Source organism: Heptranchias perlo, chromosome 6 (genome assembly GCF_035084215.1).
Source record: "Heptranchias perlo isolate sHepPer1 chromosome 6, sHepPer1.hap1, whole genome shotgun sequence".
Classification (NCBI taxonomy): Eukaryota; Metazoa; Chordata; class Chondrichthyes; order Hexanchiformes; family Hexanchidae; genus Heptranchias; species Heptranchias perlo.
The window spans coordinates 17,407,269-17,544,441 of NC_090330.1; the positions used below are offsets into that span (position 1 = coordinate 17,407,269).

Here is a 137,173-nt window from a genome sequence, read left to right on the forward strand (position 1 = left end):
CTCCCGATTTCTATTTCCATTGACCAATGTGGGCAAAAGCTGTTCTGTCGGTATGATGGAATCAGTCAGGATTGAGGACATTGGTGGCATCCAGAGACAGATGTTCAGCTTTGCTTGGGTAGAATGTTGGTTGGTTTCAAGGTCAACAGCCTTGGAATTAAATTTTTGACAAAGCTGATGGCAAAGACCAGTCCTCGCAACACATGACAGTAAACGGACTTCCCTAAACTGTCAATGAGCATGAGTGTATTTCATTTCTCACTAAACAGATTACCTACTAAACCCCCATTTCCAAATCACCAAGTCAAATGGAGGAATACGTCATCACTGTACCACCATGCAATAAGCACTCTGCACTATCTTCTTTCGGAATAATTAGGATGGATTTTCCTCTTCACTACGCCTGGGAAATTGCCTAAGCACAGTGAAGAGGAAAAAAGGATGGAAACCAATTACGTCAGGAATCTGCCTCCTTTCCTGAGGCATTCCTGATGGACGAACTGGAGTAGGCGCATTTCATTGAGACGGGAAGGGCATTCCTGGTCTCCTGCCTCAATTTACTCTGCCTATGTCTATTGGGTGCCCAGAGGAGGGGCACCTTCGGAAACCTGCCACAGGACCTCTGCGGATTGGAGAGTAGGAACCAAGAACCAGGCCAAAAACTTTGCAGGAAAGTGGCAGATATTTGTTAAACCCTGCCGCCTCCTACCATCGATCCCAGTGGCAGCAGTCAGGAGGAAAACTGGCCCCACTCTCTCCCTTCCCCTTTCACCACCACACATGCATTAGCTGCTCTGGATGTGAATGGAGATAACAAGTCCCCACCCTTTAATAGTCAGAATGCAGGGAAACTTATGGTTGAAAATGGAAAATGATGCTTTGCATGCACAGAGGAATGATTAGTCCTGTAAGCATTTCTGCTGACATTTTATTTTAAGGAACAAACCACAGCTAAAACTAAAGTTGTATTAGGACAAATTCGAGTAATTACACATAATGTAATGACAGCTTGAATAACCAATTTATGTTACTGTGTTTGCACTCATGTGGGTGGACACCTACTTTACGTGCAAACCATCTCAATCCAGTTCTTGTGTATAATCAAAAAAATGTTTTGCTGCTGTGAATACAGGTGACAGATGGACACTCACCAACAGGGGCTCAATATGTAAAAACGTTGGCACTTCAACGGATGGTATTCTGGATTGATGACTCATGCATTTATGTCTGTGCCCCCCCCCCCACCCCAATCCCCAATGCCCAATGCTGAGTTTCAATGAAAAATCAGTGGCTCCTCTTAGTGCCTGGCTCAAGTTCTGGAGCAAACCACCTGCTCTTTTGGCCAAAGTTGGTGCATAGCTTGCAGAAACTAAGAAAGGGGTTGGAAAATAAATTGGTAAAATAATATTGTATGTAGCTTCACCAAACAAAGCAGCAAAAAGTGATGCTTTAGATTATCATACATTTTAAATACAAACTGTTATTTGTTTTTAACAGAAGAATATGAACCTAATTTTGTGTAAAGAATATGCTTTAGCTTACACTATAATGACAACAATGCTGCCCTAATACACTATGTGTAAGTGTAATATCTTATAGTAAAATTCCAAAAATAACATTTCCCTCTGTGCATTAAGAGTTTGGTTATTCATCCTAGTTTAGTTGAAACCAAATTATTTTATTTCTAATGGTGCCCATAATCAATGTCATTTTTCTAAGTAGAAGGTAGAAGCCTACACTGCAACAGAGCTGAATAACTAAAGGGCTCTAAGTTTATGTAGCAATGGGCAGGTTATTGCCTTAACAGCCCTGCTATTTTAGAACCAACATGGTAGCCACATGAGTGTCCTCAGCACAGTGCCTGTGACAGCCCCAGCAAGCATCCCTAGTGCAATTTGTTCTCCTGTACTGTAACATGGATCCTGATGGACCCATACATGGGTCATCCTCGACCCTGAGAAAGAAGGAAAATACACTATTAATATATAGTTATCATACGCATGAGTATCTAACCATTTATTTCATGATTCTGTCTATAATCAGACCTCCTGATAGAGCTGGAAGCCTGGATTTTCCCATGGTAAATGTCCACTTTTCAGGTGGTATTTGGGTAGGAGGAAGCAGAAGGGCTGCCCCACCTTAACTGCACCCACTTTGCACCAGATCATTTTCCAATGGACAGGACCAGCAGCATTGGAAGGGCATGCCTCAAACAAGTGGACGTTTCATTTGAATATTAATTTGGGTGCATGTCTGTTCTGTCCGCCTATTCCTGCTGTTCAGGTATGCAGGATGTCCAATGTAAAACATGCCCATGTGAAATGGGCATCCAGGATTGTCAAGTGGTGGGAAATATACGGAAAGTCATGGAAAGGACACAATAATATTAAAGGTAAGCGTATTTTAGTCATTTCTAAACCATTTTTATGTTGTTTTCTCCTGCTGGCACTTAGGCTGTCATAATCCTTTGTGCCAATTGTTGTAATTTATTTATTCCCCCCCACCCTGCCCTAGCACCATTACTATGAATAATGGATTTCCCAATGGGAATTCATCTATAGACATGTTTAGAAGAGAAGGACTTAAGGAGAGGTACCAGGTAGGTCAGGCTGCTTGAGAAATGCTTTGTACCTACTCGTGGATACCAGCACAGCTGCATCTGGAGGCAGAGGTGAACATACCTTAATATAGCAGATGATTAGGGCAGGTGAAGGCTCATTTTCTCAAAGGAAGCTAAGATGGCAAATTGGATGGCAAATACGATTTGTGAATGCCTAACTAACCATAATGTTGGATACTTCCTTGGAAGCACTCGAATCATAGTATAACTTGCTTTCAGTGTACTGCATGAAAAAGGCATGCCAAGATAACAGCTAGTGGAACTTGATTGGTTGCACCCTCCAAGATATCACCAACCATTTCTGCAGCCCTGGCACACCTACCTGGAAATGGCCATGGGGAACTGGCTTCTCAGGATCTGGGTCAGCAGAGAGGCAGATTGAGAGTTTTGCCATTTGCTGCAAGGATATTTAGAGTTACCATTGCAGCATGACGTGGCACACACCATAACAGTATTGGGCAGCTGTCAATTAAATCTTGTCTATGCCTCCTTGCAGTCATTCTGCAGTGCTGTGTGGAATACAGCATCAGTAAACGACACAGATATAGATAATACCACAAAGTTATGTGTACCTGTTTAAAAAAAACAGCTGGATGATCATCTAGTTATGAAAGATACTGAAGGTTATAGGAATTCAGCATAGGTATAGATGGCTTAAAAATAAAAATTGAACCAATTTATCAATGGACTTATAACCTAAAGGAATTGTGGTGTTGTGTAATATGACTTTAAAATGCTATACCTGAACACCGATGGCCACAGTTTCTTGGGTTGATGTAGATGGTGTTAAAAGCATCTGGGGCAACAGTCTGATAATGATCATCAGCAGGATCATACACTGATACCTTTTAAAAAGAACAATGAATGAAATATTAGAGGACACTACAATACTAAAGAAACAAGAGTAATTTTACCTTCGGTGGCCATATGCAGTTATCCTACCAAAGATCAAAAAAGTTTTTCTGTTGATTATTGAGTTGCAGGCCACTGTATTTGTTGACTTACTGTGCCTAAATTATAAGATTTAAAATGCTGTCTTTATAACTTACCTGTTTCAGGTATAAGTACCAGAATTGCTGAATATTCAATGGTTGAGAGATGAAGATTGCACATGTAGACTGGCTACAAGTACACTGTTACATTTTGGGGTCTTTTCTGGCATTCTTATCAGCTTCCATATTTTGCATTACCCTCATAGATTTTTTTTAGATTCTCATGGCCTTGAGAGTATCTTCAATGGCCCTGATACTTAGGTAAGTTTCAGTAATGTACCCAAGATAGCAAACAGAAAACCATTGACCAGAAGCTTAACTGCATCAGCCATAACAACACCATGGCCAGAACTGCAGGGCAGAAGCTATGTATTCTGCATTGAGTGGCTCACCTCCTGACCCCACAAAGCCGCTCCACCATCTACAAGGCTCAGGTAGAGTGTGATGGAATATTCACCACTTGCCTGGATGGGCACAGCTGCAACAACGCTTAAAAAGTTCAACACTATCCAGGACAGATTGGTACCCCTGCCATTGGACTAAATATTCACCCCCTCGCCACTACAATGCTGTGGTGCTGTATGTACGATCTACACAATGCGCCGCAGCAACTCACCAAAGTTACTTCAACAGCATCTCCTTGTCCTGCAATCTCTACACTGAGGATGACAAGATCAGCAATGTCATGGGTACATCATCACCTCCAAGTTCCCCTCCAAGTCACACATCATCTTACTTGGACATGTTTCACCATTCCTTCACTATCATTGGGTCAATATCCTGAAATTTCCTACTCAACATCACTGTGGAAGCATCATCATCATCACAAGGTCTGCAGCGGTTCAAGGAGAAGGCCCATCACCGTCAAGACAACTAGGGATGGGCAATAAATGCTGCCTTGCCAGTACTGCCACATCCTGAGACCAAATAAAATAAAACAGAAAACCTTTCTTTAAAAGTTCCTTTGTTTATCCTGTTCCTCACATCTTTGAAAAAATGCAGAGGATCACAACAACATGTTGTTTTAAACGTTTAACTATTAAATTAACTGATTAAACATTAAATGGACAAGCAAATATACAGCAGTAATATAATTGTCATGTTTCAGGATTTCAGACTATGCTGGCACAGGGAGACCTTTACATAATATATGTTAAAAATGCTACTACTGAGTTAAATTCAAAGGGCAGAAGGGCTGAGGGGTATAGATTATTATTCAGATGGGGTGTTTGAACAGTGTGGTGGGGACAATGAAAGATAGTTAAACATTCCAATAATTACACTTATTTCTGCTGAAATAATTTTATTAATTTGAACTCGGCAGGGGTCAGTGCTGGTAGATTCCGTTATTAGGTAGTGGATAGTCAGTTTGACTAATAGCTCACACAGTAATGAGGCTGATGGAAGAAAAAGAAAAGAACTTGCATTTATATACGCTAATCGTGACCTCAGGACATCTCAAATCGCTTTCCAGCCAATAAAGAAAAGACAAAAGACTACAGAGGGAAGAGGTTCTGCCCTGAACTGAAAGTCAAAATGCAAAGGTTTAGTTTCTTACTTTCTGTAAACTATTGGCTGTGAGATGATTTTGAAAATACGAGTATGGCAGTCCACTAATGTGGGATAATGCTGCGAGTTCATTATCTTCTTTACTTACAGGATGCAATGTGATGCTGAGTGGAATAGGTCAGTTTTGATTACAATTGGCTCTCTGTAAGATCACTTGCTGTCTGGAAAAATAAAGCAGCTTAACGATTCACATCTGGATTTGTATTACCAAGGGCCCAATATTAGGAGAGAGGCAGGTTGCCAGTGGGGTGTCGACTGGGCGTGTGAGTAATGTGCCCAGTGAAATTGATGTGCTCCGCATGCGGTCGCAGTCTAATTGAAGGTACTTGCACGTGCTTCCGGGTTTTCTGTTGCAGACCTGCGCAGCGGGCACACTGCGCATCCACATCACAGGCTGTCAGCAGGAGGAGCCTTATTTAAAGGGGCAGTCCTCCAATGCTCATCCTGCAGCAAAGAACCATTTTGGCAGCCTGGAGCAGGTCAGAGGCAAGGCTGCTCCAAGGTTTTCTGACTCCTCACTCCAGGTGCTGCTCGATGGGGTGAGGAGGAGGAGGGAAACATTTTTCCCATAAGACGGGAGGAAGTGGCCTGCCTCTGCCACCAAGAAGGCCTGGCTCGAGGTGGCAGAGGAGGTCAGCAGCAGCAGCAATGTTGCCCAAACCTGGGTCCAGTGCAGGAAGCGCTTTAATGACCTAACCAGGTCAGCCAAAGTGAGTATACTTATGCATTCTCCCACACTCCGTCTTCCACATCACCTCCACCACCACACAACTCCTTCTGCACTGCCACCACAATGCTCTCGCATCACTCCTCACACCCACTCAACCATCATCCTCACCTTGCCTGCACGTACTCACCACCCCAGTTCCCATTCGAACGCTACCACGCAACCCAATCCTCATACAATCTCATGGCTATGTCGCACATGCACCCTCCCATGCATCTTCCTCATGCTCACCCCCACCCACACCAATGCATGCAGTGAGTCACTATGCAACCATCATTCAATCATGCCTCTCTGTGTTTTGCCTTGATAGGAGAAGAGATGCCAGAAGGCCCAGGAGAGGGCAAGGACCGGAGGGGGCCCGCCACACCAGGTAGTCCTAATGGACGCGGAGCAGCAGGCAAGAGAAATAAGCCGCACGCTGGAGTGCCTGTCCATGGCGGATGCCGAAACTGGGAGCGCACAAGCAGCTGGTGACAGAAATCTAACACTCAGCACTCATGATAGCGAATGATCTTACCATCACTTGGCATCTGCAACACCTCAACATCTGTCCACATGCTTAATATTTCTTTCTGTTCTCTTGCATCTGCGACCGCCGTGACTGCGGAGGGCGATTCCTCAGAGGACCTGTCGGCCTCTGAGGGGGCATTGTCACATCTGAGCCAGCCATCCACCAGCGCAGATACACACACCTCGGTGGGTCCCCATCCTCAGTTAGTTGGGGCTGCACATGATGAGTCACCACGCACATGTGATCACGAGCAGACCCTGGTGGCAGGGGCAGCCATGGATAGTCCGCATCGGTGGGAGCACTCTTCTCCAGGCTCTGCTCAGCTGGACACAGATGCTGAACCCTGGGGGCCAGCCATGAAAAGGAGAGTCATCGAGGGCCAGCAGCACATTGCCGAGGTACTGGAACAGTCGCCACGCGCACTCTCCACAATCGCGTAGAGGATGGAAGTGTCCAACTCCTGCATGAGTGGAATACTGTCACAGGGACGTGAAGGCATCTCTGAGATAGTGTCGCGGGTAGGTGCGGGTATGTCTGCAATGGAGGGAAGGCTAGCCTCCATCGAGCTTCAAGCACGGCTCAACAATGAGTTCATTCAGGCCCTGACAACGGCCATTCGGATTCAGGGTGAGCAACATTCTGCCGCCTTAAACAGGCTGACAGATACATTACAACTGGCCTTCCAAACTTCACACCAGTCCTCCAAACTGTCGTCCAGCAGGGTGGAAGGAGTGATGTGGGCCTGGCCCAGGAGAGGGATGATGGTGAAAGGGGACATGGAAGTGGGGACGCCACTCAAAGCGGTCCCACGTCTTAGCCGTTGCCCCCCTCTCAACCAGTACCCACAATGCTGCCTCCTCTCCAGGTGGCCGAGTCTGCCCCTGCACAGGTGCAGGTGGAGCAGTCTTTGGAGGGACCGAAACCCAGAGGGAATCTGCGCAAAGCATCTCATTGGTCAGGGCATGGACAAGAGTAACCTGCCACTACCTCTGCTGAAGCCACAGGGGCAGCACCACGTAGGGGTTCCCGTAAACATAAGGCTAAGGTTCTGTGAGCACAAAGGGGTTGCACAAGGGTGTATGACAGAATGTCATATTTTTCATTTAGGTTTGTTTGTTTTGCCAACCACATTAAATTTTGTTATCACCACTACTGCCACGTCTTTGCAAATCTTGTCTGGTTTGTGCAATAATTCCCTTTCCTGAGGATCATCATGAAGACCCACACCTGATGCCACCCATTGGGTCACTGCAGAGTGGGTGTAGGTATATTTTCAGGGCTCTTTTGTGCAGACGACTTGGAGACGACGGCGATGTCCCTGGTGGCACCCTGGAAGGATCCGGAGGAGAAGTTGTTGAGGGCAGTGGTGACTTTGACAGCGACAAGTAAGAAGATGGTGCTTGGGCCAGCCGGGAGCAGCTCGGCATCAAGGAGGCTGCAGATGTCCACGACTACATGTCGAGTGACTCTGAACCTCCGTGTGCACTGCTCCTCAGAGAGGTCCAGGAAGCTGAGCCTCGGCCTGTAGACCCTGTAGCGAGGGTAGTGCCTTCTGCGATGCATCTCTCTCTGCAGTTGCCCTCCCTCCTGCTGTGCAGGTGGATGTGTCACAGCACTGTGTTGTGGAGCTCCACGTGTCAGAGGTGGACGGCGAGGCTGGTGATGCTGTCCGTCCTCCGGTGAGGTCATGACTGCAGCTATGGCGGCCCCCATCTGGAAGATGTATATTTGAGGGGGTCCGCAAGGTAGGAAAATGTGTCTGCACACCGGAGTTAAGGTTCCAAGTTGGTGAATTTTAATGTTAGGAGGAGGGTGGTGCAGGCCAAACTTTGTCCAAAGTGACAGAGTGGCCTCCTGCAATGAGTGAGGGTCTCCTCACCCACCTGTCAAATGGACCTTTGCAGCTCCCACAGGCTGGTGGCTGCAACACGTCTGTTTGAACTGGGAGTGTTTTCCCCAGTATGGGAAACACGCTCAGTTGACATGAAAACCCCACCCCTCCTAAAATATCCTCCCAATCAGGTCTGCAAATGACCTGAACTATGTAATTAATTGGTTTAAGTGGGATCCCACCGGCTTTAATTGCCGGTGGGAGTCCCGCATGGGGGGGCTGTGCGCGCATCTAAGCGCGACATTGGTGAACTCAGAAGTGGGCGGGTTGGAGCCGGGCTCCGGACCCGCCCCGGGAATCCCCAATTTCAGCAGCCCCCCGCCACGAACGCACCCGCTCGGCCATCCGAAGATTGACTCCCAAGTGTTTACTTGGTCTGCTTTTGGACAAATTGGAGAGGTACGTGAGGGCACGTGCAAACTACACAAATATTCGGTTCAGGTCACAAGGGGTCACTACTGTTATACCCCCGGGTTACATTATTACCACAAGTAGATATTGGGCATTGTGAATTGACACTTGTAAAAGTGAGACACTCTGAATGCTTATGGGAGCGACTTACACTACTGAACTTAAGAAGGTATCTATGGCAGACCAGAATTTGTAACAATAATGTATATATAATTACTGTAGATATATAAATTAATTTCTTGGAAGGGAATAAAATGTTCAAAATCATTATGCTAAATATTAATAGAGTTAACCTTTATATAGCCAGTTACTCTTAGCTTCTGCAGTTCATAAGACTATATGAAAGATAAGTGGCCTCACTATCTGAAAATTTCAAACTGACTCAATGATTTGAACGATCTCCAAACTTAAATACTGTTACAGATTTAAATCATTCAATTAAATTCAAAAGTAATTGCCAGTTATACACATAATTGAGCTAATCGCATAGCACATTTTTGCTGCAATATGGATTGGCTCCTCCCCATTAGCTATCTGGTCAGAGATCAAACCAAAATGCTTGCAACATTATATCAGTTTAGGCTGGGGACATGATTTGAATGCAGCTGTTTCTTTTAAACTCCCTTAGTGCTGTGACTGAATTAAAAGATACTATCTAACTAAAATTAGATAAAAATGCTTCATTTTTATCACATACATCATCCGATACATGAGCATTAAGCAGCAGAACTACCAATACTGTGAAAAAAGCTAGAGCTCCCTTGCCCTCCCAACTAAAGGAAATAAATAGTATGTAGGCGAAACCACTTGAGGAGAAACAGAAAAACTGGAAGAAGCTGTTTCGCGCAAAACTTCTACAGTTTTCCAATATTTAATTGAATTTACATTTTTTGTACTGAATTTCCAGATAAGGAAATGTAGACCAGAGTTGACGCTAATAGTGACTAATTGCACTTGTGTATGGGGTGGATTGTATTTTTGAGGATGAGGCTCGCATTTTTGCTTAATCATGCATGACCAACTTACTGGCTGTGACATCTGGCTCCTGACACCGATGCACCAACCACAGACAGAAGTACAGCACAGGTACAACAAAGTTTATGCTACAATCAGAACTATTGTCATGCTTACCATGGGTATCTTGAAGCAGCACTTCACAGACCTGGAGCAATTGGAGATGGCATTCAACCTCCCCCCCACAACCCATCACCAGGATTTCCAGAATATTCTGTGTGTTCACTAACTTCACCTTTCAGCTCAATGGTAGAGTAGAAGAGTTAAAATGCCAATGAGGAACTAGCAGCAATACAACAAGGGCCAGCCACCTATTCCAGTTGGTTTCCAAGAAGTGCCATAGCTACATCAGTTCTTAAAGGGGCATATTATATTGGCCAAGCAACTGTGATAAACTACTCTATCCTAAACTTGAGTACTCAGTTCTCAAATGCCGAACCATTGTCATCTTGTGCTGGGCTCTTAAATTGCAACCAATGATAAATGAATATTCAGCACAATGTCCAAGTTGAGTGCAGGACATTTATTTCCTCTATTGCTGGCTATGTGATTTTTGGTAGCTTCTGTTGGCCTAGTGCTGCCCTTTCTAAGAATGCCTCTTGTGGAAAGTTTAAGGGGTAAAATTTTGCAAGTATTTCCCAATCTCCCACTATAACTTCAGTGGAAGATTGGCAGAAATCCTGGAGCAATGGTGTAAATAGCAGTCAGCTCCAAAACTGGTGGCTGACTGGTATTGCCTATATTGTAGCTACCTCCTCCCATCCCTGGGAAGTGGGATGAGGTGGGGGGGACGGGGGTAAACCATCGCTCCCTTAAACTGTGTCTCTTCTTTCCCTGAGAGCATGCAGAAGAGTCTGCAAACCATGTGAGACTGTACCAAAAAATTTAGTAATCTACAGTTAACCCTCGATTAGCATACGAACAAAAAATTTGTAGGCTTAACGTGGGCCCTTGTTGAGAAAAATGCAGATGTTGGGTACAGAGAAAATACATGCATGAAGCAAGAGATACCAGGGATACAGATGATGAGTTTGGATTTGAAGGGACACTGAGAACTGATGCAGAAGGAGTTGCTAGCACAGGGCAAATGAAGATGGAAGATAAAGAGCAGAATGGGAGATGCCATATTATGCCATGTTGTTGTGGGTGATGCCAGTGGCTAAGCCATCTTAGAGCCAAACAATAAAGGTCAACGCAGAACATTCAGAAACACACAGCAGGGTTAATCTTGCCTTACTCTACTGTGATCTTGGGTGGAAAATTACAAACAAAAAAGCTTTAGTATTTTAAATAGTATTTGTTTAAAATACTATACAGTACAGTTGTGTAGTGGTTATGTTACTAATAATCCAGAGAACATGAGATCAAATCCCACCATGGCAATTTGAGAATTTGAATTCAGTTTAAAAAAAGTAAAAATAAAAAAGCTGGTATCATGAAGCTGTCGGATTGTCGTAAAAACCCAACTGGTTCACTAATGTCCTTTAGGGAAGGAAACCTGCTGTCCTTACCTGGTCTGGCCTATAATGTGACTCCAGTCCCACACCAACATGGTTGACTCTTAACTACCCTCTGAAGTGGCTTAGCAAGCCATTCAGTTGTATCAAACTGCTACACTGCAGCGGTTCAAGAAGAGGGTCCACCACCACCTTCTCAGGGCAACGAGGGATGGGCAATAAATGCCGACCTTGCCAGCAATGCCCACGTCCTGAGAATTAATTTTTAAAAAAAATTATTTAAAATTAAATTGATTTCTCCTAATTTCTTAACTGTAAAGAGTTTCCTTCGGAATTTACATACCATTTACTCTAACGGAGCCTGCTGTTTCAGGCCCAGACTGCAACTACATGCACACATAGCAAAGCATGCAGTCAGTGAGGACAGAATAGTCAGCAGGTCTGCCAAAAAACTTCTTGTTACCATAGTGATAGCTGCCTGCAGTTTTTGGGCAGGCAGCCAGAATAGTGCACAGAGAGATGGCTACTAAAATGAAATTTTATATACATTATTGAAATTACTCCAAATTGGGATTTTTTTGGGATACTGTGATAATTGATACCTATGTGGGGTATCATAACCCGGGGATGCTCTATTCAAGTGTTTAGTCGTAGTGATAAGAGACACCTATGCACAATTGCTATTTAACACTTTTAAAAGAGTGGGTCTTTATGGAAAACCTCTTTTAAAAGCTTTGAATTCCACATGCACAGATACAATGAAGGTGTTTGCATCAAAATGCCTCATCATGCCTTAATAAAGTAATTGCACTGCTTATGCATAAAACCACTATTCTCCCTCCTCAATGTTCCTTTAAAAGGAGATTGCAAATAGAGGTACTGCAGAATGAACTTTATTTAAATATAAATAAAGGTTATTTTGAAATCGCAAGCCTTTACTTCAAATACAATATTATTTCAAAGGCCTGCACCTTTTTCCTGTTTCATTAAAGGCAATTGCCAATTTCATTTATTTTTACTTGGTAAAGCACACTTGCATCCATATATATATGTTAATACTACTTAATCTCCTGTGGTGTTGCACACAGGAAGTTAAGACTGTAGGCTTCAGGTGAAGCGGGGTTGGAGGCCAGGGGATATTTGGACCAGGGCGTGCTGACGTAATTCAGTCAAAGTCATACATTCTGTTCTTATTTTTACATTTTCATTATAAATTCCTATGCCTGCATTTATACATCACTTCTACTGTGGGGAGGGTGTAATTACAGTGTGACAAGTTTAAATGGGCAGTATCATTATAAATGTGGACATAGAAATTTACAATGAAAAAAGTTGACAGGAAGTGCACACAGATACAAGATTATTAATATATTATAGATAGTGATGTTTATCCATTAATATTTATTTTAACATCAACAGAGAGGACACAATTAATAAATGTGTAAGATCCATTCAAAACAATTTTACGTTTCATGTTCTTATGCATTTGAGTTCTTATGCATTATCATTACATAATTATTTAAAGGAAATCCAAGCTTTAGCACAATCAGCATTGGGCCATAATCATTTCTGTCTGTGCTTTATAATGGAAGCAAGTTCACTGCATTACATTCCACTATCTCAGTCGTGCTTATCACCCGGGATTTAATGAGACTGGTTACTGAAAGAAATACTTATACAATTATTACATGAACTGACAGGCTTCGGGAATTTGAATGGCAAGTTCATGTCAGATAATGTTTAAATTATGTACAACGTGGGGAAAAAAAAAATCAATAAAATAATCATCAATATTGAAGCTGTGCGAAATGAACAATTCATATCATCTTTTTATTACCTTCAGGAATCATAGTATAGCAAAAGAACTCAAAGCACAGATTTATAAATTATTCATAACAATGATTTAATTAGAGGCCCTGCTGGAGTCAAATAAGATGGGTAAATTACAATTTACATGACTCTTTTACAGAACCTCACTTGTCACACTTAATACCATATCTAATTGAATTAATTCTTTCATCCGAAATTATTTTTTGAAGGCCTACTAGAGTAAGCACAAAAATAACTAAAAATATCGCTCTTGATTGTATCCAATCAATGTTGGAAAGCTGTTTTAAATTTTATTTAAAATCCCAGTACTTTGGTTAGGTCAATTTGTTTCTTGATAAATACCTAATGAAGCCCTATATTCTCAGTAATTCTATTAAAATCTAAAATTGTTCAACATCATGCATGAGCACGTTTAAAACTGCAGTTCAACCAGGTTATGTCTACTCCTGAAATAAAAACGGAAAATACTCGAAACACTGCAGGCAGCATCTGTGGAGAGAGAAACAGAAATCGACGTTTCAGGTCAATGACCTTTGATTAGAACCCCGAATACGAATTCTGATGAAAAGATGAAAATTATGTCCTTTTCTGCCCTTTTTATACATTTGTTGTGTCCTCTCTACAAAGAAAATGGAAAAGTTGAGTTTCAGATTTCTCCAAGGCCAATTTTTCGAAGCTGAGAAGTGATTTAGCAAAAGTGGAGTGGAAACTGCCACTTGAAGGTAAATTAGTGTCAGAGAAGTGGGAGGCATTCAAGGGATAGTGAGGGTTCCGAACAAACATGTTCCCTCAAAGAAAAAGGGTGAGACTACCAAACCAAGAGTCCCCTGGATGACAAGCAGCATACAGGGTAAGATACGGCAAAAAAGGGAAGCTTATGTCAGATACCGAGAGTTCAATACTGCAGAAAGCCTAGAGGAGTATAGAAAGAGCAAGGGTGAAATTGAATAGGAAACTAGAAAAGCAAAGAGAGGGCATGAAAAAATACTGGCAAGTAAAATCAAGGAAAACCCAAAGATGGGTTATTGGAATCAATTCTGAGGGACAGCATAAATCGTCATTTAGAAAGGCACGGGTTAATCAAGGACAGTCAGCATGGATTTGTTAAGGGAAGGTCGTGTCTGATTAACTTGATTGAAATTTTTGAGGAGGTAACAAGGAGGGTAGTTGAGGCTAACGCGTTTGATGTAGTCTACATGGATTTTAGCAAGGCTTTTGACAAGGTCCCTCATGGCAGACTGGTCAAAAAAGTAAATGTCCATGGGATCCAAGGGAAAATGGCAGGTTGGATCCAAAATTGGCTCAGTGGCAGGAAGCAAAGACGTAATGGTTGACCGGTGTTTTTGTGACTGGGAGGCTGTTTCCAGTAGGGTTCTGCAGGGCTCAGTACTAGGTCCCTCGCTTTTTGTGGTATATGATCAAGAAGTTTGCAGATGATACAAAAATTGGCTGTGTGGTTGATAGTGAGGAGGAAAGCTGTAGACTGCAGGAAGATATCAATGGACTGGTCAGGTGGGCAGAAAAGTGGCAAATGGAATTCAATCCAGAGAAGTGTGAGGTGATGCATTTGGGGAGGGCAAACAAGGCAAGGGAATACACAATAAATGGGTGGCTACTGGGAGGTGTAGAGGAACAGAGGGACCTTGGAGTGCATGTCCACAGATCCCTGAAAGTAGCAGGACAGGTAGATAAGGTGGTTAAGAAGGCCTACGGGATATTTCCCTTTATTAACCAAGGCATAGAACATAAGAGCAGGGAGGTTATGCTAGAACTGTATAAAACTCTAGTTAGGCCACAGCTTGAGTACTGCGTACAGTTCTGGTCACCACATTACAGGAAAGATGTGACTGCACTAGAGAGGGTACAGAGGAGATTTACGAAGATGTTGCCAGGGCTGGAGAATTTTAGCTATAAGAAAAGATTGGATAGGCTGGGGTTGTTTTCTTTAGAACAAAGGAGGCTGAGGGGAGATTTAATTGAGGTGTATAAAATTATGAGGGGCCTAGATAGAGTGGATAGGGAGGACCTATTTCCCTTAGCAGAGAGGTCAATAACCAGGGGCATAGATTTAAAGTAATTGGTAGAAGGATTAGAGGGGAGCTGAGGAGAATTTTTTCACCCAGGAACTCACTGTCTGAAAGAGTGGTAGAGGCAAAAACCCTCAACTCATTTAAAAAGTACATGGATGTGCACTTGAAGTGCCATAACCTACAGGGCTACGGACCAAGTGCTGGAAAGTGGGATTAAGCTCTTTTCGACTGGCACGGACACGATGGGCTGAATGGCCTCCTTCTGTGCCGTAACTTTCTATGATTCTATGGCTTTGATGCCTATGTTGCTGTCCACAGGGTTTACAAGGTCCATACAAGACTCCTCATCATAATGAAGCACTCCATCGCAATATTTCCTGGTGGCTCAGTTGAGCTGTCTTTCCCTTTAAAATATGGCTGTCAGAGCAGAAAAAACAAAGGACAGCACCCGAATCACCCCTCCTGAATTAGACTGCCTACCACCTGTTGACATTGACAGTGATTTATGGAAGTCCAGGGCTGAGAATTACTTGCCTTCCTGACTGAAACAGCCATGAAAGGAATTGGAATGTTTGCAAGAACAGCTATGCAGCAGCTATCTGGTTGAACCACTCACTGCACCCTTTTCGGAATCAACAGACATCAGTTTGGGTTAAACAGAGAGAACTGAGCTTCCAATGGAGGATGACCAAATCTGGGTAACATAAAATGTGACTCTTTCAGTATGCATGCTTTTCTATGCAAACATTTTAGAATCTAAATCACATTTTACACCTACCCAGTTTATCTTAAAGTTCATTTTGCCAGTCTAGCAAAATCGAAGGCGCAGTCACCCATGGTGCAGGCACATCTGCACTAATACTGGGGAGAGTTTGCCTCACTGAATGTTGCGAGGCAAACTCTTCCATTTGAATAGTTTTGCTGCTCATAGAAAATGTGCGCAGGGAGTTTGGTCCAAAAGCTGGTTGCCTGCAAGCTGCAAAATTGGGCAAGTCAGCATGTCTTAAAGGGAAGCTGTTCTACTAAAGGAAACAACAGAGCTGGCAGCATCATGTGTACAATAAGGTCAGCATCTAAGACTCCCACCTTCTGTAATGAGTTGTTGGAAGTGTTGCTACAAGAAGTACGGTGAAAGAGATTTACTGTATCTGGTGCCAAATGGCATCCACCTGTTAAAACCTAGGTGCAAGCAGCATGGATGGATGTAGCTGACTAAATGAATGCAGTCTCCCAGCTCCACCGTACCTGGGAGTGAATGAGGAAGTTTGTCAACCTTACTGTTTACAATTTGACTGCGTTTTCCTATATTACAATGACTACCCTGAAAAAAGTGCTTCATTGGCTGTGAAGTGTTTTGGGGTGTCCTGAGGTAATGAAAGGCGCTATTAAATATAAGTCTTTCTATTAGTGGCACTGAGTCCGAACTACCTGCAGAAAAGTTGGAACAATACCATGCCGCTCCGATGACAGAAGTTAGGTCCTCTAGTATCAACTACCTTTCCCTAGTTAAGTGTTGGGGTATTCCTAAGGACCTCAGTTGGACCCACATCAGCTCTCAGCTGATGAGTGCTCCATTGAGATGAACTGGCTGAATTCTTGGGGTAGCCTGGGAATTCCCCCAGATATGCCCCTTGACGTAGAGGAAGCAGGTGGAAGATTCAAATACTGCTAGAATATCCTTTTGCAGCACAAATGGGGTAGAATCCTGGCAAAACCAGGTTCTGCCCCCATTTTCTGTTCCCTCAACCAGAGTTCTGCCTTGGCCGTGTTAGGAATTTCAGGGCCAACGTCTCCAATTCTAAGCAGTATATTCAACATGTAGTAAGCACTACAAGTGTGTGTAAAACACAGTGAGGGTAATTTTCTGGCTACATGCTAGCAAAGGAGAAGGTTCTCCTAGTGTTTAAAGCAATATAGTTTTTGCCATTTAAGCACTACATCTGAATTACTAATACAATCAGCGGGCATTATAACCTATAACCTGTAATACATGTATTTAAACCTTTAAACATGTATTTTTAGTCTTGTTCTTTAAGGAATCCAGCACGAATTTCACTAATTGGGAACACTACGTGAGTTTAATTGTAACAGAGCTGCACAGTGAATCTGCCAGTTCCAAACATAATAAAACAGAACTACAAAAAGGATATTTTGTGGTTGGAAAGCCATAGATCTTGAAACTGCTATGGGCTTATAGTGACAATATACAATTGTCAGGTCCACCTGTTGGGTCCCAGGTTGTGTACTATATACAAAAATTTTCCAACATGAATTCTGTATACACACAGTGGCTTAGGGTTCATGTTTCCCCCTACTGATTTTCCAGCCAACCCAAGGCAGACAGAGGTGGGAAGCAACTTGAGACATGCTCCGACATAGCCCCGCGATTTTCAGGATGTAGCCAGTCCTGTTGGGGGAAACTGCGCCCGCTCGCACGTGGATGGGCGTATGTTTACATGGCGCTTGCCACGTTTCCCACCATTTGAACACTGGACACAGGGCCTGCCTGTTAGGCCCCGGTGTTCAGCATTCAGAGATTACTGGAGGGAACCTTGGGGCAAAAAATCGAAGAGGGACCTATGCAAGCGCTCTCATGGATGGCCATACACAGGCACCATTAGAGTAATAAAAAAATCTTTATGATTAAAATTTTTTTTAATACGCAGGCAGTTTTCTGGCCACCGCACTGCGGCAGGTTTCCCAGGAGTGCTGCCAGGGTGAGCGGCACACCATGTTCGGGTCCCGCCCCGCCAAAGATGCGCCCCAATCAGGGGAAGGGGACAGGAATCCTAGGCGACCATTTAGTCGAGATTGATGTCAGTGATGGAAGTAGGATCACTGAGAATTAGTGTAGAATTCTGTGAAAGCTGCATCCTAGTAATGGAGTGCTGATTATCAAAAGATCTTTAAAATTCCATAAAAACATAAAATTCACGATCTAAATATGAAATATATATTAAATTTAAACTTTTCATCCACAATTCCCTCAGACCTTGTCCCATCCTAACACTGCAACCTCTGACTTTGGCCTTTTGTGCATTCCCCTCCTCCCTTTGCCCACCGTTGGTGGCATGGTCTCAGCTATACTTTCTGGAACTCGCTGCCTAAACCCTTTGTCTCTCCAGCTCTCTCCTCCTTTAAAATCCTTCTCAAAACCAATCTATTCAACACGATTAAAATTATCCCTCTAGTCTCTCCCTCCACAGCTCAGCTTCTACTTCCTTATCTATTTCCATTCGTGATGTGCCTTGGAATGTTTTTAACATTGCTACTGCTATATAAATGTGTTGTTGTAATGTGGTTTCTCAAAACTGGAAGTCACAAAACACATGTACAAGTTTTATCTATTGAGACACCTAGGTGAAGGAACAAAGCCCATAGTGCAAAACATCACAATGGTGGATAGGAGTAGGAGAAGACACGAGGTGAGTGAAGAAGTAGTTATTCAGTGATGCCAAGCTAAGACAGAAAATGGATTAAAAGCCATTTTTAAAAAAATGCTTAATCACAGCAGTATGTCTTAATTTTAATTAGGAAATCCTAATGAAGCTGCTCACTTAAACCCTTCTTTATAAAGACATTACAACACAAGGCATATTAAATATTCCTAGCAGCAACTCTCATACAATATACAGCAACTCCGTTTCAGAACAGTCACCCATTCTTTGCTTCACATATCCTGATGAACTGGCATATTGAAATTATTGTTCATTTCATCATTATATATGTTTGTGATATTCAATTTGATTTCTGTCTGATAAGTTGGAAAGGATGTCCATAAAACAGTTAAAATGTGAGATAATTTCAGGTTATCTCATTTTGTTATTTATTAGCTGTGATTTAGGACATTATCTCTTCTAATTTATCACTGCCTTTAAAGTTTAGCCATGCATACATTTCAGTTGACTGAGGATGAAAGTCTAGAGATTTATTAGAAAAAAGAGGAAGCAGATAAGACTCTGGAAAAGACATTTACAATGTGATTTATATGCAGTGTTAATTAATTACATGTCTCTTCAAAGAGGTAATGGAAACGGTTTTAATATGTTAACGTGTGACAACTAATTTATAGTACTAGTTAGATTACAAACCTTAGATTGTAATCTGCTAAACTATTTTCAACAACTAAATGCACTCATTAATATCACAAAGGCATTGTGCCTGTACCTTTCCACTGGAGATTGTATAGAGTCGCTACTGAAAGTTTTTTTCAAACAAGTGCTTTTTATAACAGAATAGAAAAAAACTAAAATTGTCAGAGCTGCTTGGAGTCAGATGTAGGCCAGACCAGGTAGAGGCAGTCGGTCCCTTTTCTGCACCAGTTGTGTTTTTATATCAATCCAGCAGCTTCCTAGACACTTTCTTCTCTTTTAATTTGTACAGTCCTTACTTCCTTGGTTGTGGTTTATTGCTGTTTAAGAATACAAAATTTGAGCGAATCAGCTGCAAGAAATTTGCATTTGCACAGTTGCAATGCCCGAAGTTTGACGTCAATGGTGTGACACAGGAAGTGTGATAGACAAATCACACGCTAGAAGCAAGGATATAAATAAAAGGCTTGCGCATAATGTATATTTCCTGAGTGTCTCATTCACTTCCATCACACTGTTTCTGCCATGCTCAAACTTACCTATACTCATTTATTGTACTTACCCACCAATGAGTCCTCCCACCTGTCTCCAAGGCATGAGGGGCTGTAATGCAGGTCACCTATCTCAGGCCTGCAAAAGTTGTGCCTGTTTCCCACATGCCCAACGTCAGTATCTATTACTCATTTTTATTTACAAATCAGAAATGCAAATAGCCACATCTGGATTCCCAATTAGCCACAAGTGGCTAGTGGATAGCGCATTGGACAACACTAGTGCAGATGAAACTTCAAGATAGCATGTTCCATCATTGGAATTTCTGGACTATTAGCACAAGGGAAACAAGTTTAATAGAGCTAATTCATCTATACTAAGGAATTCAGAATGGAACGATTCTTTATAAGAAAGACGTACATTTATGTAAGAAGATGGTTTAAAACAAGCATAGAAAATAGGAGGGCAAAAATCCACATCTCTGTGTGGAAAATAACTTACAGAAACCCAAGAGGTCATTGAAAGAGCGCTGAGGCATTAGACTAATGAAAAACAGTAAGATTCAAGAGACAGGTTGTCCCAACCTAGTGTAAACATAATGTGGAGATGCCAGTGATGGACTGGGGTTGACAATTGTAAACAATTTTACAACACCAAGTTATAGTCCAGCAATTTTATTTTAAATTCACAAGCTTTCGGAGGCTTCCTCCTTCCTCAGGTCATTTACCTGAGGAAGGAGGAAGCCTCCGAAAGCTTGTGAATTTAAAATAAAATTGCTGGACTATAACTTGGTGTTGTAAAATTGTTTACAAGTGTAAACATACTAAGACCTGATAAGAGGGAAAAACTACTTAAACACTAAGGGCGCTAAATTGGGCACTAAGATGGTGTCCTGGATGCGCACGCATGTTTCCAGCGTGACCTGTGCCCGATGTCATCTTGGTATAGGAGTTAGTGCATGTGCAAATAGCGAACGCTGGAAGCATGTAAAGTAGGGAGAAAATGTGTGCAGTGTGCAACGCTGATTTAAAGTGACAGATACCATTTCGGACCTTAACGCTCAACTCAACGCACAGTCTTAACCCCAGCCATCTGAACGTGTCTTACAGTGCCTGAAGGACGCCCCCACCAGCGCTATTTAAAGGGGCCATGCAGGCTAGTTGCTGGATTATTGCTTCTGGCTGCTGGTGGAGTAGGAAGTGTTTTTTGAAGCTCCCTACTATTAATGAGAGTTCCTCGACTACATTTGAGAGTGGTTTGGCAGGTACTGCCTTATGGTTTGGAAAGTTACAACCGTGGTTGAACAACATTCCTGGCAACTGTGGGCAGTTTGCTAGGGCTCCTGCTGGGTATTGAGGATGATTGGGAGCATGGAGAGAGGCCACGCATAGCAGGTCAAGCTGTGAGGAGACGGAGAATGAGGAGGCACAGGGCACTGAGCAGGAGGCTCTACCCAATGAGGGTCTTCAGGGAACAATTCTCTTATCTCAACGTGACTGAGGAGGATTGCATCCAAAGCCTGAGGTTCACCAAGGAAGCCGAGACCGAGATCTGTCAACTGCTGCAGCCACAACTGCAGCCTCAGAGCAGGGCAAGGACAGCATTGCCTGTGGCTGTGAAGGTCACCGTGGCACTGAATTTCTACGGCTCAGGATCATTTCAGGCCTCTGCTGGCGGTATGTGCAATATCTTGCAGTATGCAGTGCACTGCTGCGTAGGGGAGGTCACAGATGCAATGTACCAGATGAGGAACAGGTTTATCACCTTCCCTCCCCACAGAGACAAGCAGAATGAGCGAGCATGGGGATCCGCTCGCATTGCTGGCTTCCCCATGGTGCAGGGTGCCATTGACTGCACGCATATTGCCCTGCGTGACCCGCATATCAACTCAGCCGTCTTCGTCAACCGAAAAGGCTTCCACTCCCTCAACGTGTAGCTGGTGTGCGACCACACGCATCGAATCATGGAGGTCAATGCCTGCTTTCCTGGGAGTCCAACGTGCCAGCTATCTTTCAGTAAGTCAAAGGCTGGCTAATGGGCGACAAGAGCTATGCCCTTCTGCTATGGCTCATGACACCAGTCAGGAACCCACGCACACCATAGGCCTCCTCAAACAACGCTTCCACTGCCTGGACCAGTCTGGAGGAGCCCTGCAGTACTCCCCTGAGCGGATAGGCAGATTCGTGGTGGTACGCTGCATACTGCACAACCTCGCCATCATGAGGAACCAGCCTTTGCCACCAATGATTGGAGAAGACCCTGAGCCAGAAGTGGAGGATGAGGAGGAGGCTGAGGAGGAGGTGGAGGAGGAGTGGGGGGGTGGAGCCGGAAAAGGAAGTGGAGGAAGACACGAGGGTGCAACAGGAACCACACGCCTTGTCTGCATGGGCTCTGCGTGCTTGCCTGATTGATGCCCGCTATCAATAAGGTGAACTATATCCCCCAACTCACCAACAGTGCTACATTCCCCACCTTTCCGCTCTCACAAGACAATCAAATCACCCTCTATTTGATTACACATTGTTTTCCCTGTCAGCTCATTGCATAAATAAAAACCACCACCAAGTGCAAAATCAAAGTCTCATTTATCAATGAATAATTGAAATTATGCAAACATAACAGAACTATTCACCCTTGTGCATTCCCTTAGTGCCCTTTGTTAGTGTGCCTTTACCTATCCTAGTGCTCCTACGAGGTGCTTCCCCAGTGGCTGGAGTAGGGTGGTGGGAGGTTGCTGGCCTTCACTGGAGGAGCGTGCAGATGGCCTTGGGCCCGGCTTCAGACTGCACCATCGCAGCATGGGCTGCAGCAGTCTGGCGTGTCTGGCCAATAGGCAACACCAGGGGCGGAGTGGCAGGGGTGGGAGCAGGAAGGCTGTCGTCCTGAGAGAGGACAGTAGGTCCGACTGCCATGGCACCACTGCCACTCTCCCGGGGCGACACCTCAGCAATCCTGGTGATCAACTGGAGAACGGATTGGTGGAGTGCTGTGACGCCCTGGAAGCCCCGTTCCACAGTGGCCCCCAGACCCACGATAGCAGCAGTCTGAGCTTCCAAGGCAGCAGTCTGAACTCCAAATGCAGCAGTCAGACCTTGGATGGCAGATGTTTGTGCTACAATGGAAACTGTGACATCAGTCATCAGACGCTGCATCATGGTGGGTTCCACAGGTGTGCTGATGGAAGTGACCACACGTTCCATGTTGGAAAGGAGGGCTCCAAGCTCTGCACAAAGCCCTGTGCCAAGTTGGAGCTGGACTCCTCCATGCCCCTTCTCATTGTGCGCCGGCTTTCCAGTGCACCAAGCATTTGGTGGTGTATGCCCATCAGCCGTCTTTTGTAGCCTGGCCCATTGAAGTCTTCATCTGACTCCTCTGCAACAGAACTACTGAACGACCTTGCCCTCCGGCGAGCTGGCACCTGTGGTATCCATTCTCCCTGCCCCGGCTCCTGCGCACTTGTGTCACCACATGCAGATCCCTCTTCTAACCTAGCCTCTAAAGGACGCGCAGTGTCAGTCTCTGAGCTGGTGGAAGCAAGTGTCAGAACGAGTGACTGTGTGGCTTCAGTGTCCCTCTCCTCCTCCTCCTCGGACAGTGCCACCATGTGTTCTTCGGTATCAGCAATGACAAAGGGAAACAGGTTGAGTTGTGGAATGGGGAGAGGAGCAAGTAAGACGTGTGTGCTGACAGCATCTGCTGCACGTGATTAAGAAAAGATTATGGGAGGAGGGAGATGTGGAAAAGGAGAAGGAGCAGTAGACACGCAGAGACCCTCTTCATTGGGACCTCCAGCGCGGCATGTTGTTACGGCTGCAGCGACGGCCCGCCCAATGATCCTAAGCACTGTCTCCTCATGCGTGGTGCAATGCTCCTGGCGTTTACTTCCTGCACCACAGCCTGCCAATGCCTGCGGAGCTGCAGTCTGGAGGGTCTCCTGCCACCCTGCGGATACATGTAGGCCCTCTTTTTGTCCACCCCTTCCACCAGGACCTCCAGAGCATCAACAGAGAAGCGTGCACCTTTAAGAGGTGCAGGCTGCTGATGACGTGCGCTGTGCATGCCCCATTTCCAACTTCCTCATTCTCCGTGCAGCCTCTCAGCAGCGCGGGTAGCGCTGGCTGCACAGAGATATCATGGTAAGTAGCAGGCAGCACAAAGTTCATGGTGCTGCCTGCGTAGGGGCCATCGGGCGCGGGGTACTAGCACATCACGCTACCCCCACCCAAAACGGGCCTTATCGAATATTTACCCCTAAGAAATTAAACAATCCTTGGTGGTTTCTGAGAGTCAGCAAAGTGAGATGGTTTACGACCATGAGATAAGACCAGTGATGCTTACGTACAGAACAACAAAGCCGAATAGTATTAAGATAGGCCATGCTGCCTCCCAAAAGCTGGAGCTCTCAAGGGGAGACAGTCGGAAGTCCATTGCCAAACGCAGTTCACAAAGGTCAGGTCTGATCTACCTGGATTCGCGGAAAGGTCAGGTTGTATTGATTGCTTGTCATTAACGCAATCTTTAGACAGTTGTATTTTAACTAAAGTACTATTGAATGGAATGTTGAAGACAGCTGCAGTGAAACTCTATTGCATTAAGCTTGCTATTTTATAACCACTTGGGCTAGAATCAAGCGAAGGTTATTGTTGATGGATTAACAACCCATAGTTGCAACAGTAACGGGAGAAATCCGCTAACAATTTATATAGTACCTTTCACGACCTCAGTACGTCCTAAAGTGCTTTACAACCAAGGAAGTAATTTTTAAGTGTAGTCACTGTTGTAATGTAGGACCAGTGGCAGCCAATTTACGCACATCAAGATCCCATAAACAACAATGAGATAATGACCTGATAATCTGCTTTAGTGATGTTGGATGAGAGATAAGTATTGGCCAGGAACCGGGGAGTGCTCCCCTGCTCTTCCTTTAATAGTTCTTGAGATCTTTTACATTCATCTGAGAGGGCAGACGGGGTTTAACGTCTAATCCAAAAGATGGAACCTCTGACAGTGCAACACTCCCTCAGTACTGCACTGAAGTGTCAGCCTGGATTATGTGCTCAAGTCTTTGGATGAAGACATATATGTGTATAATATATAATCCACAGTGTTTTCCTAAACTGCTGGGGAAAAAAAAATCACACCTTGATACTGACCAGATATCACTATTTGGAACAATTATTGGTAAAATATTTCAGACAGGTATTATAATGTCAGTAATATCATCATCCAATTACCACCATGCATGAAGGGATACTTTGTGTGATCTTATTGCCACTCCACAGAATTAGATACAGGTATAACAAAGCAGTAAATGATTTTTAAAAAAGCTGAAATATTCCAGAGCAGATTCAATTGGTTTAAATAGCTCTTCATATTCTGACCTTTTAAAACATGTACTACAATGTTGCAATTAGGCTAGATTTTAATAACAAATGACAAAATAAATGTAGTGTTACAGACAGTACTGCAATATCATTTAAAATTCTCAGCAGCCTCTCTGCTGTTTCAGGAGTGGAATGAAACATTATATAGGCACACAGGAGAGCAGCAAGGAGAAGGCCATACTTACTGGCCGTAACCTACAGGCATGAAATTAATTACCTGGTCTTGTCAGATGAGTAGTGCATTTGGAGGTTTATGGTCACCAGGGAGATAATTACTGAGATATGTGAAATGTTGGCTGCAGATTCGGGGGTATCTTCAGTGAGCCAGTGCTCTGCCTGTGGCTCAATAGGTCGCAGCATTTATCAGGTTTTTTTTTAAGCTACTAGATCTTTCCACACACTAGGGAGAAGATTACAGTGGTACTGGTCAAGGCAGCATATTCATCCACTTCCAGGAGGTTACTGATTCACTGCTCCAGAAAGCTGCCACGTTCCATTAAAGTATAAAGAAACATCCGGTCAGACAACAAAATTGTATGCCGTTACTGAATTTCTCAGAATACTGGGCACGGGAAGGAGACTGTAGCCAAATGGAGATAATTCAATGGCATCCATCAATCGGAAGAATTTCTATTTTCTCTTTATGCAGCTTGTGTGTGTAGCCAAAAAAATGATCCTCTTGGTAGCTCAAGATCAACACAGTACTTCTTAGCCAGTCTTGTGTGCCTGATTTATTTGAATCAGATAACTGAGATTGGCTTTTGCAGACCATCGAGTTACATCGAAACTATAGCATAGAAACAGGCCATTTGGCCCAAATGGTCTATGCCGGCGTTTATGCTCCACACGAGCCTCTTCCCTCCCTACTTCACCTATCCCTATCAGGATATCCGTCTATTCCTTTCTCCCTCATGTGCTTACCTAGCCTCCCCTTAAATGCATCTATGCTATTTGCCTCAACTACTCCTTATGGTAGCATGTTCCACATTCTCACCACTCTTTGGGTAAAGAAGTTTCTCCTGAATTCTCCATTAGTGACTATTTTATATTTATGACCTCTAGTTTTGGACTCCCCCACAAGTGGAAACATTTTCTCTACATCTACTTATCAAACTGTATCATTATCTTAAAGACCTCTATCAGGTCACCCCTCTGCCTTTTCTAAAGAAAAAAATCCCAGCCTGCTCAGCCTTTCCTGATAAGAATATCCTCTCAGTTCCGGTATTATCCTTGTGAATCTTTTTTGTACCCTCTCCAATGCCTCTATATCAGATTTATAATATAAAGAGCAGAACTGTACACAGTACTTCAAGTGTGGTCTAACCAAGGTTCTATACAATGATGACGATGGCTTCAATGCCTCAACCTTACTACATCAACTCATGACTCATTACAGCAACCAAAAATACCAAGAGACTTGTGGGTAGAAACCATAGAGACTTGTGGATAGAAATTGGATAACACCGGCCTGTCAGCATGAATTGGACACAGGGAACAATCCCTGCGCCGGAACAGGTAGGCCCAAGGTCTGATCAAAATTGGGCCTCGGGACTCATTTAAAGGCCTCTCAAGCTTGCAGCTGGGCTTCTGCTTCCATCCATGTGGCACTGCAAAGCCCTACCAGGGAGCGGGCTATGTTAATGACCCAGTCCACCAAATTCAGACACTCTGAAGCTGGACAGAATGAGCACACCTCAGGTATGCTTTGCCTGTCCAAATGGAAATTCTAATTCCTTGCAGTGAGGTGGATATTTATATTATAGTGCTCTTTTTATAGGCAAAGGCAATTTCTTCTGCCATGTTGAGATTTGTCAGTTAACATTGTGCACTTAAATCGTTTACTGGCAATATTACACAATCTATTAACATTTCCAGACACCCAAAGCAAATTTATAGAGAGAAAGGTGATTTGACAACATCTAAAATTCATGTGGAGGTGACTGATAGCAGCACAGTGCATTTATCCATAGACCAAATTCATAATTCATTTTCCTACAGCAGTCTGGTAAAACATGTTTGTGTGTCCTGGAGTACAGTGGGTGGAAAGCATGCACCAGTGATAACGTAGTGCCAAGTCTTCACAATCCTAGTAACTAGGATCAGCCATTGGCTTTTCAAATTTCTGAATTTTCAGGCCTCTGGAGTAAAAAATCTAAAACAGCTTCCTTCTTGTACCAAGTTATTATATGAATGAACTGCTTTATTTGGGAAAAGTTATTGTGAATTAAACAGAAGCTGCATAATACAGTTTTTATAGCTCCTGTCATTATAAAATAATTTTTAGAACAGTACAATGGTGCAACATATGTGATTCCCAGTTGGGAAGTTTTACATTCTAAGCTGTTGTATCGTGAAGAAGCAGAGTATAAGCCAGGTAATTCCCTGTAGAGAAAAAGGGAAAATCAAGTGGCCGGGTGTGGCTTCTCTGTTCTTGTGCAAGTCCTAGCAACCAGTTATAGTTTAACAATGACAAAAACTTGATAGCAAATTTCCCATCCACCCTCTCACCAGAAATGTGTCGCGGTTCCAAAGGGGAAAAACAGAGGGAGAGGAAGAAATTAGATTAATGATCATTCCATTATTAAAATATTGTTACCTGGACTAACCTAGTATCTACTGGTTATAGTAGTGCCAAAGCTGTTAAGCTTCATGCAGCTTTTCATTAAAGATGTTGCGTAAATCCTCGGTTTTTGGGTTTACATTAATTAGTATTAGATTCCTCAAGGAACATCCAGGTTTGCATTGAGGAAATCAAACATAGAGCCACTGATTGTTTTGCATTGGTTTTCTATGCTTTCACATAAGGTGACTTTAATTTAAGGGGACTACGGCACTAGGGTATGGTTCCAATGTTATTAATAGCCCACCAGTACCTCCAGAGGCCATTCATTTGTAAACTTTGACTGAGAGTTCTGGTAGGCCATTTGACCGCAAAGGGGAATCAGTTCCAAACCCAGTCCTGCCATTGCCCGGTGTCCACACAAATGCACATCCAACTGGGGTCCCTGTAGTGATTATGAGTAGAAATCTTGTCTGTTTTGCCCTCCCTAACAGAGGGGCAGTGCAGCCAATTATAATGCCCTTACAGTTGCCCCAGCTGAGATCAACTATCTCACTCAGCACAGAACAAGCATTGAATTTGAGACCTTCCTATGCTAAGAGACGGAGGGGGTAATTTTGACTTTGTGCGATAATGTAAAACGGGTGATAGTGAATCGGCAGCCTGTTTTGCGTCTCTCCTGATTTTAATTTCCATTGACTTTGATGGAAACATAAATCAGGAGAGGTGTATAACTGGCAGCCAATTCGATATCGCCCGATCTATACTGTCGGCAAAAGTCAAAATTACCCTCAGAGACTTTGGGCAGGATTTTAATCGTGAAAAAAGGGAGGGTTGCAACAATTTCAGACTCGCCCCCAACCTGCCCCCAACCCACCCATTTCCGTTTTTTAAACAGGGACGGGACGAGGGGCAGGCGACCAACCTGCTCCCAGGAGGCGGGTTGGTCACTTTCAAGGAGGCTGTAGGCGTCCTCTTTCAGGTTTTGCAATTGCAACCCCTGAGGCTGGGATTCCTGGGCCTTCTCCTTCACGCCACGAGAGGCAAGAAGGCCTAAAACTGCAGGTAAGTGGCTTTCTGGCTCAGCTTGTGGGCCCGGAGGAGTAGGAGTGCTTCCCCCAGGCCCAACAAGCCTACCTGCAGCGATTCCTCCAACAATTGTGACCCCCTCCAACAGATCTCCGATCCAACCCCCCCAAAGACCCGCCCACAACAATCGCAGACCACCGATGACCCCCAATCCCGACCACCCTCCGGCCCCGATGACTGACCCCCAATCTCGCCCCCCCATGATTGACTCCCCCAACAACTGACCTCCGATGACTGACCTCCCCCCCCACCGATGACTGACTCCCCCCCTGCCCCCGTGACCCCTCTGCTCCGGTGTCTGACCCCCGGTGACTGACTCCCATTCCACCCCCACCCCCCCCCCCTCATGATTGACTCCCTTGGTGACTGACCTCCGATGACTGACCTCCCCGCCCTGACGACTGACCCCCATGCCCTCCGGTGCCCCCGTGCCCATCGGGTGCTCCGTGCCCATCCATGCCCCCCATCCATACAATCTAAGACTTACCTGAAGAATTACCTTTTCATGTCCTCTTCCTTGCTCTGCTCCCACCTGACTGAGACCAGCCTGTCAATTAGGCCGACCTGTCGGACGGCAAACTGACAAAAAAAAAAGACTTCCTACGTCAAAATTGTAAGGTCGTCCGGGAAACCCGTACTTCTGGGTTTCCAGTCAGCGATTTGACTCCTCCACCCCCTTCTCGGCTCCGGATCAAAATCCTGGCCTTTACCTCTGAGCTATCCATGCAATCACATCTTGATTTTGCAAATAAAGAACAATGATGTGATCTCTAATGTCAGTGAATCACCTATTGTGTTTATGACCAAAAAAGAAACTAAATTAATACAAAAACTGTTTGTACTGCAGTAAATATTCCATTTGCTGCAGCACAAACCCTCTCTGAGGGCCAACATGCAGCGTTACAGCAGAGCAGGCTGTTCCTGGCTGTGTCAGGGACTGAGCTTATCTGAAAACTCCCAATGAGGAGCCAAGCTCGCTTTGAAGTCTGTAGCAGTACACTGTAAAAGGAAAGGATACAGAATGTTGCCTGGTCTCTGGTAATTGAGATCTAATGCAATCTAATTTCATAACAGGGCGGAACTTCACAGGTTCAATTTAACAACTGAGACTGTTTTTTTTGCGGGGGGAGAGGAATGATTGGTGCCACTTCAATCAATATTCATTTTTTTTGCTGAATGGAAAATCCCCATAAACCAAACAACTGAAATAACCATCAGCTGTTTATAATTAAGGCCACTGGTTTATGTTGACAGATATAAGCGAAATGCCATTTTTTTTACATCAGAACATGGGATTTTCCATGGATTGCATTTTACAATTCCATCAATTTTTCCATGAAAACTGCAAAACAGTGGTCTTGGTCATTATCTGTAACATTTTTGAGAAACAAGAATACTGAACAGAATTTGACACAGGAAGGGGAAAAAATCCAATCTATATGTTCAGAAGGTAAAGTAAAACACTGTACAGATTGCAAAATACAAAGCTTGCATTAAACACACAAGCCAGGATAACAAAAATGTATGCTATTACTTTAAAAATATCTCACCCCCACAACAGTTTCCTTATAACCTTTGTTATTTACCCTCTAGTTACTTTTCTAGTTTATGGCACTAACAGTGGTTTCAGCCCAAATTTTTCTCTTCATCTTCCAAATCAGGATATTTATTATTGGAATACCTAAGGAACACAATCCAACACTGTAGGTGCTGCAGCGAATCGAAGTATCACTGAACAGTGCCAATAATGCAGGTTCGCCTCCGTGATTTCCCAGTAGCAAGTTCCTGACCTCAGCTGTGCGGAAAAGCAAGCAGAGGCCTGGTTCTTTCCTGTACAGAAAGGGGAGGAAAGAATTGTACGCAGAGGCATTCTGAACCGCTCTCTGCACCTACTAGTGATTTGCTCAAGACCAGCACTGATAGAAGTTTAGGAGTAGGCTACCTATCCAGCTTCTTGGCCAGGGACTGGTGTATGGAAAGAAAGAAAGAACTTGCATTTATACAGCACCTTTCACGACCTCAGGACGTCCCAAAGCGCTTTGCAGAAAATGATGCACTTTTGAAATGTAGTCTCTGTTGCAATGTAGGAAACATGGCAGCCAATTTGTGCAGAGCGAGGACACCACATACAGCAATGTGACAATGACCAGATAATCTGTTTTAGTGATGTTGGTTGAGGGATAAATATTGGCCAGGACACCAGGGAGAACTCTCCTGCTCTTCTTCGAAATAGTGCTATAGGATCTTTTACACCCACCTGAGAGAGCAGATGGGGCCTTGGTTTAACATCTCATCTGAAAGATGGCACCTCCAACAGTGCAGCACTCCCTCAGTAATGCACTGGAGTGTCAGCCTAGATTTTATGCACAAGTCTCTGGATTGGGACTTGAATCCACAACCTTCTGACTCCGAGGCAAGAGTGCTACCACTGAGCCAAGGCTGACTTGGAAAACTATAGCTCAGGAAAACTTGAGGACAGGTGCAAAAAGAAAGTGAAAAGGAAAAAATTCAAATCAGAATCACTCGTTAATAGCATCAATATTCAGTCTCTGGATAAAAAGAACAAGGCCTAAAATGCTGGAAATATACCAGCATTTTTTTTTTACCTTTCCTGTGATTAAAGAGTAGTTCAGAAATAGGGTGGATCAGACAAGGTGGAAATGCTAGGCAGACTAAGGTTTGGAGTGCATATGCGTAAATGCATGGAGCATGGTAAATAAGGTTGATGAACTGCAGGCACAAATTGCCACCTGGGATTATGATATAGTGGCAATAATGAAGATCTGTCTCAAACAAGGGGAGGAATGGGCACTTAATAGTCCTGGCTACAATGTATTCAGGTAAGATAGGGGTGGAAAAAAAGAATGGGGGGGGGATAGCAGTATTGATCAAAGATACAGTTACAGCACTAGAAAATGATGATGTACTTGAGGGTTCAAAGACAGAATCTATTTGGTTAGAATTAAGGAACAATAGAGGAGCTATTAAGCTGCTGGGTGTATACTATAGGCCTCCAAATAGTGGGAAGGAGATAGAGGAGCAAATTTGCAGGCAAATTGCAGAAAGATGCAAAATCTTTAGAGTAGTGATAATGGGAGACTTTGGTTATCCTAATATAGACTGGAAAAATAACAGTGTAAAGGGCAAAGAGGAGGAGGAATTCCTGAAATGTGTACAAGAAAACTTTCTTGATCAGTATGTTTCTAGCCCAATGATCATACAAAATTGATGGGCAGGAAAAGATCAGCTGATCCACGAAGCCTGCCCCACACCATGATGGCCGAACCAGAAAAGGAGCAGTGCTGGAAATAGTTCCGGGGAATGAAGTGGGGCAAGTGGAGCATGTTTCAGAGGGGGAGAATTTGGGAAACAATTATCACAATATCATTAGGTATAGAGTAGTTACGGAAAAGGACAAGGAAAAATCAAATGTGAAAATATTTAATTGGAGGAGAGCTAATTTCAGTGAGTTGAAAAGGGATCTGACCCAGGTGGATTGGAATCAAAGGTTGGCAGGTAAAACAGTAAATGAGCAATGGGAGGCCTTCAAAGAGGACATAGTTCAGGTACAGGCTAGACATGTTTCCATGAGGGGGAAAGGAAGGGCATCAAAAGCTAGAGCTTCCTGGATGATTACCGCTATAGAGATTAAGTGAAACAGATAAAGGAGACTTCTGATTAATGCCAGGTTCATAATTCAGTAGAGAACCAAGCTGAATACAAAAAGTACAGAGGAGAACTGAAAAAGGAAATAAGAGGGACAAAGAGAGTGCATGAGAATAGGTTAGCGGGTAACATAAAAGGGAATCCAAAAGTCTTTTATAAACATATAAATACTAAAGGGTAGTCAAAGGAAGGGTGGGGCCAAATAGGGACCAAAAAGGAGATCTTCTTGCGGAGGCAGAGGGCATGGCTGAGGTACTAAATGAATATTTTGCATCTGTCTTCACTAAAGAAGAGGATGCTGCCAATGTCACAGTAAAGGAGGAGGTAGTAGAGAAATTGGACAGGATAAAAATAGATAAAGAGGAGGTACTTAAAAGGTTGGCAGCGCTCAAAGTAGAAAAGTCACCTGGTCCGGATGGGATGCATCCTAGATTGCTGAGGGAAATAAGGGTGGAAATTACGTAAGCTCTGGCCACAATGTTCCAATCCTCCTTAAAAATGTGAATGGTGCCAGAGGACTGAAGGATTGCAAAAGGGGAGAGGAATAAACCCAGCAACTACAGGCCAGTCAGCCTAATATCAGTGGTGGGGAAAACTATTAGAGATAATAACCCAGAGCAAATTAATTGGCACTTAGAAAAATACGGGTTAATAAATGGCAGCCAGCACGGATTTGTTAAAGGTAAATCGTGTTTGACTAACCTGATTGAGTTCTTTGATGAAGTAATGGAGAAGGTTGATGAGGGTAGTACAGTTGATGTTGTGTATATGAACTTTCAAAAGGCGTGTGATAAAGTAAATAGACTTGTTAGCAAAATTGAAGCCCATGGGATTAGAAGGGCAGTGGCTGTGTGGTTACGTAATTGGCTAAGGGACAGAAAGCAGAGAGTAGTGGTGAGTGATTGTTTTTCAGACTGGATGGAAGTATACAGTGGTGTTACCCAGGGGTCGATGTTGGGACCACTGCTCTTCTTGATATATATTAATGACCTGGACTTGGGTATACAGGGCATAATTTCAAAGTTTGCAGAGACACGAAACTCGGAAATGTGGTAAACAATGAGGAGGATAGTAACAGACCCCGGGAGGTCATAGACAGACTGGTGAAATGAGCAGACACATGACATATGAAATTTAATATGAAATGTGAAGTGATTCATTTTGGTAGCAAGACTGAGGAGAGGCAATATAAACTAAATGGTTCAATTTTAAAGGGAGTGCAGGAACAGAGAGACCTGGGGTTGTATGTACACAAGTCTTTGAAGGTGGCAGGACAAGTTGAGAAGGCTGGTTAAAAGGCATACGGGATCCTTGGGTTTATAAATAGAGGCATAGAGTACAAAAGCAAGGAAGTTATGCCTTTATAAAACACTGGTTAGGCCCCAGATGGAGTATTGAGGCCAATTCTGGACACCACACTTTAGGAAGGATGTCAAGGCCTTCGAGAGGGTGCGGAGGAGATTTACTAGAACGGCATTAGTGATGAAAGACTTCAGTTATGGAGAGACTAGAGAAACTGGGGCTGTTCTCCTTAGAACAGAGAAGGTTAAGGGGAGATCTGATACAGGTGTTCAAAATCATGAAGCATTTTGATAAGAGTAAATAAGGAGAAACTGTTTCCAGTGGCAGAAGGTAACCAGAGAACACAGATATTAGATAATTGGCAAAAAAAACAGAGGCGACATGAGGAAAACATCCCACAACATTGCACATAGGTAGTCTAGGTTGAAATGTTTAGATACTAGCCTGGCCTGTCCTTTAAGGCCACTGCTCAGATAGTCCCTATGGGAAGTGGTCTAAAGATCAATTAGAGTTTAATTACTGTGAGAAAAATTTGAAAGAGGATTTTAAAGGAGGAGAGGTGGAGGAGTTTAGGATGTGAATTCCAGACTAGGAGCCAATGTAGGCCAGTGCCACTCGGATGATGAGCCATTGAGACTTAGAGGCCATTTATATTTTGAACCATTGGAGGTCTGCATATTAGAAAGTTGGAGATCAGCGAGAGGACATTAGCAAAAACAAGTCTAGAGGTGACAAAAGCATGGGTAAGGGTTTCAGTAGCGGAAAGGTTGAGATAGGGGTGGAGGCAGACAATGTTGCAAAGGTGGAAATGTGTCTTGGTAATGGATAGGACGTGGAGTTTGAAGCTCAGATCAGGGTTAAACAGATGCATGGCTCTACATGGTCTTGGGCAGTTTAAGCGAGTGGTTGGGAAGGGAAATGGAGTCAGTGGCAAGAAAGTGTGGTTTGTAGCAAAGGCTGCTAATGATGGATTTGATCTTCCTGGTGTTCAGTTTTAGGAAGCTTTGACTTATCAATGACTCGATATTTGACAGGCAATCTGACGGCGCAGAGGTGGTCATGGGGTTGAGGGGTAGCGCTGTGGATCATCAGCAAACATATTAAAGTTGACCTCATGTTTGTGGATGACATAACCAAGGGGCAGCACGTAGACGAGGAAGATCTTTGGGGGGACTTTAGAGGTGATGTGCAGGGGTGGAATGGAAGCTATTACTGGAGGTACACTGGCTGCATTCAGACAGGTACTGATGGAACCATGCATTTGGACACCAAAGGAGAGGAGAATTGATGGATGAGCATGTTCTGGTTGACCATGTCAGATACTGCAAAGCAGATGAGGAGGACAAGGATAGATTTTGCACCACCGTTGCAGTCACGGAGGATGTCATTTGAGACTAGCCATGATGATGTTGTTGCTATGAGCAGGGCAGAAACAGTATAGATTTGAGCAGTGTATTTTGGGACAGATGGACATTAAACTGGAAAGCAACAACATGTTGTTATGATTTGGAATACAATGCCCGAAAGAGCGTTGGAAGCAGATTCAATAACAACTTTCCAAAGGGAATTGGATATATACTTGAAAAGGAAAAATTAGCAAGGGTATGGGGAAAGAACAAGGGAGTGGGACTAATTGGATAGCTCTTTCAAAGAGCCTGCATAAGTATGATGGGCTGAATGGCCTCTTTCTGTGCTGTATGATTCTATGGCCCCAAAGTTTTAGAGGAGGCGGGGAGGGAGCAGTGGGGAGGTTTAGTGGCTGGGAAACTCGGAAATACGGGTACCCCGGAGGTTCTGCCAAATTTAATGGCAGACCCTGATTAACATCTTTTGAATCAGTTTTCCAGTCGCAGCCAGCCAGATTGAGAGGCAGGTTGGCTATCGGATAGGTAGGCTAGCGGCACCAGGCCGCAGCCAGGGAGCGGAGCGGAGAAGAGAGGGAGGAAAAGGGACCGGACGTTAGGTGGTGAGTCAGAGATCATGGGACGGATATCAGGTGGGGTTTGGAGATCGTGGGTTGGACATCCAGGGGCAGGTCGGAGGTCGTGGGGCAGATGGCGGGGGGCGGAGATCGTGGGGTGGATATCAGGGGGGTCGGAGGTCGCGGATCGGATATCGGGGGGCGGTCGGAGATCGTGGGGCGGCGAATATCAGGGGGGCGTCGGAGATCGCAGGTCGGTCATCGGGTGGGAGGGGGGTCGGAGTGGGGATGGAAGCAAGTTAGCTTGGTGGGTTGGGGGGAGGAGCACTTCTGCTCCTCCTGGCCCACAAGTGCAGGAAAGGCACTCACCTGTTCCATCCAGCCATTCTCGCCTCCCTTCAGCTGCCGGGTTTCCCGGGCATGTTAAATTTGAAAGAGAGCTAAAATGTGAGGCACCCAGCCTCATTAAAATATTTAAATGACGGGCCCACTTCCGGAGAGCAGGTTAGTCTCCCGCCCCCCAACCCGCCTCCATTAAAACTGGAAGTGGGAGTGTTGGAGGCAGTTGGGATGGGGTTTCCCATTTTCTTTATTTTTAACGCCCCTTCCTGTGGGTTAAAATTACCCCCTATGTTCGAGCACCTTAGTGCCAAAGTGGTTAGAGACAGGGCAGTAGTTGGGTCAGATTTAATAGGCCGAGGGTAGTTTTTTTTTTGAAGGTGTGATGACAACAGTTTTCAAAGGGACAGGAACAGTGCCTAAGGAAAGGAAATAGATAGAGAAATATGTGAACAGCAGTCAATGGAAGTTAAATTCAACCACATAAAAAGGTCCCTCCACTTCTTTTTATAATTCACTCTACAGCATAGTTAAATATTTCGGAGAACAGAATACATGATATTTATATTTGCAACAATGTATAAGATAGCATAGAAAATACAGAAGCATGCCTACTGGAGATTCTGTTAAATGAGCATATTGTCCATTCAGAACTCGATGGAGACATCAGAACACAGTAGAACAAAATAACAACCCTGCGTTTTGGCACTCTTAGACATCAGTGCAAAAGTGGCTGCATAATTTACGATACAGGGCCCAAGCTGACTACTGAGTGCATTAAATCCACATGCAGTCAGAAGGTGAGACCTTCACCAGATGTGCAGTATAACTACTGCTGCAAAGCTGCATTTTAAAAGTGCCCAGGCTTTTTATAAACTTATTTTCCAATATTTTTAATGTCAGGAGAATGCAGACACTTGCAACTGCAGTCAACTAATATGATAAATTAACCGCTGGTGAGCAAAGCTGAGTGCGCATATTAAAGCATGATTCAAAGAGCTCCTTTATTGCTAACTTCAATGCAATCTACAGGGATGGGAAATTGGCAGTATAACTCAGGTCTAATGGCCATGCATCACACTCCATAAAAACCATTAACTGCAGCCACAGTATCATAATCACTTGGGGTTGTACCTATCAAAAACTGACTGCATGTGGCTGGAATATAAGCTATTTGAATCCACCCTTGTCCTAGCCCAAAATGAGCCATGTTCTGGGTTTGACCTCCCTGATCAGGCCATCCAAATTTGGATTAATTCATAGATGTACATTTTCATTCATCTCTACTTGACTACTGAATGTACTGAATAATACTCAGTGCAATCTAAAAAAAACCCTTGTTATAAAACAGCAAACTAAGTATTTTTAAATAAAATTTCTTACCAGGTTGGATTTAGTTTCCAGGAAAGCCAGCTTCCATGCCCTGCCACATACAAGAGCAAAGGAATTTTAAGAAGTTGTTTCATTGATTTTGATTTAGAATTTTTCCACACTATATCAAGAAAATGCACACAAGACATCTGAAGAACTTATATTGACTATCTGATGATTATTATCAGCAGAAATAAAGGCCTCTATGAACTTCAAGGTATTTTAGACTGTTACATGACAATGAACAAATGCACTTGATAGTCCTAAGTTAAGGTACCCAATTTTAGTGCAAAAACTGCACAATCTGGGTTGGGGGAGGAGTTTGTTGGGGTTCACTCTTTTCTCACCCAATGCAGAATTCCAACATGGGGGTAGTAGGTGCCTGCTCCTCTTATGTTATTTTGGGTGATTTTGGGACACAGTCAACTTGGGGGCAGAATGGGTGGGAGTCCTCCAGTGGCGCTCCAGGAATTTCTAGCCCCCAATGTTAGTTGAAACTATTTAAATTTACCACATCAGCTAGCACGAACAAGGTACTTGATGTGTGTTGTTAAATGTGATGTCATACATTGTTAATAATAAAGGAAGGAAAATAGAGTACAAAGCTAAGGTGTAAAGATGGCTACATCCGAGGCATGTTGGTGTTAAGCATTATGCTCTTGGCAATTGTGTGATACTAGCCAGCAAAACTTGGAGTATTCTGAAATTCCTAATGTTCCAACCCATTGAGCATCTGTCATAAAACTGCAGGAGGGCTTCTCAGCAGACGGTGTGCTTTAGCACACTGACTGAATTTCAACCCTATTTATCTTACAAATTGGGAGGATTATAGGCACTTAAGGGGAGCTCCTGCAGAATTGCTGGCTTCATGTATCACACGTGCAATGTACTAATTTTTGCCGAAATGAAATGAGATTGTACAAACTATGGAGCATCTTCTGAACCATTTCTTGCTAAGATCCTTGCCTGGTGGAATAGCTTCTGTTTGCTCCTATAGAGGGCATAGAGTGGATGATGAACTTGGATGTCGACATTTAACGTTGCTTTTCAAACTATCATACGAAAGATTGTTAACGCATAACTGTAACTTATATTGCTGATGGGGTACACCACATAACTAACTAGAACATGAAAAATGACTTAATTGGATTTATTTCCCAGCTGGCTTTTCATCCACCAGCAGAAATTATTTACCATTGTTTTATTACCCCATTGGAATTAGGGAATCAACATAGCCTCCGACTCTTCCAAAAATCACCATGGGCATTCTATTCTGCACTAGGTCACACACACCTGTCATCCCTGCGCATGCCAAACTACACTGGAAGTGGGTGCCCCTTGGTCATAATAGGAAGAACACCCCTCTCCTCTCCAATCAACATTCCACAGGCTCTGCTCATTTGGGAAAGCCAGGGAAACGTGGGTCACCATAATGGAGGCAGATACCCAGTATAACGGGACTCCACCCACTTTTTCTCCCTATAGTGCCAGGGAAATGAGTACTCCCCAGGCACTACAGCTCGGAATATTGGACTGTACAATCATTTTAAACATGGGGATGACAAGGTGTGACAATTACTCATATTCCGAATATGGCCCTCCTGTCTACGGCTCCCTTTCTGCCTCTAGCTACCAGAAATTCCTGATGTGTAAATTTGTATAAGAAATATATAATCGGTGGCAATTTTACTGGTGTTATATATCATATGCTGAAAAACATTTAGTGGCTAATGGGGTAGAAACTGGACCTCACTATGATTCGATAGGCCATTTTTCAGGCGTCCCTCGCAGTCACCTAAAATGGCCGTTAAGCCCCGTACAAATATAAATGGGGGACTTAACACCTGTTTTAGGCCCCCTATGGGAAATTGGATAGCGATGAGCAGAGCAGGTGCCGGGCCTGCTCCGTTCCGCTCACGATGCTTCGGCTGTCGATAAGGTTTCTTTATAAAAAATTTGAAAATTTGAAAAGGAGCAGGACAGCTCCCTCAAATCTATAGTGCTCATAATCGCCCCACCCCTCTCCTCTCCCGGGACTTACCTTTGGGCCACTGCCAGCGAGGCAAGCGGTCCCATATTCGTCTTCTTAAAATGGGTGAGCTGCCTGTGGAGGCGCATCAGGCAGATCGCCCAAATAATAATGCAAACTACACTGGAAGTGGGTGCCCCTTGGCCCAAGGCCCACATTCAACCAGCTTTGGGCGCACTGAAAATGGGCCTAAAGGAATTTCCACCCAATATGACAAAATGAAATTGTCACCAAAATATCTGTAATTACAAATTAAGGACCATATTCTCCTCTGTGCATTAATTTTCACAAAAAAGCAGACATGAGTAATTGGGGGTACAATAGTGGCAGAAAGTGGTAGTGGACTATTCATTTGTCTGTATAGCTACTGAGTTCTGCTGCCATCCAAAATATGAATTCAGAGAAATCTTCAATTACAAAACAGGTATGATAAAGGATAATCAAGGGTACATCGAGTTACATAGAAATGACAGCACAGAAACAGGCCATTTGGCCCAAACTGGTCTATGCCAGTGTTTACACGAGCCTCCTCTCACTCTACTTCATCTCACCCTATCAGCATATCCTTCTATTCCTTTTTCCCTAATGTACTTATCTAGCTTCCCCTTAAATGCATCTATGTTATTCGCCTCCACTACTCCATGTGGTAGCAAGTTCCATACTCTAACCACTCGCTGGGTAAAAGAAGTAACTCACACAGAATTACATGGGAGGGGATGGAGAGAAGGTTGATGAAAAACTGAGTAAGTAGCTCCAGTTTCAGCCTGACATTAATGAATGGGTAAATTTTAAAGTTCCACCACCAATTTTACAGAATATAGTCATAGAAATTAAGGCTGTACAGCATAACAAATGTTGACACTTGTGAAAATTCAATTGAGCAGATTTTCCTCTTATTGTGCTTGAACGGGAATGGTGGCAGAATGGCTACTGGACTAGCAAACCTGGCCCCTTATAAGGCAAGTCGGAAACTCCCGCAATCAGTAGAGACCTAACACAATTAGCTCTCTGCTGTTTTCCACGGGGTTCCGCCAGTCTCCTGCTGATGGGCGACTGACCAAATCCCTTGTGGCATTTTGACCTCATATTCTGGGTAATTTAAATTGTGTCCTTTTAGAAACAAAGGAAAATCTTATTATGATGTAAATATGCCTATTCCCTTTCTTAATAATCTCCTTAATTTCAGATTGAGTTTATCAACGCAGAAATTAAAAACGCAATCATTTCTTGCATGTTTCTATTCTGAGTTCTTACCACATGCGGGGCCTTGTGTGTAAATTGGGAACGACACTGAAGCAACAAATGCTGTGCCACCAAATGTTAGGCTTACATGTGGGATCCCCTCTACCCCTTCTAATCTCAGGTATGCTTTTGAGGAGAAAAGGGAGTTAAAGATTATAAATGTAGATTTAAGATTTAGGTGCAGTTTATGAGGCTCAGAATTTCCTCCGAGCTGCTCCCGTTGCACCGACATAACGTCGTCGGGATGGGAACAGCTCCAAGGAAATTCAGAATATCTGAATCTTTTGAGTTATGTTACAAGTATCCATTACTCTACATTTAACGTTACCTGAAAGTAAGTCAGTGCCTGGAGCAACAAAATGTTATAGCTGAATGTAAAAGGAAATGAGTGGTGACTCTGCCCATGACTATATACCTCACCAGTTCTACAGCATACACACAGCAACATACATCTCACAATATAATAGTAAACTAATCACAGGATTTATAAACAATTCTCCAACAGAAAGGAAATAGAGGGGCAAAAAATATTGTGTGGCCCTCCTAACATGGGGATTTCAGAAAACAGCTTTTTATTCTGGCATGTGGGCTGAGATTTATTTACTTTGCTTGAGTAACAATTTTGACACAGCAGCAGTGGTTTGATAATTTTTTTAAAAATGTAACATATTATCACTGAACCTCACTTAGACATCAAGTTGCAAACAATTCGACAGAACAATATCACTTCCACATGTTGTGAGCATTTACACATACTCCACTAGTAACGGATTGCAATTTTGGTTATATTTTGACAAAGGGAGTTCAAAGATATATGAATACATTCAATGTCAATTTCAAAACCATCAACCACTTTAACACATGTCTGGATGCCTGGAAAAGTATCAGATATATCTACTGCAACACATGGAAAAGGGATTCAACTGATGTAATCTAATAAAAGGAATACTTCAATGTGGAATAAAAGATTAGGAGACTGACACATTCGTGTGAATAAGGTCAGTGTAGACTTTAAAACAACAAAGATGCAGCAGTATTGCAGTCTGGATACATTTAAGAAGGCTACGAATAGGCGTTATGCATTTGATCAATTGCAGACAGGTAAATAAACAGATATCTAACCAGGTATCCAATGACCTCCTTTGGAATGGAAATACATTCAGTGTAATTCCTACTTCTGCTGCTGAAGCTGTGACATGTTTTAGTAATCTCCCACTGTATAGAAGATTATCTGTCAATTAAGTAAAAATCAGCTGATTCACATCATGCATTGCAATTACAATCTGTCCTCTTTACACCTTTCTAAAGGATGCAGACTTTAACCAGCAAAGTGACTACAATGGGACAAAAACTAACTGACTTCTTTGTTGATATCTTAATAACACAATAACATTTACATTTAAACATTGCAAGGACATCCCAGAGCCCAAACCTTCTGGACACTAATTTTTAATCTTTTGTTTCTTGGGTAATTACATTTGTTATTCTGAGATCAAGTTATTCTGAGAATAAGTGCTGAGAACATTTTGGAAAGTTAAAATTTTTGGTTGTATATTTTGGGAATACGATATTGAATGGCTGAATTGTGAGGAAGATATTATGTGTTAGATTTAACGAATTTCCACTCCTGGTGCAGAACATTCTATGCTGGGAGTACATATCAGAAATTAATGTGTGGAAGTCAGCATGACCACAAGATTTTCTGCCTTTTATTTTTGTTTGTTCTTGGGATGTGGGAGACACCAGCAATTCTGCATATCTTATCCACCTAGTGCTTTGAAATCGTCTTGCTGGATGTGCCATGGGAGTCAGGAATTGCATTATCAGGCACCAGCAGCTGAAGTTGAAACATTTTTGAAGGGAGAAAAATGGCTCAGGCCAGAACAGCTCCATTCACAGATCAACCTCTAGCAGCCAAGCGAGAGGATGTGTAGCAACGAAGGGTGGCCCTTTTTCAAAGAGAGGATCACCCAGGCGGGGAAAAAATGAAATAATTTTTACAGCCCCCCATCGAAGCATTCATTTGAAACTAGCATTGAGTGATTGAGGCAATTTTCAAATGATCCAGCCGCATTAATCAAGAGCTCCTTTATCTTGAACAGAATTTGCAACCTTGATAAGCCTTGAACAGTCAGTGCACTGGCACCACATACTTAAAGCATTTGCACACTATGGGCCTGATATTACCATGGTGGCGGGTTCGCGGCGGGGGGTCTATTGGGCGTGTGGGTAACGCGCCCAGTGAAATCAGTCAGCTCCGCGCGCAATTACAGGATAATTGGAGCCACTTACCTTTGGTTCTGGGTTTCCTGCTGCTAAGCTACGCGTCAGGCGGACTGCGCATGCGCAGTAACGTCTGACAGCTGGAGGAGCTCTATTTAAAGGGGCAGTCCACCAATGTTCCTCCTGCTGCAAACAACGAATGCGACATCATGGAGCACTCCAGGGGGAAGGCTGCCCCAAGATTCTCGGACTCCTCACTCCAGCTGCTGCTGGATGGGGTGAGGAGGAGGAGGGAAACATTGTTCCCATCGGATGGGAGGAAGTGCCCTCCCTCCACCACGAGGAAGGCATGGTTGGAGGTGGCAGAGGAGGTCAGCAGCTGCAGCAACATTGCACGAACCTGGGTCCAGTGCCGCAAGAGATTTAATGATCTAACCAGGTCAGGCAAAGTGAGTATACTTACGCATTCTCCCACACTCCGTCTTCCACATCACCTCCACCACCACACAACCCCTTCTGCACTGGCACCACAACGCTCTCGCATCACTCCTCACATCCACTCAACTATCATCCTCACCGTGCCTGCACGTACTCACCGCCCCTGTCCCCATTCGAACACTACCACGCACCCCAATCCTCATACAATGTCATGGTCATGTTGCACACGCACCCTCCCATCCATCTCCCTCACGCTCAACCTACCCACACCACTGCATGCAGCGTCTCACCATGCAAGCATCACTCAATCACGCCTCTGTGTTCTACCTTGATAGGAGAAGAGATGCCAGAATGCCCGGGAGAGGGCACGGACCGGAGGGGGCCCGCCACACCAGGTGGTGCTAACGGACGTGGAGCAGCAGGCGTTAAGAGATCAGCCGCACGCTGGAGTGCCTGTCCGTGGCGGATGCCGAGGCTGGGGCTGCACAAACGGCCGGTGACAGAAAGCTAACACTCAGCACACATGATAGCGAATGATCTTAGCATCGCTTGGCATCTGCAGCACCTCAACATCTGTCCACATGCTTAATATTGCTTTCTGTTCTCTTGCAGGGCTGTCTGCGAGCACCGTGAGCGTGGAGGGCGATTCCTCAGAGGACCTGCCGGTCTCTGAGGGTCCATCGTCACATCCGAGCCATGCATTCACCAGCGCAGATACACACACCTCGGTGGGTCCCCGTCCTCACTTATATGGGCTTGCACATGGTGAACCACCACGCACATGTGAGCACGAGCAGACCCTGGTGGTCGGGGCAGCCGTGGAGAGTCCGCGTCGGTGGGAGCACTCTAGTGCAGGCTCTGCTCAGCTGGACCCAGATGCTGAACCCTGGGGGCCAGCCGTGAAAAGGAGTCGTCGAGGGGCAGCAGCACATTGCCGAGGCGCTGGAACAGGTGCCACGCACACTCTCCACAATCGCGCAGGTGATGGAGGAGTCCAACTCCTGCATGAGGGGAATGGTGGCACAAGTACAGGAGGGTATCTGCGAGATAGTGTCGCGGGTAGGTGCGGGAATGTCTGCGATGGAGGAAAGGCTAGCCTCCCTCGAGCGTCAAGCACGGCTCAACGAGTCTATCCAGGCCCTGACAACGGCCGTTCGGACTCAGGGTGAGCAACATCCTGCCACCTTAAACAGGCTGACAGATACATTACAGGTGGTCTTCCAAGGCCTCACACAGGTCCTCCAAACTGCCGTCCAGCAGGGTGGAAGGAGTGATGTGGGCCTGGGCCACGAGAGGGATGATGGTGAAAGGGGACATGGAAGTGGGGACGCTACTCAAAGTACTCCCGCGTCTCACCCATTGCCCCCCTCTCAACCAGTACCCGCAATGCTACCCCCTCTCCAGGTGCACCGAAAGCCAGAGGGCGTCGGCCCAAAGCATCTCATCGGTCAGGGCATGGACAAGAGCAACCTGCCACTACCTCTGCTGAAGCCACAGGGGTAGCACCACGTAGGGGTTCCCGGAAGCGCAAGGCGAAGGTGTTGTGAGCACAAAGGGAATGCACAAGGGTGTATGACGATTTGTCATGTTTTTTTATTTATATTTGTTTAGTTCACATCCACAATAAACCCCATTGTTATCACCACTACTGCCACGTCTTGCCAATTCTTGACTGGCTTTCGTGGGGCTCACCAGGAAGACGAACACCTGGTCCCATCCATTGGGTCATACTACAGTGGGTGCAGGTGTAGTTGCACCACTGTTCTGGGCAGGGGGCAGGGGAGGGGGCTGGTATGGCCGCTCCTCTGTCCAGGTGATGAGGACTGGACTCTTCAGACAGTCTGATGTTAGGAGAACCGTTCACATATCAGTGCCTCCCTGGCCTCACAAGCAGCCCGATGAGCCGCCGTTCTGCCCATGGGTCGTTCCTCCTCGGCCTCCTCCTCAGCCCCCTCCTCCTCCTCCTCCTCCTCGTCCTCCTCCTCGTCCTCAATATGGGTGGCAGATGTGGATGGGGCCTCCTCCAGCGGCACCCCTCTCTGTTGTGCCATGTTGTGCAGGGCACAACAGACGACTATGATGCGTCCCACTCTGCGTGGCGCATATTGGAGCGCTCCCCCAGAACGATCAAGGCACCTGAAGCACATCTTGAGCAGCGCTATAGCCGTCTCAATTGTGACCTGGTAGCGATGTGGCTGTTGTTATACCGAAGCTGTGGCTCGGTGGTGGGGTTCCTCAGAGGTGTCATAAGCCACGTGCACAGGGGATATCCCTTGTCCCCGAGGAGCCAGCCCTTGCAGGTGTTGGGTGAGTGGAAGAGGGGCGGCACGGTGGACTCCCTGAGGATGAAGGAATCGTGGCAGCTGCCAGGGTATCTGGCGCACACATGTAGGAATCTCTTGCGGAGGTCACAGATGAGCTGAGTGTTCATGGAGTGATACCCCTTCCTGTTGACGAACAGTCCTGGCTCGTGTAGAGGTGCCCGTATTGCTATATGGGTGCAATCGATTACACCCTGCACCCGTGGGAAGCCAGCCACATCATGGAATCCAACCGCCCTCTCCATCTGGCTGTGGTCATCCATGGGGAAGTTGTTGTAGTGCGAGGCCCTGTGAAACAAGCCGTCGGTGACCTGCCTTATGCACTTGTGTGCAGACGACTGAGAGACGCCAGTGATGTCCCTGGTGGCACCCTGGAAGAATCCGGAGACGAAGAAGTTGAGGGCATTGGTGACTTTGACAGCGACAGGTAAGAAGGTGCTGCTCGGTCCATCTGGGAGCAGCTCGTCATTAAGGAGGCTGCAGATGTCCGCGACTACCTGGCGACTGACTCTGAGCCTCCGTATGCACTGCTCCTCAGTGAGGTCCAGGAAGCTGAGCCTCGGTCTGTAGACACTGTGGCGAGGGTAGTGCCTTCTGCAACGCATCTCTCTCTGCGGTTGCCCTCCCTCCTGCTGTGCAGGTGGATGTGCCACAGCACCGTGTTGTGGAGCTCCACGTGTCAGAGGCGGACGGCATGGCCGGTGAGGCTGGTGATGCTGTTTGTCCTCCGAGGAGGTCATGACTGCAACTACGGCGGCCCCCATCCGGAAGGTGTACGTCTGAGGGGGTCCGCAAGGTAGGTAAGTGTGTCCGCACACCGGGGTTGAGGTTCCAGGTCGGTGAATTTTCTTGTTAGGAGGAGGGTGTTGGAGGCCAAACTTTGTCCAAAGTGACGGAGTGGCCTCCTGCGATGGTTAAGGGTCTCCTCCACCCCACCTGTCGGATGGACCTTTGCAGCTGCCACAGGCTGCTGGCTGCAACACGTCCGTTTGAACTGGGAGTGTTTCCCCCAGTACGGGAAACAGTCTCTGTCAATTGCAAAATTCCATCCCTCCAAATATAACAGGTCAATCAGGTCTGTAAATGACCTGAAATACCAAGATAAATACTTTAAGTGGCACCCCGCCGGCTTTAATTGCCGGCAGGAGTCCCAAATGCGGGGGCTGCGCATGCAGGTCGGCGCGTCTGTGGGAAACCCGGAAGTGGGCAGGTTGGAGCCGGGCTCCCGACCCGCACCGGGAATCCCCGATTTTCGGAGCCCCCCCCCGCCAGGAACGCACTCGATGGCAGGTGCGAAAATCGAGCTCTATGGCTCACTGTGAACATCAGGGGCCTGATTTTAGCAGGCCTGCGGGTTTCCGGCGGGTTGGGTTTCGGGTGCATGGCCTCCGCGCCCGGTGAAATTAGTGGGTTGCCCGCGCGATCGTAGCAGGCAGTCCACTAATTGGAATCATTTACCTGCTCCTCCGGGGTCCGCGCTGCTGGTCTGCACGTCGGGCGGGCTGCGCATGCGCAGTACAATCTGTCAGCTGGAGGCTCTCTAGTTAAAGGGGCAGTCCTCCACTGACAGATGCTGCAACCAATGGAACAAATTACAGCATGGAGCAGCCCAGGGGGAAGGCTGCTCCCAGTTTAATGATGCCTCACCCCAGGTATCATCAGATGGGGGTGAGGAGGAGGGGGAGGACAGAGATCTTCCACCCGGTGGGCGGGAGGAAGCGGCCTGCCTCTGCCACCAAGAAGGCCTGGCTCGAGGTGGCAGAGGGGGTCACCTGCACCACCAACATATCGCCCACCTGCATACAGTGCAGGAGGCGCTCCAATGACCGCAGTAGGTCAGCCACAGTGAGAACACGAAGTCTTTCCCCTACACTCCGTCTGCCACAACACCGCCCCCACCCCACATCTCCTTCGGCACCGCCAACACTACTCTGTCACATCACCCCTCATACCCACTCAAACCCCATCCTCATCTTACCTGCACCTACTCACCTCGCCAGTACTCATCCCGCCACTACCACTCAACCCAATCCTCATACAATCTCATGGCTCCATCTCATACTCACCCTCTCGTGCATCTCTTTCACGGCCAGCCTCACTCAACCTGCCACTACCTGTGCTGCAGCCACAGGGCATGCATCATATATGTGCAGTAGGCAGCATAAGGCAAACGTGTCGTGAGCATGAAGGGGATGCACAAGGGTGTTTGAGGGTTTGTCATGGTTGTTACTTATATTGAATTTCTGACCAACGCACATTACATATTATATTGACACCACCACTGCCATGTCTTCGCGAATCCTGTCTGTTGTGTGCAATAATGCCCGCTCCTGGGTATCACTATGAGGACCCACCACTGATGCCACCCATTGTGTTACTGCAGAGTAGGTGCAGGTGTATTTGCAGGGCTCTTCCGCGCAGACGAATGAGAGACATCGGCGGTGTACCCGGCTGCACCCTGGAAGGATGCGGTGGAGAAGTTGTGGAGGGCAGTGGTGACTTTGGCAGCGACAGGTAAGCAGATGGTGCTGGGGCCAGCCAGGAGCAGCTCGGCATGAAAGAGCCTGCAGATCTCCACGACTACATGTCGAGTGAATCTGCGCCTCCGTGTGCACTGCTGCTCGGAGAGGTCCGGGGAGCTGCGCCTCGGTCTGTGGACCCTGTGGCGAGGGTAGTGCCCTCTGCGACGCGTGTCTCTCTGCGGTCGCCCTCCCTCCTGCTGTACAGGTGGATGTGTCACAACACTCTGTTGTGGAGCTCCACGTGTCAGAGGTGGACGGCGTGGATGGCGAGGCTGGTGATGTTGTTCACCCTCCGAGGGGGTCATGACTGCAGCTACGGCGGCCCCCATCCGCAATATGTACATCTGAGGGGGTCCGCAAGGTAGGCACATGTCTCTGGACCCCGGGGTGAGTGTGCAGGTTGGTGACTTTGACCGTCAGGAGGAGGGTGGTGGAGGCCAAACTTTGTCCCAAGTGACAGAGCGGCCTCCTGCAATGGGTGAGGGTCTCCCCCCCTCCACCTGTCAAATGGACCTTTGCAGCTGCCACAGGCTGACGGCTGCAACACGTCCAGTTCAACTAGGACTGTTTCCCCCAGTGTGTGAAACAGTCCCATGTTTCCCCAAAATCACACACAGTCCCTTAATCAGGTCAGTTAATGACCTGAACAAGCAAAATAAATAACCTCAAGTGGAACCCCACTGGCTTTAATTGCCTGCGGGATTCCCACCAGCGGGGGCCACGCACGCACCCCCGCACGTCATCGGGGAACCCGGAAGTGGGCGGGATCGTGGCGCGATCCGGTCACGTGACTGGATATCGGGATTTTCGGGGCCCCCCCGCTGGAAACCCACAGGAAACCCGACGGTAAAATCGAGCCCCAGGTGCTCAGTAGGCCACAGCACCCAAAAACACTGCTGAACTAACATGGCCAAAACGCTGCCGTGGAATTGTTCAACACGAAGGAGTCAATGCCTTTAGGTGAGGAAGAGAAGAGGAAAGGGAAAAAAATATATAAATAAAACTGCAGGCTCTAAAAATCACTTTTTAATATATTTCCCCCTCAACTTCCAATTTTCCCTTCTCCTCTCCTAAAGGAACTGTCTGGAGCACAGTTCACAGGCATCCTACAGTAACTCACTCAAGTGGCCAGTCTTCATCTGTGAGCATAGATAACGATAGGCTACTCAGCTGTGTAAGCATCACTGCCAAGCCTGATCCTGCCCTCACATGACATCCGCATGGGTGCAGTTTCTAGCAGGGGTCAGAGTATAGTGATCGGGAGTGGGAACCATTGCTGATTTTTTAATCTTCCTAGCCTGCGACACTGAGGCAAATTTTAGCACTCCAACTTGGCAGAGATCAGGGGCCCGATATTAGGAGGGCGGCAGGTTCGCAGCGGGGAGTCGACTGGGCGCGTGGGTAATGCACCCAGTGAAATCGGGGTGCTCCGCACGCAATCGCAGGCTAATTGCAGCCACTTACCTGTGCTTCAGGGTTTTGCGCTGGAAAGCTGCACAGCGGGCGGACTGCGCATGCGCAGCATAGGCTGTCAGCTGGAGGAGTCCTATTTAAAGGGGCAGTCCTCCACTGACTGATGCTGCAGAAAATAGGAAAAATTACAGCATGGAGCAGCCCAGGAGGAAGGCTGCTCCCAGGTTTAATGATGCCTCACTCCAGGTATCATTGGATGGGGTGAGGAGGAGGGGGAGGACAGAGATCTTCCCTCCCGGCGGGCAGGAGGAAACGGCCTGCCTCTGCCACCAAGAAGGCCTGGCTTGAGGTGGTAGAGGAGGTCACCTGCACCACCAACATATCGCGCACCTGCATACAGTGCAGGAGGCGCTTCAATGACCTAAGTAGGTCAGCTGAAGTGAGTACAGTTACTCATTCCCCTACACTCCGTCTGCCACATTACCACCCCCACCCCACATCTCCTTCTGCACTGCCAACACTACTCTGTCACATCACTCCTCACACCCACTCAAAGCTCATCCTCATCTTACCTGCACTTACTCACCTCGCCAGTACTCATCCCACCACTACCACTCGACCCAATCCTCATACAATCTCATGGCTCTATCTCGTACTCACCCTCTCATGCATTTCTTTCACGGTCAGCCTCACTCAACCTGCCACTACCTGTGCTGCAGCCATAGGGCATGCATCACATATGTGCAGTAGGAAGCGTAAGGCAAACGTGTCGTGAGCATGAAGGGGATGCACAAGGGTGTTTGAGGGTTTGTCATGGTTTTTACTTATATTTAATTTCTGATCAACTCACATAACATATTATACTGTCACCACTATTGCCACGTCTTTGCGAATCTTGTCTGGTTTGTGCAATAATGCCCTTTCCTGAGGATCACTATGAAGACCCACAACTGATGCCACCCATTGTGTCATTGCAGAGTGGGTGTAGGTGTATTTGCAGGGCTCTTTTGTGCAGACGACTTAGAGATGTTGGTGATGTCCCCGGTGGCACCCTGGAAGGATGCGGAGGAGCAGTTGTTGAGGGCAGTGGTGACTTTGACAGTGACAGGTAAGAAGATGGTGCTCGGGCCAGCCGGGAGCAGTTTGGCACGAAGGAGGCTGCAGACGTCCACGACTACATGTCGAGTGACTCGGAGCCTCCGTGTGCACTGCTGCTCAGAGAGGTCCAGGAAGCTGAGCCTCGGTCTGTAGACCCTGTGGCGAGGGTAGTTCCTTCTGCAACACATCTTTCTCTGCCGTTGCCCTCCCTCCTGCTGTGCAGGTGGATGTGTCACAGCACTGTGTTGTGGAGCTCCACGTGTCAGAGGTGGACGGCGTGGCCGGCGAGGCTGGTGATGCTGGACGTCCTCCGAAGAGGTCATGACTGCAACTACGGCGGCCCCATCCGGAAGAAGTACATTTAAGGGGGTCCGCAAGGTAGGTACATGTGTCTGGGTAAGTGTGCAAGTTGGTGAATTTTATTGTTAGGAGGAGGGTGGTGGAGGCCAAACTTTGTCCAAAGTGACAGAGTGGCCTCCTGCAATGAGTGAGGGTCTCCACCCCTACCTGTCAAATGGACCTTTGCAGCTGCCACAGGCTGATGGCTGCAACATGTCCTTTTCAACTGGGAGTGTTTCCCCCAGTACGGGAAACAGTCCCAGTTGTTTGGAAAATCCCACCCCTCCTAAAATATCATGTTAATGAGGTCTGTAAACGACCTGAAGTACCTAAATAATTACCTTAAGTGGCATCCTGCCGGCTTTAATTGCCGGCGGGAGTCCCACATGTGGGAGCTGCGCGCGCATGTCAGCGCGTCACTGGGGAATCCCCGATTTTCGCAGCCCCCCCCCCCACCCCGCCACGAACGCACCTGCTCGGCGGTGCGAAAATCGAGCCCCAGGAATCAAACCTGGGATTTTGTGGTTTGTTTGTATGGCTCAACTACATGCTGTGGTTACCAAATGAGTCATCAGATCAGCCCTCAAAAACGTTCATTATTCAATGGAACACACTTCCACTACACAGTTCCCAGCACTAGTTCTGTTTGTCCCTTCACCTACACAACAAAAATGAGTTTCAAGGCAAATGTTTTCCAGTTATTGAGGGTGACCATTTGTTTCTTCAGAGAGATTGTTAGTAAACTTTTTTCGCCAGACAATGTCATTCCCTGCTACTGCTGGCTAAGATACATAAAGAAACAATAAATGTCAGTACAGAAGTGTTTTTTAAATTAGGAGAGTTTATGAAACCGAGTGATTAAACAGTAGATTTTTTTTGTATGTTATCTTGCATTGTGGTATAAAGAAAAGCCAAGGAATACTACAGCATAATGCGTTACAATTATTTTATTTTCAACTTTTTTCAAAAGCAACTCTGTATTCAGTTTTGAATTCAGAAGGTTGCAGGCCTCCCGATCAGAGCAACCATTTTTGAAGTGTTTACGAAGGTTCCACTACTGCACCCAGTACTCCTTCTTAAAATTAATATTTTTTAAACAAAAAGGCCACTGCAAGGTCTTATCCTATTATTGTAACTCCTCGATTTCATGCAATTTCAACCATCAGCAAACATGGTAAGGAACATTGGAACAGGAGTAGGCCATTCAGCCCATCGAGCCTGATCTACTATTCAGTTAGGTCATGCCTGATATGTATCTTAACTCCATCTACCTGCCTTGGTTTCGTAAGCCTTAATACCTTGCTTAATAAAAATCTATCAATCTCAGTTTTAAAGTTTTCAATTGACCCCCAGCCTCAACAGCTTGTTTGCTGATAACTAACATAGAAACTGCCAGATGAAAAAAGACCAATATCCATCTAGTTTGCTGTCTAACATCCTGGTAGTCGCATGATACAACAATAATGAAGTTGTTTACTTATCATGGCAATCAATCTCTATCAATTAATCTACAACAGATACAGACATGAGGTGAGGAAACACCCCAGTGGTGGAAAGCTTTAGGAACCATAAATACAAAGTCATCTGTTCTTCCCAAGCATGTTGTATTTCCTACATGTCATGTCTCAAATTACTCAAATACTGTATCCCAAGATATCATTTGCTAAAGAAATCTATCTAATTTGCATTTGAATGAATCAATGCTATTTGTTTCCCTTGAGAGCCTGCTCGATAGATTTACCACTCGCTCATGGTAACGGGCAATATAGCATACACTCTCCACAGCACTCACTGGTCTGAATAAGTTGTTTTACTAGGTTTAGTACATCAATACTCTGCATGCAAAAAGGGAAAGGGACTGATATATGTAACACTAATATACTTACAGTGCATCATCGGCACTGTCTGCACAAAGTGCCAGTTTTGATCCATCTCTTAGGTAAATCACCAGCATACATTCCCTACTGCTCCCTTCGGGTGGCAATCCATCTGGGAAGGAAAAAACATATAATAATGGTAAAAATAATAATAAACAGGATAAAGACATTAGAATGTGTGCTATATTGCCCTTTAGTTGTTTCCATAGAACACAATTTGCAAAATTAGCTTTTCAAAAATATTATTCAGTATGCATTGCTTCAAGAATTTGGAGAAAAAGGTTCCATCGGTTTTACATCCCATTTAAGTTCTGCGCTAAATGCTGCCGAAAGTGAATATGGGTGTAAGATGCACCCCCCATGCAATTGATGGGTTTATCCCCCAGACTGCATTATTAGTCCTAAATTGTCATTTCCACCTTAGGATCAACATTCTGCCGCTATAAAGCAGGGGTAACTTCTGAGAAAGAAATTCTTTTATTACTTAAATTCGTTTGAATTTATCCCCATAGAGTGACATCTGGAAGAACTCCTCTATGAAAATTAGATTTTGGTAAGTAGGGGGAAAAGCATAAATGAAAATTACTGCACTATTATTCTCAAAGTTATTGTAACTATTTTTGATGGCTCATACAGCATTTTGCAAAAAAAGTTACAATCAGGATACAATGAAGATGGGGGAGATCAGGGGGGACATCGGGGGGAGAGGGGGAGATCAGAGAGGGACATCGGAGAGGGAGACATCAGACATCGGAGCAGGGTGGAAAGGTAGGTTTATTTTGTTTTTTAAACTTTGTGCAATGCTTTTTTATTTAATTTATTTTGTTTATTTTTGCCTGATCCGGCCCTTCATGTCCGGAATTGGAAGCCGTGGGAAAGCCGCCCAGGGAAGTTTAAAATATTGCCAGTCAACGTATCAAGAAGACAAATGTAAGAGCTGATTTTAACTCCCAGAGGGAAACCGGCGGGAGAGGGTGGCAATCCTGTACGGGAGCAAAGGTCGGAGGCTTGGCAGATTTTAAATGGCGGGCCTCATTTGAATCTTGCTGGTCAGCTGCTTGGCCATTTACGGTGGAAAGCGGCAGATGGCCAGCTGGGAAGGACGAAAATCAGGCGCCCACCAGCAACAGGAGACAGCAGATGGCAGCGAAATAAGTCCGGGAGGGAGGGATGTTTTCAGTGTCTCTTGGTGGTGGGAAGGGGGGGGGCGCGGAGGGTGGAGGGAGCCCATGGCAGCTGAAGCCCAGACTTTGACTGTAAGATCAAAGAGACCCAACGAGGAAACTTTTTTTTAAAAACTTAACTTAGTGGGCCTCGTTGGCTTCCCGACAGGTATACCTGGCATGGCAGTCACAGAGGGCACCCCCGGTTAAAATGCCTTATCCTAGAAATTGGTTGATAACGCGTCCATTTTACAGGTATAAAACAGGCGCCAAAGCATTCAATATGGCGGGCAGTGTGTGTGCGCACATTCCCCGCCAGAAGTGCATTTACCTGTCATTTTGATAAAGGTAGAAGGTGGTGTCTAGGGCCTGTGCCTGAAAACATGGTCCGTATGTGGCCTAACCAGTGGTCCTTAAAGGGACCACTGGAGGCCGCAACCAAAAAGGTAAGTTTGTTAAAAAATACTTACATGAATGTGGAGCTGGGGGGAGCAGGATTGCTCCTCCCGGCTCCACTGCAGAGCAGAAGACCGTTGACGCCTCCTGTTCGGTCCCTTCCCGATCTTCTCCCCCCCTCTTAATCTCTCCACCCCCCCACCCCACCCCAGGACCTAACTGAGGGCCCCTGCCAGTGACGCAGTGTCCCGAAATCCAATGCTGATTCGCCGGCAAGCTGCTTGGGGACGCAAATCTCTCAAATGGCAATCTCAGTGGAGGCCACTAGTATGTAGTGTGGGAAATAGGCAAATTCACATCTGTGACTAGAGGCTTTCTACTGAGGTTTGGATAGAGTAGAAGGAACTTCACTCTGCAATATATTACATAGGATGCCAAAGTGCTATATCCTATTTACACAATAGGTTTTTATTAAAAAAACATCCATATTACTCACTTGCTGCATCGTTTCCTGCTTGTTAGTTAACCACGGGAATTGGGATCAAATCACAATTCAGCAATAACATAGTGACACAGCATGATTCTCTTCTCAATGCTGCAATGAACAAAGTGCAGGTGCAGAAGAAAGACAAAGACATTCAGAGCAAGGAAAGGGAAAGGAAAAGACGGTGGGGTTGAATTTAAATGTCTCTGTCTGGTGTAAAAGTGATGTTAACAGCCTGAAAATGGTGCATGTCACTTACCACCCCATTTAAGTTGGTGCTCTGGTTGATGCCATCTTGGGTAGGATCCTGAGAAGGGCAGTCGGAGTGCCCACCTGTTTCACGTGGGAAGTACACAGGACTCCGATTGCAATTTTGAGGTACAAATAGGCAGCATCTGCCCATTTGTATTGGCATTGTTTTGGTTCTGGGGAATGAGGTGGGTTAAGTAGAGCAAGTGTCAGTGGGGGAACATTTAGGGAACGGTGATCATAGTATCATAAGGTTTAGATTAGTTGTGGAAAAGGACAAGGAGCAACCTGGAGTAAAAATACTTAATTGGAGGAGAGCCAATTTCAGTGGGTTGAGAACGGATCTGGCCCGGGTAAATTGGAATCAAAGATTTGCAGGCAAAACTGTAATCGAACAATGGGTGGTCTTTAAAGAGGAGATGGTTTGGGTACAGTCTAGGTACATTCCCAAGAGGGGGAAAGGTAGGGCTACCAAAACCAGAGCAACCTGGATGGCGAAAGAGATAGAGAGTAAGATGAAGCAGAAAAAGGGAGTGTATGACAGATGTCAGGTTGATAATACAAGTGAGAACCAGGCTGAATATAGAAAGTACAGAGGAGAAGTGAAAAAGGAAATAAATGGGGCAAAGAGGGAGTATGAGAATAGACTGGCGGTTAACATAAAAGGGAATCCAAAAGTCTTCTACAGGCACATAAATAGTAAACGGGTAGTAAGAGTAGGGGTGGGGCCGGTTAGGGACCAAAAAGGAGATCTACGCATGGAGTCAGAGGGCATGGCTGAGGTACTAAATGAGTATTTTGCATCTGTCTTTACCAGGGAAAAAGATGATGCCAAAGTCACAGTAAAACAGGAGGTAGTTGAGATACTGGATGGGGTGAAAATTGATAAAGGAGGTACAAGAAATGCTGACTATGCTTAAAGTAGATATGTCACCTGGTCCGTATGGGATGCAATCTAGGTTACTGAGGAAAGTACGGGTGGAAATTGCAGAGGTGCTAGCCATAATCTAACAATCTTCCTTAGGTACGAGGATGGTGCCAGAGGACCGGAAAATTGCAAATGTTACACCCTTGTTCAAAAAGGGTGTAAGGATAAACCCGGCAACTACCGGCCACTCAGTTTAACCTCGGTGGTGAGGAAGCTTTTAGAAACGATAATCCGGGACGAAATTAACTGTCACTTGGACAAGTGTGGATTAATAAAGGAAATCCAACATGGATTTGTTAAAGGCAAATCATGATTAACTAACTTGATTGAGGTTTTTGATGAGGTAACAGAGAGGGTTGATGAGGGCAATGCAGCTGATGTGTATATGGAGTTTCAAAAAGATGTTTGATCAAGTTCCACATGAAAGGCTTGTCAGCAAAATTGAAGCCCATGGAATAAAAGGGGCAGCGGCAGCACGGATACGAAATTGGTTAAGTGATAGAAAACAGAGAGTAGTGGTGAATGGTTGTTTTTTGGACTGGAGGAAGGTATACAGTGGTGTTTCCCAGGGGTCGGTACTAGGACCGCTGCTTTTTTTGATATATGTTAATAACTTGGACTTGGGTGTACAGGGCACAACTTCAAAATTTGCAGATGACACAAAACTTGGAACTGTAATAAACAGCAAGAAGGATAGTAATAGACTGCAAGAGGACATAAACAGGCTGGTAGAATGGGCGGACACATGGCAGATGAAATTTAAAGTAGAGAAGTGCAAAGTGATACATTTTGGCAGTAAGATCGATGAGAGGCAATATAAACTAAATGGTACAATTCTAAAGGGGGTGCAGGAACAGAGAGGCCTGGGGATATATGTGCACAATATACACATCTTATGAGGAAAGGTAGGACAAGTTGGGCCTGTATACATTGGAGTTTAGAAGAATGAGAGGTGATCTCATTGAAATATATAAGATCCTGAGGGGACTCGAAAGGGTAGATGCTGAGAGGATGTTTCCCCTTGTGGGAGAGACTAGAACTAGGGGACACAGTTTAAAAATAAGGGGCCTCCCATTTAAGACGGAGATGAGGAGAAATTTTTTCTCTCTCAGAGGGTCGTGAATCTGTGGAACTACCATCCCCAGACAGCGGTGGAGGCAGGGTCATTGAATATTTTTAAGGCTGAGTTAGATAGATTCCTGATTAACAAGGGAGTCAAAGGTTATAATAGGTAGAAGGGAAAGTAGGATTGAGGTCATAATCAGATCAGCCATGATCTTATCAAATGGCAGAGCAGGCTCGAGGGGCCGAATGGCCTACGCCTGCTCTTAATTCGTATGTACGAATGTATGTTCGTATGAAAAAACCTTTGAAAGTGACAGGACAGGTTGAGAAAGCGGTTAAAAAAGCATACAGGATCCTGGGCTTTATAAGTAGAGACATAGAGTATAAAAGCAAGGAAGTTATGTTGAACCTTTACAAAACACTGGTTCGGCCATAACTGGAGTATTGTGTCCAATTCTAGGCTCCGCACTTTAGGAAGGATGTGAAGGCGTGAGAGAGGGTGCAGAAAAGATTTACTAGAATGGTTCCAGGGATAAGCACCTTCAGTTACATGGATAGACTGGAGTTGCTGGGGTTGTTCTCCTTAGAGCAGAGAAGTTGGAAAGGAGATTTGATGGACGTGTTCAAGATCATGAAGAGTTTAGATAAAGTAAATAAAGAGAAACTGTTCCCATCGGCGGAAAGGTCGAGAACCAGAGGACACAGATTTAAGGTGATTGGCAAAAGAACCAACGGCGATGTGAGGAAAAACTTTTTTATGCAGTGAGTGGTTATGATCTGGAATGCGCTGCCAGAAAGGGTGGTGGATGCAGATTCAATCGTGGTTTTCAAAAAGGAATTGGATAAATATTTGAAAAGAAAACACTTGCAGGGCTACAGGAAAAGAGCGGGGGAGTGGGACCAACTGGATTGCTCTTACAAAGAGCTGGCACAGGTTCGATGGGTCGAATGGCCTCCTTCTGTGCTGTAACGATTCTGTGATTCCAGATGGCCTAAATAGTAGTCCTTAAAGGGACCACTTACAAAATAGCCAAAGACATTTTTAGCTTTTATCTTGCATTCCTGCTCCTTCTGGGCCCACAAATATACTTCGGCCCACTGCCGGCTTGCGTGAGGCCCCCCCGGAGTTGCTTCCCCCTTGCAGATGGTGGAAAGGCTTTGGGGAGTCAGGAGGTGAGTCACTCGCCGCAGAATACCCAGCCTCTGACCTGCTCTTGTAGCCACAGTATTTATATGGCTGGTCCAGTTAAGTTTCTGGTCAATGGTGACCCCCAGGATGTTGATGGTGGGGGATTCGGCGATGGTAATGCCGTTGAATGTCAAGGGGAGGTGGTTAGACCCTCTCTTGTTGGAGATGGTCATTGCCTGGCATTTGTCTGGCGCGAATGTTACTTGCCACTTATCAGTCCAAGCCTGGATGTTGGCCAGGTCTTGCTGCATGCGGGCACGGACTACTTCATTATCTGAGGGGTTGCGAATGGAACTGAACACTGTGCAATCATCAGCGAACATCCCCATTTCTGACCTTATGATGGAGGGAAGGTCACTGATGAAGCAGCTGAAGATGGTTGGGCCTAGGACACTGCCCTGAGGAACTCCTGCAGCAATGCCCCGGGGCTGAGATGATTGGCCTCCAACAACCACTACCATCTTCCTTTGTGCTAGGTATGACTCCAGCCACTGGAGAGTTTTCCCCCTGATTCCCATTGACTTCAATTTTACTAGGGCTCCTTGGTGCCACACTCGGTCAAATGCTGCCTTGATGTCAAGGGCAGTCACTCTCACCTCACCTCTGGAATTCAGCTCTTTTGTCCATGTTTGGACCAAGGCTGTAATGAGGTCTGATCATCTTGGGTCCACGGGGACCAGATTGTATTACTTACTTGTCATTTAATGTAATCTGAAGACAGTTGTACTATGATTAAAAAACTGTTGTGAGTCAATAAATTAAAGCTTGTTGCTTAATAACCATTCGTGCCTGAATCACGCACAAGTTATGGTCGAAGGATTAACAGCCCTTTTGTCGTGACAGTAACGGAAAAACTGCTAACATCCAGACTCTGACTAAGTTGAGCAGCAGCCGAGTGATTTGCTTCCCTCCCCCACTGGCAACCTATCAGAGTGGTCTGGGCCTCAAATTGCTTGCTCCGCCCACCGAATGCCCTTTGTGCGCCTAAAGTTAAAATTGGCCCCTATGCGAGAAACACAGAAAAACAAAAAATACAGCACATAAGAAAAAGGAAAGAAACGGGCAGGGAGAATGGTAAATAAAAACAGAAAATGCTGGAAATATTCAGCAAGTGAGGCAGCATCTGTGGAGAAAGAAACAGAGTTAATGTTTCAAGTCAATGACCTTTCGTCAGACCATTGGTTATCGACCTGAAATGTTAACTCTGTTTCTTTTTTCACAAATTTCAGATTTGCAGCATCTGCAGTATTTTGCTTTTGATTTGAGGGAGAAAGGTAAAGTGTTAGACACAGAAGAGATAGCAAGCAAGAAAAAACAAATGCTTTTAATTTCTTTTTAAACTCTCATGTTTCACTTTAATTTCAGCATTTTGATGTTGGCAGGGATTATGTGCTCTTAGTTTTGTGTTTTTTTATTTTGTAAAATTTGAACAATGCAGAATAACCGCAACAGCATGATACTTGGTCACATAATTGGCTTCATGATTTTGAAAATAATTGGTATTGCACTGCTTCTTAGGCTACACACTTAATAGTCCATTCGCCAATGCTGTAATCAGGTTGGCTGAGTGTGAGGGATGAAGAAAAGAAAAAGGAAAAATGTCAGGATTCTACATCTGCACTGAAGGCTTCAGTAAAATTGCTTGTGCCAGTGTATGCTTATAGATTACTGGTACTGTTACATGACTTTGTCGTGTTTCACAATTAATGAAGGAGCTAGATATAGTACTCAGGGCCTGGGGCTCAATAAACAATCAGTAACTGGCTTTACCTGGAGCATACGTGAGTCATGAGATACAAACATGTGAAGGACTTGCAGCTGCATTGATAGTAAAGTCACCTCCACGGCAATTATTAGCTTCATAGGTCTGGCAATTTGGACAGTTGGAATGCTATTGAAAACTTTGTTGTTCTCTCAGGTTCAGTGTCCATATTTAGCTGTTAGTTAAAACCACGTAATGTTTGACCAAGTCTTGAAGACTTAAACTAAAAAAAGGTCCTGTAAACAGGCTACAAACCTAGCAGCATCACTGACTCTAATGCTACAAGGGATCATCTTGCTTCATGTTATCCCAACAGATCCAATGTCACAAAATGGATAATTATTGAGTTCCTCTTAAAGTATAAATATTTCTAAAACAAATATTTGTATATCTAGCCAAGCAGTTCCAATACAGCTACAACACTGGCATCTACCAGACAATGTGAAAAATTGCCCAGGTATGTCCTGTCCACAAAAAGCAGCACAGATCCAACCCAGCCAATTATTACCCTATCAGCCTACTCTCAATCATAATCAAAATGATGTTAGGGATTCCATTCGCAACCTCTCAGATAATGAAGCAGGCCATGCAGCAAGACCTGGACAACATCCAGGCTTGGGCTGATAAGTGGCAAGTAACATTCATGCCACATAATACCCAGGCAATGACCATCTCCAACAATAGAGAGCCTAACCATCTCCCCTTGACATTCAATGGCATTACCATCGCAGAATCCCCCACCATCAACATTCTGGGGGTCACCATTGACCAGAAACTCAATTGGAACAGACACATAAATGCCATGGTTACTAGAGCAGGTCAGAAGCTGGGCAGTCTGCGGCAAGTGGCTCATGTCCTGACCACCCAAAGCCTCTCCAGCACCAACAAGGCACAAGTCAAGGGTGTGATGGAATACTCTCCACTTGCCTGAATAGGTGCAGCTGCAACAACATTCAAGAAGCTCAACACCATGATCAGCAGCCCATCTGCCAGCTTAAACATCCACTTCCTCCACCACCAGCGTACCGTGGCTACTGTGTGTACAATCTACCGGTTGCACAGTAGCAAGTCAACAAGGCTTCTTCAGCAGCACCTCCCAAACCCACAACCTCCACCACCTAGTAGGACAAGGATGGCAGGTGCATGGAAACACCATCACCTCCAAGTTCTCCTACAAGTCACACACCGTGCTAACTTGGACATATATCACTGTTCCTTCATCATCACTGGTTCAAAATCCTGGAACTCCCTACCTAATAGCATTGTGAGAGCACCTTCATCACATAGACTGCAGTGGTTCAAGTGGAAGGCCCACCACCACCACCTTCTTAAGGGCAACTAGGAATGGGCAATAAATGTTGGCCTTGCCAGCGACACCCATATCCTGAGTATGATTTTTTTTAATTGATTTTTAAAAGTTAAAAAAAATAAGGATATGTACATTTGTATGAATACTTATTCTTAGGTCCTCCTACAGCTTTAAAAAAGCTTGATTCAATTAAAATCTGGAACAGCTACTGTCTTATATAAAAAGATAGTAGTAATTTGCAGATAGTGCTTTTTAATGCAAGTTGTTTGGGGATATTAATTGTTTAAAATCAGAAGACACCTGTGAAGAAATACTGAAAAGACATAGTGCTTCATCATTTCTTTCACAGTATGTCAATTCCAATGTTACTTGCTGCAACCTGTATCTGTCCTGCACCTCTGCCAGTACTTTTCCTGTATTATGGTGAGCAATGAAAATGAAAGAAATCTCTAATATGCAAGTATCATGTGGAAAATTCCAGATTGCAACACTGCATAATTTTTTTCACCACATAAGCAATGATATTTTGCCTTGGTTTACTAGTCAAATGGTTCCACGGTATTTTACTCTGACAGGATTTTAAAACTTAAAATACTCATTATCGTAGCCTACCGCTACCACTTTTACTAGGAATGCTGCCAACAAACAACCAGAAAGAAGATGCACTATCGCTGCTTGTATGGTGAATAAAATGAAATTTTCATCTGAGTTTATTTACAATACTCTTGCACACAGTTCAGACTACCAGACAGAGGATTCTGTTTGTGAATGAGAATGATTGAGTTGCTCCTATAATTATGAATTAAGTACTCCTTCAAGACTTCAAGGAAATCAAACAGATTTACTAGTATCTTTAAAACAGACATAAGTCCACAATCTATAATTACTGTCAGCAAGCATTTTGAATATTTTGTCTAATGATTGATTTCTTATTGCATTCTAAAACTTCTGCTTTAAAATGCTGATCTATGTGTCTACAGCTTTATTATTACATTTATCTTGCTTCCATTATGCTCCATTCAAACTCCTCCATCCCCACATACACATAAAAATATTTAACATAAATACCATCTCACTTCTGGACTGACTGACTATTCTCCTCTGTCCCAATGATGTGCCTGAACCCCAACCTCAGAAAAGCAACAATAAGAGACGAGGACTCTTTAATTCCAAAGAAGAAAAGTTGCCTCAGTTCACACGTCTACTGGGATTTGTCTTAGCATGGCAGGCCAGTATGCCACTAGCACTGCATCAGTGTGAATCTTTTCATTGCCCACACCAACTATTCTGAGACTACCAATGTGTTGAATTACAGGTACTTGTGTGCTATCGGCCAACACTCATTAGGAAATGCGTTGAGACATCCCTAACTTCACAAGGAGATTTTTACTATCAGTTTCGAATGGATTAAACCAATGTCCCAGTGTTCCATTCCAGCATAGTATTCAATTCTCTCACCACTGACTTTTGAAACAAGACGTTGTAAAATATACAAAATGACAGAAAACGCTTACCTATGCATTCATATCCTGCCTTTACATTTATGCAATTTATTTTTAGATGGATTCTGTCTTCCAATTGACGACGATTTTCATCTTGATAATATACAAGGCTACCGTCCAGCCATAAATCAAACCAGTTCTTCTTCCATCGCCGAAGAATTGAGCCTGCATACACACATCAACAAAATTATATATTTTATTAATACATTGTATTTGCCTTTCATAGCTTTCCTAACATTTTACTATCAAACTGACAGTTTTTAAATGGTTTGCAAAGGAGGAATATTACTGAGCATTTTAAGAAAATCATTGTAGATATTGCTACTAAATTTTAAAATGGCTCAGTATAAATAACTTAATTTTAAATGGACAAATAAATTAAATCCCTGTTCCCTCAACAAAAAATTGTGGGAGGAGGCGGGGACACATAATTTGCTTATTTCTCACAACCGTTTGAATTGAAAGCAAAATTACAAATTTAACTGTAAACTGCAACTGCTGATTGACTTAAATACTTGTCCGTTTTATATATTTTTATATTTGATGTGAAAAATCATCAAAATTAATGCAGTACATTCTAATTCCATTCAAGGTGCCCCCTCCAAAAAAAGAATTATATATAATACAAACACTCACTTTGCCTCCACAACCAGCCACTCTTCATCAGGGCCATTCCTGCACAAATGCCTTCGTTCACTCCAGAAAGAGCCGTCAAATCAGAGTGACCCTGAGCGGATTCCTCAGGAACTCGACTTTTACCCAATTTAGAACTGAATTTGCCTTCGTTCGCACATTTACACAAATGCAATTTGACTCGACGCTTTGTCACGCCGAAAAACTCGGACTCTCCTTTTAATCCTAATCCGAATTACCGGATTAGGATTTATTATCACCCGTTGATCCGTCTCCTAAATAGAAAAGTCAAGAAGGTTCCAGAAAACAGGTCGAAATCGCTTTTCAATTCCACACATTAACGGAATCAATATTCGACGAACTGTCCTTCCTGACCAGGCGGCCTCAATTTAAAAACATTTTTTTTGTTTTTGTCTTAAATGTAGTTTACAACTCCTTTAACATTTGTCTTTCGTAGTATTCCGTCCTGGATTCCTGAACTGAGGTAATGTCCAGTGTCAGCTCCAACCACAATCAAATTCATTGTAACTTTTCACTTCGAATTTGTCCTTTTTAATCACACTCCAATTACACGTGCGTTTTAACATTCTGAAATACTGAAGAAATATTAAAAAATCTACAATTAAAAGTGGTGTTTAATACTCTTGCGTTTGCGATTTTATAAAAAGCAGCTATGCATTTCACAGTATATTTTAAAGTGGTATTTATGATCACGGAATTGGATGCCCTTAATTGGAACGCATCAGGACAGGTAACATTTCTAAAACCTATAAGAGGTGATGAGTTTGGTACAGTAACATCACAAGAGGAGGTCCCCAAACGCGGGGTTCTTCTTTCGAACAGTTGCTACTTTTTTGCCAGTGTTGTTGCGGTTCTTCTCGAAATGTACCCTGGGAGTTGTAGTCCTTCTGCGCTGATTTTACACCGACCCGCGCACGCTCAGAACTACATTTCCCAGCATGCCCAGCGCCAGCAAACCAAAGGGAGGGGGGCGGGTATCATCGCCGAGCGTTGACGCGGGTTGAGGCAGGCAATGGGAAGAGAAGCTATCCTGTTAACGGTATGTTCAATGTTAATCAACACCAACAAATTTATTTAATATATATTCTCACTGCAAGTTGTTGTCCCATCTGAAAATCGTGTGCTTGGGATTTTTCCAATCTTGATAACTATGCATCATGCATTAACAAAAGGAGAGGAGATTTGATAGAGGTATTTAAAATCATGAAGGGTCTAGACAGAATAGATGGAGAGAAACTGTTCCCATTGGCGGAAGGGTCAAGAACCAGAGGACATAGATTTAAGGTGATTGGCAAAAGAACCAAAGGTGACATGAGGGAAAAACTTTTTTACACAGAGAGTGGTTAGGATCTGGGAGAGGCAGATTCAATCATGGTTTTCAAAAGGGAACTGGATAAGTACTTGAAAGGAAAAAAATTGCAGGGCTATGGGAATAGGGCGGAGGAGTGGGTCTAGCTGGATTGCTCTTGCATAGAGCCGGCGCAGACTCGACGGGCCGAATGGCCTCCTGTGCTGTAACCTTTCCATGATTCTAAAATAAAATGTATTTAATATATAATGCATATGCAGATTATGTAATATAGAGTTTTAGACGTTAGAACTTCCATGATGTGGGACCTCGACTTTTAAAAATGATCATGAGAAGTGTTTGGGAAATTGTTTTGTTTATAAGTACATGATGTATTGCTGTGAAGATTAGAGAATGCCCAGGCATGCGATTTTCAGTCATGATAACAACTTACACATGTATAATGTGTTGCCAAAGCCCCAAGGCACGTTATAGAAGAGAAAAGGTGGTGGAACCAGACACTGAGCAGCTGTAGGAGAAATATTAAGAGAGGTAGGTTTTGAGTAGGCTAATGAAGGTGGGGAGAGATGTAGTAAGGTAGACGGGTTTGGGGAGAAAGTTCTAAATCGCAGGCTAGATGGCTACGAATAGTGAAGGGGAGTATGCAAGGTATGCCAAAGTGGAGAGTGTAAAGTGATATGTTTATGTTTATTTATATATATTGAAGCCGAGCCAGTTTGTGCTTTCCTTAGTTGATTTTATCCCCATATACCAACCTCTCCTCACCACCAACTCCCGAGAGAGGCAAAAACCAAAAACATGTACAGTACCCAATTCAGAAATCCTCCGTCAAAAATTCCTCTCCAACTCCTCATGGGTGATCCGGCATGCTGCAGGAGGTCCCACACCCATTTGTTTTCCAGATTAGTAGGAGTTAAGCAAATTGCAGAGGTACAATTGAAAGAGACAATTCAGAAATGAGGACAAGGATCTTGAAGAGAATAACAACAACAACTTGCATTTATATACCGCCTTTAATGTAGGAAAATGTCTCAAGGCACTGCACAGCAAGCAGTCTTTTTGATGTGGAGGATTTAGGGTCAGAAGTTCAGCTCAGATAGGACGCAGAGGTTGCAAACAATCTGGTTCAGCCAGAGGGAATGGAATTTGTGGCAGGAGCCGAAGACAATGGCTTCAGTCTTCCCAATGAATAATTGGAAGAAATTGAGGCTCGTCCTGGATGTCGGACAAGCAGTCTGACAACACAGGCAGTGGGGGGGTCAAACGAGATGGTGGTAAGGTGAATCATGAGCATACATGTGGAACTTGACATCATGTTTTTGGATGTTATCGCTGAGGGGCAGCATCTGAATGAGAAAAAGGAGGGGGCCATGGGAGACATCAGATGTAATGGTGTGGGGGCAGGAAGAGAAGCTATCGTAGGAGATTCTCTGGCTTTGACTGGATAGGTAAGAACGGAACCAAGCAAGGGCAGTTCCACTCAACTGGATAACGGAGGAGGAGCATTGGAGGAGGATGGTATGTCAGCCGTGTCAAAGGGTGCAGGGAGATTAAGAAGGATGAGGAAGTATAGTACACCACAGTCACAGCCACTTGTCATTTGTGACTTTGATCAGTGGCAGGGGCGGGATGAGGAATGAATGAATGTTAATGAGGAGAGGACTGAGAGATGAGCAAGATTTCTTATAGGATAGGATATGGACAATGCAGTTATAGACAAGATGGAGTTGATGTAGAGGGTGAATCTTGGGAGGCCGGCAAGAAGAGATCAAATACGCACATCGAGCTGTCTCACTCACTCAAACACTCACCTGATTATCAATTTCCTCACATCCGTATCTCAAGAGACTCATGGTTGTGCAACAACTGGCAAATTACTTGTCACTGAAATGGCAACCCATCCCTCCTTCAGTGTGATCAGGTAGCACAGCAGCTGAGCCTGAGCTGGAGCTGAGACTGGCACCAGAACTCAGTTGATAGTTGTAGATCAATCATTCACTGTTGCTCAAAAGTGATACAAACTCACAGGGTGATGGAGTGGAGAAGGTAGGAACTGAAAGGAAAAACGAAAATACCCAGTTCTCCCAATTCCTACTTGCAGATCAGACAAGTCAATATTCTGAAAATTGTTACATTAGTGTTGTTGACCTTGAAATTACACTGTGAATATTAGCATGTTCCTCCATTTAAATGGTTAACACCTCTGTTAAAATAGTGACCAAAAGAATTTTATGTGATATGAACACATTAAGTGTTCATGTACTAGTGTTTGCTCAGTGTAATTTCAGGGCCGTTATTTCCAGAATCCAACACTGAAAATAAATCAAAATCTGTCAGAATCTCTGCATGTGTGCAACCTGAATGACCCCAATCATTTCTGTTTTATCTCTCACAAGCATGTTTTAAAAACAACTTTTATAGGATTCTAGTGTTCCGCCCCAGCCCCTGTCAGGTAGTCATGCTGGCTTAATGTGCTTTTCCACAAAAATCTCTTTCTAACCAGAGATTGTCAATTCCCAGTTATTGTGCAGCTCCTTTTCCAAAGGTATGCTTTTTAACATGTTGTTTTTGGCTGCAAACAGCACCATCAGTTTAAAGTGGTTGTTGATAAAGTAGTGCTGAATGTAAGTTCCATGAAAATCTTTCCCAATGGTTTAGCTGGAATAGCCGCGCTGCAATGCTACCTCAAGGTGACATTATCAGCAGGAGTGATACAAGTATTATCTGAAACAATTAAAATTACATTGACGATGTTACCTATGCCACATTATTCCACCCAACCCTGTCGTGCCCTCTTCTTATAGCACATTGTTAATAGGTGTAGATTAAAATATGGTGCAATTTTAATGTTCTTTTAAATAGCATTAGCACCATGATCAAAGTACTGATTGTATTAAGACTTAAGCCTCTAGTATCTTAGCAACATAGACATTCAATGCACAAGTTCCACTTTGAAAAATTCCAGGGGAAAACTCAGCACTGTTGTCAATGCTTTGATTGATTACACATGTCCCAAATTTCCCAATGGCTTAGAGGACTCAGTCTCCTTGAAGCTTTAAAGCATAGATTCAAATAAATGATTTTTCGACTACAACAATTTAGATATAACCCATCCATATATAACTGTTGGAGATATTTTATGGGTTTCTGGAAAGATTATTTCTAAATTTTTTTTAAATATTAAAATTCTAATACATAAATAGATAATTAATGAAAACTAGTAAATGGATTGGTTAGTGAGCACCAATTCTCTACTAGATACACATATATTAGAATATGGTTTCAATTTTAACATGACACTGTGCATATTTTGAATCTACTAATGGGTATAACTGTGCTATACTATTGAGTTGGTCCTATTCTGCAATAAGTGATCTCAAACTGATTAGTGACCAATGCTAAGACTAAGGTAGAAAGGGGCATAGAAAAAATGCAAAATATGATGCCAAAATATTCTTCCAGTATTATAACAGCAACAGAGTAGTCAAGGAAGAAGTTAAGACCCTAAGGGAGTTGAAAATGACGATGAACAGGAGATAGTAGACATGCTAAATGATTGCTTCTTTGAGGTTTTTAACCAGGGAGGACACAAGCTATATACCATCCAACATCAAACACATATTATGAGGGCTTTGGGACTTTGACAATTGCAAAGCACAAAATCTGGACAGGCTCAAGGGGCTGAAAACCAATAAATCCCCTCAGACAGATGACCTATGTCCTAAGGCACTTATACAAGGATGGAGATTTATGAAGTACTGAAGGTCATTTTGAGGGAGTCAATTAGCACTGGGAAAGTTCCAGCAGACTAGAAACATAGAAATGTTGCTCTTATATTTATAAAGGGACACAGACCAGTACGTGGCAAATAGAGCGCTGTTAGCCTGATTTCAATAGTTAGAAAATTAATTGAATCAATATTCAGAAGCAAAATTGAAGAGTACCAGTGTGAAATAAATTACTACGTAACACCTCACCACCACCTTCTCAAGTGAAGCCTACCTCCTCAACCCATTCTCCAGCCATATATTCAGTGCTGGACCTCCCAGTTGGATACCCCATGACCTGCAAGAAAGCAGACTGTGGGGTATGTCCGAAGTGTGTGGACTCACTGTTACAGCCTCACTGTAATTGAGTGCCCCTGGTCTCAATGTCATTAGTCACATTGTAAGACTGGAAGCTGGTATGTCAAGTCAAATGAAGCATACTGGCTTCCAGAAGGATGCAAATGGGCCGTACTGGGGGTCCAGGCCAGGGAAGTGGCCTTGAACCCTGAAAATTAGGATTTTTTTCACCCAATATTTTTAATATTGGCCCCTTGCTGAAGGATGGTGCAGATTGGTTCTTGGGCAACTTTCCCTCTCAGATATCTGGCAGGCATTGGAGGTTCTGGCAGCATGAGGTAGGCAGGCACCCCAGATGCGTCTGTAAATAAGGTGCTCTCCAATCCCACAAACTCCAGCAGGGTCAGCCCTGGAACACACTGGGGTGGGAATGATCCCGGTGTATCTGCTGAGATCCCCCCCTCAGAATTTTGGCCATGCGATCTTTAACATCCATCTGAAACATTAGAACAAGACCTTGGTTTAATACCTCATCCAAATGATGGCACATCCAACAATGCAGCACTCCATTAGTATTGCACTAGATTGTCAGCCCAGATTATATGCTGAAGTTCTGGTGTAGGACTCAAATCCACAGTCTTCTGAGGTGGGAGACATGAGGCAAGAATACTACCATTTGATCGAGTTGCCTAATTTTGGAAGTGTGCAAAGTGCAGTTCGCAACCTGCAGTATAATTGGGTCTTGCCAGCTGTGTGTCACACTCTACAGACTTGATAATCTAGTATAACTGCAGCCTAATATACTAGCTTACCATCTTAATTGGTTTTATGCCCAATACCCAATAGAGCCAGTACTGTGGAACATCATAATTTTATGAGTTTTCAACTACTATTGTCAGTTTAATTGATCATTTGCCAATACTCACATATTTTGTTCCATTCACATTATCATATGTCTTGCAAAGAGTGATAAGACATAGGCCCTATCTCCATAATTCCCCACATAGTGATTTCCTAATCTGAGCTGGGGCATGGGATGGAAAATTGGATGGTAAGTCAGCCCGTTCTATTCACAAGGAAATTACAGATGAGGAAAGCCAGTTGGCCCATCGAAATTTGTCCATCCAGACGGATCCTAGAGTTGCTCTGATTGCAGCATCCAATTGTTTCATAAAGAATTTCAGGGTTTTTGTCTCACTTGATGTCTGCTGCATGTGTTGATCACCTTTTTGTAAAGAATCGGGACATTTTTCTACATTTAAAGGTGCTATATAAATGTAATTTGTTGCTGTTGTTAAATTTCCTGACACAGTCCTAAATTTACCTTCTATTAGCTTGAATCTGTGTCCCCTTTGTCTTACTCTTAATTTAAAGTAATATTTCCAATTTACCTTTTTCATTCCCATAACTAATACCAGCAACCACTAGGGTCAAATTTGAGAGATGTCTTCCTGCTCATTGTTTCCACCAATACCCAATTTTAAAAGTGCTTGTTCATATGAATTCTGTACAATGCTCTGCTCTTGCACACTGAAGTTTAAAAGTGGCGTAGGCAGAAGCGTGGCGAGAGATTTCCCGCCAGCATTCTTGGTTCAGAAATAATATGGGGAAGAAAGATAACATTCCAAATATCAAGAAAAGTAAATAATTTTTAATATACTGAATGCAATATGACAACCCTTCAGGCCAATATAGATTAAGACAAGCCCTTAAATGAATGTCCAGTGGTAATTTAGGAGAACTGTATTATCCCCAGTGCATCATCAGAACAATTTTACAATCTGCATATTTTCCAAATGGCACTGTTCCCATATGAATATTTCAGTGTCAGTCAGAAAATGCTTAAGGCTCCCATAATAAATTCATCTATTTGCTTTTTCAGCACAGGTGTTAACACATTTATTTAAAACAGGTTATAGCCTGCTTTAAAAGGAAGCATAGAAGAATTTAGAACGAGTGCATTAAGCATACATATAGGAACAGCATCAATTGGTGAATACACCCCTATGTTCTTGATGGGGTCAGCGAATTTGAAGCAGGATTCTTGTGCTGCTACTTCACTTCCTGCACCCATATTCTCTGAAACCTGGGTCTCTCCTGCTGCCTGCCACTCTAAAGCATAAAAAATAACAAATTGTTCAATATTATTTTTCTTTAATCCTTTAATGGTGAACAGATGACTGGACGAATCCTTCAGACCAGATTTTTAATTCCCTATTTTCATTTAGGAAATAGAAACATGACTCGCTGTAACCAGGTGATTTTCTGACAAGGTTTGGGGTGTGGGGGGGAGGTGGTGGGGGGCGCGGGGAAGGAGGGTTAATAGCCTTTCTACTATATTAGTGTGGCTCTTTGTCTTATTTCAAAATGGTAAATCTGTTCAGCATTTCAGTTCCATAATAATACAGATGAAATCACAAACAACTTCAATCTTAAAGTTAGCTACCAAATATTAGAGCTAAAGGCATGACAAAGCCACTTCTCATTTCCCATTTCCCTTTGGACGGTAGTAGGTTGAATATTTTCAGGGAAGGGGGGAATTAATTGGTCTCAAAAGGCTATTATTGCATGAGTTGATTAACGTTAAAAAAGAATGTTGCTGCAAAGAAAGGAATTGAATGAAAAGAGATAACTCACCTTCGGCAGAAAACTCATTTCAAACATACTTTCTGTCGATTTCCTTCTCTGAGGATCATATCAGATAAATATAATTGTATTCATTCATCTCACTACATGAGCTAGCGGTGTTGATCTCCTGATATTTAATGGTATCACACTCTCACTTACAGGGATAAGCATTGGCACACTGACAAATAATGGGAAAACGGATTCAGCCCCTAAGCTTTGAATGGAACTGCTGAGAGGTGGCTTCTATGTCTAAGACTCAGGAGTAGCAGTTACTCTACGTCAATCAGCTTGGACTATTTTGAGAAATAAATGAGTTTGGTTCTCATATCTGAGGGGAAGACTAAATCAAAGAAAGTTTATAAATGCTGCAGGTTCAACAGGCTTAACTACCCAAAGCAAGCCACTTGACCCATGATATCAGTCTTTGAGAAGTTTGCTGTTCTCCTTTTAGTTATTTCGGTTGGAGCCATGTCTTCACCTTCCTGCATGCTGGTTCTGCCTTAAGAGCAGTCCAGCTTTAAATGCTGCAGCTGCCCACCCGTACTTCCTTTGCTCCTCCCTCATATTTTCCGGGCCTTCCAGACGCACTGCACTAATAGCTGGTGGGACTCAAACCTTTGTCCCACCCAGCAGTATTCCAAAGGACCTGAAATTCTTAGAATTTTGCGGGCAAAATTGGTGTAGTTATGATTTAGAGGACTGGAGTTTGGGTGTAAGTCAGATATGCCAGAGTTATACCGTTCTAAAATACACACTAAATTCTGGTAAAATTAGCTGCTAGCAGGAGATGTGCCTACCTCTAAAATGGTGCATGTATGCAAATGACAGGATAATAAGAGGAAAACCTGCTGTCTTCGAAATTTTGCCATTTACTCTGGAATTGCACCTGATTTAATCTAATAGAAAAGAGAGATAACTTACCTCCATGGCTTGTCAAAGCAGGAAGTGATTGGGGGTAATTTTGATTGGGCAATAGTGTAAAACGGGTGATATTGAATCAGCTGCCATGATTTTCATTTCCATTAACTGCAATGGCCGCCTCCCCCACCACTCTCAACAATTCCCCCCTCCATCACATCATTCACATACAATCACCAAGGCACACTGCAACACCTCTCTTTCTCATTCAAAACATACTCCTCTCCTCTTTTCCCCTTTTCACACCACACACTAATAGCCTCTTTTCACATTTTTACCCCACAATCTGATTTTACCCTTCCTAACCCAGGGCTGTTGAGACCAATTGTTGGGTCCGACTCTCTCCATGACTCAGATCAGCTAACTCAGCACAGACCAGGAATTGAACATGGGGCCTTCCGGGTATGTGTGAGTCAGGTACTCATGAGAATTTTAGTTAAAACTGAAATGCTGATTGATGAGGCTGAACACCATTTACAAAAAAAAATGTACTTTCTTTTGCTCCCTTAATCAATGAATAATTGGTGGAACCAGTTTAGGAATTTTAAGAAATAGGAAACATTTTTACAAGCTTTAGGATTCTTGCAGTAGATATTATTTCAGATTTTTTTTGTATATTATAGGTGGTATAACAATTATAACAAGGGAGGATATCTCACAAATTTGATCCTGAATTTTGCTCAAAGCATAGGAAAACTTGGAAGAAATTACACTATGGTATACTAATGGTCAAGTCACAGAATTCCTGTACCTTAATACATGCTGCAGCAAGTGATGGTTAACTCTACATTTGAACTTGTGCATGCAAAAGACATAGGGGTAAATTCAGCGAAGTTACACTCCAGGCACAAAGCCTCACTTGACTGGAGTTTGGATTGGAGATTTGAAAGGAGGTAAGAAAGGCTTGCATTTACATAGCGCCTTTCACAACCTCAGGACGTCCCAAAGCGCTTTACAGCCAATGAAGTACTTTTGAAGTGTAGTCACTGTTGTAATGTAAGGAAACGCAGCAGCCAATTTGAACACAGCAAGGTCCCATAAAGAGCAATGTGACAATGACCCGATAATCTGTTTTTTAGTGATGTTGGTTGAAGGATAAATATTGGCCATGACATCGGGGAGAACTCCCCTGCTGTTCTTCGAAATAGTGCCATGGGATCCTTTACGTCCACCTGAGAGGGTAAACGGGACCTCGGTTTAACATCTCATCCGAAAGACGGCACCTCCGACAGTGCAGCACTCCCTCACCACTGCACTGGAAGTGTCAGCCTAGATTTTGGGCGCTGAGGTTAGCATGTCTAATTCACACTGTCTTGATTTTCTTGATTTTTTTTTCACATCGTTCACCTGACAAAGGAGGTAGCCTCCGAAAGCTTGTGAATTTAAAATAAAATTGCTGGACTATAACTTGGTGTTGTAAAATTGTTTACAATTGATTTTCCAATGTAAGGAATCTTACAACACCAGGTTATAGTCCAACAGTTTTATTTGAAAATCACAAGCTTTCGGAGGCTTTCTCCTTCGTCAGGCTTTCTCCTTCACCTGACGAAGGAGAAAGCCTCCGAAAGCTTGTGATTTTCAAATAAAACTGTTGGACTATAACCTGGTGTTGTAAGATTCCTTACATTTGTCCACCCCAGTCCATCACCGGCATCTCCACATCTTGATTTTCCAAGTGATAGATTTTAATGATTGGTAAATCAGAAGTGCCGCGTGCCAAACACATTGATGTCCAGACCCTAGGGCTCGATTTTAAAACGGAACTGCGGGTGTGTTGGGGGCGGGGGGGGGGCAAAGAAAATCGCAATTCCCAGGAGTGGGCAGAAATCCCGGCTTCAACACTCCTAAGAACGCGCACGACCCAGAGTTATCTGGGTGCACGCGCCGTTCCCGAACCCGGAAGTCCCGCCGCCAATTAAAGCCGGCGGAACAATATTTAAACAAGGATTTCAAGTACTTAAAGTACTTGAAATATACATGAATCTAATTAAGAGTGAAGGCAAACAATTTCAAAGCTGCCTTAGCGTTTTCCCGCGATGGCCATGTGGAACGAGTCGTGTTTCAGCCGGCAGTCATTTGGACATTTGGTCATTTGGACATTTGGACATTTAAATCCCTGTTTGACAGATGGGGATAAAAGGTCAGTTATTGCACTCAGTTCTCTCAGACAAACTTTTGGCTGGGAGATCTTTGTGTTTAAACTGAAAATTCTTGGTTTCCACTCAGAATTGTTCTGTTTACACATATTTACCAACTTTTCAGACCCCCTCAAACTGACACTATCAGGATGGGGGGGGGGGTGCGATGGCTGTATTCACCAGCACATTCGAGGACGAAGAACATCATCATCCTCACCAGGCACGGTGTGCACTTCCGCCACTTGGAGCTCCACAACACAGTGCTGCGCCACAGGCACCTGCACAAGAGCACAGGGGGGAACAGAGAGAGTGACGTCGCAGGAGGTACTACCCCTGTCAGAGAGTCTACAGGCCAAGGCTCAGCTTCCTGGACCTCTCTGAGGAGCAGTGCATATGGAGGCTGAGAGTGAGACGCCAGGTGGTCGCAGACATCTGCAGCCTCCTTCATGCCGAGCTGCTCCCGGCTGGGCCTGGCGGTATCTCATTACCTGTCGCAGTTAAAGTGGCCACTGCCCTCAACTTCTCTGCCTCTGGATCATTCCAGGGTGCCACTGGTGACATCGCCGGGGTCTCTCAGTCATCCGCACACAAGTGGATACGGCAGGTCACCGATGGTTTGTTTCGCAGGGCCTTGCAATACGTCAACTTCCCCATGGACGACCTCAGCCAGATGGAGAGGGCAGTGCGATTCCACTCTGTGGCTGGCTTCCCATGGGTACAGGGTGCGATCGATTGCATGCTTATAGCAATCCGAACACCTCCACATGAGCCAGGACGCTCCATCAACAGAAAGGGGTATCACTCCATCAACGCTTAGCTCGTTTGTGACCACCGCAAAAGATTTCTTCATGTGAGCGCCAGATTCCCTGGCAGCTGCCACGACTCGTTGATTCTGAGGGAATCCAACATCCTGGGCCTCTTCCACGCACCGAACACCCTTAAGGGCTGGCTCCTCGGGGACAATGGATACCCCCTGCACACATGGCTCATGACACTTCTGAGAAACCCCATCAGTGAGCAACAGCATTGATACAACGACAGCCGCATCGCCACCAGGTCTATAATTGAACATACGATAGGACTGCAGAAGATGCGATTTCAGTGCCTCGATCGTTCTGGGGGAGCGCTTCATTACACGTCAGCGAGAGTAGGTTTCATTATAGTAGTGTGCTGTGTCCTGCACAACATGGCGCAACGGAGAGGGGTACCCGTTGATGAGGCCCCATGCCCTCATCCACCACCCACATCTGCCATCCACATTGAGCAGGAGCAGCAGCAGGAGGAGGAGGAGGAGGATGACGAACCCATGGGCAAAGCAGCAGCTCACCTGGCTGCTCGTGAGGCCAGGGAGTCACTCATATGTGAACGGTTCTCATAAGATCAGAAAGTGAGAAGAGTCCAGTCCTCACACCACCTGGAAAGACCAGCGCCAACATCAGCCCCTCCTCCCCCCGCACAAAACAGTCCTGCAACTACATATACACCCACTGTAAAGTGACCCACTGGGTGGCATCAAGTGTCACCGTTCATGATGAAACACATGAAAGGGCGATAGCACAAAAGCCAATCAAGAATGGGCAAGACGTGGCAGTAGAGATAAGAATGATAACATTTAATGTGACTTTAAGAAAAAACAAATATAAATGAAAAACATGACAGTCTGTCAGACAACCTTGTGCATACCCTTCGTGATCACAAATCCTTAGCCTTTCTCTTCCTACCGCTTCTACATGGTGCATCCCCTTTGTCTGCAGCAGAGATAGTGGCAGGTTGCTTATGTCCATGGCCAGACTGCTTAGATGCTTTCGGCCTACGACCTCTGGGTTTTGGAGCCCGTGAGGGTCCCTCCAAAGACTGCTCCACCTGCAGGGGCAGACTCGGCCACCAGCATTGCGGGTACCAGTTGAGAGGGGGGCAATGGGTGAGACGTGGGAGCGCTTTGAGTGGCATCCTCACTTCCATGTCCCCTTTCGCCATCACCCCTCTCCTAGATCAGGTCCACATCACTCCTATCACCCTACTGGAGAACAGTTTGGAGGACATGTATGATGCCTTGGAATCCCAGTTGTAAAGTTTCTGTCTGCCTGTTTAAGGCAGCAGAATGTTGTTCACCCTGAATCCAAACGGCCATTGTCAGGGCCTGAATGGACTCATTTGTGAGTCGTGCTTGAAGCTCAACGGAGGATAGCCTTCTCTCCATTACAGGTATTTCTGCATTTACCTGCGACACTATCTCAGACATTTCCGCAGTTACCTGCGACACTTTCTCAGACATTTGAGCAGTTACGTGCGAACTATCTCAGACAGTTGTTCACGTCCCTGTGACGCTATCTCAGAGATTCCCTCACATCCCTGTGACACTATCTCAGAGATTCCCTCACATCCCAGTAACACTATATCAGAGATTCCCTGACGTACCTGTGCCACCATTCCACTAATGCAGGAGTTGGATTCCTCCATCCTCTGCGCTATTGTGGAGAGTGTGCATGGCACCTGTTCCAGTATCTCGCAAACATGCTGCTGTCCCTCGATCATCCTCCTTTTAAAGGATGGCCCTGTGGGTTCAGCATCTGCGTCCATCTGAGCAGAGCCTGGAGATGAGTGCGCCCACCGATACGGACTCTCCACTGCTTTTTTTTTATTTGTTCGTGGGATATGGGCGTCGCTGGCAAAGCCAGCTTTTATTGCCCATCCCTAATTGCCCTTGAGGAGGTGGTGGTGAGCCGCTATCTTGAACCGCTGCAGTCCGTGTGATGAAGGTTCTCCCACAGTGCTGTTAGGTAAGGAATTCCAGTATTTTGACCCAGGGATGATGAAGGAACGACGATACATTTCCAAGTCGGGATGGTGTGTGACTTGGAGGGGAACATGCAGGTGGTGTTGTTCCCATGTACCTGCTGCCCTTTTTCCTTCTAAGTGGTACAGGTCATACGGTTGGGAGGTGCTGTCGAAGAAGCCTTTGTGAGTTGCTGCAGTGCATCCTGTGGATGGTACACACTGCAGCCACGGTGTGCCGGTGGTGTAGGGAGTGAATGTTTAGGGTGGTGGATGGGGTGCCAATCAAGCGGACTGCATTGTCCTGGATGGTGTCAAGCTTCTTGAGTGTTGTTGGAGCTGCACTCATCCAGGCAAGCGGAGTGTATTCCATCACACTCCTGACTTGTGCCTTGTAGATGGTGGAAAGGCTTTGGGGAGTCAGGAGGTGAGTCACTCGCTGCAGAATACCCAGCCTCTGACCTGCTCTTGTAGCCACTGTATTTATGTGGCTGGTCCAGTTAAGTTTCTGGTCAATGGTGACCCCCAGGATATTGACGGTGGGGGATTCGGCGATGGTAATGCCGTTGAATGTCAAGGGGAGGTGGTTAGACTCTCTCTTGTTGGAGATGGTCATTGCCTGGAACTTGTCTGGCACGAATGTTACTTGTCACTTATCAGCCCAAGCCTGGATGTTGTCCAGGTCTTGCTGCATGCGGGCACGGACTGCTTCATTATCTGAGAGGTTACTCAGATAACCTGGGAATGGAACTGAAAACACTGTGCAATCATCAGCGAACATCCCCATTCTGACCTTAGACACTGCCCTGAGGAACTCCTAGAACAATGTCCTGAGGCTGAGGTTATTGGTCTCCAAGAAGCACTACCATCTTCCTTTGTGCTAGGTATGACTCCAGCCACTGGAGAGTTTTTCCCCTGATTCCCATTGACTTCAATTTTACCAGGGCTCCTTGGTGCCACACTCGGTCAAATGCTGCCTTGATGCCAAGGACAGTTACTCTCACCTCACCTCTGGAATTCAGCTCTTTTGACCATGTTTGGACCAAGGCTGTAATGAGGTCTGGAGCCGAGTGGTCCTGGCAGAACCCAAACTGAGCATCGGTGAGCAGATTAATGTAAGTGCTGCTTGATAGCACTGTCGATGACACCTTCCATCACTTTGCTAACGATTGAGAGTAGACTGATGGGGCGGTAATTGGCCAGATTGGATTTGTCCTGCTTTTTGTGGGCAGGACGTACCTGCGCAATTTTCCATATTATCGGACAGATGCCAGTGTTGTCGCTGTACTGGAACAGTTTGGCTAGAGGCGCGGCTAGTTCTGGAGCACAAGTCTTCAGCACTACAGCCGGGATGTTGTTGGGGCCCATAGCCTTTGCTGTATCCAGTGCACTCAGCCGTTTCTTGATATCACGTGGAGTGAATTGAATTGGCTGAAGACTGGCTTCTGTGATGGTGGGGATATCAGGAGGAGGCTGAGATGGATCATCCACTCGGCACTTCTGGCTGAAGCTGGTTGCAAATGCTTCAGCCTTGTCTTTTGCACTCACATGCTGGACTCCGCCATCATTGAGGATGGGGATGTTTACAGAGCCTCCTCCTCCCCCCATTAGTTGTTTAATTGTCCACCACCATTCACAACTGGATGTGGCAGGACTGATCCATTGGTTGTGGAATCGCTTAGCTCTAGTCTATAATATGTTGCTTCTGCTGTTTAGCATGCACGAAGTCTTACGTTGTAGCTTCACCAGGTTGGTACCTTATTTTTAGCTACACCTGGTGCTGCTCCTGGCATGCTGTCCTACGCTCCTTATTGAACCAGGGTTGATCCCCTGGCTTGTTGGTAATGGTAGAGTGAGGAATATGCCGGGCCATGAGGTTACAGATTGTGCTGGAATACAATTCTGCTGTTGCTGATGGCCCACAGTGCCTCATGGATGCCCAGTTTTGAGCTGCTAGATCTATTCTGAATCTATCCCATTTAGCACGGTGGTAGTGCCACACAACACCTTGGATGGTGTCCTCAGTATGAAGACGGGATTGCGTCTCCACAAGGACTGTGCCGGTGGTCACTCCTGCCAATACTCTCATGAACAGATGCATCAGCAACAGGTAGATTGGTGAGGACGAGGTCAAGTAAGTTTTTCCCTCGTGTTGGTTCACTTACCACCTGCCACAGGCCCAGTCTGGCAGCTATGTCCTTCAGGACTCGGCCAGCTCGGTTAGTCGTGGTGCTACCGAGCCACTCTTGATGGACATTGAAGTCCCCCACCCAGAGTACATTCCGTGCCCTTGCTACCCTCAGTGCTTCCTCCAAGTGGTGCTCAATATGGAGGAGGACTGATTCATCAGCTGAGGGAGGGTGGTAGGGGGTAATCAACAGGAGGTTTCGTTGTTCATGTTTGATCTTTTTTTAAATTATTATTCGTTCATGGGATGTGGGCGTCGCTGGCGAGGCCGGCATTTATTGCCCATCCCTAATTGCCCTTGAGAAGGTGGTGGTGAGCCGCCTTCTTGAACCGCTGCAGTCCGTGTGATGACGGTTCTCCCACAGTGCTGTTAGGAAGGGAGTTCCAGGATTTTGACCCTGCGACGATGAAGGAATGGCGATATATTTCCAAGTCGGGATGGTGTGTGACTTGGAGGGGAACGTGCAGGTGGTGTTGTTACCATGTGCCTGCTGCTCTTGTCCTTCTAGGTGGTAGAGGTCGCGGGTTTGGGAGGTGCTGTCGAAGAAGCCTTGGCGAGTTGCTGCAGTCCATCCTGTGGATGGTACACACTGCAGCCACAGTGCGCCGGTGGTGAAGGGAGTGAATGTTTAGGGTGGTGGATGGGGTGCCAATCAAGCGGGCTGCTTTATCTTGGATGGTGTCGAGTTTCTTGAGTGTTGTTGGAGTTGCACTCATCCAAGCAAGTGGAGAGTATTCCATCACACTCCTGACCTGATGCCATGAGATTTCATGGGGTCTGGAGTCAATGTTGGGGACTCCCAGGGCCACTCCCTCCTGACTGTTTATCACTGTACCGCCACCTTTGGTGGGTCTGGACATACCCAGGAATAGTGATGGAAGAGTCTGGGACGTTGGCTAAAAGGTACAATTCTGTGAGTATGGCTATGTCAGGCTGTTGCTTGACTAGTCTGTGGGACAGCTCTCCCAATTTTGGCACAAGTCCCCAAATGTTAATGAGGAGGACTTTGAAGGGTCAGCTGGGCTTGGTTTGCCTTTGTCATGTCCAGTTTTATTCTTATTATGACTTTTTGTAGTGAGTGGCTTGCTAAGCCATTTCAGAGGGTGATTAAGAATCAACCACATTGCTGTGAGTCTGAAGTCACATATAGGCCAGACCAGGTAAGGATGGCAGGTTTCCTTCCCTAAAGGGGATTAGTGAACCAGATGGGTTTTTACAACAATCTGGTAGTTTCATGGCCACCATTACTGATACTAGTATTTTTTTTAATTCCAGATTTTATTTAATTGAATTTTAAATTCCTCAGCTGCATGGTAGGATTCTGAACTAATGACTCCGGACTATTAGTCCAGGCCTCTGGATTACTAGTCTAGTAACATAACCACTATGCTATCATACCCGTGGTACCTGCCCCTGCCACCAGTGTTTGCTCGTGCTCACTTGTGTGTGGTGACTCACCAGGTGCCAACCCAACTAACTGACTAGTAGGACCCACCGAGGTGTGAGTATCTGCGCTGGTGGATGGCTTGCTAAGATGTGACAGTGCACTCTCAGATGCCGGGAGCTTCTCTGAGGAATTGCCCTCTGCCATCACTGTGGTCGTTGAACGGCCTGTCAGAGAACAGAAGGCAATATTAAGCATCATCACAGATGTGTCCTATTGCAATGAGCATACTGAGGTGTTCAACATGTCAATCATTGTTCACATCAATTCATGTTTTGTGTTATGAATGTTAAAGTTGTGTCACCAGACGTTTGTGGGGTGCCAGTCTCGGCGTCCCCGATGGACAGGCACTCGAGGGAGCAGCTGATCTGCAGAGCCTCCTCCTCCTCTGTGAGGACCACTGTTTGTTGTGGCCCCCCTCCAGTCCTCGCTCTCTCGCGTGCATTTTGCGCTCTCTTCTAGAAGGGGAGAAAGTACAGACATGTGAGTGAGTGATGGTGAAGTGACCAAGCAATGAATGCATTACTTTGGCTGAGGCTGACCATGGAAGAGATGCATCAGAGGGTGAGCATGAGACAGAGAGATCACATTGGATCAGGATTGGGGTGAGTGGTAGTGGTGGGGTCACAAAGGGGAGGTGAGGAAGTGCTCAGGAAATGCAGGTAAGTTGAGGATGAGTTGGTGTGAGGGGTGATGTGATGGAGTAGTCTTGGCAGTGCAGAATGAGTTGTGGGGGTGGTGGGGTGATGTGGTACACGGAATGCAGGAGAATCAGTAAGTGTACTCACTTTTGCTGACCTTGTTAGGTCATTGAAAAGCTTCCTGCACTGGGACCAATGCGGCAAATGTTGCTGCTGCTGGTGACCTCCTCTGCCACCTTGAGCCAGGCCTTCCTGGTGGCAGAGGCAGGGCACTTCCTCTTGTCAACCAGGTAAAATAGATCCTCCTCCTCACCCCGGCCAGTAGCAGCTGAAGTGAGGCATCGCTGAATTTTGGAGCAGCCTTGCCCCTGTGCTGCTCCATTGGGTCTTCTGGCTCTTTGCTCCAGCAAAATCCATTGGAGAAATGGCCCTTTAAATGTAAACACTCCAGTGACAGCCTGTCATGCTGGTGCGCAGTCCACCCACAGCGCAGCTTTTGGATGGCAAATCTGGAAACAAGGTTAAGGGGCACCAATTAAGTCACGATCGCGTGGGGAACGTTAAGTTTTTATTATTCAGGTTTGCTGTGTGCCCATTCACCCCCCCCGCTGCCACCCCGCTGCCCTTTTAAAATCGAGCCCATGTTCTCTGATCCATGCTCCCATTGAGGAAGCTTCTGTGCCAGGCATGTAGCCTCATTAAATTTGTTCTTTCGTTCAAAACAATAAAGCTTCTGTGAGAGCGTTCTACTAGAAGGAGAAACAATGTGTGAGGCATTGCCACTGACATTTTGTGCAGACATTTTGGACCAATACAAATGTGCCTTACTGAGACGTGCTATTCAGTTTTTACATCTGCACAGCGGCTGTCCAGATGGTCAGATCATTTTAGCTTTTCTGCTGTTTCTGAGAAAATTTAGGAATCCATGACTGCGATCAATATTAGTCAACCTAAATAAGTCAATACATTCTGTGCTGAAATGCCTCACTGCTTTTGGCATTACATACTACATGTTGGAGAATTGTTGTCTGTCATTGCTACACCTTCATCGTATCTCTTACATAGGACAGCATTGTTTCGCGTGTCACTGCAATTTGTAAGTATATCAATGAAGCACTTTGTTTACAAATGGTGGGGTTTAACAGCTCCTTTTTCTGCTTCCTTGTTTATTCTCAACGATTCTTCTGTTTGCTGAGTAGCATTGAAAATTCTGGCCCTGAAATTCCACAGGACTTCTCCCAGTCTCCTGCTGTAACTTCGGTGGGACACCCAGAGAACCGTGTAAATGGCCATTTTCAGACACCTATACCGTTTCTCTGGGAGTTCAACCGATCTCTTGCCGAAGTTGCATGAGAACTCCCACGGAATTTTGGCGTCACATTCTCTCAATCACTCTCTCCTTCCCTCCCTCTCACTCTCTCTTTTGCTTGTCGTGCTTTCTATATATTTTAAAGTTTGGTTGAAACCCTACTAAAATTTGTCATCCAATTCAAATCATTTTCAATAATTCACGGAATGTAAGGTTGTTATACACAGTCATAAATTGACAAATAATAGAATTTTTATGATTCAAATACAAACAAAAGGTACAACAGGATTGTAATCAGCTATGAAAGCATTGAGAAAGAAAATAAAAAGTCCTGAATCGTGGTTCTGGGAAAATGGAGGATGGCATCTGAGGGCAGTTAAAAATGGAATTTCATAATTAGAACCACAGCAATCATATCCTTGGGCCAATTTATGACCACAATGTTTACTTTCTATCGAACTAGCACTTTTCAGACCCACTACTAAAAAACCATGGGTGCCAATCAGTTGACCTAAGTCATTTCTACGGTCAAAATTTTTATTTAAGAGGACACTTCACTATAACTGCTTCTCACAGCTGCAACCAAAGCGCCATTCTTTAACATCGCTGACTTTCTTAATGTTTTGAGTTCCACCATCTGCAAGCACTTACCCATTCATGCCCTGACGGAGAATGCTATAATAGGAAGGGCTTCGACTGTTCTATGCTGCCATATATTACACTTTTGGGAGCGCTGTTATGTCAGTATCTTAAAAAACACGTCTAGAAGTATAGTAGAGAGCCCCAAATGCCCCTAAGTTGCATCAGAGAATGTGAAAGAGGCCATTCTGTAGCAATTTTAGGTTATACTGGCTGCAATATTTTGAGCCGGATAATCCATCTTGTGCTATTCTTTTCAGAGCAGAAAGATCCATTTTAATAATGAGTTTGTTGGACATCATTACATAAACACTAGTTTAAAGAAAACAGTGATGAGCAATGTTGACATTACACCAGAATCAGACCGTTCTCACTTCAGTCAGGAAGTTATGACTAATGAGTCTAGCATTTCCAATCAGGCATATGCATGGGTGGAAGTTAACCTGGTGCAAGAAGAGCATCACCTTGGCCTTTAGTACACTAACCCCACGTGTATTTCAGTGGTTATTTTTCAATAGTGAAGGCAAACTCCCAATGTGTAAAATGCCTGTGATTGAGAGCTCGTCCGATGGTAAGGAAGAGATCAGGTGCAGCACTTAAAAAGGCAGGCACGCTGATTTTCAAATTTGGAAGTCGGCAAGCTTCTTTAGAAAAGCAATGACTGTAAGAAATGCTGGAGAGCAGAGTTCCACTCTGTTTCTAAGATAGAGGCATTGAAGTGCTTCTGTAGGAAGTGAGATAGAGAAGGGGGGCTTTCTTGGACAGTGATTACTGCAGGACCCCAAGATGTTTTTGGTGCCATTAGGTCCCCTGTAATGTTGATCAATGGCCATGGTAAGAAGGAGCAACAGAGGCATGGTTGATCTGTGTCTCAGGAAAGCAACAAACTTGGCCCCTCCCTCCAACAATGTCTGATGCCTGTACACGTGGCTGAAAGCATGCAAAGCCAGCATGTCCACACAGCTGGTCCACTGCAGGACTTAGCTGCCAAGAGTTTTTTGGGTGTTAAATGGATGTTTGGGGACCTATTTCCGGTCACAATCTCCCATGCCCGAATCCCCCCCCCCTTGTTGGCAGCTGGCACCGACCAAAAACAGGAATTAGGCCCCTTGAAAATGCTAATCAGGGGCCTAATGCCTGTTTCAGGACTCCGATGCCAAATTGGTCTTTGTTAAGTTTTTTTTTAGATTCTTTATTGTTAGCCACAGGGTTCAGAGCGGCTATTGCTCGCTGTTTTCTACAATCTGAAGGGAATCTAAAATACATCCTGGCTAATATTCACACCTCAGGGCAAGGCAAAGATATCTGTAGTTCTAGAAGTCCTTGGTAGGCATGATCTGATTGCTGCCAGTTTAAGTGGATGGTAAGTTATTAAAAAAAAACCCTGCCTGGAGAGGCAGGAGGAGCAGGAGTTGCCAGCCCCAGTTCGATCACCTTCCCTCGCTCTCTCAATCGCTTCCCCACTGATTGCCTCCCCCCTCCTGATCATCTCCCCCTCTTCTGATCCCCACCCCCTTGATCACCTTCCCCCGTCTCCCAATCTCCTGATCGCCTCCCCCTCGCTCGATTGCCTGCCCCCTCCCAATCATCTTCCTCTCTCGATCTCCTCCAGCCTCTCCCGATCGCCTCCCCCCTCTTTCGATCGCCTCCCCCTCCCCTCTCAGGACCTACCTGAGAGACACTGCTGGCGACCTGCCTGGGAACACGTAGCAAGTGTCCGCAGATTGTCGGTCTAATTTAAATGACAGCATTCACAGCATTCACCTGAGGAAGGAGGAAGCCTCCGAAAGCTTGTGAATTTCAAATAAAATTGCTGGACTATAACTTGGTGTTGTAAAATTGTTTACAATTGTCAACCCCAGTCCATCACCGGCATCTCCACATCATAATTTAAACGAGGCCTGATGCCCAATTTTGTTCGGGTTTCGGGCCTACATGTTCCAGTGCAGGGATCATTCCCTGTGCTCAATTCGCGCTAACAGCTCAGCGCTATTCAATTTCCACCCCTGTAAGGACACTCTTTGGCACTAACTACTACTCATTTACCAGCTCTATGTAAAATAAATCATCTGTTGATTTATAGCCTGAGTCTTGGCCTGATGCATACATCTTCATTCTACATACCGAGGACAAGGGGAATCCTGTGGTGGCATGTGATACATTCCAGTAGGAAGATGTATGGTAGCATAGTGGTTATGTTACTGGACTAGTAATCCGGAGTCATGAGTCCAAATCCCACCATGGCAGCTGAGGAATTTAAATTCAATTAATTAAATAAAATCTGGAATTAAAAAAACTAGTATCAGTAATGGTGGCCATGAAAATACTGGATTGTCGTAAAAACTCATCTGGTTCACTAATCCCCTTTAGGGAAGGAAACCTGCCGTCCTTACCCGGTCTGGCCGATATGTGACTCCAGATCCACAGCAATGTGGTTGATTCTTAATCGCCCTCTTAAATGGCCTAGCAAGCCACTCAGTTGTAAAATCTCGCTAAAGAAAGTCAGAATAAGAATAAAACCGGACGGACCACCAGGCACCGGACAGGACAAAGGCAAACCAAGCACAGTTGACCCTGTGAACATCTGGGGACTTGTGCCAAAATTGGGAGAGCTGTCCCACAGACTAGTCAAGCAACAGCCTGACATAGCCATACTCACAGAATCATACCTTTCAGCCAACGTCCCTGACTCTTCCATCACCATCCCTGGGTATGTCCTGTCCCACCGGCAGGACAGACCAACCAGAGGTGGCGGTACATTGATATACAGTCAGGAGGGAGTGGCCCTGGGTGTCCTCAACATTGACTTCGGACCCCATGAAATCTCATGGCATCAGGTCAAACATGGGCAAGGAAACCTCCTGCTGATTACCACCTACCGCCCTCCCTCAGCTGATGAATCAGTCCTTCTTCATATTGAGAAGCACTGAGGGTAGCAAGTGTTCAGAATGTACTCTGGGTGGGGGACTTCAATGTCGATCACCAAGAGTGGCTCGGTAGCACCTCTACTGACCGAGCTGGCTGAGGCCTGAAGGACATAGCTGCCAGACTGGGCCTGCGGCAGGTGGTGAGCGAACCAACACGAGGGAAAAACCTACTTGACCTCGTCCTCACCAATCTACCTGTCGCAGATGCATCTGTCCATGACAGTATTGGTAGGAGTAACCACCACACAGTCCTCGTGGGGACAAAGTCCCATCTTCGCACTGAGGACACCATCCAACGTGTTGTGTGGCACTATCACCGTGCTAAATGGGATAGATTCAGAACAGATCTAGCAGCACAAAACTGGGCATCCATGAGGCGCTGTGGGCCATCAGCAGCAGCAGAATTGTATTCCAACACAATCTGTAACCTCATGGCCCAGCATATTCCTCACTCTACCATTACCAACAAGCCAGGGGAGCAACCCTGGTTCAATGAGGAGTGTAGAAGAGCATGCCAGGAGCAGCACCAGGCGTACCTAAAAATGAGGTGCCAACCTGGTGAAGCTACAACTCAGGGCTACATGCATGCTAAACAGCAGAAGCAACATGCTATAGACGGAGCTAAGTGATTCCACAACCAACGGATCAGATCAAAGCTCTGCAGTCCTGCCACATCCAGTCGTGAATGGTGGTGGACAATTAAACAATTAACAGGTGGAGGAGGCTCTGTAAACATCCCCATCCTCAATGATGGCAGAGTCCAGCACGTGAGTGCAAAAGACAAGGCTGAAGCGTTTGCAACCAGCTTCAGCCAGAAGTGCCGAGTGGATGATCCATCTCGACCTCCTCCCGATATCCCCACCATCACAGAAGCCAGTCTTCAGCCAGTTCGATTCACTCCACGTGATATCAAGAAACGGCTGAGTGCACTAGATACAGCAAAGGCTATGGGCCCCGACAACATCCCGGCTGTAGTGCTGAAGACTTGTGCTCCAGAACTAGCCACGCCTCTAGCCAAACTGTTCCAGTGCAGCTACAACACTGGCATCTACCCGACAATGTGTAAAATTGCCCAGGTATGTCCTGTCCACAAAACGCAGGACAAATCCAATCCAGCCAATTACCGCCCCATCAGTCTACTCTCAATCATCAGCAAAGTGATGGACGATGTCGTCGACAGTGCTATCAAGCGGCACTTACTCACCAATAACCTGCTCATCGATGCTCAGTTTGGGTTCCGCCAGGACCACTCGGCTCCAGACCTCATTACAGCCTTGGTCCAAACATGGACAAAAGAGCTGAATTCCAGAGGTGAGGTGAGAGTGACTGCCCTTGACCGAGTGTAGCACCAAGGAGCCCTGGTAAAATTGAAGTCAACGGGAATCAGGGGGAAAAATCTCCAGTGGCTGGAGTCATACCTAGCACAAATGAAGATGGTAGTGGTTTTTGGAGACCAATCATCTCAGCCCCAGGACATTGTTGCAGGAGTTCCTCAGGGCAGTGTTCTAGGCCCAACCATCTTCAGCTGCTTCATCAATGACCTTCCCACCATCATAAGGTAGAAATGGGGATGTTCGCTGATGATTGCACAGTGTTCAGTTCCATTCGCAACCCCTCAGGTAGTGAAGCAGTCCGTGCCCGCATGCAGCAAGACCTGGACAACATCCAGGCTTGGGCTCATAAGTGGCAAGTAACATTCGTATCAGACAAGTGCCAGCAATGACCATCTCAACAAGAGAGAGTCTAACCACCTCCCCTTGACATTCAACAGCATTACCATCGCCGAATCCCCCACCATCAACATCCTGGGGGTCACCATTGACCAGAAACTTAACTGGATCAACCATATAAATACTGTGGCTACAAGAGCAGGTCAGAGGCTGGGTATTCTGCGGCGAGTGACTCACCTCCTGACTTCCCAAAGCCTTTCCACCATCCACAAGGCACAAGTCAGGAGTGTGATGGAATACTCTCCACTTGCCTGGATGAGTGCAGTTCCAACAACACCCAAGAAGCTTGAAACCATCCAGGACAAAGCAGCCCACTTGATTGGTACTCCATCCACCACCCTAAACATTCACTCCCTTCACCACTGGCGCACTGTGGCTGCAGTGTGTACCATCCACAGGATGCACTGCAGCAACTCACCAAGGCTTCTTCAACTGCACCTCCCAAACCCACGACCTCTACCATTAGAAGGACAAGGGCAGCAGGCACATGGGAACAACACCACCTGCTCGTTCCCCTCCAAGTCACACACCACCCCGACTTGGAAATATATCGCCGTTCCTTCATCGTCGCTGGGTCAAAATCCTGGAACTCCCTTCCTAACAGCACTGTGGGAGAACCTTCACCACACGGACTGCAGTGGTTCAAAATGGCGGCTCACCACCACCTTCTCAAGGGCAATTAGGGATGGGCAATAAATGCTGGCCTCGCCAGCAACGCCCACATCCCATGAATGAATTTTTAAAAATTAACACGGTCTCTCTTTTAGTCCTTGGGTCTCATTATTATTTACTTATTTATTGGACAAGTAAAGGCACACTCTGGATCATAGGGGTTATGAAGTTGCTTACAGGAATGGCTGAACCCAAGTAGAATATTTAGTGTAAAACCCAAAAACATAACATACCTATTAAGTCAGAATGACTTGAAACCGAGCACCCATGCCTGTAAATATGTCAGCAGGTAAGAAGATGGCATGATAAGTAAAGGTGGCAAGTGGTGTCAGGAATATCATCCAGGAATGTGTTTACCTTAGAAATACCCATGACACATTTAGTTTAATCTTGCCGAAGTGAGAATTGAGTTGTGGATAGCTGCAAGATAAGTCATAGATCTCAACTTTTAAATGCCATTTTCTTTTTGGCCAGTGACAGATTACAACTTGTAGTCATGGCACATGACAGTAATTTCAAAACCTGAATTCAAAAAGGATGTATTATAAAGCACACTACCACCAGGGCAGTCATAGTCTGCTCTTCGTTTTAAAAATGAAATCCCTCACATGGGCAGATTGTCATACAGCTTTAAAAAGGGCCGCTATTGTTTCTTGCTGTTTTGTATTCTGCACAAGGCAACGTTGTATATTAGTTTCGACTTGGCAGAGGGGAATAAACATCAACAGATGGTGGAAATAGATGAATTAGGAAATGCACAGGAACAAGATTACACAATTGCCAGAAATGTGCATGGAGTTATTTTGTGTAATTTTACTAAAGGTATTTGGGACAATTGTCGCCTTTGGATGGGTGACAGATACATACTTGCACACTGCTGTTTTGCTGCAGCTCTTGAGGTACTATTTAGAGGTATATGTCACCTTGAAAAACTTTGACCAGCAATAGATAAGCAATTTGAATGTTTGCGGAAAGACTGCAAAGAAAGATGTCACTATCTACAACAAATAATTCACAGAAAATTAAATCTTTAGTACAGAAGATAAAAAGATAAAACATTTTAAAAATCAGTTGCATACTGTACAGATTTTAATGAACATAAATTTCTATTCCACTCACACCTATAAGAATAGAAATATTTCTGTAACCAATTTATGCACATCGCTTTCAGGGTCAACTACTCCTTCTGAAGTTGTGTTATGATGATTCCTTCTTTCTTCGATTGATATTTGGACAGCTAGTTAGATCACCTACAACCCGCAGGGATAACTAGAGAATGTGATGGATGGTGGAGAGCCTGAATATTGCTTTGTACCCTTATATTGATATTAACCTCCCTCACACCCGTTACAAATCATTCTCTAACCTCACTCATATCCTCTATTATTTTTCTGTTTAACTTGCTAAGATTATACTGTCTTTCCTCCGTTATTAATTTAATCGCCGGGAATTCCTTTGAGGGTCTTCCGATTGGCTGCCGTAACTTTGGCCAAATATTGTGGTTTATCGGGAGGGGTTTCTCCCGAAGTTATGCCGGCCGATTGGAAGAATCCCTGACAAAATTCCTGGTGAATTTTTCTGATCAGCTCTTGCATAAGCAAATGGTTTAGTCATGTTTAGGGGACCCAATTTCAGTCCATATTTTAGAATTAGAGATCTTTATAGCTTTTATTTACTCGGGCCAAAAATACTTTGTTCCTATAGTTCGGAATTACTCGGCTAAAAATTCCAACTCCGAATGCAAGCCTTGGTCCCACTACTGCTGCTTTCTACAAACCTCTTGGCATTGTGTGGGTCCCCATTACCACCTGCAAGAAGACATCACGTAACACACTAGTCTACATTAAATAAAATTGTACTGATTTGAATTTAATATGTTCACGTTCAAGTTATTTAAATATAATTTGGGATGTTGATCAACACCATGGAATAACTTATAGTTTCATTCTTTTTTATTAACTCACAGGTGTCAGGAGCTGTGGAAGCAACTGTTACTTGGGATGTGAAATGATGATATGGCACATTGGAGTGCTAATACACAATCCCATGGCAATGGAAGATACATTGTTTAGTTCTGTGGTCCAAGAACAATTGCACTGCTGTGGGGAGGTGACAAAAAGCAGTCAGCAGCCTCCCCACAAGGCAGTTGTTCTTGGGCCACTCTCTCATGTGTCTTCTTCTGCAACCTCAGTTCCTTAATGTTCTATTTTACATTTTTCTCTGGATGCTTTCCCCTGTCCAGAAAAGCTGAAGAATTAAGACTGAACACAAGTCAAGCACAATTGTGGATATGTCCGGAAACTTACACGATGGATGGCTCACAACAGCTTTAGTGGAACTCTGGGACCAAGTTCTCTGCCTGTTGCCCACTCATGCCACAGGTGTCGCAAGACTGAAAATACTGTGAGGAAAGGGTCCAAGGTGAGAATTTCAAATTACCCATCAAAAAAATAGAGATAGCCCAGTAGCTGCAGTACTAGGCAATGGGCTGATCAAGGGATCTGTTGAAGGGTTTGTGGTGACATCCTGTAAGTGGACCTCGTATCCCCCTTTGATTTGCAGCATCCCTTTATTGCCCAACACCTAGTTAAACAATAGCATGAAGGGATTGTAACAATAAACCCCTTGTTTTGGGTATTGGATACTACAATCTCCAACGTGTCGCCACGTGTATTTTTGGAAGATGGACTTAAATTTCAAAAAGGCCAATTGTAAATATATGAACTATATGAATGAACAGGGTACATCCTTCTAATGTGATAGATCTATTTCCTACCACTCCTTGTTAAATAAAATAACAAACCATGCATCTCTGCAGGTGTTCTGGGTGGAGATTAATTTACAACTTAATTGTTCCTAGCTGACTGGTACTAACTTTTGATTATACACAGTATGGGTTGTCCTACTTGAGCCTGTGTGTACATTTCCAACTGACACACGCTCACCACCTAAAGAGCGAGATCTTTCTGTGTCTATGACTTGTCTAGAGACATATAGACAAAGACAGTCCTTTGACCAGCACCCCAGCTTTGTGTGTTGAGGATTGGTTTGATAAGCTGCCAATCAAAGTTACTACCTTGAACAAGATACCAACCTTCTTGAAGCCCATGCCATCTGCATTGCCTGTTCAGCTAAGCCCCCTACCAGTGTATTGAATGGAAACTCATTCTATCATCAGAGTACAAACTGCTATTGGATGTGCTCAATGAATCCCCATTGTCTCAACACTGACATAGTGCGGATAAATTCAACAATTTGATGGCTGTTCCATTGGGGGTCCACCTTATCAACTCAGCCAAAATTCTAAACGGCTTATGTATCTCTAGGAGATGAATCTAACTTGATAGCAATAGTATATCATAAATTAAAACAAAATTCCTTCCATGCCAAATAGGTAAAAGTCCTAAAATATTTCAGAGGTACAATCTTGTGGCATGCCAGACATTTCTATGATGTAGCTGACTGAATAGTTCAATTAAAATGCTTGCATCTTACAAGGGGGTACTCCTTATGCCACTCAGGTGTCAGTCCCTAATTATTACGTGTACGTTATTGAATACATTTTCAGAGTTTTCCATGCATGGAGGATGTTTTATATCTAGGTTACTAGCTACCATCTTGAAAAATCATCTAAATGTGGGACTGAATGGCGCAGGGGTTAAACACTGGCCTTTCACATTTGGGACCTGGGTTCAAATCCAGCCCATACTGATGGGATGAAATTCTTCTCTGCTTGTTGGCCATAGGATTCCTATGTGAAATGAGTGGACATGGGCTCACAGCACAAAACTGCCCCTTATTCATCTTGATACTGCAATCTCACTCAGTGAGGTCAGAAGTATGTTGGAACACCATACTGGTGGAGTAGAGGGTGTTTTCCTGAGGCTGAGATTGGAACTGAGGCACATTGTTGGGGCAGAGCAAACAGAGATTTACTCTGTATCAAGCCTTGATTTGGGAGTGATGCTGCTATGGGAAAGTGTACCATTCCCAAGCACCAGCATCCAATCTCCATCACCTTGCTAAGCACAAATTCACAAAAACAACCAGCTATAGCAATTATAATTCTGGCCTTCTGCGCATTCCAGATTTTCTTCTCTGCACCATTGGCGGCCGTGCCTTCAGCTGCCTAGGCCCTAAACTCTGGAATGACCTCTCTGCCTCTCCAACCCTTTCTCCTCCTCCTTTAAGACGCTTCTTAAAACGTACCTCTTTGACCAAACTTTCGGTTACCTGTCCTAATATCTCCTTCTGTGGCTCGATGTCAAATTTTGTTTGATAATGCACTTGTGAAGCGCCTTGAGATGTTTTACTATGTTAAAGGTGCTATATAAATGCAAGTTGTTGTTGTCTGCATTGACATTTCATCTCAGTAAGAACCATCCGGCCCCATTCGGCATCTCCACATGAACGGTAGTTAAGCACCTCAGCAAAGGTAGGTATAAACCTATGCTGCACCATTCCACTGTGCTCCCAATGCAACTTAATCCAGCAGTGAGTCACAGGCCTATAAATTTTTTAACTTGTGACTTAATTTAAATGCAAAAACAAATTAATACATGATCTAACCTTTGAGTACTGTAAAGAAATAATATCCATTCTTTCTGCATCAAAGGAAGCACAGGATGAAATTTCTGTAAAGGGCAATCAACAGTGTATTTGAAGAATCCATTTAAAAACAAAAACTTATTATATTACTGGGCATGTTATAATCATGGTCAAAGAAGGGAATGACATCATACAAAATATTGTCTGCCGTTTATACTGTAGCAAGGATGGGCACAAAACACACCAATGCATTACTTGCATCCAGTATTACTGAGGAGCTGCAGGGAGAGATTTTAATTTTAAAGGGCTGGTTTCAACAATGAAATTGATCACAGGGTGCATTGCATTATTGAAAATAGAAGAATGACAAGCTAGCAAGTTTTGACATTTTTATTTACTCTGCCCCTGGAACCTGAGGCCTACTTACACTGTGCCACGTCACCACGTTAAATTCCTTCTCCCTCCACCTGATGCAAGCTTCCCATCGGCACCATAAATGGTGCCGGCACCCATCGAAAATATTTAAATGCTCCTGACACTGGGAAATGGGCTGAGTCAGGCACAGGCAAGGAGCGGATAGAAATTCTGCCTCACCCAAGATCTGCCCCCATGACAGCTCCAGGGGAATTTGGGCTACTAGTCTTAGTCACTGGGGCTAACCATTTATAATCTCATTTTTCCGGAATTGTTTCCAAAGTTCTGAGATACATACATAATGATCGATTTTATGAAAGTGCAACCCCAGCAGGGATCCTCACCTGCCCAGAATTACATAAGAGATAACTTGATTAAAAAAAGCAATAAATAGTGGAGTAATAACCACAACATTACTTAAAAATTTGTGAAGTCATTCAAGTTTCCAAAACTTACTTGCAGACTGTAATACCAAATGTTTTTCCTGTATTAGTAATCAGTGAAGGCAGCTGCCATTTCATTCGCAGCTACGTTAGGAGAGCACTAAAAGTACTTTAAGTGTAACAGCAGGTTTGTGCTTCTTGGCGTACTATGGTAACACCGCTCTCTCTCTTTTTGCCTCATTTTGGAAATAGCATCAAATTCAATGCCTGCCACGTTTTATTTCAGTCAGTGCCTGCTAAATATTTTTTTTAATTAATGACTCATTTGAAATTGCCTTAGTGAACAGAACAAAAGCGTAGACTCATGGGTGATTTGATTGAGGTCTATACAACATGAAAGGACTTGATTGTGTGCACGCTGATAAATTATTTCAATTAGATAGGTTGGGGAGGACCAGCGGTCATGAGTATAAATTACTCAAGGGATAAAATAGGCAGTTCTTCTTTTCCCAGAGAATATGGAACAATTGATGATGTTGCAAAGCAAGGAGGGTGGTAATGGGACAAGTAAAGAAACGGAATTGTTCAGCAAAGTGATCACCCAGTCTGCGTTCCGTCTCCCCAATGTAGAGGAGACCGCATCATGAGCAGCGAATACAGTATACTAAATTGAAAGAAGTACAAGTAAATCGCTGTTTCACCCGGAAGGAATATTTCGGGCCCTGGACAGTGGAAAGGGAGGAGGTGAAAGGGCAGGTGTCTTCCCTGTCCTTGGCCTCCTACACTGTTTCAATGAAGCTCAATGGAAGCTCGAGGAACAGCACCTCATCTTTCGTTTAGGCACTTTACAATCTTTCGAATTCAGCATTGATTTCAATAACTTCAGATCATAACCACTGCTCCCATTTTTTCGGACAGCAGGTGCTGGTAATGGTTCTGCTGTTGCCATTTGCGGCTCTTCTAGACCCATCTTTTATTTCTTTACTTGTCCCATTACCACCCTCCTTGCCTTGCACCATCATCCCTTTTGTCATTTAATCACTCATGCCCTCCACCCTATCAGAGACCTTCCCTTTTGTTCTTTCCTCCCCTCCGCGCCCTTTCCCTGGCTCTGCACTTGCTTAAAAAATGTTAAATCTTTAACTTCTTCCAGTTCTGATGAAAGGGCATCAACCTGAAATGTTAACTCTGTTTTGCAGATGCTGCCTGACCTGCTGAGTATTTCCAGTATTTTCTGTTTTTATTTCAGATTTCCAGCATCTGCAGTATTTTGGTTTTGAATTCGAGTAAATGGTTGTTGCTTGGATTGGAGAAGGATTGTAAGTTGTGTACCCCAGAAGTCAGTGCTGGGTTGACTTTTGTTATTGGTGTGTGTGTATATATATACATATATAATACAAAATTTGTTAACGTCACAAAAATAGGAGGTTTGGCAAACAGCGAGGAGGACTATAAAAGTCTTCAGGAAGGCAGAGACAGGTAGAAGAATGGGCAAATAGATCGGGTATACCATTTAATGTGGGCAAATGTGAGGTAATACATTTTGGGAGGATAAACAAGGAACGGAAATATATACTCAATGTAAAGATGCTGAAGAATATGGATGAACAGAGAGACCTAGAGATTCAAATATATATAGGAACAGGAGTAGGCCATTCAGCCCCTTGAGCCTGTTCCGCTATTCAATTAAATCATAGGCTGATTTGTATCTTAACTCCATCTACCCGCCTTGGTTTCATTATATCTAATAATATAACTTCCTGGAAGTGTGAATGCAGGTAGATAATACCATTAAAAAGAAGGCTGATAGCATTTTGGATTCTATAAATAAGGACACAGAGTACAAGAATAAAGTGGAATAAAGGTAGATATGGTGGTTAAAAAGGCATACGGGATACTTTCCTTTATTAGACGAGGCATAGAATATAAGAGCAGGGAGGTTATGCTAGAACTGTATAAAACAATGGTTAGGCAACAGCTTGAGTACTGTGTATAGTTCTGGTCACCACATTACAGGAAAGATGTGATTGCACTAGAGAGGGTACAGAGGAGATTTACGAGGATATTGCCAGGGCTGGAGAATTTTAGCTATGAGAAAAGATTGGATAGGATGGGGTTTTCTTTGGAACAAAGGAGTCTCGGGGAAGATTTAATTGAGGTATATAAAATTATGACGGGATGAGAAAGAGTGGATAGGGAGGACCTATTTCCCTTAGCAGAGGGGTCTATGACCAGGGAGCGTAGATTTAAAGTAATTGGTAGAAGGATTAGAGGAGAAATGGTGGCAGGGGTCTGGAACTCACTGCCTGAATGGGTGGTAGAAGCAGAAATCCTCAACTCATTTAAAAGGTACCTGGATGAGCACTTGAAGTCTCATAACCTACAGGGCTACAGACCAAGTGCTGGAAAGTGGGATGAAGCTGGATAGCTCTTTTCCGGCCGGCATGGACACGATGAGCTGAATGTACCGTAAATTTCTATGATTCTATGAATAAAGAATTATTGATAAATTTGTACAAAATATTGGTTAGGCCACAGTTCGAATACTGTGTGCAGCTTTGAGTGCCCCATTATAGAAATGACATTAGAGCCGTAGAAAGCATCCAGCACAGCTTCACCAGGATGATGCCAGAGATGGGAAACTATAGTTATGAGGAAAGACTTGACATGTAAGAACTGTTTCCACTGGAACAGAAAAGGCTAAGAGGAGTTTTAATAGAGGTTTTTTAAAATTATGAAGAGTTTTGATATAACTATTAGGGAAGGACTATTCTTCTCAGTATCAAGGAGTCATTCATTTAAAATTGCCAATAATAGGGCGAGGAGAGAGGTTAGGAGAAATTTCTTTATGCAGAGAATTGTTAGAGCATGAAAAGCTTGGCCTCAGGGACTGGTTAAGGCAAAGATCATTGCATCTTTAAAGGGGAAATTAGATAAATATTTGAAGCAGAGGAAGATACAGTGCTATGCCAAAGTCTTTAAGTGATGGACACTGAGGAAAAAATAGGAGAGAAGATAAGGGAGGTAGCCAAAAGCACAGTTGAAGAGATAGGTTTTGAAAGAGCTACTGAAGATTTAAGGGAGAGAGGTATCATGGCAGAGAGGTTTAAGGAACGTACAAGGGTCTGGTCACTGAAGACTCTATAACCAATGGTGGAGGAAGTGAGTGACATACAGTAGGCACAGTCAAAAAAGCATTGCGTGTAAGCATTGGTGAGGATGAGGTAGGGGGCGGGTGCTCGATGTCTTGGAGGTTGAAGTAAGCAGTCTTTGTGATGGTCTGGATGCAAAGTTTGAATTTCAGCTTAGGCACTAAACAGAATGTTAAGATTGTGCACAGTCAAGTGCGAGCAGTCAGGGAGGAAGTTGGATTCAGTGGCTGTGGCGTCAAGTTTCTGGTGGGAGATGGCCCTGGTCTTCTCAAAGTTGAGCTGAGAAAAGTTCAGGCTCATCCAGGATTGGATGTGCAACAGGCAGCTGAACAGACTTCTGGAATCAACGATGGTGGCGGAAAGGTGCAACGAGGTGTCATTGGCATATATAAGACAGTCTCTGTACTCTGGTTTGGATGAAAACCCAACAGGCATTGGTAGGAGAGTTAGGTTGAGTGGCAATCATATGGCTGAGGACTTTAGAAAAGAAGGAGTGATCAAAGATGGTGTCATAGTTTGAGAGGACAGAGATGTTAGGAGTAAATTCTTTAAGGAATGGGGTGATGTCAACAGTTTTTTTTAGAAAGGAGTAAGAAAAATGCCTCAGTCACATCAGCAAGGTTTCAACACTCATTTCTATTGGAAATTCAATCATGTATTAAAAGAAATGTTAACCATATTAGTTTAAGTTTGTTGATGGTAATAAAACCTGCTCCAACTGTGACTTATAATGATGCTGGCACAAGGGTTTTGAATATTTGAGAATATATAGTTAATTAAGTCCAAAGCTTTTAATAATTAGCAAGGTTGATATTTTTAGTTCACAGGTGCTAAGTGTTTAGCACTGTATTAAACTTATATAGGAATATGCAGAATAGTATAAGCATTGCTGAAAGTACCCTTAATGCCTGAAGTGCAATTTTGCACCTGGCAGTAATTGGGCAATAACATTACCAGTATTCCCGTAGCTCCCCAGGTCTCATAACATTTATAACCTCTTCCTGTTTTCTGATCTTCAAACTTCAAAAGGAAATTTCAAGTCTTTTAATTTCTATTTATATAAATATTCCTCTTGACCTTTCAAAATACAGAGAAAATACTGAAAAATGATATGGAGCACTGAATACATTATAGTCTTGAAAAGGAACTGATTAGAAAATCTGTGAACAGATTTTAAGTGTGTCTCCTGGATTAGGACTGCAATATGAGTGTGAAGCTCTTTGAAGTCCACATCATCATAAAGATAACAGAGGCCTGGAGCAGGATGTCTGCCAAACCTCACAGTTTTTAACTTTTAATTTACATTTTTGCTTAATTTCTTCAGCTTTTTAGGCATCTGCATACCATGCACAACCGTTCCCTAATCAAGAGAGCCAGCAGGCACCCTGCTCCCAGGCATCTGCTGTTGCCACTTAGTAACTGGACACTAGAAGGTGCATAATAGCAGTGTGGCTAACATTTCCCTTTATTTTTCCATCCCTGTAAGGAAGAAACTTGCCTCCACTCAGCATGCACTGCACCTTGAGCACTGTATCCAGTTTTGCTCACCGGGAGAAAAAGAAGATTTTCAAACCCTGGAGATGCTACAGAGAAGGCCGACAGGACTGATTCTTTGCATTGGAGAACTAAGTTTTGAGGAAAATCTGAAGCAACTTAGGGTATTCATCCTTGAAGGGAAATTGGCCTCTAAGAAAGTCATCATAGAAATATTTAAGATAGTAAATGATAAAAGAAAAGGTAGATCTAGAACACTACTTCAACCATGACAGTAAGATAAAGAGGTACAGGTTCTAATTATTGAAAGGCCAATTTAGAACTAATGTCAGGAATTTCCTCGTTACATAGAATAGCAAACACCCTGGAATAATTTCAGAAGCACTTGGATGCTTGATGGGGAGGTCTGTAAGTTTTGTCATTGATCGATGAGCTGGAATGTGTTGAATGCCCTTTCTCATCTGTACCTTTCTTTTGATCCTATGTGGTGAGCATAGTGAAAATGTTTGTTATTCCTAAAAAGTAGCATGTATGAACTAGATAATCAGCACAGTCTGTCCCATACAGAGGTTTGCTAACAGTAACATTATAGAAAAAATATTCAAGCGTCAATAAAGCTGAAAAATAATTAATCCACAAAGTACTGAATGCATCTGTCAGTCAAAAAATGTACAATAATATAACGCTTTCAGAGATCTCAGTGTACAATTTAGGAATTTAAAGTAACTTCTTAATGGAATCTTTATAACATTGGTTGAGCTTACATTCCAGATGTTCTTTAGGGAGGCTGAAATTATGAATGCCACAGGTGGAATGTACAAGGGAAGTCCAGCAGAGGCATGTTTTTCAATACAGAGTGGAGTTTTACTTGAAGCTAGAGTACTTGGTGAGAGCCTTTGATTCACCTCTGAGTCAGAAGGTGATGGGGCAGTTTTTGTTCACGCTAAAAAACAGGGTGTTAGGCAGACAAAGATTTTTTAAAAACCTATCATCCTCTGGCTGCCTGAGGCCTATGTGATTCAATTTTCGAGCGGATAAATGTAGTTGAGGTACAGATCAGCCATCATCGGATTGAATGGCGAAATAGGCTCAAAGGGCTGAATGGCCTACTTCTGTTCCAATGTTCCGGCCTCCTCCCCTCGATTGGAGAGCTACCTATCAGAGCTTGTTGAGTGATGGCAGCTAACTTAAATTATGCAGACGAGGCACAACCATGAAAACGGTTCAAGCTTCTCACTGGTGCCACAGGTGGGCGATGCAATTACTTTACCCCCGCCTGCCTGACATGTGTTACATTTGGGAACATAGGAACAGGAGTAAGCCATTCAGCCTCTCAAGCCAGTTCCGCCATTCAGTCAGGTCATGGTTGATTTGTACCTCAACTCCGTTGACCCGCCTTTGCGCCATATACTTTGATACCCTTACCTAATAAAAATCTATCAATCTCAGCCTTGAAAATTTTAATTGACCCAGCATCCACAGCCTTTGGGGAGAGAGTTCAGATTTCCACTACCCTTTGTGTGAAAAAATGCTTCCTGATTTCACTTTTAAATGGCCTAGCTCTAAATTTAAGATTATATTTTTTTGTTCTGTAATCCCCGACCAGAGGAAATAGTTTCTCTCTATTTACTCTATCAACTCCTTTAATCATCTTAAACACCTCGATTAAATCACCCCTCAACCTTCTAAATTCAAGGGAATACAAACCAAGTTTATACAACATGGCCTCATAATTTAACCCTTTAAGCCCTGGTATCATTCTGGTGAATCTGTACCTCCACCAAGACCAGTAGATCCTTCCAGAGGTGCAGTGCCCAAAACTGAATGCAGTACTCCAGGGGATCTGACAAAGGTTCTGTACAACTGAAGCATAATTTCCTTCTCTTTGTATTCTAGCCCCCTTGAGATAAAGGCCAGTTTTCCATTAGCTTTTTTGATTACTTTTGTATCTGTACACTATCTTTTAATGATTTGCGTACATGAACATCCAAATCCTTTCGCTCCTTCACAGTTCCTAATCTCTTGCCATTAGGAAAATATTCCGATTTGTCTTTCTTGGATTTAAAGTGGATGACCTCACACTTCCCCACATGGAGCTACATCTGCCACAGTTTTGTTTACTCACTTAATCTGTCTATGTCCCTTTGTAACTTCCTGCTCCAATCTACACAATATACAATGCTCCTCCTCCCCCATGGTTTAAGTCATATTGCAGTACTTAAGCACACATAGTATCACAGTAGGTACAGCACAGGAGGAGGCTATTTGGCCCTTCGTGCCTGTGCCGGCTCTTTGAAAGAGCTAACCAAGAACATTCCCCTGCTCTTTCCCCATGGCCCTATAAATGTTTTCCCTTCAATTAGTTATCCAATTCCCTTTTGAAAGTTACTTTTGAATCTGCTTCCACCAGCCTTTCAGGCAGTGCATTCCAGATCATTACAACTCGCTGCATAAAAAAATGTTTCCTCATGTCGCTTCAGGCTCTTTTGCCAATCACCTTAAATCTGTGCCCTCTGGTTACTGACCCTTCTGCCACTGGAAACAGTTTCTCCTTATTTACTCTATCAAAACCGTTTATGATTTTGAACACCTCTATCAAATCTCCCCATAACCGTCTCTGTTCTAAGGAGAACAACCCCAACTTCTCCAGTCTCTCCACATAGCTGAAGTCCCTCATCCCTGGCACCATTCTAGTAAATCTCCTCTGCACCCTCTCCAAGGCCTTGACGTCCTTCCTAAAGTGTGGTGCCCAAAATTGAACACAATACTCCAGCTGCGGCCTAACCAGTGATTTATAAAGGTTTAGCATAACTTCCTTGCTTTTGTACTCTGTGCCTCTATTAATAAAGCCCAGGATCCCATATGCTTTTTCAACAGCCTTCTCAACTTGTCCTTCCATCTTCAAAGATTGTGCATGTGCACCCCCAGGTCTCTCTGTTCCTGCACCCACTTTAAAATTCTACCATTTAGTTTATATTGCCTCTCCTCATTCTCCCTACCAAAATGCATCACTTCACACTTCTCTGAGTTAAATTTCATTTGCCATGTGTCTGCCCATTTCACCAGTCTGTTTATCTCCTCCTGAAGTCTGTTACTATCCTCCACATTGTTTACTACATTTCCGAGTTTGGAGTCATCTGCAAACTTTGAAATTATACCCTCTATACCCAAGTCCAGGTCATTAATATATATCAAAAAAAGTAGTGGTCCTAATACAGACCCCTGGGGAACCCCACTGTATACTTCTCTCCAGTCTGAAAAAAAAACGTTCGCCACTACTCTCTGCTTTCTTTTCCTTAACCAATTTTGTATCCATGCTGCCACTGTCCCTTTAATCCCATGGGCTTTAATTTTGCTAACAAGTCTATTATGTGGTACTTTATCAAATGCCTTTTGAAAGTCCATATACACAACATCAACCGCAGTACCATCATCAATCCTCTCCGTTACTTCATCTAACAACTCAATCAAGTTAGTCAAACACAATTTTCCTTTAATAAATCCATGCTGACTTTCATTTATTAGCCCATTCTTTTCCAAGTGCCAGTTTATTTTGTCCCAGATTATTGTCTCTAAAATTCTCCTCACCACCGACGTTAGGCTGACTAACCTGTAATTGCCAGGTTTATCCTTCTCCCCTTTTTTGAAAAGGGGCATAACATTTGCAATTCTCTAGTCCTCGGGCAACGTCCCCGTATCTAAGGAGGATTGGAAGATTGTGGCCAGAGCCTCCGCAATTTCTACCCTTAGTTCCCTCAGTAACGTAGGATGCATCCCATCTCGACCGAGTGACTTTTCTACTTTGAGTACTGCCAATCTTTTAAGTACCTCTTTATTTTTATCCTATCCAATATCGCTACTACCTCCTTCTCTACCGCTACAATGGCAGCATCCTCTTCTCTAGTGAAGACGGATGTGAATTATTCATTTAGTACCTTAGTGATGCCCTCTGCCTCCACAGGAAGATCTCCTTTTTTGTCCCTAATCGGTCCCACACCTCCTTTGACTACCCTTTTACTATTTATATGTTTATAAAAGATTTATGTTAGCCACTAATCTAGTCTCGTACTCCCTCTTTGCCCCTTTTAAATCCTTTTTTAGATAATTCTCTGTACTTTCTGTTTTCAGCCCGGTTCTCTACTGTATTATGAACCTTAAATTTGTTATAAGGCTCCTTTTTCTGTTTCATTTTAATTTCTATATCTTTAGTCATCCAGGGAGCTCTAGCTTTGGATGCCCTTCCTTTCCCCCTTGTAGGGACGTGTCTACTCTATACCTGAAGCAACTCCTCCTTGAAGGCCTCCCATTGTTCAATTACTGCTGTGTCTACCAATTTTTGATTCCAATCCACCTGGGCAAGATCCCTTTTTAACTCACTGAAATTTGCCCTCCTCCAGTTAAGCATTTTTACATTTGATTGTTTCTTGTCCTTTTCCATAACTGTTATAAATCTAATGATATTATGATCAGCTCAATAGCTAAATTTAAATGTGAGATAGATAGATTTTTGGCAACCAAAGGTATTAAGGGATATGGGCCAAAGGCAGGTATATGGAGTTAGATCACAGATCAGCCATGATCTTATCAAATGGCGGAGCAGGCACGAGGGGCTGAATGGCCTACTTCTGTTCCTGTGTTCCTATGATCACTGGTACCCAAATGCTCCCCCACTGAAACATGCTCCACCTCCCCCACTTCATTCCCCAGAACTAGAGCACTGCTTCCATCCTGGTTGGGCTGGGAACACACTGTTCCAGAAAGTTCTCTTGAACACATTTCAGGAATTCCTGCCCCTCCTTGCCCTTTACACTGTTACTATCCCAGTCTATATTGGGATAATTGAAGTCCCCCATTATCACAATTCTATAGTTCTTGCATCTTTCTGTAATTTACCTGCAAATTTGCTCCTCTATCTCCTTCCCACTGTTTGGAGGCCTATTGTGTAATAGCTTCTCTATTGTTCCTTAATTCTAATCAAATAGACACTGTCTTTGACCCATCAACTACATCATCCCTTTCCAGTGCTATAATAGTTTCTTTGATCAATACCGCCACGCCCCCCTTCTTTCCTTCCCTATCTTTCCTGAATACCCTGTAGCCAGGAATATTAAGTACACAATCCTCCCCTTTGCGCCAGGTCTCTGTTATTGCCACTATATCATAGTCCCATGTGGAGACTTGAGTCTGCATCTCACCAACCTTATTTACCACACTACGTGCATTTACGCACTTGCACTCCAATCTCATCTTAGATTGCCTCGCATTTGCCCCCTGTCTGATCCCTGTTATTTCTGAACTATTCTTTACTCTAATGCTATTTGTCCCTCCCAGTCCTCTGTGCACCTTGTTTCTCCTCTCTAATGTTTCCTCCTGGTGCCCATCCCCCTGCCAAATTATTTTAAACCCTCCCCCATAATCCAGGCTGACGCTTCAGTGCAGTACAGAGGGACTGCTGCATTGTTGGAGGTACTATCTTTCAAACAGGATGTTAAACCAAGGCCCCATCAGTCTGTCCAGGTGGATGTAAAAGATCCAGTGTCATTATTTGAAGAAGAGCAGGGGGGTTTTCTTAATCAACATCTATCCCACAACCAAAACCACCAAAACAGAATAGTGGGACCTTACTATATGAAAATTGGCTGCTATGTTTGCCTACATAACAATGGTGATTACACTTTAAAAAATAATTCATTTTTTTTAATGCCTCCATGATATTTTTCCTGGGTTGCTCACAGCAGTGTCCAGGAGATTAATCTTTAATTCCTGGAGATTCCAGGAAAATCCTGGCGGGTTGGTAACCCTGCTCATACCAGTAAGCAGACGACAACTTAGACAATCTTCACATTGTCATTCCTCCCAAAGAAGGAACAGCTTCTATTGGGCTCAGGATTTTAAACAGGACTTTATGCTTCTATAAAGGAACAAATTATCTATCTTATAGATACTGGTACTATAAATAGAGTAAATAAGGAGAAACTGTTCCCACTGGCAGGAGGGTTGGTAACCAAAGGACACGGATTTAAGATAATTGGCGAAAGAACCAGAGGGGAGGTGAGGAGAATTTTTTTTACGCAGGGATTTGTTATGATCTGGAATGCACTGCCTGAAAGTGTGGTGGAAGCAAATTCAATAATAACTTTCAAAAGGGAATTGAATATATGCTTGAAAAGGAAAAATTTGCAGGGTTATGGGGAAAGAGCAGAGGAGTGGAACTAATTGGCTAGGTCTTTCAAAGATCCGCCACAGGCACCATGGGCCGGATGGCCTTCATCTGTGCTGTAAAATTCCATGATTCTGTGGTGAAATGTAGTGACACTAAAGCTTCCTTTTCAATTTGAGTATAATTTGAGATGCTAATAAAATTGTCTTTTCTGCACATTTTACAGCACCCATTCAGTATGATGATCATCATATACTAAACAAATCAATAGTTTAGGGTCACAATATACTATGGCCCACATAATAATTTATTCTATGGATAAGTGTGACATATTACATTTTGGTAGGTTAAATGAGGGGGCCACATACTGCTTGGATAATATGAGTCTAAAGGGGATAGAGGAGCAGAGGGATCTGGGGATACAGATACACAAATCAGGAAAAGTAGTGACACAGGTTAATAAGGCTGTAAAAAAGCAAACAAAGTACAGGGGTTCATTTCTAGAGGGATAGAATTGAAAAGCAGAGAAGTTATGTAAAACCTGTATAGAACCTTGGTTAGATCACACTTGGAGTACTGTGGACAGTTCTGGTCTCCATATTATAAAAAAGATATAGAGGCACTGGAGAAGGTGCAAATAAGATTTACTAGGATAATACCAGAACTGAGAGGTTATACCCATCAGGAAAGATTGAGTAGGCTGGGGCTCATTTCTCTAGAAAAGAGAAGACTGAGGGGGGGAGACCTGATAGAGGTCTTTAAGGTTATGAAAGGATTTGATAGGGTGGAAGTAGAGAAGATGTTTCCACTTGCAGGGGAGACCAGAACTAGGGCTCATAAATATTAGATAGTCACTAATAAATCCAATCGGGAATTCAGGAGAAATATTTTTACCCAGAGAGTCGTTAGAATGTGGAACGCGCCACCACGAGGAGTGCTTGAGGCGATTAGCATTTAAGGGGAAGCTAGATAAACACATGAAGGAGAAAGGAATAGAAGGATATGCTAATAGGGTTAGATGAAGTAGGGAGGAAGCTCATGTGGAGCATAAGCTCCAGCATGGACCTGTTGGGCTGAATGGCCTGTTTCTGTGCTGTACATTCTATGTAGTATCAGTTGGTGTTTAGCCGATTCAAAATCACACTGACATTTGTTAGGGCACAGCCACACCTTTCGTGACAGTTGATCTGAAGTACTGATTATGGTACAATGATTTAGTATAAACTCCTCCCAATAATTCAGTAATGCCAGACACAATTTTAATACTTGACACATTCTTTTAGGTACAGCAGCTTGTACTGTCACATCTAGCTTCTCAAAAGTAGTCTTGATAGATCTCAAAAGTAACTCAAATATTTCACTTGGTTTTGAAAAAACATTCATTCAGTTTTCTGCAGTCTCGGGCTGTGTTTTTGTAAAGGCCACGTCATCCTTTCTAGCTGCAGTAGATGTTGCTGTTCAGCATTTCCAGTTATTAAGATATCATCAGGGTTATAAATTACCCGATCTGTAGTCCTTTAGGACTTAATCCATTTTCTTTTGAAAGATAGTGGAGGACAGGCCACTCCAGAAGGGAGTCTGTGGTAACAGTACATTCCCCTATGTGTGTTAATAGTTAGATATTGTTTTGTGCTGTCATCCACCTAATCTGTTGATAAGCCTGCTAAAGAACAAACTTAGGGCTTTATTTTCTTTTTTTTGCTAATTTCCTAGCAATTTTACTGCCAATGAATTCATACAATATGATCTGTTAGTAGAAATGAAAGAAATCACAGCACCACTAAGAATGTTCCTTTCACACTTCTCAAGCAGCTAAATTACCACAACCCGTGTAAATGACAAATATTTTATTCATCCAGCTGTGAAGTTTACAAAGTTTTTCAAAAATAGTACAACAAAGACTTAGGAAAGCAAGTTTCACTGAATAGGTCATTGAAGGCCTGATTAGCAATGTCTAAGAAAAATCACTAAAGAGACTACACGATAACATCAACAAGTTCCATCCCACCATCAAGCTCACCATGGACTACTCCTCAGAATCAGTTTCTTTCTTGGACACACGAATCTCCATCAAAGACGGGCACCTCAGCACCTCACTCTACCGCAAGCCCACGGACAACCTCACGATGCTCCACTTTTCCAGCTTCCACCCTAACCACGTCAAAGAGGCCATCCCCTATGGACAGGCCCTGCGAATACACAGGGTCTGCTCAGACGAGGAGGAACGCGATGGACACCTACAGACGCTGAAAGACGCCCTAGTAAGAACGGGATATGACGCTCGACTCATCGATCGACAGTTCCGACGGGCCACAGCAAAAAATCGCATAGACCTCCTCAGGAGACTAACACGGGACGCAACCAACAGAGTACCCTTTGTCGTCCAGTACTTCCCCGGAGCGGAGAAACTACGCCATGTTCTCCGCAGCCTTCAACATGTCATCAATGAGGACAAACACCTTGCTATGGCCATCCCCACACCTCCACTACTCGCCTTTAAACAGCCACCCAACCTCAAACAGACCATCGTTCGCAGCAAATTACCTAGCTTTCAAGAGAACAGCGTCCACGACGCCACACAACCCTGCCACGGTAACCTCTGCAAGACATGCCAGATCATCGACACAGATACCACCATCACACGAGAGGACACCACCCACCAGGTGCATGGTTCATACTCCTGTGACTCGGCCAACGTTGTCTACCTCATACGTTGCAGGAAAGGATGCCCCAGAGCATGGTACATTGGCGAGACCATGCAGACGCTGCGACAACGGATGAACGGACACCGCGCAACAATCGCCAAACAGGAGGGTTCCCTCCCAGTCGGGGAACACTTCAGCAGTCATGGACATTCATCCACCGACCTTCGGGTAAGCGTACTCCAAGGTGGCCTTCGAGACACACGACAACGCAAAATCGTCGAGCAGAAATTGATAGCCAAGTTCCGCACCCATGAGGACGGCCTCAACCGGGATCTTGGGTTCATGTCACGCTACACGTTACCCCACCAGCGAACAAATGTTATCTGTTTTTAATATAATGGGTCATTTGCTGGCTCTCTCTGCCTTCCGGATGTTTCTGCCTCTCTCTGTTTTTCTTCTCTGTTTTTTTTTCCCTGTTTGTTTTTTTGTTGAATGTGTATTCGGGGGTTCTGCAGGTGACACCTCTCTGTCTGAACACGGTGATTGCCTTGGCAACGGGCAGTTGCAGGGGCAGTCTGTAAACACCATGTATTGTTCTATATGTATAAATGCGTAGGCTTCAAGGAGATCCTGAACATTTACCTGAGGAAGGAGGAAGTCTCCGAAAGCTTGTGAATTTAAAATAAAATTGCTGGACTATAACTTGGTGTTGTAAAATTGTTTACAATTGTCAACCCCAGTCCATCACCGGCATCTCCACATCTTAAGAAAAACACAATTAAGTTTTTGGACCAATGGGAGGCCCACAATTTGCACTAGAGTATGAAAGTATATCACTGACCAGGCCAACTCAAGATTGCCACTGCAATCTTTTTGAATTGAAAACCAGCACCAAGGTAAAGCAAGAAATTCACTTTAGCCTCGATTTTAACTCGCGGCACGAATCGGGCAGGCGGGAGGCAAGGCGAGCGGGAAAGCCCCCATGACATTATGAGCATTAGCCCGGGCCATTTTAATTCCCAGGCCTCATTTCAAAATGATTGACAGGCCGCCCACCCAATCACATTGGGAATCAGGTAGCCTGCCCACATGACGCTACAATTACCAGCGGGCCTCCCGAGGACGATTTAAAGCGGGGATGCATCTCTTAAAGCAAGACTGCATTCCCTGAAGGCAGATTTTGTTCTCATACTACTGCAAGGAGGGGGATATGATAAATGAGTCAGAGGGCTACCCCAGGTTTTCTGATGCCTCCCTGGAGATCCCAGTGGAGGAAGTGAAAGCAAGGTGGGAGGGGGTGGGGGGGTACTGTTCCCCAGCAGCCGCAGCTGTGGCTGACAGGGTCAGTGCAACCAACATCACTCCTAAGGCCTGAGTTCAATATAGAAAGGGATTCAATTACCTCACGAGCAGGAAGGGTGAGTACATCTCTTCACCTCTCCAGCTATCTCAACAGCATCTGACAGCACTCCTTTCTGTCCCTCCCCCACCACTCTCAACGATCCCTTCCTCCATCACATCCTTCAGCATACAATCACAAAGGCATACTGCAACACCTCTCTCATTCCAAGCACACTCACCTCTTCCTTTGCTCTCTTCACATCACACAATAACACTATTCTCTTCTCACAACCACCAACTCCTCCGAGCATTCGTTCTTCACCACATTCCACACACTTGACTTTTCATTCATTCCATCTTGCTTTTTCTCCATCTGTCAGGACATGCACTATATGCACAAGGTCTACACATCTTCACTACCTTTTCAATAGCCACTCAGTAACACTCACCTGCTCTTTCTGCTGAAAAAAACAGTGCATAATGCCTGGAAGACAACCAAGACCGGAGGAGAAGTACCCAACATTGTAGCCCTTACCCAAGTAGAGGAAGAAACCCTGGAGATCATCGGTCCAGACAAAGCCATGAGCATCAGGTCTATCTGAGCAAGGTGTCTGCATATTAATTCTAACCCTTCATTCATTCAGCAAATATTCAGCAAACTTCACAACTTCAAGCTGCATTCTCAAGGTTGCTACTGTCCGGCTTCTCAGTGCCGTCCTAACTCTTGTCCCTTTTTTCTTTCCTCTCGGTCCTTCTCGGCGGCAAGAGGTTCCTGAAGAAGATACTTTGGAGGAGGACAATCCTCCTGATTGCAAATATGCTGCAATGCTGGCCTATGGGTATGGTGCCACAGAGGGCAACCCTCCTCGCAAGCATCTCATGCGGCACCACCGCCACTTTAGCAGCAGTCAAACAGTGTTGGGTGCTGGGCTGTTCCGTCACTTGCCTGTATTCCTGTGCCTAAACTTGAGTTCTATTTCTCTTCATTCTTGCTAGTCACTGCTTAGTCCCATGCTCACTTCAGCCTTAGCAAAACGTTGCAAGGTTCAGATTATCCTGCCTTCCATTTAAAAATTAACATGATGATAAATGGCTTCAGCTGAAAAATAAAGTGAAAATAGGGTTAAAAAACACATACACACAAAATTAAAGGGGGGTTGGGGCACCAGGTGGCACATTGAGTCAGCACACTGTCCTTTCATTTCTGAACCTTAATTTAAATCTAACCCAGTTTAATTTCATCTCAAATGAGTTGAAATTCTTCTTTCTGTTGGCTCTAAATGCAAGTTCTTTCTTTCTTTGAATTCTGATGAAAGGTCAACGACCTGAAACATCACCTCTGTTTCTCTCTCCACAGATGCTGCCTGATCTTATCTGTTTTTCTTCCTTTCTTCCTACATAAAATATGTTTTAGTAATCTAAACCAAGTTCTTACTATGTATGGGTGCACAGGACAGAGCTGCCCACAGTTTGCCAAAAATGGTTACTACAGTAACAATCTCACTGTGAAAGGCTATAAAGGACTGTAGGGGCGGGCAATATAAATGTTAACCTGGGTGCAGTTGGGGTTGCTATCCTCGAGATAGGGTTCAGGCACATTGTAAGGATAGAGTGGATGGGAGTTTAACGCAGCAACTGATTTTGCTGTCACTGAACTGGGAGTGCTTGATGCTGACATTTACCCAAAGTGTAAACAGTGCCCATTCCCCAGAGACTATCAAAAATTCTAACTTAAAAAGGTAAAAAAATCTGTGAAAACTTTAGTGCTGTAAGTGTTACCTTGAGTGGAATGCATTTCCTTCATTATGGAAAGACTTCCTTCATTCAAGTTATAACATTACTTCAAACAAAAATCAAAAAAATATTCATGTTATGCTTCAGGCACAGGTAAAATTTGCACTTTATACACAACTCTTGAAGGTTTTTTTTATAACCATCTGACTATGGTGCAGACTAATTGTAGTCAACCCTATCCTTCTATGCTTCTACTGACAACAACTTCTATGTTGTGGTTTGTTCGGGTTGACATGTTATCATTTAAGCCTTCATTACCGTGAGATATTGATCCTTTAATGCCTGTTGAAAATATAAAAACTTCTCCCACCTGGACTTGGTATTCAAGGAAGCCCATTATGTTTTGTTTCTTTCCCCTGAGGTATTTTCCCCTGGCAGTACTCCAGCCACCACTGCAAATTCTATGAAATACCAGTAGATGATACACACAAACTAATTTTTATCTTCATCAATAACCTCATGTCTTACAGGACACAATTCACCTCTTTCGGTTAAGTGGCAAGCACATAGATCTTTCCATTATTGCAGCAGATATTTGTTTGTGACTGAAAGCTGATAACTGATCCACTTCACCAAAGCAATGGTGTTATTCCATTATAAAATATCTTCATAGGTTTCAAAGACTTCAGACCTTTATGGTCTTGCTTTCATATAGTTGGACACAATTGGGTTTCTTCCTGATGAAGCAAACCAACAGGATGAAGTAACAGTTGAAATGAAGCCTCTGACCTGCCCCCAGAGTCTTAGATGCTCTACCACATAGTAACCAGTTCCTAAGCCTGGATTACAGTGTGTCATTGGGCAATTGGATGTATATTAGCATAATTCACAATCCAATGCAATCCAAGAACAAACAACAAGGATAAAATCCTTTAGGCCCAATGAGCTAGGCTTGCCTGCACTATTGTCTGTCTTAAGTGTATTGTAATGAGGATCATTTGTTCACTATTGTAGAGGCTAGACTCTTGGAGGATACACATTTGACTAAATGGCTCTGGATTTTGCGCTTTGGCACTCGCCAGCCTGCGATTTTCCACCTAGTCATTTTAACGGGCAGAAAATCAGAGGGCCGGAGAGCTCAGAAGCGGAAAATCCTGGCGATATGTCCTGCTTTATTTTCCAAAGGATGTTGCCTGTCTTTCCTTCTGCTTCTACGTTGACAAATCCTTATAGAGGGTATGGTAGTGTATGGAAAATCTGTAGATAATGGCTCAATGACAATTGAGAAAAGTCCAGATCTGACCTGAAATAAAATATGTTTCAATATGACTGTACAGTTGTAGAATGCTACACAACTTCACAACCAAGGACTTAACAATTAAAAATTGGCTTTTCTTCTCACTATTCATAAAGCTTCATTTTTGGATGGGAAAGAATCCTCAGATTAATATTAAACATGGTCAAATAGCTTTCCACTAACATTACACCACATTTTAGACATATCTACTTTTTTGATAAAATGAACAAAAGAGGGAAATAGGTCTGTGGTTATGGCACTGGACTGGCAACCCAGAGGTTCAATGATAATCAAGCCACTCTCACAGGCTTTAGCAATTGGTTACAAACTAAACTTTGTAAAGTTTGAGAGCAAGAATCATAAAATGATAACATTTTACAGAACAAAAGGAGCCCATTCAGCCCATTGCACCTTTACTGGCTCAATGAAAGAGGTATCCACTTAGTTCCATTCCCCTGCACTTTCCCCCATACCCTTTGAAATTTTGTTTTTCTAATATTTATCCACTTCTCTTTTAAAAACTGATATAGAGCTGCTTCCATGACTGTTTATAGTAGGCATTCCATGTCTTAACAACACTTTATATAAAAAAATTCTAACTTTTCCCATTGTTCTTTTGATGATGATCTTAAAGACAATTATTTTAATTACTGACTCACTGATCAATGGACACAGTTTTTCCTGATTTGTCAAAATCCTTCATAATTTTGAACATCTCTATCAGATCTCCTCTTAAGATCGCCTGTTCTAATGAAAAGACTCCCAGTTTCTCTAGTCTGTCCTGATAACAAAGCCTCTCATCCCTGGTATCAACTTACTGAATCTCTTCTGCATCCTTTCCATGACCATGATGACCTTTTAAAACAGGATGCCAAAAGCTGGACACGATATTCTAACTGCAGCCTAGCCTCTTTAGTAGGAAGTAGTGCATGATACTAGCAGGAATGTAAAAAAAGGAGAAAAATAGCTTTAAAATGGTGAAAAATAAATAGAAATTACATCCAAGCATATTGGGACTAAGGTTCCTTTAAATAGCCACAAGATGCTGGGCCCTACAATTATGCCGTACATGGTCATCTGAAATTCCTCACTCCACTATTTAGGTAGTTCACTTGTTTTATGTAAATGGGTCAACTCCTAACTTACAATTGCAGAGAAAAGAATTTCAGATAAAGGTATTAAATATTTATACAACAATATCTCATGATGTAATTTCAGGCCCCGTATATAATCAGTACAGGTTTAGGGGATAAAAGCTACATATTATGTTAGACGTTCCAAACAGGAACATTCATACTTTCAGAATATAAAGCTTGAAGGATAGAAGGTAATTTGTACCATCAAGCTCCTTCCTTTCACAGACCATACACAATCCACTCTAATGTGGATTCTATCGCACCAGTTTAATCTCTTGAGAGAAGGTTGTGCAAAATAAATCAAGCATAATTTCAGAATACCTATTCTGCTTTACATACTACATTATTCAACTCAGACCACTTCCTCAGCATGATAATTCCGTTATCCCAATAGTTCAGCAAAATCACTGGCTGTACTTTTCTCTTTTTGCAAAAAATAATGCCCGTGTTTTATCATAATTTAAAACTCGCTAAGAAAATTGCAGGAGCACACAGCTTTGAAATATACTCTTTCTGAGAGTTCAATTCTGTTAGCAGTATGATCCCCACCACTTATACTATCAACGCTTACCACGGACAGCCGCCTATATCGGGCAAATGGCGCCAACCATTTGCCATTTCCATTGGAGTCAATTATAAAGGCACCGCTTAAAATGTATTAAGCGTGCCGGTTATTTCGGGCAGATTTTATCATGTTGCTTTCCTTTCTTGCTCTGCCATTTCAGTCCTCTCCTGTTTAGTTGCATTAAAGGTTGCTTCCTTGCAGTCAAATACAGCTGTAGCTCTATTAAATTAATGGTTCTAAGTTGCATGTGTGGGGAAATTGCAGACCTCGACCTGCGACCTGGAACGGCTGCCTCCTGCCTTCCCGCTACTTATTATTACGTCCACTACCTATAGCAGACAAATGACATTAAGACCAACACGCCTCCTATAAGCGGTGGGGGACTGTAATTTAAAAAATCACTGCCAACCACAAAACGCCTGCAATAATGCTGGGTGGACAGGGCTGGATGTGCCTTTGTCGAGTCCTGATTCGATGTCTGAGTCCCAGCCGAGTGATCCATCCGTTTTCATTCCTGTTTTGCTTTCTAGTGATTTGATACAACTCAATGGCTAGCTAGGCCACTTCAGAGGGCAGTTAACTATCAACCATTGGTGTGGGATTGAAGTCACATATAGGCTAGACCGGGTAAGGATGGAGGTTTCCTTCCCTAAAAGACATTAGATAACCAGTTGGGTTTTTATGACAAGCCGACAACTTCCTGGTCACTTTTACTGGTACCGGCTTTTTATTTCCAGATTTTTTTAAAACTGAATTCAAATTCTCAAACTGCCATGGTGGGATTTGTACTCATGTTCCCTGGATTATTAGTCCAGGCCTTCTGGATTACTACTCCAGGAACAACCACTGCGTTATCATACCCAATCATGATGTCAGAACACCTGAGTCTCTGCCCTAATGGAGACTCAAATGCTGAAGTGCCTATTGAATGTGGGCCTTGGAGGTTGCACCAGCCACTTTAGAATGCAAGATCTGAGAAGGGGATGTCAGAGACATCCTTGCACTGCCAAACTGGTATGTGCTTCCTTTTCAAGGCTAGCAAGGAGGATCATTAGGGCTGGAGTTCTACTGGCAGCTGCTTATGAATAGCAGCCAGAAGACCCTGAAACTGGCAGTTATTATCACTGCTGCGTTCCATTTTCTTTCCCCAATTTTGGGCGGATGTCCATTCTGAGGGGCATCTGCAATGGGGACATGTCAGCCATGCTAATGGTCTAAAGAATATTACATTTTCAGGAGATTTAGAGAATGAAAAAAGGGAAGAGGAATGGCCTTATTAATTAAAGACAGTTACAGCCAAATAAAGAGAAATTTTTATTGATTATAGTGGTCATACAGAGTAGCCTGGATTCTCCTCCCTGGGCCTGTGTTCTGGTGCAGTCCGTGCCCGCGTGCAGCGAGACCTGGACAACACCCAGGCTTGGGCTGAAAAGTGGCAAATAACATACGTGGCAGTCAAATGCTAGGCAATGACCATCTTCAACAAGAGAGAGTCTAACCACCTCCCCATGACATTCAATGGCATTACCATCGCTGAATCCCCCACCATTAACATCCTGGGGTCACCATTGACCAGAAACTTAACTGGACCAGCCACATAAATACTGTGGCTACAAGAGCAGGTCAGAGGCTGGGTATTCTGCGTCGAGTGACTCACCTCCTGACTCTCCAAAGCCTTTCCACCATCTACAAGGCACAAGTCAGGAGTGTGATGGAATACTCTCCACTTGCCTGGATGAGTGCAGCTCCAACAACACTTAAGAAGCTCGGCACCATCCAGGACAAAGCAGCCCGCTTGATTGGTACCCCATCCACCACCCTAAACATTCATTCCCTTCACCACCAGCGCACTGTGGCTGCAGTATGTACCATCCACGGGATGCACTGCAGCAACTTGCCAAGGCTTCTTTGACAGCACCTCCCAAACCCGCGAACTCTACCACCTAGAAGGACAAGGGCAGCAGGCACATGGGAACAACACCACCTGCACGTTCCACTCCAAGACACACACCATCCTGACTTGGAAATATATCGCCGTTCCTTCATCGTCGCTGGGTCAAAATCCTGGAACTCACTAACTGACAGCACTGTGGGAGAACCTTCACCACACGGACTGCAGCGTTTCAAGAAGGCGGCTCACCACCACTTTCTCAAGGGCAATTAGGGATGGGTAATAAATGCTGGCCTTGCCAACGACGCCCACATCCCATGAACGAATAAAAAAAAAGACTTCCACCTGCCTCTCTGACACTGCCGCAATCCCGATCCAGTTTCTTAAGTTCATCAGTCTTGTGTGGTGGGCTCCTGGCAGAATTCCTGCTGCCAAGAGAGAGCCCATCAGTGGCTGACTTCAAAATCCAGGTGGTGCTGCAGCAGAACTGCCACAACGGCACCACAGGAGGCGGCCAGGCAATTAAAAGGGCAGAAGATCCCATCAGGGAATCGTCATCTTTGCACGCCGCAGCAGAGACTGAGGACTACACAGTTTGTAGGGGCCAGAGTGGAGTGAGAGGAGAAACATAAAAACATAGAAAATAGGAGCAGGAGTAGGCCATTCGGCCCTTCGAGCCTGCTCCACCATTCAATATGATCATGGCTGATCCTCTATCTCAATACCATATTCCCGCTCTCTCCCCATACCCCTTGATGCCTTTTGTGTCTAGAAATCTATCTAGCTCCACCTTAAATATATTCAGTGACTTGGCCTCCACAACCTTCTGTGGTAGAGAGGTCATAACAAGGCCTTTTCTCTCCATTAGGAAGACTTAGGGCTGGTACCTCCACTTCCTAGGTCTATTACCACTTTCGACATGGCTGTCCTGGGAAGCAGTGGGAACATGGTGAATGCCAGGAAAATCCGCCAGGATCTGAGCCTCACGCCACTGTTGCCATTGGGGTGGGGTGGGGGGAGGTGGGGAAGGTGCAGCCAATGGCAGTCCCAGTACAGGTAGGAGGAGGGTAATTGAGGTTGGAGTGGTGAGATGGTGGTAAGGCCTCAATGTCTGATTTTCCCTCCTGTTCCACCACTATCCTGCCTGATTCCCTGTGGGACAGCGGAGGAAAATCCAGCCCAGTCTGTCTGAGTGGAGTTAATAAATCGTAAGGGATCTGTAATCGCATTGGGAATACGTTATGAACTATCGGACAGTGAGAAAGAAATTGAGGATGGGATTGATAGACAATTTAGAGAGATTTGCAATGATAACAGAGTTTTAATTATTGGGAACTATAATTATCCTTATCCTAATGTGGATAGGATAAGGGCAAGTGTTTGTGGTCAAACTGTGAAGGGTTTTTTAGAATGCATCTAGGATTACTTCCTATATAAAATGTTGCCTGTCCAACAATGAAGGATACAGTGCTGCATCTAGTTCTGCTTAATGAAGCAGGACAAGTATGTGACCTGAAGATAGCAGAACTCTCGGGAAACAGCCTAATTAGGTTCACATTGAAAATAGAAAAGAGGAGACCAAGATAAAGGTGTTGGATTTGAAATTAACTAATTTCAGTAGCATGAAAGGGGCGCTATCGCAGATTAATTGGTTTGAAAAAAATTGGCATATTAAGCGGCAGACCACCATTGGGAGATATTAAATATGAAATGGATGAGGTACAAGTTAAATACATTCCATCTAGGAGTAAAGGGAGTACATCAAAGATAGGGGCTCCATGGATAAATAGATAGGTTAGTGCAAAATTAGATTTTTTTAAATAGGCATATAATAAATACAGGGAAGCTAATACAGAAGAAAACTGAACATTATGAGAGGTATAAAAAGGAAACAATAAGAGAGATTAGGAGGGCTAAGAGTCAGGAGTATGATGGAACACTCACCATTCACCTCGATTGGTGCAGCCACAACGACTTTCAGCTTGATAATATCCAATTTGTTTGATCGCATCCCTGATATTTGACTTAGGGAGGTCGATTTTAGGACGGCCGAGCGGGTGCGTTCGTGGTGGGGGGGCTCCGAGAATTCGGGATTCCCGGAGCACGGGTCCAACCCGCCCACTTCCGGGTTCCCCAGTGACGCGCTTAGATGCGCGTGCAGCCCCCGCATGCGGGACTCCCACCGACAATTAAAGCCGGCGGAATCCCACTTAAATCAATTAATTTGATAGTTATTTGCAGACCTGATTGGGAGGATATTTTAGGAGGGGTGGGATTTTCAGGTCAGCTGAGCGTGTTTCCCGTACTGGGGGAAACACTCCCAGTTGAAACACGTGTTGCAGCCACCAGCCTGTGGGAGCTGCAAAGGTCCATTTGACAGGTGGTGGGGGGACCCTCACTCATTGCAGGAGGCCACTCTGTCACTTTGGACAAAGTTTGGCCTCCACCACTCTCCTCCTGACAATAAAATTCACCAACTTGCAACCTCAACCCTGGTGTGCAGACACATTTACCTACCTTGCGGACCCCCTCAAATGTACATCTTCCGGATGGGGGCCGCCATAACTGCAGTCATGACCTCCTCGGAGGACGAACAGCATCACCAGCCTCGCCGGCCACGCCGTCCATCTCTGACACGTGGAACTCCACAACACAGTGCTGTGACACATCCACCTGCACAGCAGGAGGGAGGGCAACCAGAGAGAGAGATGCGTCGCAGAAGGCACTACCCTCGCCACAGGGTCGACAGATCGAGGCTCAGCTTCCTGGATCTCTCTGAGGAGCAGTGCACACGGAGGCTCAGAGTCACTCGACATGTAGTCATGGACATCTGCAGCCTCCTTGAAGCCGAGCTGCTCCCGGCTGGCCCGAGCACCATCTTCTTACCTGTCGCTGTCAAAGTCACCACTGCCCTCAACAACTTCTCTTCCGGATCCTTCCAGGGCGCCACCGGGGACATCGCTGGCATCTCTCAGTCGTCTGCACAAAAGAGGCCTGCAAATAACACCTACGCCCACTCTGCAGTGACCCAATGGGTGGCATCAGGTGTGGGTCTTCATGGTGATCCTCAGGAAAGGGAATTATTGCAAAATCAGACAAGATTTGCGAAGACGTGACAGTAGTGGTGATAACAAATTTTAATGTGCTTTGCAAAACAAACAAAAGTAAATCAAAAACATGACATTCTGTCATACACCCTTGTGCATCTCCTTTGTGCTCACAAAACCTTCGCCTTACAATTACGGGAACCCCTACCCCTGCGGCTTCAGCAGAGGTAGTGGCAGGTTGCTCTTGTCCGTGCCCTGACCGACGAGATGCTTTGCGCAGATTCCCTCTGGGTTTCGTTGCCCGTGAGGGCCCCTCCAAAGACTGCTCCACCTGCACCTGTGCAGGGGCAGACTCGGCCACCTGGAGAGGAGGCAGCATTGCGGGTACTGGTTGAGAGGGGGGCAACGGGTGAGACGTGGGAGCGCTTTGAGCGGAGTCCCCACTTCCATGTCCCCTTTCACCATCATCCCTCTCCTGGCCCAGGCCCACATCACTCCTACCACCCTGCTGGATGACAGTTTGGAGGACTTGTGTGAAGCCTTGGAAGGCCAGTTGTAATGTATCTGTCAGCCTGTTTAAGGCAGCAGAATGTTGCTCACCCTGAATCCGAATGGCCGTTGTCAGGGCCTGAATAGACTCATTGTTGAGCCATGCTTGAAGCTCGATGGAGGCTAGCCTTTCCTCCATCGCAGACATTTCCGCACCTACCTGCGACACTATCTCAGAGATGCCTTCACGTCCCTGTGACAGTATTCCACTCATGCAGGAGTTGGACTCCTCCATCCTCTGCGTGATTGTGGAGAGTGCGCGTGGCGATTGTTCCAGTACCTCGGCAATGTGCTGCTGGCCCTCAATGACTCTCCTTTTCATGGCTGGCCCCCAGGGTTCAGTATCTGGGTCCAGCTGAGCAGAGCCTGGAGAAGAGTGCTCCCACCGACACGGACTCTCCACGGCTGCCCCTGCTACCGTCTGCTCATGCTCACACGTGCATGGTGACTCACCATGTGCAAGCCCAACTAAGTGAGGACGGGGACCCACCGAGGTGTGTGTATCTGCGCTGGTGGATGGCTGGCTCAGATGTGACGATGCCCCCTCAGAGGCCGACAGGTCCTCAGAGGAATCGCCCTCCGCAGTCACGGCGGTCGCAGATGAGCAGATGCAAGAGAACAGAAAGCAATATTAAGCATGTGGACAGATGTTGAGGTGTTGCAGATGCCAAGTGATGCTAAGATCATTCGCTATCATGGGTGCTGAGTGTTAGGTTTCTGTCACCAGCTGCTTGTGCGCTCCCAGTCTTGGTGTACGCCACGGACAGGCAAGCCAGCATTCGGCTTAGTTCCAATGCCTGCTGCTCCGCGTCCGTTAAGACCACCTGGTGTGGCGGGCTCCCTCCGGTCCTTGACCCCTCCCGGGCATTCTGGCATCTCTCCTCCTATCAAGGCAAAACACAGAGAGGCGTGATTGAGTGATGGTTGCATAGTGATGCGCTGCATGCATTGGTGTGGGTGGGGGTGAGCGTGTTGGAGATGCATGGGAGGGTGCGTGTGAGACATAGCCATGAGATTGTATGAGGATTGGGTTGCGTGGTAGTGTTCGAATGGGAACTGGGGCGGTGAGTACGTGCAGGCAAGGTGAGGATGATGGTTGAGTGGATGTGAGGAGTGATGCGAGAGCGTTGTGGTGGCAGTGCAGAAGGAGTTGTGTGGTGGTGGAGGTGACGTGGAAGACGGAGTGTGGGAGAATGTGTAAGTATACTCACTTTGGCTGACCTGGTTAGGTCATTAAAGCGCTTCCTGCACTGGACCCAGGTTCGGCACACATTGCTGCTGCTGCTGACCTCCTCGGCCGTCTCGAGCCAGGCCTTCTTGGTGGCAGAGGGAGGCCACCTCCTCCCATCAGATGGAAAAAAAATTTCCCTTTTACTCCTCACCCCATCGAACAGCACCTGGAGTGAGGAGTCAGAGAACCTTGGAGCAGCCTTGCCTCTGGCCTGCTCCATGCTTTAAAAACGGTTCTTTGCTGCAGGAGGAGCATTGGAGGACTGCCCTTTTAAATAGGGCTCCTCCTGCTGACAGCCTGTGATGCGGGTGCGCAGTGCGCCCGCTGCGCAGGTCTTGAACGGGAAACCCGGAAGCACGCGTAAGTACCTTCAATTAGGCTGCGATCGCGTGTTACCCACACACCCAGTTGACCCCCTGCTGCCAACCCGCCTCCCTCCTAATATCGGGCCCAAGGTATTCAATAAAGTAGATACAGAGGAACTATTTCCTTTGATGGGGGAATCCAGAACAAGGGGGCATAATCTTAATATTTGAACTAGCCCAGTTAGGAGTGAAATCAGGAAGCATTTTTTCATACATAGCGTCGTGGAAATCTGGAACTCTCCCAAAAGGCTGTGGATGCTGGGTCAATTGAAATTTTCAAGACTGAGATAGACAGATTTTTGTAAAGTAATGTTATCCGGGGATTTGGAGAAAAGGCAGGTAAATGGAGTTGAGGTACAGATCAGCCACCATCCAATAGAATGACGGAACAGGCTCAGGGGCTGAAAGGCTTACTCCTGTTCCTATGTTCCCCCTCCATATCCGGAGCACTGTACGCAGCAGCAACTCACCAAATTACTTCAACAGTACTTCCCTCTCCCGTGACCTCTACCACAAAAAAGCATAATAGCACTAATGCCATGGGAATACCATCAGCTCCAAGTTCCCCTCCAAGTCACACACAATCCTGACTTAGACATAAATCACCAATCTTCCACCATCACTAGGTCAAAATCCTGGAATTCCTTATCTAACACCATCTTGTGAGCAAGATCACCACAAAGACTGCCTGTTGTCACCTTCTTAAGGAAACTAGGGCTAGGCAATAAATGTGGTCTTGCCCTACATCCTGAACACATTAATAAATGAGGAACCACGAAAAAAGACTGGCAGGTGACATAAGTTGCAAGGGCTTTTATAAGCACATAAGACATAAAAGGATAGTCAAGGAAGGAATGGGACCACTTAGAAATGGAGGGGCCAGCTTGTACATTTTTAAAAATTCATTCTTGGGATCTGGGCGTCGCTAGCATTTATTGCCCATCCCTAGTTGCCTTTAAGAAGATGATGGTGAGTCGCCTTCTTGAACTGCTGCAGTCCATGCGGTGAAGGTACTGTTAGATACTACACTGCTGCTAGGTAGGGAGTTCCAGGAATTTGACCCAGTGACAATGAAGAAACGACGATATACGTCCAAGTCAGGCTGGTGTGTGACTTGGAGGGGAACTTGGAGGTGATGGTGTTCCCACTCACCTGCTGCCCTTGTCCTTCTAAGTATTAGAGGTTGCCGGTTTTGAAGGTGCTGTCGAAGAAGCCTTGGTGAGTTGCTACAGTGCATCCTGCAGATGGTACATGCTGCGGCCATGTTGCGCTGGTGGTGGAGGGAATGGATGTTTAGGGTGTTGAATGGGGTGCCAATCAAGCGGGCTGCTTTGTCCTGGATGTTGTTGAGCTTCTTGAGCGTTGTTGCAGCTGCACCCACCCAGGCAAGTGAAGAGCATTCCATCACACTCCTGACTTGTGCCTTGTGGGTGGTGGAGAGGCTTTGGGGCGTCAGGGGGTGAGCCACTTGCCGCAGAATATCCAGGCTCTGACCTGCTCAAGTAGCCACAGCATTTATGTGCCTGGTTCACTTGAGTTTCTGGTCAATGGTGACCCCCAGGATGTTGATGGGAAGGGTGGGGGGGAGTGGCGAGGGGATTAGGCGATTTGAATGCCATTCAATGTCAAGGGGAGATGGTTCAACTCTCTCTTGTTGGAAGTGGACATTGCCTACCACTTGGGTGGTGCAATGTTACTTGCCACTTATCAGCCTGGACGTTGTCCAGGTCTTGCTGCATGCAAACTGGACTGCTTCATTATCTAGGGAATTGCGCATGGAACTGAACACTGTGTAATCATCAACGAACAGCCCCACCTCTGACCATATGATTAATGAAGCAGCTGAAGAAGGTTGGGCCTAGGACACTGCCCTGAGGAACTCCTGCAGCGATGTCCTGGGGCTGAGATGATTGGCATCTAACAACAACAACCATCTTCCTTTGTGCTAGTTATGACTCCAGCCACTGGAGAATTTTCCCCCTAATCCCCATTGACTTCAGTTTTACTAGGACTCCTTGATTCCACACTCGGTCGAATGCTGCTTTGATGACAAGGGCAGTCACTCTTCCCTCACCTTTGGAATTGACCTCTTTTGTCCATGTTTGGACCAAGGCTTTAATGAGGTCTGGAACCAAGTGGCCCTGACAGAACCCAAACTGAGCATCAGTGAGCAGGTTATTGGTGAGTAAATGCAGCTTGATAGCACTGTTAACAACACCTTCCATCACTTATCTGATGATTGAGAGTAAGCTGATAGGAAGGTAGTTGACCAGATTGGATTTGTACTGATTTTTGTGGTCCTGAGAGTGAAGTGGAGGTGGTGGTGCAGATACTTAGTAAGCACTTTACATCAGTTCATATAGAGAAGTAGGACTGTAGGAATACCTGAGGAGTTTATGGAGGAGCCACGACTGGAGACAAAGGGGTAGATTTTGACTTTGTGCAATAGTGTAAAATAGGTGATAACAAATCGCAGCCCAAAGTCAATGGAAATAAAAATCGGGAGCAATATAAAATCGGCTGCCGATTTGCTATCACCCATTTTACATTATCGCACATTCAAAATCCACCCCAAACATTTAAAAGGACACTGCATTAAAAAAGTGAATGGGACTAAAATAGAAAAGTCACCAAGCCGAGATGGTATGCATCCCAGAATATCGAAGGAGGTCGAAGAAGAGATAATGGTGGCACTAACTATACTTTATCAGAAGTCTTGGGAAATGGGAGTTATGCAAAAGACCAAAGATAGCAATTATTACATCCCATTCAAGAAAGAAGAAAACAATAAGGCAGGAAATTAGAAGCTAATCAGTCTTATCTTGATTGTGAGTTAAACTTCCACGGGTAAATTTTCAACTTTTGCATTCCCATCCTGAAGCCTTGCCGGAGATAAAGCTTTGAAGAAAGGCTTGAAAAATTGGCATTTTTTTTTAGTGGAATGAAGACAAGGAGGGTATCTAATGGAGGGTTTTTTTAAATTATGAAAGGTTTTGAAAGAGTAAATAGTGAAAGATTGTTTCACTAGTTTGTGAATCACTAACATGTGGGCATAGACCCAACTGAAACCAAGAGAGCGCCACGTGAAATGGGCTTGGTCATTATTTTGAATACCTTAATTAGGTCTCCCCTTAACCTTCTCTTCTCTAAGGAGAACAATCCCACATAACTGAAGTCCCTCATCCCTGGTATCATCCTGGTAAACCTCCTCTGTACCCCCTGCAAGGCCTTGACATCCTTTCTAAAGTGTGGTGTCCAGAATTGTACACAATACTCCAGCTGAGACCTAACTGTGATTTGTAAAGATTTAGCATAACTTCCTTGTTTTTGTATTCATTGCCCCTATTTATAAAGCCAAGTATCCCATATGCTTTCTTAACCACCTTATCAACATGGTTGTGTGGGTAATTGCAGGTAAAAGCATTCACTCTGGTACGTAAAATACTATCCTTTCATCTTCTTCTCCTCCAAATAAGACAAAAAGAAATGAGTACCCTTCCCATATCCAAATGTTTAATTGTAGCAATGAAAAACCTTGCTGCATAAAATCTGGGACAAGAAACATCCAAAAATAGCTCTGAAAAATTCAGCTCTCACAAGCTCAAAAGTTAAATTCCACTTTCATACCTGCTGCAATTAAACAGCGACTTCAAAATCATGAAGGGTTTCGACAGAGTAGATAGAGAGAAACTGTTCCATTGGTGGAAGGGCCAAGGACCAGAGGACGTAGTTTTAAGGTGATTGGCAAAAGAACCAAAGGTGACATGAGGGAAAACATTTTTACACAGCGAGTGGTTAGGATCTGAAATGCACTACCCGAGGGAGTGGTGGAGGCAGATTCAATCATGGCCTTCAAAAGGGAACTGGATAGGTACTTGAAAGGAAAACATTTGCAGGGCTACAGGGATAGGGCGGGGGAGTGGGACTAGCTGGATTGGTCTTGCATAGAGTCGGCGCGGACTCCATGGGCCAAATGACCTCCTTCTGTGCTGTAACCTTTCTATGATTCTATCATTCTATGATCCTGTCAGAATGTACATGGCCCTTATCACTTGTTTAATGTGAGCAAACTGAGTGCAAATTGCATTCCCAGGAAATCATGCCTGTACTCACTTCCATTTCATTACCATGCTTTAACATATTAAAAATGAATTGCTTGCATGTTTTGGTTGAGAGCATTTTAAAGAAGCGTAATAGATAACCAGAAGATCAGGTGCGTGTACAATGGGTGGAGGTTTGTCAAAAATGATTTCACCTTGTTGCAATTGTCTATTCCACTCAGGCACCACTGGCCCTAGTGGCTGGAATATTAACCCTATTGTGTCCATTTCTTTCTTGTCTCCCACTCTCTGTGACTTTCTCACTTTGTCTTTCTGTTCATTTTCCATTTGTTCTGTTTTCCTTTCTCTTTCGCTCCTTCTCTCTCTGGTGCTTTCTATTATATTGCCTCTGTATCTCTGTATTTGTCCATGACATTTATTTACTCTCTTTGTATGTGTCTCCTTGCTGCTTTCTCCTCTATGTTATCTTACTCCCTCTGTCTGACTCTCATACTTTTTTTTTCTTTACCTCTCGAATTCTCTCTGCCTAAATATCAACTCCCTCCACCATTGGCGTACCATAGCTGCAGTGTCTACTATCTACAGGATGCACTGCAGCAACTTGCTAAGGCTTCTCCCTTGGCGGCACCTCCCAAACCCACAATCCCCACCATCTAGAAGGATCATGGGAACACCATCACCTCCAGATTCCCCTCCAAGTCACACACCATTATGACATGGACATATATCGCTATTCCTTCATGGTCCCTAGGTGAAAATCGTGGAACTCCCTACCTAACAGCATAGTGGGAGCATCTTCACCACACGGACTGCAATGGTTCAAGAAGAAAGCTCACCACCACCTTCTCAGGGCAACTATGGATGGGCAATAAATGCTGGCCTTTCCAGCAACGTCCACATCTCAAGAATAAAGGATAAAAAGAGTAGAAGTAAGACTTTCTGTATGTCTGGTACTCTGCATGACTCGCACATCGCTTCCTTTATCTCTATGTCGATCTTTTTTTCTCACATTTTTCATTTCATTAATCATGGCACTGGAAAGGAGTAGCACTAGAAAGGGATGATGTAGTTGAGGGGCCAAAGACAGAATCTATTTAGTTCGAATTAAGGAATGATAGAAGAGCTATTACGCTACTGGGAGTATACTATAGGCCACCAAATAATGGGAAGGAGATAGAGGAGAAAATTTGCAGGCAAATTACAGAAAGATGCAAGAACTATAGAGCAGTGATAATGGGGGACTTCAATTATCCCAATATAGACTGGGATAGTAATGGTCTAAAGGGCAAAGAGGGGAAGGAATTCCTGAAATGTGTACAAGAGAACTTTCTTCATCAGTGTGTTTCCAGCCCAACCAGGAAGGAAACAATGCTGGATCTAGTTCTGGGGAATGAAATGGGGCAAGTGGTGCATGTTTCAGTGGGGAAGCATTTGGGGAAGAGGGTGATCATAATATCATTAGGATTAGAATAGTTATGGAAAAGGATAAGAAACAATGTGAAAATACTTAACTGGAAGAGGGCTAATTTCAGTGAGTTAAAAAGGGATCTTGCCCAGGTGGATTGGAATCAAAAATTGGTAGGCAAAACAGTAATTGAACAATGGGAAGCCTTCAAGGAGGAGTTGCTTCAGGTACAGAGTAGACACGTCTCTACAAGGGGGAAAGGAAGGGCATCTAAAGCTAGAGCTCCCTGGATGACTAAAGATATAGAAATTAAAATGAAACAGAAAAAGGAGCCTTATGATGAATGTAAGGTTCATAATACAGTAGAGAACCAGGTTGAATACAGAAAGTACAGAGGAGATCTAAAAAAGGGAATAAGAGGGGCAAAGAGAGAGTATGAGAATAGATTAGTGGCTAACATAAAAGGGATCCCAAAAGTCTTTTATAAACATATAAATAGTAAAAGGGTAGTCAAAGGAAGGGTGAGACCGATTAGGGACAAAAAAGGAGGCCTTCTTGTCCAGGCAGAGGGTATGGCTAAGGTACTAAATGAGTACTTCACATCCGTCTTAACTAAAGAAGAGGATGCTGCCGTTGTAGTAGTAAAGGAAGAGATAGTTGAGATATTGGATAGGATAAAAATAGATAAAGAGGAGTACTTAAAGGGTTTGCAGTACTCAAAGTAGAAAAGTCACCCAGTCCAGATGGGATGTATCCTAGGTTACTGAGGAAAGTAAGGGTGGAAATTGCGGAGGCTCTGGCCACAATCTTCCAATCCTCCTTAGATATGGGGACGGTGCCCGAGGACTGGAGGATTACAAACGTTACACCCCTGTTTAAAAAAGGGGAGAGAGATAAACCCGGCAATAACAGGCCAGTCAGCCTAACATTGGTGGTGGGGGATCTTTTAGAGACAGTAATCTGGGACAAAATCAATTGGACTTGGAAAAGTATGGGCTAATAAATGAAAGTCAGCATGGATTTGTTAAAAGAAAATCGTGTTTGACTAACTTGATTGAGTTCTTTGATGATGTAACGGAGAGGGTTGATGAGGGCAGTGTGGTTGTTATTGTGCATATGGACATTCAAAATGCATTTGATAAAGTACCACATAATAGACTTGTTATTACAATAATTACAATTACAAAGAATGTACAGTACAGCACAGAGATAAACCATTTGGCCCAACAGGTCTATGCCGGTGTTTATGCTCCACAAGAGCCTCCTCCCACCCTTCTTCATCTAACCCTATCAACATATCCTTCTCCGTCATGTATTTATCTAGCTTCCCCTTAAATGCATCTCTGCTAGTCACCTCAACTATTCGTAGTTCCACGTCCTTACCGCCCTCTGGGTGAAGAAGTTTCTCCTGAATTCCCTATTGGATTTGTTAGCAATTATCTTATATTTATGGCCCCTAGTTCTGGTCCCCCCCCCCCATCTTCTCTACGTCTACCCATCAAACCTTTTCATAATCTTAAAGACCTCTAACAGGTCATCCCTCAGTCCTCTCTTTTCTAGAGAAAAAAGCACTAGCCTAGTCAATCTTTCGTGATAGGTATAAGCTCTCATTTCTGATATCATCCTAGTAAGTCTTTTTTGCACCTTCTCCAGTGCTTCTATATCCTTTTTATAGTGTGGAAATCAGAACTGTTCACAGTACACCAAGTGTGGTCTAACCAAGGTACAAGTTTACATAACTTCCCTGCTTTTCAATTCTATCCCTCTAGAAATGAACCCCAGTGCTTGGTTTGCTTTTTTTATGATCTTATTAACCTGCGTCACTACTTTTAGTGATTTATGTATCTGTACCCCTAAATCCCTCTGCTCCTCTGTCCCGTTTAGACTCTTAATTTCCAAGGAGTATGTGGCCTCCTTATTATTCCTATCAAATGTACCACCTCACACTTATTTATATTGACATTCATTTGACAATTACATGCCCATTCTGCAAGTTTATTAATGTCTTCCTGTATTTTGACACTGTCCTCCTCAGTATTAACTATACCCTCCAATTTGGTGTTGTCTGCAAATTTTAAAATTCTACTTCCAATTTCCGAGTCCAAATCGTTTAATTATATGGTCCCAGTACCGATCCTTGTGGAACATTACTTCCCACCTATTGCCAGTTTGAGTAACTACCCTTAACACCTACTCTCTGTTTTCTGTTTTGTAGCCAGCTTTCTATCTATTCTGCTACTTGTCCCCTGACTCCACATGCTCTGACCTTAGTCATGAGTCTACTATAAGGTACCTTAGCGAAGGCCTTTTGAAAATCCAAAAATATTACATCTACTGCATTACCTTTGTCTACCCTTTCTGTGAAAGAATTCACTAAGATTGGTCAAGCGTGACCTTCCCTTTTGAAATCCATACTGACTATTCTTTATTATATTTTCAGTTTCTAGATGTTTCTCTATTACATCTTTGAGTATGAATTTATCTTTATCTTTCCTACCACCCAATGTTAAGCTAATTGATCTATAGTTCCCTGGACTGGTTCTATCTCCCTTTTTAAATATAGGAATCACATTAGCTGTCCGCCAGTCCTCCGGCGCTATTCCCTTTTCAAATGAATTTTTATATATATGTAATAGTGCCTCTGCTATCTCTTCCCTAACTTCTTTTAATATGCACGGATGCAATCCATCCGGACCTGGGGTTTTATCCTCTAATATTTCTGCCATTTCGCTGTCATTGCCTGTGAGTTTATCGTGTGTATCCCTTAGTGGCTCTATCCCTATCCTGATTTTTCTTTTGTTATTTACGTGTTTGTACAATACTTTATATTTTTTTATATTCCTTGATAATTTAATTTTGTCGTTTCTCTTTGCCTTCCTAATTGTTTTTGTGACTTCTTTCCTAACCTTTTCGTATTCCCTTTTGTCATCCTCTCCTTCATTATCTATATACTTAGTGAATGCCTTTTTCTTTAGTTTTAATTTTGCCCTTATTTCTTCATTCATCCATGGTGTGTCATTACTGGCTAGTATGTTCTTGCTTTTTAGTGGGATATATTTCTCCTGGACGCTATTGATCACCATTTTAAATGTTTCCCACTGCTGTTTTGTTTCTTTGTTTGTCATTAAATTTTTCCAGTTTATTTTTCCTTTACAGTTCATACTAAAAGCCCATGGGATTAAAGGGACAGTGGCAGAATGGATCCAAAATTGGCTAAGGGATAGAAAGCAGAAAGTAGTGGTGAACAGTTGTCTTTCACACTGGAGGGAAGTATACAGTTATGTTCCCCAGGGGTCAGTATTAGGACCATTGCTCTTTTTGATATATATTAATGACCTGGATTTGGGTATAGAAAGTATAATTTCAAAGTTTGCAGGTGACATGAAACTTGGAAATGTAGTAAACAATGTGGAGGATACTAACAGACTTCAGGCAGACATAGACAGACTGGTGAAATGTGCAGACGCATGGCAGATGAAATTTAACGCAGGGAAGTGTGAAGGGATACATTTTGGTAGGAAGAATGAGGAGAGGCAATATAAACTAAATGGTAGAATTTTAAAAGGGGTGCAGGAACAGAAAGACCTGGGGGTATCTTTAAAGGTGACAGGATAAGTTGAGAAGGCAGTTAAAAAAGCATATGGGATCCTGGGCTTTATTAACAGAGGCATAGAGTACGAAAGCAAGGAAGTTATGCTAAACCTTTATAAAACACCGGTTAGGCCTCAGCTGGAGTATTGTGTTCAATTCCGGGCACCACACTTTAGGAAGGACATCAAGGCCTTAGGAAGGGTGCAGAAGAGATTTACTAGAATGGTATCAGGGATGATGGACTTCAGTTATGTGGAGAGATTGGAGAAGCTGGGGTTGTTCTGCTTAGAACAGAGAAGGTTAAGGGGAGATTTGACAGAGGGGTTCAAAATCATGAACGGTTTTGATAGAGTAAATAAGGAGAAACTCTCTCCAGTGGCAGAAGGGTCGGTAACCAGAGGTGATGGGCAAAAGAGCCAGAGATGACATGAGGAAACATTTTTTTATGCAGCGAATTATAATGATCTAGAATGTTCTGCCTGAAAGGGTGATGGAAGCAGATTCAGTAGTAACTTTCAAAAAGGAATTAGATAAATACTTGAAGGGAAAGAATTTACATGGCTATGGAGAAAGAGCTGGAGAATAGGACTAATTGAATAGCTCGTCCAGAGAGCTGGCACAGGCACAATGGGCCGAATGGCCTCCTTCTGTGCTGTACCCACAATGATACTATGATACATCAGCGCTGGATTTTCCTCTGCTATAATGCCCAAAATTGGTGGCCGTAGTGACTGAAAAATTTATCCTGTGTTCCTCTCTTTAGGTAATAATCTCTACCACTGATTCGCTCCTGTTAAAATGTTTTAAAACTTTTCCTCCCCCTCCAGCAGAGATTTTGTGCACCCCCCCCCCCCCCCCCACCGATACAGGAGCAATGCTAAGGAAAATGGTCAATTTCCCTGCCTTCCTACTGCAATACCGCTGTCCCCAAATAAGACTAGAAAAAAGCTGGTGATACTGATTATGGCAGCAGCAGGAAATCCCTAAATGAGGAAGAGGATCTGGCTGAGGCCATCTCTCCCTCTTTTCTGCCCTCATTCTGTCTTAGTGGTGATTTTGGCTCATTCCAAGCCATTTACCCAAGATTTGATTACTTTCTTCAGGGGACCTGCTCCTCCTTTAATGTTGGTTCCTCCCACTTCTGGTGCTGTAACGATTGCTCTGCTGCAGCACAACTTAATGTTCTTTCTTTTCAGTGGCGGGCTGCTTTGTAGAGTGGAGATATGAATGGAAGCCCACTTGGTATTTTTAATGAGCTCTGATCCAGGAATATGGGTCAGGACCACGACAGGGTTCAGGTGGTAATGGAAGCATTGATCCGCTCTATGTCTGGTGGTGAAACCCTGGAGGAAAATCCAGCTCTTAGAATAAGACCTGTTGTAAACTTGTGGCCATAAACAGCTGATAACGGCAGAAATTATCTTTCTTTAATAGGGGGTTGTCATCTTGTCATTTTAGCATTAGAGATGGGAGGGGGGGGAGCTGGAGCATGGTTTGGGAAGGTGCAGTGGTCAGCAACTAAGTTGCAAAGGAGTGAGGGGTGGGTAGAGCCTAGAACCATAGAAGTTTACAGCACAGAAGGAGGCCGTTCAGCCTTTCGTGTCTGGACAGGCTCTCTGCTAGAGCATTAAAAAAAAATGACTCCCACTATTCTGCTCTCTCCTACAATGCACCCTTTTGCCTTTATGGGAGTTTAGGGAAGAGGGGAATCCAGGGGAACAGTCTTTCTGGGCTGTTCTTGCATTCCCATTACTAATGAATTTCATAGTGACATTGGCAGAGGACATAACAAGTTGTTTGCTGATCCTCTCAGCTTGGGATACCTAAGAAAAGGAGATGTAAACAATAAAAGAGATCACTTCTTCCCCTGAGCCATACAGACCAAAAAGGTCCCAGGTTCAATCCCTGATCTCTGTTGAATTAACTGGTCTCAGGCAGCCGAATAAACGTGACAACTGGCCTCAAAAATCCCCGGTAGGGCTTAGCTGGTGTTAAGAGGGAGTTGATGGTGGGGCCTGGGATTCAGCTTTGAAGGGAGTATGGAAGCTGGGGCTGGGGTGGGCTTGACCACAGCAGATTCACGAGCATATATTAAAAAGTGACATCTAGTGCATGCTTGTGTTCACCACATCTTACGTGTCATAGCCAGTCGTCTTTGATATGCAAAGTACACATCACACTTGTACCTGATTGGCTCAAATCTCACATTCATTCAATTACAACTGAATAAGTAGTGAATGTATCGATCAAAAGTGGGTAAAGTTGGTACATAAACTTCCAATGAAAAACTGCTGACTTACAAATACTTTCATTCAACAATAAGTAGTCTGCGAAAGATACCAATAAGAAAAAGAGGCAAGCCAATGAAATTGCTCCAAATATTTTTCTTAAAATCCTTTCAACCACCATCTTGGATTCATATTAACCTAAAAAAAATGGTGCCTCATCACAGAGGGAGAATGGAATACATTTTTCTAACTGATCATCTTTCTAAATGCCCAGGCACGCTTATTTTCTTTCATGGCACTGTGTAATATTGTCATATCAAAGTACTGACTGAGTGACCCATTAAATGTGGCAAGTAAAAAGTACCATATACAATGGTTGCAGAAGGTTCCTTTATGTTCACACACTCATGGAAGGTGGATGGTGGTCAAAGCTCTCGGCAGCTCACATCTCTTACATCTTTCTTTTCAACGTGTGTTCATTTTACATCTGCTTACAGGAATATCAGAGGATGCCCCAATCCAGACAAACCAATATACCCAGACACAATAACAGAAATTTGATTTTATATGCCATGCATGCTTTATATGTGATATTAACTTAATATAAATTGATTAACTGATCTCCCATGGTGCTATTCATAGTGAGTTGGAGGATATACTGTTTTATAACAATAGGAGTATGATCAACAAAGTGTGATGGGGTAAGTTTAATAGGAGGTAAGTGCGACATTTATAGGAAGTGTGCGCTATATTCAAGACTTAATTAATTACTAGCAGATCTCCCATGGCAGTGCTCACAGTAAATTGAGGGATGTGCTATTTTGTAACAAATGGGGTGTTAAGCCGTATATTACACAACTTATTATCAGGACCACTGATTTATGATAATTTCTCTTTGGTGGTTTTCCAGCAGCTTTCCTCTCTTTTGATTTGTCCATTTCCTTCCTCTTCAGTTCTAATTTGCTGCTGTTTTACTTTAACCTAATCAGGAAAGTGTAACGGCAAAGGTATGAAGGTGAAAGTTTGATGGCAAAAGTGTAATGTTATAGGAAGTAAGTGTGATAAACAGGAAATTTGCACTAGAAGCAAGACTTTTAGTATATTGCGAACGATTCTCTTGTGTTGCCCACAGTGAGGCAAAAGGTATCGGAAATATGATAGCTAATATTTTGTGGGAAATTAATGAGGTGCCTGCAGAAAGTGCCTGCTATATGCAAAACTTTTAATATAGAAAAATATATAAAACTTTTAGATGAGAAGCTGTGGTTGTTCTCCTTAGAGCAGAGAAGGTTAAGTGGAGATTTAATAGAGGTGTTCAAAATCATGAAGGGTTTTGACAGAGTAACTAAAGAGAAACTGTTCCCAGTGACAGAAGGGTCGGTAACCAGAGGACACAGATTTAAGGTAATTAGCGAAAGAACCAGAGGCGAGATGAGAAGTTTTTTCATGCAACAAGTTGCTATGATCTGGAATGCACTGCCTGAAAGGATGGTGGAAGCAGATTCAATAATAACTTTCAATAGGGACTTGGACAAATAGTTGAAGGAGAAACAATTGCAGGGCTTTGGGGAAAGGGCAGGTGAATGGGACAAATCGGATAGCTCTTTCAAAGAGCCGGCACAGGCACAATGGGCCGAATGGCCTTCTTCTGTGTTGTATCATTTTATGATTCTGTGATTCTAAGGTAGATGATGGACAATGCAGGTCCGGTGAATGATACATTGTACATTTATATTCAATTCCACCACCACCCATGGATTCTGTGCAGACTGTCTGTGGACTGGGTTTCCATTCATCCCAAAAAAGGCCCCTGTCCTCTGGTGCACTTGTTCCAAGAACATTTCTACAGTTACATTGTTGAAACAGGTCATCTGGATCCCGCACAACTTTTTGCAGCCATTATTTGCTGTGCCAGAGCTCTCAGAGTTAACTGTCACCAGAAGAAAATGTAGGGTTAAGTATTATGTTATCTCATAGCACATCAGAAATTACATCACCTTTAAGCTGAAACAATCATTTAAATCCTATAACAACACCAGATTTCCTGCTCACAAAACAGAGAATCTCCAAAGGCAGGCAGGCAGGCATTATTCATGCTAGAAGCTCACTACTGCTATTATAATTAGGCTGACCCCAGAAATTCCAGTGGGGTTAGCCCATCTATGCTTTGGTGTGCACTGCTATCACATTGCTTGACTCAGCCTAGACCGGAAAATTTTAATTGGTCGATTTAAATTACCTAATCAAGTTCCCAGCATGTGCAGATAAGATCCAGGTTTTTCATTTTAATGAAATACTCACCAGGAAATTCCTCCGAGCTGCTCCTGCTCTGGCATTGTAAATTCACCAGAAGTGTGGTGGAAACTCCGTTTCACAAGTAGGGTTTCTGCTGTGCTTTGGGTGAAATTACGGAGGTGGAGTGGAAGTAGGTCTGAGGAAAATATGGCCAGATATTCTTAAAGTAAATGCAGGCAGCAAAGTTGCTCCTAGTCTTCTGAACCCGAAACCTTGAGCCCTGCTGGTATCCTGACCGTAATTAAATGTCAGAGCTGAATGGATAGTAAATCACAAGGTACTTACGAATGTACTTGGGCCCCAGCTATTCACAATAAACATCAATGATTTAGATGAGGGAACCAAATGTAATATTTCCAAGTTTGCTGACGACACAAAACTAGGTGGGATCGTGAGTTGTGAGGAGGATGCAAAGAGTTTTCAAGGCAATTTAGACAAGTTGAATGGGTGGGCAAATACATGGCAGATGCAGTATTATGTGGATAAATGTGAAGTTATCCACTTCGGAAGGAAAAACAGAAAGGCAGAGTATTATTTAAATGGTGATAGATTGGGGAATGTTTATGTACAAAGGGACCTGGGTGTCCTTGTACACCAGTCACTGAAAGCAAACATGCAGGTGCAGCAAGCAGTTAGGAAGGCAAATGGTACGTTGGCCTTCATTACAAGAGGATTTGAGTACAGGAGCAATGTTGTCTTACTGCAGTTATACAGGGCCTTGGTGTGACTACACCTGGAGTATTGTGTGCAGTTTTGGTCACCTTACCTAAGAAAGGATATACTTGCCATAGAGGGAGTGCAGCAAAGGTTCACCAGACTGATCCTTGGGATGGCAGGACTGTCATATGAAGAGAGATTGGGTCGACTCGGCCTGTTTTCACTCGAGTTTAGAAGAATGAGAGGTGATCTCATTGAAACATATAAAATTCTGACAGGGCTAGACAGATTGGATGCAGGGAGGATGTTTCCCCTGGCTCGGTGGGGGGGGGGGGGGGGATCCAGAACGAGGGGTCACAGTCTCAGGATATTTAGGACTGAGATGAGGAGAAATTTCTTCACTCAGAGGGTGGTGAACCTGTGGAATTCTCTACCACAGAAGGCTGTGGAGGCCAAGTCACTGAATATATTCAAGAAGGAGCTAGATAGATATCTAGACACAAAAGGCATTAAGGGGTATGGGGAGAGAGCGGGAATATGATATTGAGATGGAGGGTCAGCCATGATCATATTGAATGGCGGAGCAGGCTCGAAGGGCTGAATGGCCTACTTCTGCTCCTATTTTCTATGTTTCTATGTTTCTCTGGATGAGGAAAACCATTTGGCCCATCTTAATTTACTATGTCGAACAACCCTACACTCCTTTCCTGTGGAACTTTATCAAATGCCTTTGGAAGCCTAAGTACACAATTACCACAGTTGACTTGGGTTGTCATTTTCTCAGTGAAATCAAGGAAGTTGGTCAGGCAGGATATTTTCCATCTAAGCCATGTTGATTGATGTTTACTAGGTGGCTGTTGTATTAATACTTCTCAAGTTTACTCCTGGTAATTGATTCTATCATTTTACATGGAATTGAAGTAAGACTGATTGGTCCTTAGTTGCCTGTGTCGGTTTTATCATCTTTTTTGAATATGGGTACCATGTTAGCCTGTTCCCAATCTATTGGTACCTTCCCAGTGCCCATTGACCCCCTCATAATGATTGTCAGTGTCTTGTAAATCTCTTTGCTAGTCTCTGTCAACACTCCATCTAACCCAGAAGATTTATTTCATTTTAAGCCATTTCAGCTTGTCGAGGATTTCCATCTCAAGGCAGGAAAATAAAATTAGAGTCTATAGTTTCATTTGAAGAGTCATAAGCTCAATTGGCTGGAAGGTCTTTTGGTGCTGTACCTTCTAAACTGAGGGATGAGAAAAGCAGTTTGACATCACCTCTGACACCTACCCGGCCTGTGCCTTAACATACAATATTGAAAACCATCCTACAGTATGTCCCTGTGCCACATGCGAGTGAGTACAGAAACAGGAAGATAGTGCAGGTGAATGTGTGGCTGGAGAAGTGGTGCAGGAGGGATGGCTTCAGACTCCTGGGGCATTGGGACCAGTTCTGGGGCAGGAGGGACCTGTACAAGCCGAATGGGTTGAACCTGACCAGGACTGGGACCAATGTGCTTGCGGGGAGTTTAACTAGTGCTGTGAGGGAGGGTTTCAACTAATTTGGCAGGGGGAGGGGAACCAGGACGTAGCAGCAGAGAGGAGAGACAAGGTGCATAAAAAACTAAGAGGGACAAACAGGAACAGAATAAAGAATAGTGTAAAAAGAGCAGGAATTAGATGGAGGCAAAACGCAAAGCCGATGGCATGGTGTTGGATTGCATGTGTTAATACAAGGAGTGTTACAAATAAGGTTGATGAGTTGCAAGCACAAGTTGTCACATGGGGTTGTGATGTAATGGCCATAATGAAGACCTGGCTTAAACATGGGCAGGAATGGGAACTAAACATTCCTGGCTACAATATATTCAGGAGGGATAGGAAATGAAAAAAGACAGGATGGGGTGGCAGTATTAATCAAGGATAATATTATAGCTCTACAGAGGGATGATATACTAAAGACTGAATCTATTTGGTTAGAGTTAAGGAACAGAAAAGGAGCTGTTACATTGCTAGGTGTTTACTACAGACCCTCAAATAGTGAGAAGGAGATAGAGGAGCAAATCTGGAAAACTTCAGAGAAATGTAAAAATAATAGAGCAGTAATGGTAGGGGACTTCAATTACCCTAATATAG

General features: G+C 44.3%; 1 protein-coding gene across 1 annotated transcript; it reads right to left on the bottom strand.

Moving 5' to 3' along the window:
- Positions 1-1,296: 1,296 nt before the first annotated feature.
- plekhb1 (pleckstrin homology domain containing B1) lies at positions 1,297-63,979 on the bottom strand. Its single transcript, XM_067985384.1, has 6 exons — positions 63,453-63,979; positions 62,829-62,981; positions 52,779-52,881; positions 37,280-37,319; positions 3,363-3,465; positions 1,297-1,954 (listed from the first exon to the last, which is right to left on the bottom strand). The coding sequence occupies exons 1-6, from the start codon at positions 63,487-63,489 to the stop codon at positions 1,818-1,820; spliced, it is 573 nt and encodes a 190-aa protein (XP_067841485.1). The 5' UTR covers positions 63,490-63,979; the 3' UTR covers positions 1,297-1,817.
- Positions 63,980-137,173: the final 73,194 nt, after the last annotated feature.

Excerpts from the sequence above, each read along its gene's own strand:
- plekhb1 (XM_067985384.1), bottom strand. The coding sequence starts at position 63,489 with ATGGCCCTGATGAAGAGTGGCTGGTTGTGGAGGCAAA. Across the intron at positions 62,982-63,452 it reads TGGCTGGTTGTGGAGGCAAA|GCTCAATTCTTCGGCGATGG; the intron begins GTGAGTGTTTGT and ends GTGTGTATGCAG. Across the intron at positions 1,955-3,362 it reads CTGTGGCCATCGGTGTTCAG|GGTCGAGGATGACCCATGTA; the intron begins GTATAGCATTTT and ends CTTCTTTCTCAG.